The sequence below is a fragment of the Callithrix jacchus genome, chromosome 3 (genome assembly GCF_049354715.1).
Source record: "Callithrix jacchus isolate 240 chromosome 3, calJac240_pri, whole genome shotgun sequence".
Taxonomy (NCBI): domain Eukaryota; kingdom Metazoa; phylum Chordata; class Mammalia; order Primates; family Cebidae; genus Callithrix; species Callithrix jacchus.
The window spans coordinates 72,869,848-73,014,026 of NC_133504.1; the positions used below are offsets into that span (position 1 = coordinate 72,869,848).

General features: G+C 35.7%; 1 protein-coding gene across 1 annotated transcript; it reads left to right on the top strand.

Annotated features, from left to right (window-relative positions):
- Positions 1-42,322: 42,322 nt before the first annotated feature.
- On the top strand, positions 42,323-85,557 carry ANKRD50 (ankyrin repeat domain 50). The gene is made up of 5 exons (XM_003732434.5): positions 42,323-42,592; positions 43,739-45,002; positions 71,607-71,836; positions 77,535-81,085; positions 82,538-85,557. The coding sequence occupies exons 2-4, from the start codon at positions 44,491-44,493 to the stop codon at positions 81,080-81,082; spliced, it is 4,290 nt and encodes a 1,429-aa protein (XP_003732482.1). The 5' UTR covers positions 42,323-42,592; positions 43,739-44,490; the 3' UTR covers positions 81,083-81,085; positions 82,538-85,557.
- The last annotated feature ends 58,622 nt before the right edge of the window (positions 85,558-144,179 follow it).

Consider the following 144,179-nt stretch of genomic DNA (forward strand, 5'->3'; position numbering starts at 1 on the left):
CTTGACCTGTATCAGTCTGACCCCTTTAGAGATCAGGATGCACAGAAATATTATTTCACAAAATTTTAACTTAAAGGAACAACGCCAATTAAGTTTTTATTGCCAAAAAGTTAAGGAACCAGGCCAATTAAGTTTTATTGCCAAAAATATTATATTATGGTTTATTTATTAATATACTTTCTAAGTTCAACATTCAAAATAATAAATTTCCAATAATAGAAACTGCTAGTAAATTTTTAAAAATTAAGAAACTGTTTTCTCTATATATATATATTCTAATATATAGTATATAATATTTATATATTATATATAACATATATGTTATATAAATATTCATATAACATAAATATTATATTATGCATAATATAAATGTTATATTATAAATTAAATATTTATATAAATATATTTAAAGATTGGAAAGATTACTTTTCAATGCTATTAAGATAACCCTTTCTAGTAATAATACTCAGAATGAGTGAACACTCAAACATGCACACACGTGCACACAGACACAGAGTAATTTAATAACCCCTTGAATTACATTACTTATTGTTTCTCACATACGATGAATTTGGAGAACTGTTTCTGTCAATCCCACTATATACTTATGTAGCTGTATATTATTGGCAGCAGATACCTGAGATTTAATTGGGCCCTGACCTTAAGGTAATGCATACAGATGGTAGTATCTAGAGGAACCACTAATGCTAACACTCAAACAGTAAAGTCAAGTTTTCCATGAAGTTAAGTGGAGTTAATGCTTGTCTAAAGTGTGTACTAGTAGATAGCTACTTAAATTCATATATGCATATGTGTGTAGATATATTTATATAAAAAGAGAAGTAAGTAAAAAGATTTTAAAATTTTGCAGTTAGTATATACATTGAGTTAATACGAGCAGGCCTCACTTAGCTATTTAGTAAAATGGGCATTTTTGCCTATTAGTGACAGCTACTGGAAAGAGAATCATATTCTAAAATTCATAATTTTAGAATATGATATATATTTAGTGTGTATATATTACTGTATCTACATATATATATGTGTGTGTGTACACTGCATGTTTATATATATGTATAACTATATATTGATATGTGTGTGTATACACATGGATACATAAATGTAGAGAGAGAGAAAGAAAGTGAGGAGATGAGTAAGTAAAGGGGTATTTTAAAATGTTGAAGCTAGTATATACATTGGGTTAATAGTAGCAAGCATTGTTTAGATATTTAGTAGAATAATGGGCATTTTTGCTTATAGTGACAGCTACTGAAAAGAAAATCATATTTTAAAATGATGATGATGAACCTTTTAGTCCCAAATATTCTGGTTTATTTATTAATATACTTTCTAACTATGTTCAACATTCAAAAAAATAAATTTCCAAAATATATAGGCAAATATATTGATGGAACCATTGACAACATATGTTTCTAAATATAGATACACACACACACACACACAAACACACACACAAAATCAAGACGTTTAAGAATGTAGGGGCTGCTTGTACCCAATTAATTAAAACATGGCTCTTCTAGAAAGCTTTCTCTGAAATTGAACCAGAAGTACCTGGGTGATGCTAAGTTTAAGAGAGAAACTCACATTTCATAACTGAAATTCAAAGAGGAAGATGACTTTGATTAGTTTACTATAATCTGGTGAAGGAAAGAGACTACTGGATACAAACTATTTTAAAATGACATAATTTAAAAGCTTCAAGAGGCTGGGTACACTGGCTTATGCCTGTAATCCCAGCATTTTGGGAAGCTGAGGCAGAAGGATCACCTGATGTCAAGAGTTCAAGACTAGCCTGGCCAAAATGGTGAAACCTCATCTCTACTAAAGATACAAAAAACATTAGCAAGGCATAGTGGCACATGCCTGAAGTCTCAGCTACTGAAGAGGTTGAAGCAGGAGAATCACTTGGACCCAGGAAATGGAGGTTGTATTGAGCCCAGATTGTGCCATTGCACTCCAGCCTGGGCAACAACAGCCAAACTCCATCTCAAAATAAATAAATAAGTAAATAAAAGCTACAAGAAAAAAAAGTTTCCCAAAACTATAATTCACATCAATAGGATTTGAATCCATCTAATTTATGCACTCATAAATAGGAAATAGGAATTTCAATCTAGATATTTTTTTTTTCACATCATTTGCTTAGTTTAATACTCCATGTTTTTATTACATTCATTGTGTTTTTAGAGGGCTTCTGCATTTGGTTGAGCATTACACAGACTTACTGCCTGGGATGTGACTAAGATGCGCCTACGAAAAAAAGATGCCTGTTTTTGTTGCTGTTGTTTTGTTGTTGTTTAAAAGTTCTGGGTGCAGAATGTGTAGATTTGTTACACAGATATACAGGTGCCATGATGGTTTACTACACCTATCAACCTGTCACCTAGGGTTTAAGCCCCACATGCATTAGCTATTTGTCTTAATGCTCTCCTTCCCCATGGCGCCTACTCCCTGACAGGCCCCAGTGTGTGTTGTTCCCCTCCCTGTGTCCAGGTGTTCCCATTGTTTAACTCCAGCTTATGAGTGAGAACACATAGTTTCCTGTGTTAGTTTGCAGAGGATGATGGCTTCCAGCTTCATCCATGTCCCTGCAAAGGACATGATCTCAGTTTCTTTTTATGGCTGCCTAGTATCCCATGGTGTATATGTACCACATTGTCTTTATCCAATCTATCATTGACGGGCATTTGGGTTGGTTCCATGTAAAAAGACACCTTTCTATAATTCACCCACTGGGCAGGTCCACCTTTTACAATTCATTCAAAAGCTCCTTTTGTGCTAATTGTGCCCCTAACTGTTTTGTGTGACTATCTGTCTAAATAACCCAGCTAAATATATGGATGTGTGATGGGTGGTGGTATGGAAGTAGAAGCCTAGAATTATTGAGTAGTTTCAATTTGTGAGGCTAGGCCCTTGCAAATTAGGAACCTCATATTCCATATCAAATCTTGATAGCCTCAACTTTTGTAACAGGCCCTTCTGCAGCAACCAGTTCCATGCAAACTTCCACAAGCTTCAAACAGCAACCCTAAGACTACAACACACACCTCTCCCTTTCTGACTAGAGCTTCTTGGACACCTTGGTATGAACTGGGTGCTCACTCATGGATGTGCAACTCTGGAATGTGAGAGAATGAATGCACTTATCAACAACTGTTTGCCAGTGAGAAGGAACCAATGGGTAGACATTTATGTTTGAGCTGTATTTCATGAGTCTCTTCATAACATCCTATAACATTGGGCACCAGTTGTCCACAGTGATGGTCAATTTTATATATCCCTTTATTTGCTGCCTTTCCTTTCCTGATTCACTCTCCTATCTCTTACTCCCACTCCCTGGGAGTCCAAAATAAATTACAACACAAAAACCTTTGATTCAGGCTCCGCTTCTGTAGGAACTTAACCTAACACTCAGATCTTTTATGATCACATATCCTTGATGGAACATCTTAAAGAACAATTGAAAGGAAACTCCAGTACACACATTTACAGGTCAGTATAAATGTGTATGTTTCTGTGTTATTACAATTTCAAGAAATTATAACTTTTATCAAATGATTCAAAAATATATTCTCTTACATACTACATAGCTCGGAGTAGGAAGCTGAAATTGCATCCTCTTGAATCCCATTGTCAAATCCATTTCTTATTGGCTCCTATTGTACAAATCCCTTCCACATGGCTTTCTTCATTCCCACCCTCTTACTCTGCTCACTCTAACAAATTTTAAGCCCCTGTTACATGCCTCAGTCTTCCAAGTCCTGGGGCCTGGTATGACTTTCTTTAAATTATTCATTTCGAACATCAGTATTAAAATGTTATAATGTTTGTTTTCTTATTACAAAGGCAATGCATTGTTTAAGAGACACTTTAAAAATTATAGATAAAATTTTGGGGAAAAGCCACAAAAATTAACAGTAAATACAAGCCTATGATGTAATCAATATTATCCTTTGGTAATTAAACTTCCATATCTTTATGTTCATATTTTTTTCCTAAGGCAAGAATATAATGTAAAGAATGTTTCATAATGGTTTTAAACAACTGAAAACATCATTAACTTTTGAGGTAATAAATATTCTTTCATAGTGTTTTCTGGCAGCCTAGTTCCTCTTCATTCATTTGTTCATATATTCAGCAGATATTGTTTTAGAGTTGCCTAATTTCCAAATTCTATTCTAAGTATTGTAGATATAATGACCCAGTCTCTGTCATTATAGACTTTATATATAATGATTTCTCAGTATTAACAAAGGAATATTAACAAGTATGCTGAGTACTAAGAGGAACACAGTGCTAAGAGGGTATAGAACATAATCTATTCCTGGATCCGGAAAGAGAAACCTCGTATTATATTTCCTTCGATCAAATTCTTGGACATTTACTTTGTTTTTAATGTTTCATGATTTTTTTTTAAAAAAAAAAGCTCTCCAGTGTGCATCCTTACAGATAAATCTTAACACAATTTCCTAATGACTACCTGAGAATAAATGTATACAAGAGAAATTGAAGGGTCAAAATATATGTACCATTTTAAGAGACCTAATTCTTATATACGTTTTATATATGCATCCTACAAAAAGGTTATACCACACTGCAGCAGATCACCCACGGTGCTCATTCTTAAGTGTTTTCTTTTGCCCCATCAATAATGGATATATTCTCAAAATCTCTCTCACTCTCTCCACCCTCCTTCTTCCCCATAAAAAGATGCCAATTACCTACTAAGTAGTTACACTTTTCAGAGAGAGAGAGAGAGAGATTGAGTTTTAAACTAATTTGTCCTGCATTTATTAAACTTGACTGAAATAAGAATTCCTTATGGGGCTTGTAAAAAAAATGCATTTCTGGTCCCCTAAAAAAAATCTTCAAGGAAAGGCACTGAAAAATTTTATTTTTAAAAGTGCCAAGTTGTTCTTTTTATAAAGCAAAAAAGAAAAAACCAGAAACTTATTCTTGAAAATGTCTGTTAAAATGTCTAAAGAACAGAAGGCTACATGGATTGTGAAATCCATTCTTATCAAAGAAACCAAGAATAATTATGTGCTGTCTTAAGGTCATCAGTGAAGCAAGTTCTACAGAAAATGTAGTTTTTCTTTGGTCTAATACTCAATGACTGCAAAACTATGGCTGCAAGGACCTGTTCCGTCCAAACTTTGAAAGTGGAATTTATTAGAAAGTTCAAGAAAAAGCAGGTCAAACTGGTATCAGTATTTCCTTTCTGTATTTATTCTTTTTCAGACAAATTAATGGTTGAGAGAATATCAAATCTAAATCAGTGAAGCAGTTAATGAAGTTTTTCTCACGATACGCACAGAAGGAAGAGGCTGAGCTCTGCAAGGGAATCTGGATTAAACATTTATGAAATGTGTATCATATTCTACAGTACCACGTCCTTGCCTAAATTGAAAATAAAGAGTTTACAGTTTCCTGTAACAGCCCAGTTATCCAATTTGGGAGCAGATTAATTTTTAAAAAATTATAAAGTCTAATATACTGCAGTGAAAACATATGCAAAGTACTGCAGGATTATTAAACAAATCTGGGTGAAAGATGATCAAATGATTGCACTTAGAAGATCACTCATGATACAGAGATGCTAAGTTTAGCTTCTAAACCTAAGTGCAATTTTTACAAATAACTTGCTTTCATTAAGTCCATCAGCGTTTTCTAATAGCATTTTCAAAGAAAATACACAATTATAAAGCCCTTATTATTACTTCCTGTGTGCAGACAAATGGCTCTTCATTAAAGAGACAGTATCTCTTAGTGACGCTTTGTTCTTACCAAGCAGTGATCATTAAACTACTTGCTTAGCAAACCATGTTGGAAACGAAGGGAAACAACACCAGAATTAACTATAATATGAACAATATGTAATTTAATGCTTGCACATATATGCTGGTATTCTCACTGCTGTTTTACAATGTGTGTGTAATTAAGTGTAATGCAGTTAGGCATACTTTTCTGCCCTCATAGTAGAATTTTCCTTCGTCTATAAACCTCTCATGCAGAAACACTGCTTAAATCAACTCAAAAATCTCAACAGACACTTGCAGTTAATCTATACATCTTTAGTTAGCACATAACCTGCTTATAAATTGTCTATTCTATTTACTCACAGTATGGTGGAATATGTTATATAAACCACATGGTACTTTCTTCCATATAATAAATCCTTGTCAGTGGAATGCCTGTGAATATTGGCTTCATAGTATACAGAGATAATTACATTTGAACCAATAGATTATTAATAAAGTGTGGTCCTCTACATTCATGCAAGTTTTAAATTATTTTAACATCTCTGTTGTAGATTTCTAAATGGCTAATCTCCCTTCATTTCAAAATTATTTAACACAGTTCCAAGTAAGGCTTATCAGCCACAACTTCAGGAAACTTTCACAATAACACTCCAAGAACTAATTCTAAAAAGCAGTGCATTTCAGAGTATTTCAGAGATAAATTTGTGAAGAAACAAGAACACTTTAGAATGGGTAAGATTTCTTCTGTTTGTACAAATTCCAATGCGTTGGCTAATCTTGTTTTAACAGGGACCAAGAGTGACACTTTCACTGCTTTCCTCTTGGAAACCAGCATCCAAACTAGAAGTTTTCATAAATAGTAAGTTGGAAATAATATGTGGATTCAAGACAGAGGATTTGGGGACTCTGTGTAAATATTTGACTACCAGAATATCCAAATGAAGCAAACGCTTGGGCAGCCCTCAACTTTGCTAGGACTAAATCTGGCAAGGGCTGCCTTTGCACTTAAATAGAATATATGGAAGAGGGGCTGGACTCCCCAGAATACTTGCACAGAAGCATATCATTGCTAGGAATATACGACCAAATACAGATTTTTTTAAATGTTTACATCATTATAACTACCCCAAAGCTTATTTACAAATATTTTAAACAGAAAGTCACTGTAAAACTTGTGATAGTTCCCTAGCTGATAAGGAAGTTCAGAGGAGAAAGAGGTAGGCAGGAAGGGGCAGTGGGAATTTGGTGACATGGGGAGATAACTAATAAACATTGTCACTGGCCTGTTGCCAGATCATTTGGGAATCACTACTGCACTAACAAAAATGTTTTGGAAAATTTTGAGATGAAATTCATGTTTATTTCTGATTTCTGTGGTTGAGCTGGCAGGGAAAGATTCAACTGAGAAATTGATTTACCAAACATTCATTTTATTTATAAATGACTTCAGCAGAAATATGCTTTAAAGTTACAGATTTAGGGATTTTTATAGTATGTAACTAACCTGTGAAATTCAAACAAAGAATGAAAACTTTCCTTTAATACTTTAATCACGAGTATTAACCTTATATTTCAAATAACTCGAAATGCGGTGTATACCTAGAATGTGGATTCCATATTTTTGAAGAATCACATCATCCAAAACTAAATCCAAACTTTTTTTTTGAAGTTATAGCTAACAATCTTATTTGGTAGTTGACACATTTTTATGATCCATTATTTGAATTATTATGGTAAAATAAATACTCAAAGGATGGTGACTATGGTTACTACTCCTAATATAATTCTCGGAAGGCTGGAATTATCTCTCTAAAATTCAAAGTCACTTATTGAGGGTAATATCCTCCTTCAGTTATGCCCTCTGTCCCTCTGAAACACTGTAATTTCCTTCTTCTTTGATAACATATTCCAAGAAAACCCCACTATATTTCCTGTGTCATGTGTTCCCTAAATCTGTGCCATCACACTTAATTAAAGTGTTCTCTCCCAAGTTTAAAACATTTCTTATCTGAGCCATACTGAACAACCGATGATTTGGTATTTTCTATCATCTATCAATGTATAGTCTATTTTACTAAGTGCCAAAAGACAGATAAGATGAGGACACATAATTATGAGTACACTGATTGCTATTTTAAAAAGAGTATTAAATGCCACAGAGATTCATAAGAAGAGATTACATCCAATTCATTTAGGAATTGAACTAAGGAAAGACTTTTGAGATAACATAAAACTTGAACTGGCATTAAATATAACCATGCCCAAATTAGAGACAGAATGGTAAAAATAAAATATCACACTCTAGTTAAAAATCCTTCCTATAGCCTTCGGAATCCCATTCCAATGTGGAAGCACAGAATACAAGGTCCTGCATGATGCAAGTCCTGTCTGCCTTTCCGTCCCTTCATCTCACCATAACTTCACTTTGAAGTATATGCTCTTGTCATATTGAACTATGTTCAGTTCCAGGTAGAAGGCACACATTCTTAATTTCATGCCATTGAATTTGCAACTTCTATTGTTCAGAATATACTTGAGTATCTCTCTTTCTAGTTAACTTTCCCTCTCCACCACCTGGCCTGGCCAACTCTTACTTAACAGCAAAAAACTCATTTCAAACCTCATTTCTTCTGGGATGCTCCTCCATGACAGTTCTTTCATTCCTTTCTTTTGTTTTCTTTTCTCCCTCCCTCCCTCTCTCTCTCTCTCTCTCTCTCTCCCCCCCCTTCCTCTTTCTTTTCTTTCTCTCTCTTTCTTTCTTTCTTTCTTCTTTCTTTCTTTCTTTCTTCTTTCTTTCTTTCTCCCTCTTTCTTCCCTCCCTCTTTCTCTTTCCTTCTGTCTGCCTTTCTTTCTGTCTTTATTTTCTTTCTTCTCTGCACGTACTTATTCCAAGTGCTTCTAGAGCATTTCTTGAAAACGTTCCATTTGTTATAATACTGTTTTTCTTGGATGTTGGGGGCAGACAGTTGAAGTAATTATACTGTACTTCTCAGTTCAGGCCCCTTTATCATCACTGATGTGACCAAAACCCTTCTCTGGTTTTAGGTATTTATTTATTGCTTTTTAGCTCCACACCCATTCTTATCCCTACTTTCATTATATTCAATCACTCATTCTGTTTAGTAAGTATAATTTTGTTTGTGTATTTTTATAAAATATGTACCTCAAATGCCTGTATTTACAAACTTATACAAATGTGCTAGCTTTGATTTTTCATTTCTTAGTTTAACAAAATATTATGTATATACTATGCATCCATGTTGCTGTTAGTCCATGCAATCTGTTATACTTAATTGCTATACATAATCCACAGCGTGCATTTACTCTCTTAATACTACATATCTGGATTGCTTAGAAGAACCTGCCATCACACACACACACACACACACACACACACACGTGCATGCTCCCACATGCTCACACTCACATATACACACTTGCACACACATCCACACATATACACATGCACATACACACTCACTTCATGCACACATAAACATATACAATTCTGCAATGACAATGCTCCTAGATGCCCCATCATGAATTTGTAAGCACCTCTTTGGTAATGGACCCAGGCATGGAACTGCTGCGTCATCATCCGTTTTATAATTAATTTATCCACAAAGTCCCAGACTGTCTTCCAGAGTGACTAAAGCTTCCCAAATCCTCACATCTCTGCCATCACTTGGCTTTATTGAGCTTTCTGATTTTTCCAGTCTAATAATGTGTAAAACATCTTTACTGAAACAGAAACAACTCCTTGACACTCAAACTGAATTATGTTTCTTATTTGTCCACATATTATGTAATAGCCTGTAAAATGGTAGAGGCCATTAAAACCCAAAAGTGCTGAAAACATATTTTAAAAATGAAGATTTCAAGAAAGCAAGTCTGAAAGTGAAAAGCAGAGATAATATTACCTAAATTAATTAAACAAGAAATTGGCTAAGGTAAAATAGCTATGTCCCAATTTTAGTTCTAACTCCACGGTCATTTCCATATAACAGAAGGCAATGTCTTTATGCCTCAAGTGCTAAAAATTATTATAAAAATATTGCATACTTCACTTCATTATTTTGGTAGGAACAGGGATCAATAGCTCCAGGTCCTTTTTATATCTCACTAATTCTAAGATACCTCTATAATAGGATGTGACATTAGACTTTTCACGGTTATCATTAATGGGAATCAGAGGTGTTTTGGTATACTATTCTTTCCATCAGTCAGATGAGCTTCTCAGCATGTTCAGCCTCAGCAAATTCATCTGCTCAGCAGGTTCTAAATGCCTGCTCTAGTTCTCCAAACTTCATGATGCAGGGGTTAAAAATCATGACACAAAACTTGTCAACACAGCCTGCTCATTCACATATATCAGGATTGCCCAACGAATTGCCTGAGGAATTCTTTGTTTGCTTTGTTCTGACCTTTTCAAAGTCTTCATTAATTTATACATTCAAAAACTATTCTTTGAAGTATTTTCTAAGAAATAATTTAATCCATTTGTTGTTGACTTATATCTTGTTCATTACAAAAAGAATTTTAGGTGGCAAATCATTCATCGCTTTTTATTTCAATAATACATTGAATTTATTCTTTTTTACTATAAGCTGGAAATCTTTTTCCTAATGCTTTTTGTTCCTTTTTAGAAAAAAGGTCACATGCATTTCTATGTGATTCACAGTGGTTCACAGCAAGGCATTTTGGGGCTATCCCTTCTGTTATACATACAGATTGGTTCTTTTCAAAGATCTTTTATTTTATCCTTTATAGATCTATATATAATTCTTCTTACTCTCCAGGCCTGTGTAACAGAGAATTTCTAATCCTGTGTGGCTTAATTAGAAAGAAGCAGGCACGCATATGGCTGACAGTCTTGGAATTAGAAGCTTTGAATGTGAGCTATTCTCCCATGAACTCCACTCAGCAATTTGGAGCATTTGATGAAGATTCTTTGGTTTCCCTGTCCATAATTTACAGTAACACTCCTGAATTTTAATATGAACATTCATTATTATTTATTGAACAAATACTTTCTACAGTGCTATGTGCAAGGTACTGTTCTTAGTATTTTAAATATATAAAGCACTTGGATCCTCAGGACAAACAACCCTTTTAAGCAGGCACTAGTATTATGTCCACTTTGGAAATGAAAAAATTGGGCCCAGAGAGGGTAACTAAATAGTCCAAGATGACACAGCTTGTCAATGTCGAAGCTGAGATTCTAACCTTAGCAGTCTAAACAGTTACTGGTCTAAATCTGTTTCTATGTAATAATCCCAAAATACACATGATTTTTAAAGCTTTTAGAAAAATTATATAGACCTACTATGATTGTGTATGTAAAAAGTAAAGCTCACTCTATGAAAAGAAAGACAGATTCTACTCCATGAAGTCTAGCTCATTCGTGGCTCTCTTTACTTTCCTCATAAAAAGTTATATTCCAACAATCTCCCAAACGTGTTCCATAGATTATAGAGCTACAGGACCAAGTGGGCAAACTCCCATGCCCTTCACTTCCCTGCCTGTCTTCTTTACTCAAACCATTACCCAATCTCTTTGAAGCAAAAATACCACCCATGCCAAGAAAGCATAGCATCATACATTTAAACCATTTTTTCAAATTCCATCTAAGGGAAAACCTACCCAAATTTAACAATCATGGCATGGAGGCTTATGTATCATTCAATTATTTGGCATAGCAACTTAAAGGTCGCCTCTCTAGCACCAATATGTTATAAATATAAATATATTATATATATATATATATATTTTTTTTTTTTTTTTTGAGACGGAGTTTCGCTCTTGTTACCCAGGCTGGAGTGCAATGGCGCGATCTCGGCTCACGGCAACCTCCGCCTCCTGGATTCAGGCAATTCTCCTGCCTCAGCCTCCTGAGTAGCTGGAATTACAGGCACACGCCACCATGCCCAGCTAATTTTTTGTATTTTTAGTAGAGACAGGGTTTCACCATGTTGACCAGGATGGTCTCGATCTGTTGACCTCGTGATCCACCCGCCTCGGCCTCCCAACGTGCTGGGATTACAGGCTTGAGCCACCATGCCTGGCCCTATATTTTATTTTAAAAAGACAATCACACGCCATTTACCTTTTTAAGTTAACCAGGACGCATCAATAAACACTATGAAATACTCACCAGCTGTCAAGTACTGTGCTAGGGCTAGGGAATGCTGAGGTAGAGAAGGCAATAACTGACCTCTGAAATGCTTATACAGAAGTCAGAAAAACTGAAACCTGATATAGATGCTGTGAACAAAGTGAGCTAAGGTTTATTTTTGTTGTCTTTACGAACATACTTGAATTAAAAGCATCAGATGTGAAGCTTAGGACATTGTTTAAATAACAAAATAAGCATAAGAATTTTTTAAAATTAAGGATGTATATACACAGAGACTTTCTTTTAGGTCTTGTATGAATGAAAATGAAAGGACTTAGAAGATTTAAATTGCTGTCTAAGATCAAGCTAAAGATATTTTGAAAACAACTCCACTGAGCAAGATTAATACATTTGAACAATTAATTCAAATACGAATTCTATAGGAAGTCATCCAATTTTCAACCTAGAAAATATGTAGGAAACAATGCATTATTTTGGATCTTTCTGATAGATTTGATTTTGTGCTTATTTAAACTCCTACATCATTCCTCAATGTAACAATATCACTAAGACACGAATAATGTAGTGATGTCATGGTAAGAAATGGAAAGGCTTTTGGAACAGAGATAACAAACATGTTCTTCTATCCAGCCACACACTCACAGATACAGTCAATTCCAGCAAAGGGAAAATCTTTTTTATGTTTGTAACTTCAATCTGAAGTGCTCACAGCTGGTTCTTATTCATTCTTTAGACCCAGCCTTAAAAATCTTCTCTTTAGATAAGGCTTTCTCTGACTTCCAATCTAAAGCAGGCTCATTATATTCTCTCAAATCTGTTCTTTTATGGCACCTACTGCAATTTTTCACCACATGGTAACCTGTTTACTTATTTGATGGCTTCCTCCTAACTCAATTATATGTCTATGGACGAGAGACCTGTCTGCCTTGGTCATCACTATATCCAGCACCTGGCATGCCATTCTCCGGTTGAATCTTGAATAAGCAAATTAATGTGGTCATAATCTGCATTCTCAGAAATGTCTGAAATCCATCTGTGATTGATGGTATTCTTTTCAGCAGCTTCAGGACTTTTATTCTGCACACATCTTTATGCATACATTAAACTTCTCCATTTAAACCTTTTAAAATATTACAGCACTAAACAGTGTTAACTGGTAATTCACAGAAGTACCTTTGGGAGATTATTTTATAATGCCATTCTTATTAATTTCCACCCTAAATCTTTTGTATGAGGGAGATGTTCTGACAGTAAGAAGTATGGACAAGGAAACAATAGCTGACAAAGTTCATCTTTAGTTGAAGGACAAAAATTCATTAAAAAAAATAAGTCTTACAAAGTAAGGAACACAAAAAAAAACTGTACTGATTAATATCTCAAGAAGAAAATGCACTCTTATTTTCTTTAACTGTTTAGTTAGCCACAGAAGAGTGAAACAATCCAGGAAGCAGCTGAAGACAGATATGCAGCTTTTTGTAAGTCCAGTATTGGCTAAACAAAATATTATAGTGGTTATTTTCCCACACATTTCACATTCTATTCTAAAATTTCAAAGTAATATATTTTAAACTTCTATAGTCCCCTTCTATTCAGTTTCAACAACAAAGTTAGTAGTATTTTCTTCATATATATCACAACCATCCTGCTTTACCTAAACTGACAGAAACGTCTGTTTCAAAGAATCTGAGACATCAGACAAAATGGCAAAAGTTAACCTGAATTTTATCCGTGGTGCTGCCATTTAGTAACTAAATCTAGTACTTAAATTCAGCGTTTTTTTATTCATCTACAAAATGGGGATAATAATAAATTGTTAGAATTAAATAAAGAAATGAACATTAAAGAGTTCCTTAACTGCAAATAACTCTATAAAGATGGGTAACTATTATTATCATCTTCACTGGAACTCAATGAATTAAGGTCCCAGTTCAAAGGATTTCATAAATCTGTATTGTGTGTTAGTGTGCTGCAACTATCATATCCCATTTTTAAAGTTTTATTCCATTATAATGCTCCTGATTTCTTGCCATTTTTACTCTCTCTACTCCAGGTTAATTGAGACCAATAATCTGATGGTTGAGTTTGGAGGAAGAAACTTGGCCTACGTAGGTCAGCACTTTGTTCTTCTCTTTTCTGGTAGTGAACTCAGTGGGAAGCCATGCATTTCCTTTACCATGTTCCTCCACTGGCAGGTTCAGCTTCTGATGGAGGAGGCCAACCCCATCACTGACAGTGACAAGAGACTTGGTAGCCAGCATCCAATAGCCCACCAATGATTCATTCCTCCTGAAACCTCTTCTTTGTATAGACCCCAACAACTCTGAATCTGGCTAACTTGTAAAACTGATAGAATAATGGAGAAATGACAGTGTGTGACTTTCTGAGGCAAAACCATAAGAGAAATTGTGACTTTTGCCTTGCTCCTTCTGGGAGAAGCCAGCTGCCATTGTTATGAAGACACTCAAACAGTCCTATGGAAAGGGACTGAGTAATACTGCCATAGCCTGCATTAATGTGTCAGCAATGTAATTAAGCCATTTGCAAGGCAGATCCTCTGGCTTCAATCAAGCTTCAGACTACAGCCCAAGCTAACATCTTGACAACAACCTCACTAGGGACCCTAAGTCAGACCATCGACTCCTGAATTCCTCATCAGGAGAAATTGTGTGATGCTATATAATAAATGTTTATTGTTGTTTGAAGCTGCTAAATTTGAGATAATTTATGCACAGGGATAGATAACTAATTCAAGAGGTTAAATGCTACCAAATGTTGTTTCTGTTAGGAGACATAAGTTACATTCTCCAATATCAGCTTTAAATACCAAAGTTGAAATTTTACCTTCTAAATGTTGTACCTTTTGTGTTTTTGTTATTACTTCAGACCGTGAGTGAGGAAGAGGGGTTCCAGTTATGGGGTCCCCTAAAACACTCTAACATTATGCTTTGCATTTTAGCATTCATTCTCTATTCAACTAGCATTCCGTTAAACATTTACTAATTCCAAGCACTGTGCAAAAGTTTTGAATGCCAAAAGAGTAAGAAGACCTTTTCCACCGACATTAAAGTTTGCATAGATTTATGAAAAACAGACATAATTACTAATAACTACTAAATTATATCATAGTCAAATCTCATAAACTGGTCAATTGACCAATGGGGGCAAGAAGAGAAGAGTTCAGCTAGAATAAAATTGATTTGATATATTTAATTAAAAGTCCCTCCCATATATATAGACAGTGTATGTTAGTAAGCCCAGCCCAATGGGTCCCCACACTTATAATACTCCTCTTTAAAGAGAGAAGCACAATGTTGAGAGCATAAACACGGGAGCAAGGCTGCCTCAATTCCTCTCCTGGCTCTGCCTCTTGGGACTGGTGTGATCTTGGGAAATTAACTTTTAGTGACTTTTTCTGCATCTGTCAAATGAGGGTTAAATGGGTGAGTATATGTGCAGTATGTAGAATAGTGCCTTGCACCATATTATTGTTTGGTATTACTATTAGAATTTACAAAATCTTTTCATTATTCTGACATATTCATGCATATAAGAGCCAAATTATATGTTGTTGTTTTCATCAATTAGTTTGCCAAAACATATATTGAAGATGTCACCTAGTGTTCCAAGAGTTTCAAGAGAAAACTTTGCTCTTATCACAGCATATTAGATCATGTGCTGGAATTGCTCATGCCCATTTTTTGATGCACTACCCAGAATTACCTTACTAATGTTATCCTATGAGAAACAATTCAATATTTTTTGTTTCTTTAAGCTCTTCACATAAATAGACAACAATGCAAAATAGATTGATTTTTTCATCATGTTCAAATTCATACTTTTTCAAATAAAAATGCTTTATTCCATATTCTAGTTCAAGTTGTTCAGTACTCCCCTCTTTTCATAATTGTTCTCAGTTATTACATTATTTATGGAATATAAAGCATTTAATAGTTTTTGTTGAATAAGACATTTTACTTACTAAGCTGTATATCTAAGGTGCAAAAGAAATAGCCTCTCCTACATTGTATTAACTACAATATGGCATCTTTTGCTCACAATTATTCAAAATCATAGAAATTAAAAAAAAACAGGAGAGAATAGAGAGGGAGTCACAAAGAATGTCTTGTACAAAAATAAAAATGAGTTAATGAGCATGTTCCAGTACAATGGACTAATATTTGCATCCTCTCAAATTTAATGTGTTGACATTCTAAGCCCCAATATGATTGTATTAGGAGATGGAGCCTTCGCAAGGTAACTAGGTCATGAGGGTGGAGCCTCAAGAAGCTTCATCAGCCACATGTTAAATCCATCTGGTATTTACAATTCTTGTGAGGTCAAATAAAAATGCCATGAAGTTATATCCTGTGAAATGTAATAGAATCCACCTAATTCAGTGTTGTATTTAAAATGCTAAATGGCCCCATTTATTGTATGAGAATGATTTCAAATAATAATTTTAAGTTCAGTGTTATTTACAAATGAAAATAGAGTAAAGGAAGGGAGAAAAAAATATTTGCCCAATCAAATGTGCAGCATTGTACCCTAGAAATTGAAAGAATAAATCAATGAAAAACTCTCTGTGATTCGTTTGCCTTTTCCAAACACATTGCATCATTCATCTAACCCAATTTAGTAACCTTATTTAAACTTTTTTCTTGATGTGAAGCACAAAGAACTTTGAGTTTGTTCTTTCTAATCTAGAGAATGAAAGGTCTTTAACAGTAACATAATCGAAATATTTCCAATAAAATTCTAAAATCAGGTACAATTAATATAATCATGATTCTACACAATCGAATTATCTCTGTGTTAAGAAACTGCTCAGAAAACATGAAAAATGCATGGCAGTGAAGTAAGAACCGGGGGAAAGTAAGAAAACACAAACCATGATTTCAACCTCTTCTACTTTTTCTCTGCTATGTGTTTAAATCAGCTAAATATAAGAGTAAATAGAGGCTTCAGTGGCATATCTCCTATAAACAGATCAAATAAGATATTAAAACCAGAAACAGTATTCATAATAATTTTAAGATGTGAACTGATATAATAAATAAAATGCAAATCTATATTGAATAATCTGTGGACAATTTACAGCAAAGAATAATGACTGTACATCAGCATTTGAAGCAATCACTAGTAAGCTTCAAAGAAAAGGAGTGAACTAACCATTCTCTTGGCAAAATAGATAGTAATTCACATTGTGTTCTTTGATAGTTCCCATCTACTTCAAAGAAACTTACCCACTGTCTTTCCTGGTCCTCCCTCGCTCACCCAACAACCTAGCTGGTTGGAAAGTCCTTAATTGGATGCTAACACTGATGTTTTTAAACAGGGAATTTCAAAATTGATGGCACAAAACCTCACAATAAATATTTATCTCACTTTCCACCTTTTCTCCAAAAAGACACTACTCAAATGAACATATTTTACTGGATAGAGACAGTTACAACATAGTAACCCTAGAGATATTATATGGTACTTGATTCTTAGTACATTAACACCAATATATTTAGTTTTTAAATGTTATTTTCCCTGTTGACATTCAGGCCTTGAAGAGCTTAAATATAAGTTAAATACATTACAATACTAGCTGAAAGCTATGTCTGGCCTAGAATAGAAAGATAAGGGTGTAGACATCAGACAACACTAAGAAGTTGCTTGGGATAAGAGGGAGGACACACATTTTATTGCTGTAAAGAACTGCCTAAGACTGGGTAATTTATTTAAAAAAAAAACAACGGTTTAACTGACTCACAGTTTTCCATGGCTGGGGATGCCTCAGGAAACTTAAAATCATCGCAGAAAGTGAAGGGGTTACAAAACACATCTTATATGGCTACAGGAAAGAGAGAGCACAGGGAAACACCAGATACTTATAAACCCTCATACCTCATGAGAACTCACTCACTGTCACAAGAACAGCATGTGGGAAACCACCGCCATGATTTAATCACCTCCCCCCAAGTTCCCTCCCTGGACACGTGGAAATTACACTTCAAGATAAGATTTGGGTGGGGACACAGAGCCAAATGATAGCAGGCATGAAGACCACATGAGACCACATCATATCTATCTCTGAGTAGCTTTACTAAGTGTTTATGGATGATATCACTTTAAATGTGCTTTTGAATTTCAGTTGTGTGTACAGTGTGTGAACCATATTCAATATTTTTTTCTTTCTTTAGGAAACAGGAATATTGACTATATAGAAACAAAGAGAATTCAAACACAAAAATAATAAAAATGTTTAGTCTTTATTTTCCTGTACGAAAAGAAAAGTTGGGGTCAGGAGCAGTGGCTCACTCCTATAATCCCCACACTTTGGAAGGCCAAGGCTAGCAGATCACTTGAGGTCAGAAGTTTGGGACCAGCCTGGCCAACATGGTGAAACCCTATCTCTACTAAAGATACAAAAATTAGCCAGGCATGGTGGTGCATGCCCATAATCCCAGGTACACAGGAGGTTGAGGCACGAGGATCCCTCGAACCCAAGAGGTAGAGGTTGCAGTGAGCCAAGATCACGCCACTGCACTCCAGCCTGGGTGACAGAGTAAGACTCCATCTCAAAAAAGAAAAATAGAAACAAAAACCTTCCACAGAAGTCAAAGACAGTAAAAGCTCACATGGATTTAGCCATAAAGTTTTTATTTCTAAAACACGGTTGTAACTGAAAGCAAACTGGGCTTTTATAAAATTTTCTTATCCAGAGCCTTTCCGTTGAAGAGCAACTTTCATTGTTTTATTTTCTCATCCACTGATTTTAATGAAATGCATCTGCCATATTAAAGGGAACTGTAAAATGATAAACACATATAATACTGAAAACTCCAGTTGCTCACTAAGCATATTTTGCCATTTCTGCCACATGGTGTGCTTAAAAAAGAAAGTACAGCTGGGTTATTTCTTTATGTTCTTATAAAGTATTGAGAGATTCTTTTCTTATTTTTACACAGAACCAACACACATTTCTTAAGAGAATATGTAATGGCATTCTTTTTTTGCATGTACTCTGTACAAAAAACTTGCACAACAAAGCTTAGCACCATAAGAATTGGGTCACTGAAACAGTTGTTACAAGCTGTGTGTCCTGGATGTTCAATCCATTAGAATGACCGGATTTTAATTTTTTTCTGAGTCAACACAGTTCACTGACCCCACCACCTTTTACTAGCCAGATGGGAGTTTTTATAAAGATTGATAGTCCTTCTTTAAAAAATCTTTACTCAGAGCAATTAATACAGTGATATGTCCAAGAGGTCTCTGCTCTGAGGAATCCAGTGCTGACCTATTATGCACCACTGTTCCCTGTACAGTCTAGCAGGATGGAAACCTTATGCACTGAAATTTACAAATTAGTAATCAGAAATTTAGTATTAAGTATCACCAAAGACAGGCATTGGCTCGTTGTTACTATTAAAACTGTTATTCCCTGAATAATGTTAATTATGAAAAATGATAGAACAAATTTCTATAAGTCATATCTTTGTGAAATACATGAATTTCTTTTTACAATATGTATTCACATGGATAGTTTCCTTAAAATAGGTGTTTTATTGTGACTTTTTTTTTTTTTTTTTGAGATGGAGTCTTGCTTTGTCACCCAGGCTGGAGTGCAATGGTGTGATCTCAGCTCATTGCAACCTCCACCTCCCTAGTTCAAGCGATTCTCCTATCTCAGCTTACTGAGTAGCTGGGACTTCAGGCACCTGCCACCACACCCAGCTAATTTTGTATTTTTAGTAGAGATAGGGTTTCACCATATTGGCCAAGCTGGTCTTGAACTCCTGACCTTTTGATCTGCCTGCCTTGACTTCCAAAAGTGCTGGGATTACAGGCGTGAGCCACCACGCCTGGCCTATTGTGATTTCTTCCAAAACCAGTTTATTCAAACATGTTTTTAATACCACAGTAAAGACCTTGTTAGAATCACCATATAAAATTATAGTTATAGATCAGTTTCATTACTGGTATCTCTTACTTTGCAGATTTTGAAGATATCTTGATTATTATTAAGGCTTCTTCTTCCTTAGTAGAGAGAAGCTGACCCACATATAAGTAAAGTAAAAATTGACAGGCTTTTACAAATAAGTAAAGTATTGTTCTGGTATCCCTGCCTTGTAAGTTTAGAATCCTAAATTATTTCACCAGAAGGACTAAACTATCACACCTTTTCTACGGCAGTGTATTTGACCATTTTTACACTGCTATACAGAAATACCCAAGACCAGGTAATTTATAAACAAAAGAGGTTTAATCGACTCACATTCCCCCATGGCTGGGGAGGTCTCAGGAAACTTACAATCATGGCAGAATGTGAAGGCAAAGCAAGCCATGTCTTACATGGTGGCAGGAGAGAGATAGAAAGAGAGAGAGAGGCCAAAAGGGAAACTGCCATACTCTTAAACCATCAGATCTCATGATAACTCATTCACTGTCATGAGAACAGCATGGGGGAAACTGCCATCATGATCCAATCACCTCCCACCAGGTCCCTCCCTGGACATGTGGGAATTACAATTCCAGGTGAGATTTGGGTGGGGACCCGGAGTCAAACCATAACAGACAGGGATCCCCAACATTAATTTGATTGGTGTTTGGAATGAATCTCAAGTAGTACCCAAAGACAATGTCAGATCATAGAAAAGGCTCAACCTACATGTGCTGAGTATATTGATAAACCAAGCGTCTTCCCACCATATGACTTCCCCATACCTACTATCTCGGAGTACTTTAAAAGAGCTTCAGTGTATCTTAGCCACCTCTTACTTCTGACAGGCTTGAATGTACTGGAGAGAGAAATGTTGAAGTTATATGGCTGAAAGGTTATAAATAATGTAGTAAAGTTCTAGAAAAGATTGTGGAAGAACTGGCTTTAGACCACTTCCATTGTATAGTGGGATGAAGATAAACCCTGGCACATTGGCATGTGAATTTGTAGAGGAAGTGGTGGTGCAGGGAAAATTACAAAGAGGGTTGAGTGGTGTCTATCTAATGGCTTTTAGTGTCTCTGTGAGATATAAGACTAGCTCATTAATGTGTAAGGAAGGAGCATGAAGTAATAAAATCTCTTAATAAGAGTGAAAAATATTTTAAACAAAACATAGTTTGGAGCATAATTTTGAAGTATCATGAATAATAGTATAAAAACTGTATTTCTATCACTGAGAGTGAGTCTTTTTATCTCATCTGAGACTTGACTAACAACTGTTAAATTTGCAATTTAAAAAGTCATTGATAATGCGAACCATTTCAGTAAGGGAGAAAGTCAAATTGAAATAAGTGGAGGAGTAACGGAGTAGAAGAAATGGAAATACAGAGATGGATTCAGAAGTGTGGCTGCAAAATAAGCAAACTCTTAACCCAGAAATTCTACTTCTGGGAATATATCCTAAAATCTTTAAAGATTTGGCTTGCCTCTTGTCTCATTCCCTCTTCAAGTTCTGACACATGCAGTATACTTATAAGAATATTCAAATAAAAACAAATTGTGTTAATCCATACAAGCATAATATGATAACCAATTTGTGATTGTTTAGGAAATCCTTAAGAGGATAACATAACTTGACCTCAGATTGAACTGGGGCCTCCTATCTTTACCCTGAATCTGTGTTTTAGGGTGTATATGATTGGCAGTCCGTTGGGAAAGTGAGTAGGGTAGAAGTGGCAGCCAGGGTAAGAGAGCATGAGAAAGGGAGAACCAGCAAGACACACACACACACACACACACACACACACAGAGAGAGAGAGAGAGAGAGAGAGCACACCTTGATCTCTAAAATAGAATCTCTTCTGGATGGGCAGACAGAAAGAATGGTTGGGTTGACCTCTAGAATGCCAGACAAGAGTTTGGCCTAGGTGCCTACTCAGGGAGTCATAGAAGTGCAGTGTGCCCACTGTGCATGGGTACTACAAACTCGAGAAAGACAAATATTATACCTGGTTTTATTTACCATTGTAACACTAGAACAATATCTGACATAATGGATATTCACTGAGCGTCTTAATTAATTAAAAATACAGATGTCAAGAAAACTATTTCAAGATGTCATATTTTGACCAAGGAGATATGAAATATAGGAAGGACTAATAATCAACAAACACACATGGGTATACTTGAACCAATTATTTTCAGTTTCTCTTCTTTATGGACATGCCAGCATCAATTGTGATCAGACCATTTGAATTTTTCCCCTGGGAGGTTAGGGTTTAAATGGGAATGTAGTTTAGGGGAAAACATCACTTTTTTATAAAAAATATCTTATTTTTATCAACATGGATTATCAAATTTGTTGGACAAGGATATCTAAAGTAGTGTTTAGTAGTTTTGAATGATATTATCACTCTTACCAAATCTGAAAGCATCGTTTTTATACTTTTTAAGTAATCATTTTAAGTGATGGTGAGTACTAGATGCAAATAATTTTGAGACATTTTAGAAAATCTAGTTTCATTTTTTTAAAATACTATATATTCAAGATACGTGTTATTCTAGCCAATTTATCTCTTTTACTGCATTTTGTATTATAGTCTTCTTCAAAGGACACTTTGATATGTTCTTCATAACTCACAGAGGAAGGAACAGACATTCATGTAATACTTTCATTTATTCAAGATATTTTTCGAGCACCTGCTATGCACTGCACTGCTAGGTATAATGGATAAAATGATGGCAAATGGCAACATGTTTTTAAGAGTCTAACATAGAATTATGTCAATCATATAATTAAATTACTGATTCTATAATTACATACTAGAGGAAAGGAACCTGTTCTAAACTTCTGCCTCAGAGAAGATTGACCTTGGAAGATGACCCAAGAACTGAGATATGAGGGATGAGCAGGTGTGCAGGAGAAAGCAATCCATGAGAAGAAAATAAGTTTTGAAAAGGCCCTTTGGCAGAAGGGATGGTGAGGCTTGCCATGAACAACTACTTTGCAGACTGCCTGAATGGAGCCTCGGGGGTTATTCTTTGGCTACCTTACATGTCAATGGCTATGGCCCTGCAAGTATGGCTCAAAGAGTGACAGCAGTAAAAGGGGACGCTGGAATGACAGACGGGAGCTAGGTAGGCTGAGATTGTAAATCATTCTAAGTATAATTGTCCATTTCAGAATTCTAAATGAAACAGTTACACAGATTTGGGAAAATCTCCCTAACTAAGGTGCAGAGAATAGAGTGGAGGGAATATAGGGAGAAGGTAAGCAGTTAGAGTAGTTGTCCAGTTGAGAGAAGATGGTAACAATGAAGGTTGAGGTAGCCTCATGGACTCACAAAAATGGTATCACTCTTAAACTTTATTTAATCCTACTTCCAAGCTAATGTAGACTCTGCACAATCTCTACACAATCACTACCGGGTTATTATTTATGTCTCCTCTTGAGCACCTTCCAATGTTGATATAAACAAAAATGATATATAGGTTAATATAATTGAGCAATACAAAACCCAGACTGGATTCTGAAAAGTTTGGTTTGAAATCTACTACCGCCTTGCATGGCCATGGGAAAGTTTCTTAATCGATCCATGTCTCAGTTTTCTCTTTGGTAAAATACTGAAAATAGTATCTACTTTAGAGAGTTATGAGAATGGACTAAAATAATGTACTTTTAGGATCTATAAAAATTTTTAGTAGTAAAAGTCCAATAACTAGATTTTCATATTAATAAATAATGAAATTTGATTTGTAAAGCTCTAAAACAAACATCTGAATCAGTTGAGCATCCCATTATATTATGATCATTTCAGGATAAAGTGAATATTTTACAATGTACTATACTTCAGCCTTTCTTTTCACAGATTAAGATCCAAGGTACTTTCTTCCATTAAAATTTCTACCGTTCATTTTTTATGGTAGTGTTCTTGACGTAAAATTTTGGTGTATTATAAACAGTGGGATTCCAAATAACCTGTTCTTAACTCTGGATAATTAATATGTTAATATATCTTTTAAAATTTATCTTAATTATATTTAAAGCTCTGACTTACATCTATAAAATAGAATATAAAATTAAGTTAAATTCAGCTTTAATAGAGGAATAAAGCTGATAACTTGAAAATAGTAAGATTTATGGAGTTTGTTAATCCTCTAAAATTACTTTATTGCTTCTCCTCTATAAGGTGAGAACCACAGACAGAGTATTGCCCAATTCAACTGTTGTGGCATAAAATATATTCACTTTTTATTGAAGTATAAGATTTCTTATTACTGTGATTTTCTTTTTTTTTTTTTTTTTTTTTTGTCAAAGACTAAGAATTTGTGTGTCATCCCAAGGAGAGACAATTCTTCATCTTTTCTCTTTAACGTAATGTAGGTTTTAAGGGCATTAGTATGACTAAAGTAGTGATAATAATAATTTCTGAAAAAGTCAGTTCAATTATCCTCATTACTGAAAAATGCCATAAACATGCTTTATGTTATCACATTTCTAAAGTACAGAATGTTGTGTGTGTTTTAAAATTTTGTGAAATAGTAAATTTAAGTATAATCTAGCATTTTATTTGTAGTGTTGGGTACTCATTTTACTCTGTAATACTAAAGGTAATAAAAATTCTGGCTATGTTATTGCTGCCTCAAGTTATAAGTTTTATTTATGACCATTCCTTTGCAATGAACAAAGATAATGCTTAATGTCTCTTTTACTCCTTAAAGGATTAATAATTACTGACAATGAAATACAGAATGATTTAAGGTTTAAGAAATATAGGGATTACCTTTCCTATAACTTATATTTATTTACTAATTTATTAATTGTTTGAAAAGAATTTACCATGTGCCTTTTAAATGACTGTGAAACTTCACTGAATTCTGAGGGTATAAATGCTTAAAGAAAATAACCCATATTCTTACATAGAATGCTTTCAAAGCTATGAAAATATAATGTACACAAGTAATTTATTATGCTCATAGTGTATATGCAGAAAAAGATCAAGAGATAACTTGGACTGCTAATTAGGTGACACATCACAAAAGGCAATATAAAAGATATTAGCTCTAGCATAGATTAAGGGCAGTCAATGAAAAAAAACTTTTAATAAAGAAGAATGATGACCATACATTTTTGTATCCAAAAGATCATTTTTGCAGTAGCATGGAAGATGAATTGCTCTGCAATAGTGTAGAAGATGGTTGAAATTGGAGCAGGAGTACCAGGAAAGATAATGAAAATCCTAACTAAATAGTAATGATGGGAAAGTGAAGGAGAGATGTAAAATATATTTAGTAGGGAAAAATAGAGTTTATTATGAAGAGTGAAAGGAGAAAAGATGTGTATAGTGAATCCTAGGATTTTGACTTGGGCAACCAAGTAGATAATGTAGCCAAACAGTAAGAGGGAACCAGGAGGAGGAACAGATTTGTGTGGGATGGAAAGATATGTTCATTTGAATTAAAGTGAAAATATCATGTTGTGGCTATATTAAATGAGGTTGCTTTTTATAAAAGTAGTTCTGTGGTTCCCTGTGTTAGTCATACTACATTTATTTATTCAACAAGAGTTCCTGAGTAATAGCAATGCCAAGGCAGAGTAATGGATGGGGTGAACAATACAATAATGAGTATGTATGGTTCCGCCTTTTAAGAAGCTTATTGAGTATGAGAGTGGAAATAAGTTGCACAAATAATCAGCATTTATTATTACAGATGTCCAAACCAATTGCTATGAAAATTAAGGTAAGAAAGAATTTATTTGGTGACAAGTTTCATGAAATACACTTTTTTCCTGAAAAGAGACTTCATTTCAGGAAATGAAATCTTTTTTTTAAAATGAGATTTAAATTATACCTGAAAGATAGAAAGAAAAAATAGAATTTTGATTGGTTAAAAAAAAAAAGTGCAGGAGGACATACTAATAGAGGGAAGAGAATGGGCACATGCAGGGAGGGTGAACCACACAGAAACATCTAGTGGTTGCCCAGTTTGACCAAAGTGGAAATTATATGGGAGTAATTATGAGTATTAGCATTGGAAACTAAATTTGATCTTGAAAGAGGTCAAAGAGTCAGGATTTCACTTAGTAGCAACAGTAATATACGAAAGTTTCTAAGAAGGGGGATGAATGACCTATCAGAGCTGTGCTGACTAACATTAATTTTGAAGCTGGTTTACAAAGAGGCCATTCAAGGGGCTCTAGTGAGTGTAGAAAAGAGAAAACAAGAGGAAGACTGATTTATGGGTCTTGTCAGATTGTTAAAATTAACAGAAATGAAATAAAAAATGACAGGATGGTGTCCAACCAATATTACTGGGTGTATCCTATGACATTAACTAAAATTGGACAGAAAGATTTTTTTGTTGAAAATAATGAGATAAGCCATGGATTAATTCCACTGGTCATTCAAATGGTGTTGTCCAATGACCTTTTGCAAATAAGAAACAAAAGTCAAAAAAGAGTTTAGGCCTGGATTTATATGTTTGTGGGATTATAAAAATCAGAAAAAAAAATGATATCCATTGCAATAATAATGATTTGGTCTTTATGATACATACCCTGAATCATGTATTTACAATGTTTTCCCTACTTCAGGTGAATGAACTCTGTAGGTACAGAGATTCTTTGTATCCCAAGCACCTAAAACATAATGTTTGATGAGGCTCTTTTGGTTGCAAGGAACAAAGTCATTTAAACAAACTCAAGTAACAGAAATTTAACATAAGGCTCAGTGAGAGGGATGAGACATACAGAAATAGCTGAGTAAGATCCAGAGTAGAATCAGGACATGTGGGGATTGAAACTAGATTCAAGGCAGCCCTAGGGATATCACAAGCAAGAGTTTATATTCTTCAATGAACGTGGTCCCACTAGTTTCATTCCTGTGCCTCTTTTTTCAAGTCTTTATTTTTTTTGTTTCTCTTACAAATTAATTTTATAATTTTCTTCCTTTTTATTATCTTAGCTATCCTGCTTATTGATAATTTCTGTGTTCTCATAACTTCTGCTTTAGCATGACCCATCATGATCCTGGAATTTACAGTATCTTTGCATCCTTTCATTTCTAGCTCCTGTTGTTCCCTGCATAATATTCTCTGTGGATACTAATATCTGCTCTATAGTGCATTGTGTTATTGGTCCTATTCCTCCCAGTTTTTGCAGAACTTTTCAGTCCTATTCACCCTGTAGGCTGCATGATCAATCAATAAATTCTCTGACTTGAGTCAGCTGCCCACTCTTTGTTCAGTCAAAAGAAGCCATCTAAGCAGGAGGTCTTATAATAGAAAATATGCCACTCAGTGCTACCTTTTCATTGCAAGCTCTGGGTGCAATTGAAGTGTCTGGTACAAATATTATTTTTTTTATCAGAGGTAATTGTTAATAGTGCATATATTTAATTCCAAATGACTCAGCATACATATTTTTTCTAAAAAATGTGGACACATAGGATCATAATTCTATTAATGCAGTGAATAATAAATGCTTAAAGTAAAATAATTCCTCATTATTATATTTTAAACATTAAAAAGTATCTAGTCAGCTGTTTCTTGTTAGTATAATATCTGCTATGATCATGTTGAATTTATAAAGTTAAATTGAATGCAACAGGTGGTAACATATTTTGCTTGACGTCAACTTGCAAGTCATAGGACAGGATCTAAAATGTAGAGACTGACTTCACTTTATGGCATATTCTCTAAGTATTCTTCAGTTATTTTACCAATATTGTTTCCTTTTTCGAATTACAGTTATGTATACTTCAAGTCAGGGAGTATATTTTTAATTAATATTGTATTCTCTCACAAAGTTTAATAATATTGAGTTAGATAATTACAGGTATGTTGTTGGTTGCTGGTTGGTTTCAGGTTTTATAAATGCACATTTCTCAATTTAAAGTTTAAGAGATTCAATATTTATGTGGATATATATGGGTACAAGCATGCACACACACATAAACACACATATTACTAAATACATGCTAATTATATCTAATATCTCTTGCCCCCAAATCCACATAAATGATAAAGGAATTATTTTATGGCAATTTCATAATCAAGCACCTTTATATAATTGCTCATTTCTCTCTTATACTGTTTGGCATTGGAATTTTTAAATATACTTTTTAAAAATGTTAAGGTATTCATGACGGAATTAGAACAAGATCCTTTGGACCTTTCTGTTGACTCATTCTTATTGCATGAAATGATCTCAATATGTTTATCATTTAAAAAAAAATTTTTTTAGGTAATGTTCGCTTACATCTCTATTAATTAACTCTCAAAGGCTAATAGTGCACTCAGAAAAAGAGCCTGACTCACTGTTTACTTTTAATATGTATATATGGATACTGAAAATTAGAATCCAATTTCTGTGTCATTAAAACATATGATTACTCTTTCCTACTTATTCTTTTACTTTCCTTTTCTTCGCATTAACAGTACAGTCAAAAAAGAAGAAATAAATGAATTTTAAAGAATAAAATGTTTATATTTTTAAACGATTATAGTGACCATTCAGAAATAGCTTTTTTATTCATAAAATAATCACAATGATGTTGTATCAAAGATGCAATAATTAAAGATAGTGAGTATATATTATTCAATGTATACTTAGGCACCATTGTGGGCAAGTAGCATGCAGTGATTGGTAATACAAAACTGAGTTAGACCAATGTACTGCCTTTCAAACATTTACAATCTATGTGAAGAAAACAGAACTGCCAACAAATAAAGTAAATAAAGTGTTATAAAACCCACATTGGAAGTTCAACATGTAAAACATATTTTAGTCTTCCACTCAATGTGCATTAAATGTGATTTCACTTTTTCCATATTTCAAACTATTTCTATTTTTGGCTCCCCTTTTGCTGAATATTAGAAACTTAATCTCAGAATCTCACTTGATTTAGGACAACCTCAAAAAATTTTTGGGTTTCCTCAGTCAATGCCGGGTTTCCTTGGTCAATTCAGAATCTATCTTCGCACTGATCCTTGAAATTATATCTGCGTTCCAAGGGATTTCTCTGTGCCCAAATATAGGAGTAAGAAACAGCAGGAAATGGAGAGAGGATGATTTGATTAATGGTTGTCATCACGTAATCACACTGGTTTCTGCTAAAAATGTTCATATTCTCATTGTTTCTCTGGTTGTTGGTCCATATAAGTTGCTGCTTTTTCCTTCTTTAATCCTACTTAAACCATAATCTGGACAGCCTGATCTTAGGTATGTGTGAGCCCTTCCAAAGCATATAACAAACACTTGATTTTCATGCACACCACAATGGGTACAAGAGAACACTGGAGCCTGTCTCAGGTACCCCTGCTCAACCACTGCATCTTTGGTCATGTGTTACATCGCAAGAGAAAACACAGTTAAAAACATTCTGGTACCAAAATAAGGAAAATGGAAGCAGTTTTAAATCCAGCTGGGAAAACCGCATTAGGTTTCAAGGCCTGGGAATATCATCTATAGCTTTCCACTGTGTCCTCTGGATCTTGGCTTTGAGCCATCCTTTCTGTTTCATAAAAGATAGCATTTGTTTGTTGATGAGTAGTTTGAATAGTCCCTGCTTCCTGCTTGGATAAATTCAGGGTTCAGAGAATCTCCTTCTTCTTCATATTGTCTCTATCCCTTTCAGTCTCAGCTGGCAGTTCTTCTCATAAAATATTCCCAATTACCTTGTGAACTTTTTGTGAATTTCATAGTTCATTCCATTAGATAAAAAGTCGTCCACAGATTTTTCTGAGATAACTCCTTCTCTATTTTTGGGTTCTGCCAACATGGCTAAGGAACGATGCCAATAAGCTTCCTAGAGGCTCCCTGGTTTGATTGAGAAGAGCTATGAGAAATACCTTTAATCTCTTGTATTAAATACTCTGGCCTTTTGATTTTTCTGAGGTTGCAGCAAAAAGTTATGAGTCACATCCTGAGTTTCTCTCTGTGCAACAGTTTCAGACGCAATCTCTTAATGTTTGCATCTTTCACTATCCATATAGGCTGAGAATTTCCCAAATTATCAAGTATGGTTCCTTTTAGTTGAACAGTACTTTCCTTGGTTTAGACATCTTCTCACATCTTACTATAAGCAGAAAGAAGAAACCAGGCTTCACCTTCAACACTTTACTTAGAAATCTCCGCAACCCAATATCCAAGTTCGTCATTTATAAGGTTCGCTTTCTACATAACTGCAGGAAGCCATTTTTTCCAAGTTTCCTGCTACTATATAGCAAGGATTCTTTCAGTTTTCAATAATAGGTTCCTCACTTCCTTTTGAGCACTGACCAGCAGGATTTTCTTTTTCTTTTCATAGATTCAAGGGGGTACATGTGCAGTTTTTGTTACATGGATATATTTCGTAGTGGTGGCATTAGGCTTCTAGTGTACCCATCGCTGGAATAGTGAACATTATACTTAGTAGGTAATTTTTCAGACCTCGTCTCTCTCCTATCCTTTTCTCTTTTGGAATCTCCAGTGTCTTTTATTTCCCTCTGTATGTTCATGCATACCCATTATTTACCTCCCACTTATAAGTGAGAACATGCTTGATTTTCTGTTTCTGAGTTATTTCAGCTGGTTAAATCAACATTTTAAAAAATGGGGTCCTATAACATAGAAGGGCATTATTCCTTTAAAATTAATACAGAATTTGTGTATGTGCACTTTTGTTTTTTTCTGGTGAAGATTTTGTATTGTTTATAAAATTATTAAGGGTTTCCATTTGTGGTACTTTACAAACATTCGCATAATGTTTTGTTTTATTTTGTTGTTTTGTTTTGGGACCGAGTCTGGCTCTGTTGCACAGGCTGGAGTCCAGTGGTGCAATCTTGGCTCGCCACAAGTTCAAGCGATTCTCCTGCCTCAGCCTCCTGAGTAGCTGGGACTATAAGCACGCACCACCATACCTGGCTAATTTTTGTATTTTTAGTAGAGACAGGGTTTCACTATGTTGGCCAGGATGGTCTTGAACTCCTGACCTTGTGATTTGCTCACTTCGGCCTCCTAAAGTGCTGGGATTACAGGTATGAGCCACCATGTCTGACTGATCATAATGTTTTGTACCTTATCCCATAAAGGGGAAACCTATTTCCCCACTTCTTAAATCTAGGCCGTCCTTGTGAATTTCTCTGGCAGAAGTAACATTGAGTTCCGGAATATAGGTCTCAAGAGGATTTATGCATCCTTCCTAAGCTCTCAGGGAACTCTGAAAGCACTGTGTTGTAAAGAAGCCATGGGCAGAAAGCACAGTCACTCACGCCATTATTTTAGCCATCTTAGTTGATGACCCAAATGTGTGAGTGATGCCAGCTGGCTTCAACTGCATAAAGCCCAGGTGAGATTAGAAGAAGAAAACACCCAGGCAACCTACAGACCTGTGAGAAATTATAAATCAGTGTTGTTTCAAGCCACTAAGCCTTAGGTTATGGTATGCGATGTTGCAACAGATATCAAAAATCTATTACCCCATAAAAAGCTGATTTGGGGCAAAAAGCAAGTTCTCTTTCAAAAATTTTCCCCTTTACTACCGAGTCCTTTTGACAAAAGTCCTAAGAAGGAGACATTTTTTATCAATATTTTAATGATATTTTTCTTCTACTCCCTGGGTCAAAAGGAGATAATATTCATCTTCAGAAAAATTTATTTTTCTACAATAATTTTGTAATTAAAATATTTTTAACACATTTATATTATACAAAAATGACATATAGATTTGGTTTTCCTTTGAAGAAGTCAAAAGTTCCAGGATCATTTTATCAGTACACAAGCTCACAGGCTTATATCCATCTTCAATTTTTTAGGGATAGGTAGCCACTTGTTCAGCTATTGTTTGTTCTACTCTACTTTTTTTCTGCTTTTTCTTGATTTCTCCTGATTAGAAGAAGTCAAAAATTCTTTGGGGTAAAACTGGTGCATGCCAGTGTAGGAAATGGTGCTCAAATCTAGGAATGCAGACTCTGAGAAGCAAAAGAGTACCTGCCTCAGCTGATTACAAACTGGGATGCAGCTATTGTACATTGATTGGTAATTGCTTTCTTTAGCTGCATAGTAAGCTTATCTTGTTATTTTTCTCCATCTCAAATTCTTATAATGTTGTCAGTGGAATTTCTTGACCATTGTGTCAGGCCATTCTTGTGTTGCTTTAAAGGTATACCTGAGACTAAGTAACTTATAAAGAAAAGAGGTTTAATTGGCTCATGGTTATGCAAACTGTATAAGTATGGAGCTGGCATCTGCTCAGCTTATAGAGAGGACTCAAGGAGTTTTTACTCACAGCAAAAGGTGAAGCAGGAGCAGGCACCTCACATGTCAAGAGCAAGAGAGAGGATTGGGGAAGGTTCCATATACATTTAAACAATCAGATCTCATGAGAACTCACTTTAGCAAACATAGCACAAGCAAGCCATAGGGCACAAACAAGCTGTCAGGAATTCATGCCCATGACCCAGACAACTCCCTCTAGGCCCCACCTTCAATACTGGGTATAACATTTAAACATGACAGTTGGGTGAGACAAATATCCAAATCATATCAACCATCTTTATGTAAATATACAGAATCTCTAATTTGCACTTTTAATGTTATAATAAAGGAGGATTCTTCCACTGAGAAATTAATCATTTTATGTTCATGTCCTGACTCAAAAACAATTATGACATATCTATATTATCTATTATAGATCTTTTTTAATCCTCTAACAGATGCTAAGTATAATATAATGAAAGAAATAATATTTAGCCAGGTGTGGTGGCTCATGCCTGTAATCCCAACGCTTTGAGAGGCTGAGGTGGGCAGATCACCTGAGGTCAGGAGTTTGAGAGCAGCCTGGCCAACACAGTGAAACCCCTTCTCTACTGAAAATATAAAAAACTTAGCCAGGTGTGATGTTGCGTGCCCGTAATTCCAGCTACTCAGGAGGCTGAGGTGGGAGAATTGCTTGAACCCAGAAGGCAGAGGTTGAAGTGAGACAAGATCCTATCACTGAACTCCAGCCTGGATGACAGAGAGAAACTCATCTCACAAAAAAAAAAAGAAAAGAAAAAAGAAAAAAACATTTAATATAATAGTATTTAATCAAAATGAGGTCCACACCTTAAAATCAAATTTATGTTATTTGTTCCCAAAAGGTTGTTTTATATTTTACCATGATGTTTGAAAATTCCTACTATCAGCAAGTTCACAATCTTAGTCTATTAAGTCTGTCATTTCATTTTCATTTATTTGTAGGCACAAAGAAAATTTTGAATAATTCCAGACCTATTATATTTTGGTAATTCTATATGTATTTAAATATCACTGGATTGGATTAAATTGTATTTTAATCCCATTAACCATAACTAATGGAATTGTTCATTCAAATTGGAACATTCACATATAAACATTATTTCTTTCATAGGGATTCTTACTGCACTATACATTCCCAGTCAGAATAAATGCATATAATACTAATTCTAATGTGGTCTAATTTAAGTAAAAGGTGATGTTTTCAATTCAGTTGTCACTTATGACTTGCAGATGAATGGTTTTCATTTTTGATCCATAATATATTCAAACTTTCATGGGACATTAAAATGCTTAGCTAAACTTTGCACACACATATTCATTATAATAAATTTTTTTAAATCTTTCAGTTATCAAATCAAATCTCTTTTTTTATTTGATTTTCCTTTTCATTGTTAAATTCTTTGTTAATTTGTTATCAGTGTAACAGAAATATCATTTAAATATAAATTTTCAATAAAATTTCCTCCTTAAAGTTTAGAACTTTAAAATGAACAAAAGAGAACTACTTGATAAATATTAAGTTAAAGGCAAACAATCTGTTTCCAATAAAATGAAAGAAGTCACTTTCTCATTCAGGTATTTTCCCCAGGACCAAAAAAAAAATCTTGATATTTTATTCTAAATTCTTATCCTTTCTATCATTTTCTCAATAGATAACACTATTCCTGGTTTTATTAAATTTCTCCCCAGTATGTATTGCATAATGAATCATTTCAATAATGATATCCATACCCCTAAATAATGAGTCCTTAACCTTCCAGTATTGTTTTTTGCCAATCCCTAGCCCTAGTTTGCCTTGTCTGCACTGTGTTCCAGAGATGCTGAGAATACTACAGAAAGCCTCAAAATTGTACAGACATTTCTAATTTCTTCCTAATTTATCTAAGTATTTCCAATATTAATAGAACTCTGATTTTTTTTTAGAGCAGCAATGTGTCTAGCTAATATAATCTATTTCCCTATCTATCTTATGTAGTTCTGGTAAATTAGATGTAAATACAAATGTGCTGACAATTACCGAAAAAGGTTTACTTTCCTGATACAGGTGCCACTTACCACTTATTCACTACTTCTTCCCTCATCTTCTGTTTCTAATGGTTAAGAGAAGCTGGAGGTAGAATGCCATTTTGAGACCCTGTGGGGTGACCAACCCTCCTGGTGAAATAAGGGACTGTGTGGAGTTTACTTATACATGTAACTTTTCCTTTTAAAACGGAGAAAACCCTAGGCAACATGGAATAAGTTGGTTATCTTACCAAAGGGTGAAGTGAAAATTAAAATGAAAGTTATTCAAGATGGCAGAAGAGGAAGAAGGTCAGTTCCTGATGGCATTGTGGAGCTACCATATAAGCTATGGGGTTTTTATTAGACAAGAGAAATAAACTTTTGTGTATCAAATCTTAAAACTTGGCTTTTGTTACAAATACTCAAACATGCTCTTTAACTGAGTTCACAACGTCAATGGACCCTATTTCATGTGAAGCACATTGTAGTCCATTCGAATGGTGTCCCTTGAAGTTGTGCAGCACACAGCCTGCACATGCATGTGGTGGCCCTGACCAAGACTATACTGTCTTAAACCATAAAACTCGTAATGTTCAAATGATGTTTCTACCTTATAGACAAGCTGCTTCTTAGATGTCTTCTCCCGCAAATATCTCCAAACCATACACCCTTTCTTTCTTCCATGTGGTCTTTTACAAAAAAAGATTCTCTCTCTTTTTTAAAGTCTCTAAGTGGGAAGATGATTTCTTCCCTTGCCACTTCCTTGGGGTCTTAATCCACCTTATTTGTCTGCAAATATTTACTTTTATTATTAGCTTTTTGAGATCATAACAATAAATTTGATGGAACTCTCACATAAAATTATGATCCCTGAGTTCTAATGAACTAGTTTATCTCCATGTTTAAATACTGTAGCACTAAACATAAACTCTTGAGTAAAATATTAATTTGTTTGTTCACTTGAATCATTTATATTTTAGCTGTGTATACTTTTCTTAATAATGTGCAAATATGGAATATAAATATATAGACAATAATGAGCAAATATAGAATCCCCCTTTTTTTATGGAAAAAAAACAAATTAAACAAAAGCTTTTCCTTAAGTTTAATGCTAGGAAAACAATGATTCTCCTTCTTTCTAAATTTTGAATCAGTTACAAACTCCAGGCATTCAGAACTTACATAGCATTACTGAGATAAAGTGCTTCTGATTTAGACTGTGTTACGCTACCCTCCCTGGTATATCATTCCTTTTTTTGAAACAAAGTCTCACTCTTGTCCCCTAGGCTGAAGTGCAGTGGCACAATCTTGGCTCACTGCAACCTCTGCTTCTCATGTTCAAGTGATTCTCCTGCCTCAGCCTCCCAAGTAGCTGGAATTACAGGCACCCACCACAACCAGCTAATTTATAAAACTTTGCAGGTGAATTGAGAGGGGCGCCTCAGACTCTCATGTATTATGAAGCATTATGCCAGAGCCAGATGTTTTTGTATGTCTGGAAACAACAAATGGCTGCCTAATAGGCTAGAATCAGAGGCTTCCTTGTTGATTAAAGGTTTCTAATGAGATAAGGAGTGTGTAATAGAGAGAAAAGACACTTGAAAATAAGCATACATTCCCATTCAGTCTAAATGACCTTAAAAATTCATTTAACCTTTATCTTGTCTCTTTAAATATTTTGCAAATAGATAATATATGCATCAAATAAGACTAGGATGGTATAAACAAGGGCATATTGCTCCATTTCTCCATATACCATTTGCCCAACAGACTGGATGAAGAGAGAAATCAGAAGTTACATTTAGTATTTGTGGAACACTAAGAGATTTCCTATTTCTATCAGGTAGTGTTTTAGGTATTTACTAACAAAAAAAAAATCTATATCTTAGAGGCTAAAACTGCAATAATTTTAGAATCTCATAGTTCTGAAGTTTGATTGGGTCAGGTAAACAATTGTTTCACTTGGGGTTCTTCACAAAGTTGGGTTGAGTGTTGGCTGGGGCTAGAGTCATCAGAAGGGTCCCCCTACCATCACCCTGCCCACTGGGATTCTAGGCTGGGCCTCTCCATCTCTCCATGTGATCTCAGGGCCATTTCCTGGGGCCTCCTTGTGTGGCTCCTCTGCATGGCCTTTGCAGTAGGGTAGCCAAATTTCTTTAATGATGGTTTCTACAAGTGAACATTCCAAAGTAGGTTGCAGAAACTACCAATCATCTTCAAAATTAAAACTTGCACACTGTTACTTCTGCTACATTCCAATGGTTAATGCAAGGCAAGATCAGATACAATATGAAGTGACTGCTTAAGGACATGAATTCCAGGAGGCATGGCTCACTGGGGGCATCTTTGGAGTCTAGCTACCACACACAGCACATTGGAAAAAAGGCATAAAATCATGGCTTTCTTTCTCAAGAGTGTAGAAATCTACACATGTACTTAGAAAATAACTGTAGGTTGGTATTTTCAGTATGTTTATTGAACGATTATTCAGTACGATCATTGCTGTTTTAGAATAGGGGTCTTGTGCTTCATAGTTAAAATACTTGGGTCCTGGTGCACTGGCTTGTGCCTGTACTCTCAGCACTTTGGGAGACTGAGGCAGCAGATCCCTTGAGTTCAGGAGTTCCGGACCAGCCTGGGCAACATGCAAAACCCCATCTCTACTAAAAATACAAAGATTAGCTAGAACCGGGTGCGGTGACTTACACCTGTAATCCCAGCACTTTGGGAGGCCGAGGCGGGTGGATCACCTGAGGTCAGGAGTTTGGCCAACATGGCAAAATGCCATCTCTAGTAAAAATACAAAAATTAGCTGGAATGATGGTGCATGTCTGTAATTCCAGCTACTTGGGAGGCCAAGGCAGAAGAATCACTTGAACCTGGGAGGCAGAGGTTGCAGTGAGCCAAGACTGCAACACTGCACTCCAGCTTGGGCAATAGAGCTAGACTCTGTCTCAAAAAAAAAAAAACAAAAAAAAAAAAAAAACAAAAACAAAAACACACACACACACACACAGAAAAGAAAAAGAAAAAAGAAAAGATTAGCTAGTCTTGGTGGCACATGCCTGTGGTCCCAGCTATCCCAGAGCCTGAGGGGGGAGGTAGCAGTAAACTGAGATTGTGCCACTAGACTCCAGCCTGGGTGATAGAGCAAGATCCTGTGTCAAAAACAAAACAAAAACCACTTGGCATACAGTGTTCCTCAACCAATTTAATCTAGACTTGTGATTTCAATTACATTTTTCTGACAGAATAATTTTAAAAACAGAAGAGGTTTCATCAATATTAAATGAAAATAAAAATATATCTTAACATTCCAAAGGAATGATCATATATTAAGCTGACTGGACAGAACTAACAAGAAATACAAGCACCTAGATAAAATTGACTGACTAGTGAGGATATTATGAATTGCTTCCTGGTGGGCATTTACCATTTAGCCTAACTTAGAAAAAAACAAAACAAAATTTTCTGAGAAGCAACCACCAAGCCGTAGGCCTCTCGGTCTGCTATGCTGCATGGCTGTTCCTGCCCATATCATCAGTTCAGTTTGTGATATTTACAAGAGCCTCTGTGACCTTAGGAAAATGTCTTATGTGTTATTCCCACAGACTCTGTGTTCCATTTATTTTTATGCTTTTTAGTACAAAATATTAATCTTCCAAATTAATGCAGTCTACCTTTCCGTGGTTACCAATGCCAAGGCATGCTTAGCAAGTAACAGAGACTTGGACAAAGAAAAAATAACATGTGGTTCTAGAAGAACAGAGACTCTGAGGACAATAAATAAAATAACGTCTCTCATGTACTTGGGAATCTGTCAAATTAATAGATTATTTGCAACAAAGCAAGTATTTAATTTATCTAATGATTCACCAAAATCTGGTCAAAGGATGCATAGTGGACATAATTGAGAAAGTTTACCTTAACAGATGACATTGAAGTATTTTCAAATTAATATGATTACATGTAATTATTGCTATTATTGCATGTGACCATGACTGACACAGGACTCGGGGATATAACTTACTACTGGGATATAAAGCCAGTTCCAACTGTTCTTAGCTATTTAAAATATAGTTCAAAGAATACTTGATGGAGGATATTTATTGGGATCTGAGATTTGATGAAAGGGTGATGGCGATTTTGGTGGTTGGCTTGGGGAGGTCATTTAAACTACCTATAGATTCATAGAAGAAAATGAAGGAAAAAGCAATTATGGGAATGCAATAGAGGGGTATGTTAGAGAATCCTAATTTGCTTCTTTAAATTTCTTGCCTAATATTTGAGAATAGGAATTTCAGATCCGTGCTGTCATGTGTACTGTTGGTGTAATTTGAGGATCTACTAAGAGTTTCTGCTCTATCTCAGAACATGGAAAAAAGTGAAGGGTAAAGGTGAAGGAAGCACTGTAACTAGTCACAGTAACTATAGCTAATGAGTCTTCATTTCCCTTCACTGGTAATTCTGCAAGATAAATCTTATTTGGGGATTTGTTTATTATTTGAAGGAAAGGCCTATCTCTGACACATTTTATAAGCAACAGCTATTCTAGGCTTGTTTTCAAGGACAGGAATGAATACAGCTGGCAACAATTACTTTTAAAATGTAAGGCTTAAATAAGCATTCTTTTAAAAGGGTATTTAAGAGGGTAGCCACAGCTGGACGTTCCTATCATTATGCCTCCCATGTCAATCAAAGTTTTTCTATAGTCTAGGTCTCCATCAAGTCGAACGAACATAACTAACAAAATATGTATTTATGTAAACATAACATTGTTGTTAATAGTAGTGTTACAATGATCTGGGATGGTTTGGTAGACCTCCGCTGTTTTATTTTCAGCTTCTGCCATGGTCTCATTAAATAGTATATGAGATGAAATAAACAGTTCTTTAAATTTGTGGAGAAATCTGAAAGTCTGCCAGCAATAACTTTTCCAGATTCAAAGTAACTATCCTTTGAATAATAGTGTGTAGGCTGCTAGTCAAAAAAAACAAAATACAGCTTGATGGTTGATCATCATACCATCAAGGTGGTTGATACATATACACATATACACACACCTACATACACATACATATAATATATATCAAATCCTGGGCTTGGTAGTAATCAGAGAAACTCTCAAGGCTGCTGATCCTGTTAGACACATGCTATAGCAGTTCAGTGTGACCAGGCTTGCTGCAGCTGACTTCCACATGCAAGAAGCCACCTGAATGCCACTTCTGAGAATCAGTAGTAAATGTAAAAATTATGTGTGAGGCATACCTGAAATATGTGAAATAGAGACTGATGTATCCTGTAGTAGACTATATAGCAAGTAGGCTGAATGCTTTTTGTACAGTGCAGAGTTTTTTAAATTTGTGGCATAACCTGAAACACTGCCAAGGATAAAACATCACTTTGTAAATAAAGCTGAGTGACTTATACTAGTTAATTTAGAGGACTAAAATGAGTCCTCTATATTTTCATAGCCTGTCATGTAAAATCATTGGAACTCTAAAATCAAAGTATTCAACTTTTGCAGTTTTTAGGTATTGTTGTACTCATTAAAAACAGAGTTTGCAAATAGAAAGAAATTGGAATCTACCGCTACCAAACAAGGAACTGAATGTACTCTATGATGAGAACACAGACATTATAAAAAACCTAACTTTTGAAACTTATAACTGTGCTTTGGAATATCTCAACCTGTGGAATCTCTTGATGGAGCTATTACTTCTAATTGGGTAACTATATTTTGTATCTAAATGGATTAAAATTAAGATGACATAATTTTGTAGTATTTAAACTTAATTGAAACCATCAAAATAACCACATATTTTAAAGACATATGATGAGCTTTGTCTTGTAAAAATGCTTGTTGTACAATACAACTGAGTGAGGTTTAAAAAAGACAACAGCTAAGAAAATATTTGGACTGAAAAATTTGTACATTTCAGTATAGATAAATTAGAATAAAGAGTAGATTTTATTTAGCAGAGTTTGGTGAGCTTAATATGTATCTTACCACTTAATTTTCCATTTAAAACATTATAGTTCGCAGAGAAGCATTTGTTAAAGCTGTCAGTAATTTCAAATCTATGTGAAACTATAAAGATTTCAGGACATTTTTTGAATAAATTAAAAATAAGAAAGGCCACATTGAAAAAAAATTGCATTCTTTGGAAAAATCCCAGTTATCTGGTATTGAAGAAAATACAAATAAGAAACTGATTAAAGTAAAGAGTAAGTATTCTGCTTATGTCACATTTAACATGTAGGTAATTGATAAAAAGCAGTTTCATAAAATTATATATATATGTCACTGTTAAGGATTTTCTATTAAAGAAAGCAAAAAAAAGCAATAAAAATAAAATGTGAAATAAACTTTAAAGTAAAAAACATAAAATTCTAAATAGGTCTGAAGATTAATTACAGCTTAGTTATAGATGATGTTATTTAAAACAGCATCGAAAAAATTAGCTGGGCATGGTGGCTCGCGCCTCTAGTCCCAGCTACTCAGGAAGTTGAGGCAGAACTGCTTGAACCCAGGAGGCGGAGGTTGCAGTGAGCCGAGATTGCGCCATTGCACTCCAGCCTGGGTAACAACAGCGAAACTCCGTCTCAAAAAAAGAAACAAACAAACAAACAAAGCAGCATCCCATGATAGTACTTAGTTATCTTAAATGACCCACTAAACAAAAAGTTTCAATAACTTCTCTACTGGGCAGAAATTATTTTAATTATTGTGTTAGCTAATGGCTTAATAGAAATGATAATGTGACATACATATTTCTCATTTAATTTTTTCTCTAAACATAAAATTTTACAACCATAAAACTGAAGGAGTCAACCTATTAAATGACTGTTAAGCTGCCTGGCAAACAAGCTAAGTGATAATTAAAACTGCGTAAGCAAAAATAAATCAAAATAGTAGCTTTTTAAAAATCAATTTTCATTCCCCTAATTTTAGAGAATGTATACTCTGCCTCCTTTGCTTGTGTTTTTGGGAAGAAGCCCAAAATTTAGGATTCATGAATTAAAATTAAACATTACAATCAGTAAATTGCCACGAACAAACAACATGAAAGAGTACTCACAAACACGATCTATTTACCCATGTGTCTTAATGTGATAGCTATACTATGGAATTCCTAAAACCTGATGGGAGACTGGCTTAATATTTTGGCAAATAAACACATTCAAGTCAATGAGGTATGGGAGACAGAGTACTCTGGATTTTGGCGTAAACAATTAAAATTAAAAGATGCTATTTCTTATTCCATCAGTTGACGGTATACTCATCTTCCTGGCAGAAATTTGGAATCTAAGCAGCTCAGGTCCAGTGAGTGCGAACAACTGATATGCTTAGTCCAACAGGGCCCTGTGAGCAGGCCCTCTAGGACATTTCCTCTGATTCCTCATGACCATGGACCTTTCCCCGCTTAGTGGATGCTGGGAGTGATCAGGTGGACCTGAAGAGCAGGGGCCTGAGACCTAGTCAAGACTGCTGTCAACCTCCACCTGATGGAGGCCACTTCCTTTTCATGAGGCTGCTAGGAATGTCGCCCTTTACCCACACTATTTCTATTTTTGCAACAGTCTTCCCAGTCCTTTCCTTCCTTCTCTTCGTCTCAGCCAAAGTAAAAGCATCCCTGGAATTTAATGGACTGAAAGAAGACCAGACGACTGAGGGGCAGAACGGGGCCTGAAGTGGCTTTGGAAGCAAGGGGGTTAAGGGAGAGGCAAGAGGGTTGAGCAGAGAGGCAAAAGACAATCTCCCCCTACCCAACTGCCCCTCCCAGGAGCAGAGACGGCCCAACAGCCGGCGATTCCCTCCGGCCGGGAAGACAAAGGAAGGATCAGGGCCCAGTGGCGACGGGGAGGGTGGGGGCAACGACTCGCGTGAGGACGGGGACGTGAGAACGCAGCCCCCGCCCCGTTCTCCGCCTCCCCTAGGAAAGGCGGGGCCCCAACACCGCCCCGGGACTGGTCTCCTCACAGTGCCGGTAGCAGATCCCAGGCGCCCGCACACGCCCAGGCACAGGCTGCTGCGGACGGGCGCGGTGGGGGAGGGGAGAAACGCGGGGGCGGAGCCGGCGGGCAAAGAAAGGCTGAGTGGCGGGGCGGGGGCGGGGCCTGGGCCAGGCGGGCGGGGCCGCGGCGCGGGGCGGGGCGGAGCCGGCAGGCCGGGGGCTGCCGGAGACAGTCACTGCCCTGACGGCGGCGGCGGCGGTGGTTGGCCGGTGGGGGTTGGGACAAGCACGACTGATTCTGCTGGGAAAGCTGGAACTGGCAGCCACCGGGGGCCAAGAGGAGGATCCGGAGCTGGGAGTGTGCCCCGGACCTGGCGGAGGAGGCGGCTACTGTTGGAGTCCCGGGAGCGCTGCTGGCGGCGGCTTTTCAGCGAAGCAAGTGTTTGAGACTGAGAGTCCGCAGCAGCGGCGGCGGCGGCCACGGAGGCAGCTAGGGCCGAGGTATCCGGGGGGCGGCAGCGTCGGTGGAAGTGAGGCTCCTCCCTCAGGTTGGACGCTGGGAGGCTGAGGCCGGGGCTTGGTCCTGTCCCAGCCACCCACCCTCTCCGGCCTCGAGCTCCAGATTTGCCCTCTTTCCTCGCTCTGCCGTCGGCCGGGTGGGAGCGGGAGCGGGGTACCGGGCGAGAGCGCAGAGGCGGAAGCCGACCGGGAGGCGACCCCTCGTCTGGGATTGGCAAGGACCTCGGGCACCCCCTCCCCCTTCAAAAGACACACCCCAATCTCGGGGCGGGGCGGGGTGCAGAGGCGCTCCCAGCCTCGGGAAGGGCAGACCTCGGCGTGGAGGCTGCACCTTCGCTCGTGGCCTCTCCGAGGTGGCCCCCCTGTGGCTCCTAGGGGAGGTTCAAACCCAAGGTGCTTCCCTGCGCTGGGAATCCCGGAGTTCCTTTTGTCTGTCAGCTGAAACTGGAGGCCGGACCTGTGGGCAGACACCCACTAGCACCAGAGCACTCTACTCTTTATCCCTTTCCTGCCTTGGAAGGAATTTCTCCCTGGCAACCTATTCTCCAGCCAGAGTGGTAGATTTTATCCCTGACCTCCATCCTTGGCCCAGAGGAAGGGAAGATTCACATTTTACTTGTGTTTGATTTATCATTCGTATAAGAACTATCATCCCTCATTTTTTTTTAAGCTGTTTGCCATCCAACTGCGACCCTGGTAATCTTCCCCTAGATTTTTGCAAACTATCAACAAAGAAGTGTGTCTGAAGTAGTAGACAGTCCTTGACTGACTGGACTGCATAAGTTAATAGAGCTTCCGCAGCTGGCGCTGTTCTACCAGTCTATTGGGAATGAGCGTTTTGGCTGGAGTTAAGGACTGTATGTACGTAAAGTATCTCCCCCACCCCTTGATATGGTAAAGTTGAAAAAAATCTTGGGTAACTTGATTGAAATGTGGCTGTTTGGGAAGCGTAAAAATGGGGAAGGAAAATGCAGAAAGGAGAATGTGATTATTTCAGGGGTATTTGTCCAACTTTTTGAAAGTGCCAAAGGTGAATGAAGTACGTGGAGTTTTGAGATTATTGACCTTAATAAGTTTTTAACATATGATGTTTTGCACTGAGGTTTTTGTTTGTTTGTTTTCTTTTAGTTACTTGTGGAAATTTTTGAAAACCTGGACGTCTTAAAACCAAGAAACCTGCGAACAGGTTTATTAAGAGTCTGCTGTCTTGAAAAATGCATTTTATGAATGCTTTGAATTAAGAAGGTCTGTCATTTCTGCCACATAAGAGACTCTATAATCTGAAACAGTGCCCTGGCAGCTGCCCAGATGCCTGAAAGTGGCAAGATCTAGTACTCTGAGTGATCATCCTTCAACGAGAAATACAGAGCTACTCACATTCTGTACCTCATACCGTATAAACGTAATCTCTCTGATGGCATTTAATGCAATGGACCTCTTTTCTGAATCTAATTGTCAGATGCAGAATTAACACTTGGAATCTGGAAAAGCATTTTATACAAATTGAAAGATTGGTTTTTTTCTTTAGTTTTCCAGATGTATTGTCTCGTCTCTGTACTTGAAACATCCACAATCACATAAACTCCAGTTATAACCATGGAGTTATGTGACTCATTAAGATATAGGAAAAGTGTTGCTGAGCTGTGGAATCAGGCATTTCTCCTTCAGTTCAACAACTAAACTAATCTATAGACTATTAATCAAGCCTAAGGAACCAAATAAAGTCATGCATGTTCTGGTGACAAAGGAACTCTGTGGTTGTTGAATTTTTTTAGTTACTCTGTCATTCAGTCAACTTAATATGCATCTTGTGTCATAATGGATGAAAAAACCTGTGTTGATGTATCCAGACTCTAGCAAATGAAGATTAAAAGCCTATTATGACTAATCCTTGGGAAGAGAAAGTCTGCAAAATGGCTCAAACCAGTTTACTGCAAGGGAAGCAATTTTACTGTAGGGAGTGGGTTTTCCACAAGCTTCAGCATTGCCTCCAGGAGAAAAGTAACTGCTGCAATAGTGCTGTCAATGCACCATCACTTGTAATGAATTCTGGGAATAATGCTAGTGGTGTCTCTGGAAAGGGAGGTGCCTGGGGTGTGTTGTTGGTAGGAGGGCCTGGCAGTGGCAAGACGGCCCTATGTACTGAACTCTTATGGCCAAGTTCACCTACAAGTTTGCAGAGAGGTTTACATCGCCAAGCTTTGGCTTTTCATTTCTGCAAAGCCCAGGACTCGGATACTTTGTGTGTTGGAGGGTTTATTAGAGGTCTAGTATCCCAGATCTGCCGCAGTGGACAACTCCCAGGATATGAAGACAAGCTGAGGGATCCAGCCGTCCAAAGCCTCTTACAGCCTGGCGAGTGTGAGAGAAACCCAGCAGAAGCGTTTAAAAGGTAACAATAAAAATGTCATGGTGTTCAGATTTCTATGCTGGAATTAAATTAATTTTTAGTTGTAGTTTTTTGTTTTTGTTTTAACTTTGTGGGGTACTTTTACTAGTGCTGTACATTTGGCCTTCATCTGCAGTTATAAATATACCTGCTTACTTTGAATATCAAAGGAAGTAAAATTTAGATTTTTGTATCACACAGCATATGGATTAAAAGTGTATCTCAATTTTACTTAACAACAAAATGTTACTTATATTACCTATAAATGGTAAGAGAAATTTATTCTTAGGGTAGAGAAGCACATTTAGCTGTCTGGAAATAGGTTACATTTTCAAAGGGGGAACTATAGGTGGAGCTGAACTTACAGTAGTTATCAGTATAGCATGTAGTATCTTTTTTTTTCTTATAGTAGTAGTATTTCTTTAAATAAGCAAGGTTTTCCTTAAAAGAGATTATTGGCCATTGAGAATCTGAAGAAAATTAGTTAATGAGTTTTGGGATTTATTCCCTTATTAATTGAAAAGCTGCGTGATATTTTGAAGTATGTGAATTTATAAAATAGTGAAAATTTGGGATCATCTTACTGCTTTTACTTTTAGTTGGTGGTACAAAGAAAGTGTTTTTTCCTAACTTTTTTTTTCATGGTAAATGGATTGGTCCAAGAAGTGAGCAGGTTGCTTTTCAGAGTGGTTTCAGATTCAAATCTGTTCAAGAAAACTTAATTCCTTGAAAAAATATTTTTTTTTGCATATCATGCCTCTGCTCTTTGTAAAAGCGGCAGGCAAATTGTTAGTTTGTGCCTCACTTATGCTTGAATTACCCATTTTGCCATAAGCTTTTTCTCTTCTATAATAACATTCTTAGCACGCAAAAGTTTGTTCTCCAAAGATTCTGGTATACTGTGCACTGGAGGTTTGTGTGTGTGTGTGTGTGTGGTGGTGGTGGTGGAGCTCTCTTCTGTGTGAGTGTGTTTCTAGGAGAGATTTGAATTGCTCTGAAAAGAGTGATGTTTGTTTTTATAATACCCTCAAATTTAATGGGGTGAAATCTATAAATTTGGGAAATAATATTGAAAATATTTAATAGTAATTACAGTAAGCAGAATGTGTCAATCACTATTCTAAGTGCTTTACAAAAATTAGATCATTTAATCCTCGTAATAATCCTGTGAGGTAGTTACTAATCCCATTTTATAGATGAGGAAATTGAGGTACAAAGAGCCTAAGTAAATTATCCAAAGTTACAGACTTGTAAGTGGCAGGGCTGAGATTTTGAGTGTCTGTGTGTGTGTGTGTGTGTGTGTGTGTGTGTGTGTCAGTAGTCTTAGAAATTCTTAGGAGGACTTGATGGGAAGAGGAGAGGTTTAGAAGGTTATATGTATCAAAGTTGGAGAATGGGAGTTGTGTCACAGTGTAGTTTGAGTGTGGATTTTCAGGTTACCCATATAGTGATAGAGGGAGTGGTATTCTAGAATGAGAATTATGGATGGTACAGAATTCAAATATGGGAGGAGTTTATTAAAGTCAACCAACAGGACGTGTCTTTGAGAGGTGTGATATTCCTGAAGACTCTTTAATGTGTACATGTAGTGCAATTAAACTCAAGGCAAATCTATTATCTTTTGTTGTTAGCCATCAAAGTAAGTGTTAAAAGTGTTGTATCATTCTTTAATTAATGAGGAAATCTGTTGGTTGATGCCTGTGATGTGTGAGATGCAAGGTTTGATGAAGAGTATTCAATATGGAATCACTATATGGAATAATGTATTATTTAATATAAAACTATACCTTTTAGTAGAATTAAAGTTTGTACATAAGCAACTCTTTTCCCCTTCTTTTTCTGAAGATACTAGTGGCAGAGCTGAATTTTCATTTCTTTGTGATAATCTCATAAGCTATTAAGATTTATTGGCACCTACCAATAACTTTCAAAGAGCTTAGTCTGAGGTGAACTTAATCTAATGTAACCAAAGTATGTAATTTTTAATTTATTGGAATTCATATTTAAATTTCTAATACCTGAATGTTCAATATTTAAAAATCATGTCTGATTACTATATTTTTGTTATATTCTGATCCTAAGCATAGTTTAGGATCCTAAGCATAGCATAGGAATCTCTATGGTATCATAGATTTTCCTGAAAAATAATTTCTTTATTCAATTGTTCCTTTTGTTTTTTCTTTTTCCTGTTTAATTCTCAGTTATTAACTAATTGAAGAGGAAGAAGCAGTTAGAGCTGTGTGTAAAAACTACACCAGTCCTGCCTCTCCAATTTATAGAAGGAGCCAATTACTTTGCATTCCCAGTCTACACTTTAATAAAAGAGAAGGCTTAGTCTTTCTACTTGGACCATTTTGGTGCTCTTCACTGATTTCTTACTGGATTTTTCAAAAACCTGTGTCACTTTCTTTCTTCATCATTACAGTAATTGATCATGATATTAATTAGGTAACTATGGTATTGGAACACTCTTTTTGATCATTGACTGAGACACATTTTTGTTAAAACCATGAAGCTGTAATACAGGTATATTCACATGCAGACCTGAGAGCACAATTCGAAGTTAAAAATGTATATTTTTGTTTTGTCTGTGATATTAGATAACCTAGGCCTCTACATTTGGACAAGTAAGAACCTTGTACTACTGATATTGTAGGTTCTATTAGTGATTGACAGATTTCTTAAATAAATCCATTAGAGAATTTTAATAGGAACGTATTTTATTTAGGCATGGATAGATGTAATTCAGCAGGTGGAAAATGGGCAGAAGACCATTGTTTCCAAAGAGTTATAATATTTTGAGGGAAATAAAAATGAAGTAGTAATTATAACATGACAGGAGATTAAATATAAATGTAAGCAAATAGCAGTGAAATATTTATTTTTTGCTTTTGACAAAATCTAAATCCAGAACCAGCTTTTGTATTATTACTTTTTAACCTTTAAATTTCTGATAATATTGATGATTTCATATACAGAATTTTCCCAATTTATGATAGTTCAACTTAGAATTCTTTGACTTTAGGATGGTGAGAAAGCGATACACATTTAGTAGAAACCTTACTTTGAGTACCCATACAACTGCTCTCTTTAGCTTTCAATGCAGTATTCAATAAATTACATGAGATAGTCAACACTTCATTATAAGATAAGCTTTGTGTTAGATGGTTTTGCTCAAGTGTAGACTAATGTAAGTATTCTGAGCATGCTTAAGGTAGGGTAGGCTAAGCTATGATGTTTAGTAGGATGAAAGTTATTAGACGTAATTTTGACTTAAGATATTTTCAACATACAATGGATTTATCAGTGTAGGTTAAGGAGCATCTGTATTCATATGTGAAACAATTTAATAGTTATAGAAAGTTGATAATGAAAAATCTTATTTATTTGCAGATTCACAAAGCTGGGGAAATTACAGAGAAGTGATTTACTTACAAAGTATGCTTTTTTAATTCACTTATCTTTTCTTCAGTTTACTTCCTAGCTTCCTTTAAATTTTTTTTATGTCTGATGATAGTAGATAGAATATGTAATACATGAAATAGTATGGCTAAATGGTGAACAGACAGAATTCTGCCTTCATGGAGCTTAAATTCTAACATTAGTATTTATTTTATTCCTATAAAAAGAAATAACCATCAGAGTAAATACTTGTTATAGTATTCATGAAACACACGAACATTTAAACATTAATAGAATTTTGAGATTTCCTAAAGGAAATGACGTGAAGACACGTTGATATCTTTTTTTAATTTTTATTTTTCTTAACTGGTTACAGTACAATGCTATTTTTAATTTGTTAACAATATTTTATTTCCACATTTCTGAAACTAAGTTGATGATTATATTTTTACTTACTTTGAGAACCAAAAGCTGATTTCTTTAATTTTGCCTCTCACTGTAGGCCTTTAGTGCAAAATTTTGTATATTTTGCATTGAATGTGTCTTTTTCTAGAGTTAGTGTTAGAGGTGAACTCCTAGTAGCCCTATAATTGTAAAACAAATTCCAATTATTTTTGACAAAAGGCTCAAGCATCTAAGCATATGAGGGTGGAGGGTAGTAGCATTAGATTTTGTGGCTGGTTTAGAAGATAGTTATTTCATTCAACCAGAAACTCCTTTCTGGACTTTGAACAGAAAGATCGTTTTGGAGATTTAGAAGGATGTGTAAGTTTTGAGAGTTTATAGAAAATTTGTGCTAATGGTTAAAGGCAGTATACCTTGTTAGAAAAAGAATGCAAACTGGGAGAACAAATGCTGACATTTGTTTTGTATGTCAAATGGGAATCTTTGAATGTTTGGATGGTCTTTCTAGTTATCTCCTCCAGGAGCATTTATGGATCTTCACTTATATCTAGGGTTTAGGTTTTTGGCTTGTGTTGTAGTTATTTATGCATGTATCTTTTGTTATCTTCCCTATTAGGCATATGCTTCTTCATGACATAAATTTCTGATCCATGACTGATGAATTTTTTATATTTGCCATAGTGCTTTGTATAGCACTTTGCATATAGTAATTGTTAAATGACCGACTTTTGAATGAGTGCATAATGCTACTTCCCTATCTAGAATATGTATGAACCTAATTGAAAGAAGGCTGAAGCTCTTGAATAAGAAAGGAAATTGAAATGTTACATGATTTAGGTAAGCTTTAACTGCAGACGAAACTGGCATAGTGATTATTGATTTATTAACCTGCTGTCTGTTCTTTAGCATATATTAATATGGCATTAGTCCAGATAGTTTTAAGTGGCCAGATATCTATATCCTGTTTCAACTGGCTCCAAGCATTTTTGGCACACTCAACAAAGGGGCTAAGAACAGAAGGGGGCTGGAATGTGTGCCTCCTTCTTATCCTCACTTGTATGTTTTCAAGGCAAAATATATTACATTCATGATCAATCTTGTATAACGAGTGCTATTTAAGATAACTGTCATTATCCATTCTTAAGTATTGTCAAATTAAAAGATTCTTCCAAAGTGCTATTACTATTCGAAATTTAAATGAAATAAATATATCAATATAATTTCATAATCAGAAGTTTACATGTTTGTCTTTTAGTCTAAAGATCATCATCTTTCACTGAGTCATCCATTGTTTCCAACGTTTAACTGTATCTTTTCTACTTCAAGTTACAAAATTCCGTTTATTCAAATCCCACTTTCCCTTCTGAAAATCTTCTTTTTACCCTAGATTGGCTGTTTCTTTCATACTTCAATCTAAGTGCTGCTTCCTTTGGTTCCTGGTACTCTTTATCATTTGCTGAGCCACTCCTCAGCCTCTAGTCACTTCTACTTTAATGGCCTAACATATCGCTCCTGTTGCATACTTAGACCTTTGAAGTCAGCCACGTTCTTAGTTCTGTTCTGGCAATCTAATTTAGTGTTTGTAACTCAGAATCCTTTTAGATCAGAGAGAGTAAAGTGGTGCCCTACAAGTTGAGTATGTTTCTTTTTTTCCCAATTCAGTAAATTTCACATACATATTCAGATTTTTGCTTTTTCTTGAAGAAAAAAAAAACACACCTGGAAATTTTGACAATACTGGGTTCTCATTCCTTTGAGTCAGCTGATGTCTTTATATGAGCCGTGCATGCTCTAATTTGATTCAGTCTTTACCGTGCTCTATTATTCTATACCAGGACCAGTTCGTGTGTTTACATATGCCAGCCTGACTCCTACTCATTTTCAAAGACAAATATGTTTTTTATTCCTCTGGAGAAAAACACTCTATTGTTTATCACTCCCAAAATTTGCTCTCATACTGTCTAGAGTCTGTATCTACAAGTGCTGCTGCTTCTTCCCTGTTAGTTTTCCTTCCTCTTTCCTATCAGTTTCTTCTTAGCTTACTGAAATCTAACATTCATCTCTACACATTTACAGAAAGATGTTTATGCATTATTGCCTGTGAACTTACTGCTCAATTTGCATTTAGCCTTTAAATGATGTATTTTAGAGATTTTTTTTTTTTTTTAATTATTTACACTTCTTTCCTTTTATAATCTCCCACTGACTCCATTCTTTGGTGGACCTTCCTCTGGGTTCTCTCTGGGTGTTTTCCTCACAAGTTTAGATCTTCTCTCTTTATACATAAACCTTCAATTAATTTATTTACTTACATGGCTACCAGTGCATAGATAAAGCTGTTGATGCAGATTGGATTGCTAATAAGAGAGCAGTCAAATCTGCGTCAACAGCCTTATCATCATTCTGATCAATAGATATCCTTTCACTTGGTAGTCCCTCACTAACCTATATTTAAACCAGCTTCTCTTGAAGCATTTCTATTCATTGATGATTCATTCATTTCTTAAACAAGTATTCAGTGTCAACTATGTGCCAGATAGTTGTACTATTAGGGCTAAAGTGATGAGCCAAGCAGAAACTAAGTTAAGTGAGGGAAAATACATTGAACAAATAATCACAAAAATAACTGTTAAGAAAACACCTTTGGTAAGTGATAAGAAGGAACAAACAGGATGATAAGAAAGCATGTAATAGGAAGCTTGATTATTATCTAGAAATCTAGGAAAACTGACTCCTTATCTAAGTTCTATAATGATTCTTATTTCAAAGGCTCTTTTCTAATAAAAATGTAGTCTTAGGATCATTGATATTAGCGTCACCTGAGAGGTTTTTAGCAATGCAGACTCTCAGGTCTAGGGAATCAGAATCTGCCTTTTAATAAGATCCCTAAGAGAATCCTGTGCGCATTAGAGTGCTTGGAGAAGCACTGTCCTAGGCAGAATTCTAGAGTTTTCTTTGACTATCTTCTGTCATAATATTCTAGTCTAAAATACTTAATCTTTTTCTTGGGATAGTCCTCAAATTCATTTACCCTACTCTAAGATTTTTATTCACCCATTCTAGTTGATCTAGTTGCTTCATTTTTCTCACAGTTGTCTAACTAACCATAGTAAAATAGTATTTTCTTTAGGACATTCCTTGAGCCTGTTATAACCCACATAACAAATTCAAATTTCTCTGCTTAGCTTTAGAAACTTTTAATAATTTGGTTATGCCTCATCTAACCTATATTTCTATAACCTCAACAGAGTGCATTGTGCTCATTCATTCTTTCAAGAATTACTTTTAAGTGTATAAGACATATTAAAGTTTGTAGGGGATATGGACAAATGAGAACATTCCTATTTTTTAGCATTTAGTAAAAGCTTTACATGAACAGTAGAGATATGAAACTTTTGTTTGATATATGTTAAGGATATGATTTTTTTGCAGTTTGCTTTTAGGTCTTTGTTTTTAGCAATTTTGCCTTTTTAAATTTTAATTTTGTGAAGTAAAATAGTTTGATTTTTATGAAACATGATAACTAAATACTTTTTTTTTTTTGCATTTAAAAATCTCTTTGGCTGGTTGTGGTAGCTCACACCTGTGGGAGGCTAAAGTGGAAGGATCGCTTGAACCTAGGAATTTGAGACCAGCCTGGTAACACAGTGAGACCCTATCTCTATAAACAAACAAATGAATAGATTTCTTTGAAGTGTGTTCCAATTGGTTGCCTGTCTTTACCCTCTAGTTGTTTTAGTGGTGTCTTCGACCATATAATTTTCATTGTTTCAAATTTCAAACCCATATCTATTATGCTAACCTAATCTCAGAAATATTTCTAATGCCATTTTCTTTCTACTGTGCACGTTTACCTAAATATAGTCTTTAATGATAAAATAGAGTTTGAAAATGTTTATTTAATTGTTAATAAAACTAAGTATTAAGATGAATTACATGTTCCTCATAGTTATCTTGAAAAATGATTTGGAGCTTTCCAGAAACTGGTAGCCTTTTACAGTTGCCTCATTCGTCTCTATTGTTGGCTCTATTCTTTGTACCTCCATCTAATTGTGGTCTTTGTCCTAAGATATTGCAGGTCTTTTCACTAGAGGAAAAGTGTACTTCTCTATCTTTTAATTCTGGCTCCACCGTTAAGATTTGCTTTGGCCAGTGGATTGTTAACAGACATGACCCAAACAGAAGCTTAAAGTAGAGCTTGTCTTCTTGTGTTTCTCCACCACAATGAGAAGGACAAGATCTTGCTAGCCTGCCTATCCAAGGAATGTGAGAGAGGTATGGAGCAGATGGGACCCAACCTGCAACTTGTCTCCAACCCTAGAGTAGATCAACAAGAGCACAGAGGCAGATGAAAGCTAAAATGATTGTTATTTTAAGCCACAGGGTTTTGGGGTGTTTATGATATACCACTATTGTGAAAATAGCTAACGATACAATAATTAAATATTTAAAATAGGAAGTCATTAATTTTTATCAAAAATATAGGAGTCATCATTGATTCATCAGTTTCATTTGTTGTCTGCATTCAGTCCACCAGATACATTGGTTCTGTCTCCAAGATAAAACAAATACTTCCACTTCTCTCTCCATCACTATTACTTCCATTTTCTACTGCCTGAACTACTACAGCACTAGATTCCTAACTGCTTTTGTTGTTGCTATTGTTGTTGCTCTTATTTTCACAAAGCAAAGTTATCAGATCGTGTTACTTCTCTGCTTAAAATCTGCCAATGGCTTCTTACTATGTTTAGAATAAAACCTAAGCTCTACGTGGTCTACCCCTTGCCTAGGCTTTGACCTTATCCTGTACACTTTCTCCTTCCACATTGCTCTTCATCGACATTGCCCTTATTATATTCTAAAATAGGCCGTGTTCTGTTCCAGCCAGCACGTTTTTGTATGGCTACTTGCCCTGTTATCACTTAGGTACTATCTTTAATGTTACCTCCTCAGAGAGCTTTCCTTATTCACTGAGTCTTTAGAAGTCCCCTACCCAGTCGTCTTAAATCACATCACCCCATTTAGTTGTCTTTATTCTTAATTTTCAGTATTCTTTCATGATCTGGAACTATTTTGTTCATTCATTTCTTTCGACTTTCTACCCATCCATTGGCATGAACAGAGTATTTGCCTTTCTTGTCCTCTTTGTATTCAGGACTTATAATGCCGTAAGAACTTAGAAATTATTTCTTGAATTAATGAATAACTATATATATTTTAACTTAACATTATAATTTTATTCACACTGATAATTTTTATTGCTTTAGCCATGTTCGATTTTTAAGTAGTCCATAGTTGTTTTTTGTAGAACAATTTGTGTATGTAGATTATATAGTTATAGATGAAAAGGATTAGTTTTGAACCAGTATTTTGGTTATTGTATATGTTGAAATTAATTTTTATCAATTGGAAAATCTTTTGAATAGCAGTACATTTATGTTATTTCATGAAAGTCATGGGAGGTCACCTTTTGCCTCTCTTTTAGAAATCAAAGTTTCAATTGTGGAATAGCTGTCATTCTTTCTGAGACTATCAAAGTTAATATTTATTGGAAAGGAGAAAAAAATTTTGAATTCAATCTCAGTTGATATGTTGGTTAAGTTGCCGCTTAGAGGGACACAGCTCACAAACATTAAAAGTCATAGAAATTGAAAGAAAAAAATGAATGGCTCCAAAGGAGAAGAAATCCTTATAAGAAAGCGATTTATGGGAGAAGTGTTAGATTGTTTTCATCCCCTAAAGCGTTTCAATGACATGGAAAGTGAACAGGAAAACAAACATGCATGTACCTACCCATTTTTTTTTTTTTTTTTGGTCATATCTGCTTCTAATCTGAGTCTTCTGTCTTGTTTTAAAGAACAAATAATCCACATATAAAGGCCCTGAGTATCCTTTCAAATTGAGATCTACTCTACTCACACACACACACCATAGATGACCCTTCTTGTGAATTTCCTTTTTATGAAATCTGTGTAGTTTGAACATAAGAGATACATGGGTATACACACATACTTGTTACAGACTCTAGTTTTGTACATTTTTTATTCTTTAGCAACAGTTTTCAAACTTCTTTAATGCATTTACAGACAATTTTCTTTTACAATAGTGCCAAATACCCGGTGATAAATCTAATCAAAGATGTGTTCCAATCTGTACACTGGAAACAAAACATTAAGAAAAACTGGAAAAAAATTAAGTAACTGGAGGAATATATCATTTTTATGGATTAGAGGATTCAATATTGTAAACAGGCCAATAGCTTCAATACAATCCTAACAAAAAATCCCAATTGGACTGTTTGTGCATTCATCTCTTACAATACCTCACATCACGTAGCCATACATGGAAGTATGGAAGCTCCACCATACCTTCAGAAGTAAATGAGAGTGAAATGAGCAAATATTGTATTAGTATTTCTTTTAAAATAATTTTGACATCACAGACTCCTTGAAAAGTTCTCAGAGGTTCCTAGGGTTCCCTATCACACTCTGAGAAACAGTAACCATCCATTCTTTTGCTCACCTAGTTGACCATTTCACACTTTCCTTTTTTCAACCTCTAACATCTCCCTGCCCACCTCCCAACCCTTACTCTTAGCTTTTAACTTGGCCTCCTATATAATAAAATGTATTTAAATAAATAGCATATACACACACACGTATATATATTTAGAAGAGAACATCTACACATTCACTGGAACATCTACTGTACTAACCCTCCTGCGTTTACATCTGTATAGTCTGCCTTACATTAACTAGGGATATAGAGTATGGATCTATACTCTAATTATGGTTAAACCATCTGTGCTCCTTTTCCATTCAGTTATTTACCAGATCCCACCCCATGTCACCTACTCAATGACATATTTATAGCACTTTACGCTTTCCCATCATTATTCAAATATCCTGTACTAGTTCCCTTTTTAAAACACTCCCTCAACCTGCATCATTCTTCAGCTACTACTCAACTTCACTGCTCCCCTTTACAGCAAATGCTTCAAAAAATTCTGTCCATATTTACTATTGCTTCTCGCATGCATTCATGATCCTGTTAGAGTATAATCAAGCTTTATTTTCCACTCCACCAGTATTCCGAAACCTCCATGCTGCTAAACCCAATGCTCACTCCTCAACACAGCTGAAATACTTGACATGACTTAGCTCCTACTGCCCACCCCATCCCCTTCTAACAACACTTTCTGATTTGGTTCTCTCCTCTTACCATACTAGTGACTTTTTCTTTGTATCTTACCAATCATGTTAGTCCATTTAGTGTTTCTATAACAGAATACCTGAGGCTGGGTAATTTTTAAAGAAAAGAGGTTTGTTTGCCTCAGGAGTCTGGTTGCTGGAAAATCCAAGAGCATGGTACTGGTATCTGCTTGGCTTCTGATGAGGGCCTTGTGCTATGTGACAGCATGGCAGAGAAGTGGAAGGGGAAGCAGGCGCATGCAAAGAGACTTAGCACTAGAGGCAACTTCACTTCATAACTCACCTGCTTTCTTGGGAACTAATCCATTCCCTGGAGATCGAATCTAATCTTAAGAGAAACATATTAATCTACCTTAATAACCTATTCACCTCCTAAAGGGACCACCTCCCAACATTGCTATACTGAGAATTAAGCTTCCAACATGAGTTTTGGCAGGAACACTCAACCATTGCACCAGCCTTTGATCTTGAAATACATCAGGATTCAAATCTTGGATCTCTTTTCTTTGTTTGCATTTGCTTCTTACATAAAGCTCGTTAATGGTCTTAATTGTCAAGTATATCTCAGTGGACCCAATATTATTTATGCAGCCAGCACCTCTTCTCTGAATGTAGACCTATAAATCTAACTGCTTACTCAACTTCATTGCGTAGGTTTCTAATGTTGAACATGTTCAAAATTAGACTTCTGACTTCCAGCCTGCATCTTGCTGCTCCTTTAGTCTTCTCCTTTTTAGTAAATAGCAATTTATCCTTCTAAGGAAACCACTAAGTACTAGTATGTAATTGAAGTGAGAGATAGAGGTGCCTTGGATTTGATTTGGTGAAGTATCAGTGCAAGTGAAAAGTGTATCCTAATTTATGTTTCAAGATTGATCTGACATATTAGATGTGGGGTATGAAAAATTGAGGTCCCCCACTTTTATATCAGTAATAGCTATCAAAATTTGTTTGCTATATTTGAAATTTAAACAGATAAATTTAAAAAATATATATATTCATGTATTTAATAATGAATTCATTACAAGTTAATATAAATAAAATTTTGATAAAAGAATATGTTGTCTAAGACAAAAAAAACTTAAGAGAATAGCGTTGTTTTTCATGTTTTGCAAATCTTTTTTAGATTGTGTTGAAAGCTTCTTGAAGTGTTATTTTTGCTTCTTTGGAGATAATGCCTTTTTTCTCTGGTTCCTTTTAAGGTTTTCTGTCTTTGGATTTCTGGCATGATGTGCCAAAATGTGGTTTCTGGGTATTTTTGTATTTTATATTTATTGAGTTTCTTAAATCTGTGGATTGATGCTTTTCATAAGTTTGGAAAAGCCGTAGTCTATAGTGCCTCCAGTTTATTCATTCTTTTTATTTGATGCATTCTTTTTCTTTGGAGACCACAATTACATGTATGTTGTACCTTTTAACTGTGTTCCATACATATTTTTAATTTTTTTCTGTTTTTTTCTTTTTTTTCTCTGTGCTTCAGTTTGGATATTTTGTATCAACTTGTTTTGAATTTCTAATCCTGTCTTCTGTTCTACTCAGAATGGTGTTGAATGCATTCAGAGTTTCTAGTGTCAAATATTGTATTTTTTTTTAGTTCTAGAATGGAATTTTATTTCTTTTTATAGGTTACATTTTAAAATTGTAATTCTTTTATCTATTTTTATCCATCTGCTCTACTTTCTTTAATATATTAGTCATTGTTAGTTTATACTAGCAAAAGTATATTCCTCTGTCTGCATCAATTATCTTTGTTTTCTCTAGATTATCAATCTATATTCCTGACTTTTTACTGTTTAATAATTTTTTATTTTTTATGTCTAAGTGTGTGTTAAATGATTATAAATTTCCAGGTGATATCTTTTATCAGAATAGGCTTTCTAATTAAAACAAAATAATGACAACAAGAAAACCTTGGACTGATAGGGTGAGGGGGCTGATGCAGTCAGTCATCAAGCTGGGCTTGTATTTTTTTATAATATTATTAAGACCCCTGGTTTATTTCTGTTATTTTTATGTGGTTCTCTTAAGCTTTTGGTTGGAGACTCAGAAGGGTCTTTTTAGCTCTGAAGACCCTTGGTAATTCAGTTCTTCCCCCCAACATAAGAAATTATGTTTAGCTCTTTAGCTTCCTGCCGTTTATACCTTCAAATTCTTGCAAGTCTTCTGAGTTACGTGTTTAAAGCAAGCACCTTGCCTTTAGCAGAATTTTGTTTCCAACATACTGACTATGAGAGATTTCACGTTGGCTTTTAGATGCAGTTGGCCTAGTTCCCCAACTTTTTAAGCATGACTCAGAATATAAGTAAATGTGCCTTGAGGAAATTCAGCCTCCTGTTGGGGACACCACAAGTTGGCATTTTGCTTTATAAAAGGAATATAACTGACCCCTTGAAAGCCTTACTGGTTTGGTTCTCCTGGTAGAGTCCCTGAGGGTGAGCCTGATTTTTAGTCTGTAACTAAAATCAGTATAGGCTTCCCAAATTAGCAAATAACCCCTGAGAAGAAATTAGCGGGTCATTCTTTTTTTTGCTCACTTTGGAAGAGCTCCTATCCTCTGAAATTCTAATTCATCTTATTTTCTTGCTTCAACAAGCCCTCTCATATCTTGAAAAAGATACATTTTGTAATTTATTCATTTTTTTTTTCTAGTTCTTGCAATGGAAGTTTTGGGCTGCTGCCACCTACTACATTTTATCTGGCAGAAGTTCCTATGAACAAGATTTCTCTGGCTCTTTCCAATTTTATTAGATTTATACCTTTGTTAAATAATTTAAAAAATTAATTTTATACTTATTACATTTTCTTTTAATTCTGTGGCAGTTTTATAAATTAATTTGGATATGAATACATATTCATCTTCTGATTATTGATTTTGTTGCTCTGTTTCTAAGCATTATAAGTTTTATAATTTTTTTCACTCTTTTTTGGATCTCCTCTCTATTATCATTTCTACCTCTTTGCTCTTCCTGCTGTCTAATTGTTATTGATTGCCTCCACCATTCCCTATCCCCAGTATGATCGAAATGAGGGCTAAAAATTGAGATACGAAGTTTCCACTCCAAGCTGATACTAGCGATTTTGGAAATTCAGTCACTGACCCATGATCTTTTTAGGTTTAGTTCCTGTCTTTATTGAGGCTAACTTTATGTGGTTCCTGCTGCTTCTTAAAAGCCATAGCCCTGGGTGGTAGTCGGCAGTGCTTTTTGTTTCGTCTTTCTTTCATTATTAATAGGGTATGCCCTAGCTCTAGCTCCTTGTTCCAAACAGTGAGCCTGAGTAGTCCTGTTGCTAGAAGTGGGAGAATTTGTATTCCCTTTACTTCCATCAGCAAATCTGCAGGTTGCCTTGAATACTTCCTTGGCAAACTGGAGATTTTGTCTTCTTACACTTCTTTTCCATTTCTGATACTTTGAAATGTTTATCTTATTCTTGAATGGCTATATTTTGCTTTTCATTTAGAATTCCATATTTTCCTGCTATGTTTTAACAAAGGTGGGGACACTTCATAAAAGCATGAAATTACTACACGTTAGTCCAAAATTCAGGGACAAATTGTATTCTACATTTTGGCCAAACTCCTGAACTCATTTTAATTATCTATTTTACTTACTAGTTTTTTTATCCTGGTAAATACATAGAAGTATTAATTATATTGCTTGTTTTGTTTCTCTTCTACTTTCTTTACTTTATTGGATGGGTAATTTTGTTCCTAAGAAAGGAAGGTCTAGAGGTTTGTTTTCCCAAAATAAAACAAGCTATATTGAGTAAGAATTGTTAGTGTTTTACTTTTTCTACTTCTTGTCTTATATAAAAACATTTTTAATAACTGGCTTTTTGTAAGAATTTAATCATTTGTTTAATAAAGTTATAGGCAGATGTGTCAGCGTGTACACCCCACCTATTTTAGAAAGTTTAGATTCTAGGTGAAATTTAGCATCAAAACACATCTCATTACTATTTGGTGAAATTTAACATCAACACATTATACATTTAGAGTTTACCTTCAAGGTAGTAATGAGATTTCAGAATTCAGAATGGATAAACTGCTAATCTTACATATAATTTAAGTTTTTTAATCCCATAAATATCAAGGTAACTGGTAATAAATGTAGAAAAAAATACGGATACTTACAATTGAAAGGCATTAAGGAGGATATTAATGGTTAAAAATCATAATTCTGCATTTAGCATAGTAGAAGGGGTAACCGAATAAAATGAAACTTGTGAGAGCAAGCTTCATATTTACAGAAAAAGTATTCTACTACATAACAGGTAATTAACTACAGATCCAGATTTAGTGAATTCAGGTGCCATAGGTAATTAGACTCTTGATAGTAATTATATAATAATTTCAACAAAATTATTGCAAACACCTGCCATCTATTGAGTTTCCTGGAATTTCAATATTGAGATAAGTGATTTTTAGTAAAGGACTTGTAGCAAACAAACAGGAATTGTAATATCCTCAAGAAAGTGAAATTTGAAAAGTAGCATATTCAGTTAGAAGAACTTAAAAGTTACAATATTATTTCTTCCAGAAAAATATTTTCAGCTAATTCAGTTGCTGAAAGGTTAGCATCACTTGCCTGGTTTAGCCAAGTTTTAAGAACTTTCGTGTTTAATATTGGGCCTCACGCTCTATCTTATATGCTTTGATATTTTCAGAAGCAATTTAACACAATAATCAAGAAGAGGAACTTTGAAATGAATAGAATTCTGTTTCTTCTTCTGCCATTTACTAGTTGTCTCATTTAGCAAGCTACTTACCCTCGAAACCCTTGTTTCTTCATCAGTGAAATGGAAGTGATATTAGTATCTTAATTTACAGAATTTGGGTGAAGGATAAATGAGTACATCCATAGAGATTGTGCTTCTACATAGTCTAGGCATAAATGTCAGCTTGTGTCTTAGTTCATACAGGGCTGCTATAACAAAATTCAATAGACTAGGTAGCTTGTAAGCAACAAAATTTATTTCTTGTGATTCTGGATGCTGGAAAGTCCAAGTTCAAGATATGGGCAGATTTGAAGTCTGGTCACGTCCTGTTTCTTTGTTTGTAGATGACACCTTGCTGTGTTGTGTCATCACATGGTATAAAAGGGATGGGCTGCCAGGCACAGTGGCTCATGCCTGTAATCTCAGCACTTTGGGGGGCCGAGGTGGGTGGATCACAAGTTCATGAGATCAAGACCACCCTGGCCAACATTGTAAAAACCTGTCTCTACTAAAAATACAAAAATTAGCTGGGCGTGGTGGTGTGTGGCTGTAGTCCCAGCTACTCGGGAAGCTGAGGCAGGAGAATTGTTTGAACCTGGAAAGCAGAGGTTGCAGTGAGCTGAGATTGTGCCACTGCACTTCAGCCTGGTGACAGAGCGAGACTTCGTCTCTCAACAAAAAGGGATAAGCTAGCTTTCTGGGGTCTCTTACAGAACATTAATCACTTTCATGAAGTTTTTGCCCTCATGACTTAATTGCCTCCTACAGGCCCTGCCTCTTATACCATCACCTTGGAGATTAGGATTTTAACGTTAATTTCGGGAGGGACTCAAACATTTAAACATAGCAGAATGATTATGTTTATTTTCCATTTTTATATTTGGCTTGACTTGAGGAAGAAAATTAATCAACATACATTACACATGTTTCTGATTTAAAAGACAAATGCATTACATCCCCCCAACCATTACCTCCCTCCGGAAGGCAAAATTGCTTTAAAATATCTACCAATTAAGTCACCTTCCAAATATGTATTTCAGTGTCTTTATGTTGAGTGTTTAGTACTTGAGAGTTTTGGTTTATTATCTACTTCTGAATGCAGAGCAACTTGAATTAATACAGGTTGAGTATCCCTTATCCAAAATGTATGGGATTAGAATGTTTCGGATCAGGATATATGTATTTTTAATTTTGGAATATTCTCATATACATAATGAGAGATCTTGGAAATGGGACCTAAGTCTAAACATGAAACTCATTTATGTTTCATCTATACTTTACACATATTGCCTGAAGGTAATTTTATTTTTCCCTTGGGAATGCAAATAAACTGTGTGTGATGTACCTGGGTTTTGACTTCGGCTTGTCCCATTCCACTTGTGTTATGTCAGTGCTCAAAAAGCATCAGACTTTGGAGCATTTTGGATTTGGATTTCAGATTTTTGGAAGAGGAAGGCTCAACTTGTGTACTGCTTTCAAGTAGAAATCAGTGATCAGTAATTTTGGATTGCTGTTGCATTAGTTTTCTCTTCTGCTGTCATTTTAGGACCCTTCACTAGAGGCACACAGTTTTTCCTAGAGAAAAGTGTATTTTTCATTCATATTGTACTATTTGTAGGAGACTCATAAAGGGCGAGGGGGGGAATTACGTGAGACATCAGCACCGTTTAGAGCAGAAATGGGAAATCCCTCCTACAAACTTTGTTTCACTAATGTTACACCTGTCGTAACCCAAAGAAATAATTTCTTGAATTTAGTATCTTCAGAGAGTTAAAAATGTAAGTATTCTTCTTTTTTAAAACCAGAGATAACAAAACAAGTGCAGAATAACATGATAATATTCTGAATCATAACAGAAAGTGGGGAATTGCTGCTCCATTTATAATCCAAACCATGGAGCCTAGTTCTCTATTTCTTTCTGTTCTAGAGTTTTTGTTTGTTTGTTTTTTAACTGTACTTTAGGTTCTGAGGTACATGTGCAGATCAAGCAGGATTGTTCCATAGGTACATACATGGCAAGGTGATTTGCTGCCTTCATCCCCCCATCACCTATATCTGGTATTTCGCCCCTCATTATCCCTCCCCAGCCCCGCTGTCCCTACACTAGCCCCTCCCACTGTCTGCAGTGCATGTTCTAATTGTTCAACATCTGCCTATGAGTGTTAACAAACGGTATATTATATATACTATATAATTATATAATTATACATATTATATATACACATAATATATAATATATATTAATATGTTATTATATATTATGTATAATTATATAATATATAATACATATCTCTAATATATAATATATAAATCTCTCTCTATATATAATTATATATATACTATATAGAGAGATTTATATATCTCTCTCTATATATATATATAATTATATATATAATATATAGAGAGAGATTTATATATTATGTATTATAAATTATATATATAATATAGATTTATATATTAATATATATTATATATTAAATATAATATATATTTATATGTAGATATAATAATAGATTTGGCTCACACAATTTTGGGGCTAAGAAATCCTAAGACCTGTAGTCAGCAAGCTACAAACCCAGGAGAGCCACTAGTTTTATTTCAGTGGAGTCCAGAGGCCCGAGAATCAGGAGAGCTAATGGTGTAAATTCTAGTATGAAAGCCAGCAGTCTCAAAACTAAAAAGGAGCTGATTTTTCATGTCCAAAGACAGAAGACTGATGTCCCACCTCATGCAGTCAGGAGGAAGGGTTAGCCTTTTGTTGTATTCAAGCTTTGATTGGTGGTTTAATGGTAAATCTTAAAATTGGGTAGTGTGAGTCCTTCAACTTTGTTTTTCTCTTTCAAAATTATTTCTGTTATTTTAGTATTTTATAATTTTTTTTGAAGTCACATATCTTATGTAAAACAACTGGAACATAATAGTCTTTATCTAGAAACAGGCCTACGTTTTGTTTTCTGCAGGAGGCTTTAATGTGGAAGAGAGGTGAGTTAATCTGGTCAGGAGTCATGAAATTTGATATGTGTTGTTGCTGTGGGTACCCTCAGTGCACCTCTGACTTCAAATATTCTAATAATAGGTTGTATTTAGGTCAGGGGCTGATTTTCTAGGTGGATTTTATCAATATCTACTCTACCTTCAACTCTCAAATTCTTCTCTTCTGTAAGTCTCAGTAGTAAGGGCAGAAAATGGGGACATTGTCTGTTTTTCTGATTAAGATGATGTATACCCCTTGACCTGGGGTGGGGTCTTCTGATCCTGCCCATCCCCTTGCTGTAGGCTGCGGTGGGTTTTCATTAGTTCCTCAAAGACAAGTAACTCTTACTCCTTCCCAGCCATTCCTTGTTAAGGCTTTTACATAGGGGTCATACGGGAGAAGGGCCTAGAAAAAATGGGGGCAGGGTTTCATTCCTTACCTTTCCCAGCCGGGGTGGTTGCTCTATTTTTTAAAGCCCTAAGGTGTTAATAGAGAGTTAGCAAGAGAGTGTGAATGCTCTTTATCAGTGGCTCTAGGGGCTCCACATTCTGTCATTCAGTAGTTCACACTGTTTCTCCCTCAAGCTCTCTGAGGTGTTTTGTTGAAAGGCTAGGAGGGACATTCTTCCTAATACTAATGTCTGAACAAGTGAGGAAGAAAGTGAGCTGAAACCTGGTGTTTCATAGAAACAATTTTAACTCTAAAGACACTTTGGACATGTTCAATCTGTTCATCTATCTAATAGTATATTCCTTATAATTTATTTATAGTAGCTTTAAAAGCTCATTAATCTCCTAAGAAAAAGTCAGTAAGTAAATTCATTGTATCAAATAAAATGAACAGTGGATGTCTTTCATTTCAGAATTTCAGCTGCCTTTCTGCCAGGAAGTCAAGAGAGTCACCACAAAAAGGATAACTATGTGAAGTAATACACATGTTAATTCGTTAGAGTTAGGCCTTCCTCAATGTATATCTACTTCAAAACATGTTAAATACTTACAATTTTATCTGTCATTTTTTTAAAAACATTAGGTAAATTAATCAATAAAAGGCTAGCTATAGAAGGCATTACTCATATTCAAGACAATTGAAAATGGGGGAAAAACTAACTCAAGGATTTTAAATTGAATTAATAAAAATATTAAGAATGTAATAAATATTGGCTCAATATTAATGAAGATAAGAAAGGTAAGACAGTTAAGATATGCATACAAAGTCAAACCCTGTATCATACTGTTGCTTTTAAATAGTGTTACCTTTATGACTGTGATAACCAAGTGTCATTACATTATCTGATTTGGAATAATAATAATATACATGTATATAAATATTCACAAACACAGGAAAGTCTGTTGTAGACTGTCTAAATTATTTATGCTTTGTGTACACATACTTTGGTGGGATTTTCATTTACAAATGATAAAATGTAATCTAACAGAAAAATGTGAATTTGTGTGTCACTTGGTATAGATATCCCCTAATAGGTGCTTTTGAAATAATCGAAAGGGAACTTAAATATGGGAATTCTGAGTTTAGTAAATTTTAATTCTTCATTTTAAAATAACAAAACTTTTTCCCATCAAGTATCATTCATTCATGAAGCAAATTTATTGAGTGTTTATGATGTACTAAGAGTGGTTTTGAGTGCTGGGAAACTGAACAGTGCGCAAGACAGGCATAGTTCCTGCCCTCCTGGAGCCTACATTATGGTCAAGGAGATGTGGAGGTGTACAAGAACTTCACTCCTAGCCTTTTAACAAAAGAAGGACAGAAACAACACAATAAGTTAATCTAAGAATGTGATAAATGCTACAAAGAAACAACTGCAGGAACAGTAATGGTGATGAGGGCTGCTTAAGATATGGTGGTCAGAGAACGCTTCTTTCAGGAGTAAAATTTGTGCTGAAACCTGAAGGGTAAGAAGTACTGCCTTGGGGAGGGACTTTCTTGGGAGAGAGAGTAGCAAGGCCTTCAGTGGAAAAAAGCTCAATGTTGGAAATAGGTCCTGAATGGGGGGAAAAAAAACTTGGTGTTAGAAAGGAAGACAATGTACTAAAATGAAAGGGAGGACTTAGGAATGAATCCTATCTGCTTTTAACATGACTAAGACCATATATAATGTGAAAGTTAGTATCACCTTCAGATGCAAAGCTGGCCGACCATTATTGGTTCAAATAAGTGCATACTCTGATGAGTATCAAAAGGACAAAAGCTCTCATTTGATCCCAGGGAGATAAGTTATAGACTTATGCTAGAAGTTTCCTGGACCCAGATAAGCATATAGAAAGAATGAAGAGGGCAGGGCAGAATGAGTCACACAGATGAGCCATGTGTATGGGGAGGAAGGTATTGGGGAGGGGGTGCAGTAAGAAACTCTATTGGTAGTTGTGTACATCCCCACAGCTTTTGATCTTAATTGGCTCGGGGGGAGTCGAAGCTCAAATTATTTATACCTGTAACTCTGATGCATAAGGAGACTTCTTGCCAGCCTGGACACTGCATATACTCGACTTTTAGTTGCTGATCCAGAAAGAATTTACTCAAAAAGAGTTATCATAAGATACATCAAATATGTCTCAAGAACAAATGGGGAAGGAATGCGAAAAACAGGGCATAAGAAACACCGTAAAAAATGTTTCCATCAAACTAAAAGAAATCTATCACCAAATATATTGCCTTAAATGAAAACATAATTAATGAGTGATTGCCCGAGTTAAACAGTTGCATGAAGCAGACATATAAGTGCTTGGAAAAGAGTTTATAAAACAGAATGAGATGGAACATAGCAAAAATGTTTTCTTATAATCACTGAATTAGGAAATTCCCTTAGAAATGTGACATAAAACTTAGAAGGTGTACAAGGAAAAAAGTAAAGACTGATATGTTACCTATATAAAAGGAAAAAGTTAAAAAAAAAAAAAAAAAGAAGAAGAAATTGTACATGTCCAAAAAAAGCCTTTTAAAAAGTCAAAAGAAAAATGATAAATGGTGGCAAAAATGTTATTACATATAACAAACAATTTCGGTTTTTTTGTTTGTTTGTTTGTTTGGAATCAGAGTCTCACTCTGTTGGCCAGGCTTGAGGGGAGTGACACTATCTCAATTTCTTAACACTTAAAGAGTGCCAATATGAGAAAAATTAGAAGTCTTTTGGGAAATGGGTAAAATATATGAAAACACAATTTAAAGAAAAAGAAATATGATTCCTAGGTACGTGTGACTATGATTGCCGTTATGGTAAGGAATTATAAATTAAAAGCATAAAAAGATACATAAATAGAAAGGATAGGTTCCGTATTCAGTAATAGAGAAAGTAAACCTAATTTATTATATTTCAAAATAGCTAGAAAAGAAGAATTGTAATGTTCTCAATACAAAGAAAAGGTAAATGTTTGTGTTGATAGGTATCCCAATTACCCTGATTTGATTAATACACATTGCATGTAGGTATCAAAATATGACATGTACCCCCAAAATATGTACAACTCATATATATTGTAATACATAGTATATAATATTAATATATATTATATAGTTTTTTAAACTATAATGAGGATGCCATTTTTTACCTAGCTGTGGAAAAAGTAAATAAAATTAATAACTATTATGGAGGGGCTAGGAAAACACCTACTGTTGTTACACAGCTGTTGGGTATGTGTGTGTAGATAGATATATATACATACATATATATGTCTGTGATAAATATGTACACACATTACATATATGAGTGTGTATATATATATATATACACATTACTTGTGTGCACATATATATGTATACATATAATTCATAAGGAGAGCATCACTTTGGCAATATCTGTTAAAATATACATGAAGGTGTCCCTTAGTCTAACAATTCTATTCCTAGCAATATATCCTACTGATATACATTACAAAATTATGTGGACAAAAATAAGATAGATTTAAACTGTACCATATCAACAATTACATTAAATGGTAGAATTTGACTGGATAAAAATACATCTGATTATATGTTGCCTATAACAATTACACTTCACATATAAAGAGGCAAATAGCTTAAATATAAAAGAATAAAAAAGTATATACCATGCTAACCCTAATTAAAAGAAAGGTGGTGTGCCTACATTTATATCAGACAAAGTGGATTTTGGAAAAAAGAATATTACCAGGTATAAAGAGAGTCATTTCCTAATGATAAAGGGGCTAATTTCTCAAGAGGATATAACAGTCATAATATTTGTACCCCTTATAACAGAACTTCAGAATGTAGGAAGCAAAACTAACACTATTTTAGGAAGTACACACTTATATTCAAATATTTTATCACTCCCCTTTTAACAATGCATAGAGTAAATAAACCAAAAATCAGCTAGTATATAGGACACTTGGACAATACTGTTACCAAATGAGCCTAATTGTCATTTACAGAACAGTCTGCCCAGCAACAATAGTATATACATTCTTTTTAAGTGCAAACATAGCATTTGCTAGGATCGATATATTCTGGGCCATAAAATAAGTCACAATAAGTTTGAAGCTGTGAAAGTTACACAAAACATGTTATCGATACAATTGTATTAAACTGTGATAATAACACAGTAACATAAGGATAATTGGGACATTACCAATTATTTGAAAGCTCTATAACTCACTTCTAAATAATGGATGTTTACAGAAGAAATCAAAGGGAAAGTATTTTGAAGTGGATGATACTGAAAATGCTTAGAGGGAAATTAACATCATTAAAGGATTATTAGAGGAGAAGAAAAGTATGAAAAATGACTTTAATTTCCACTATAAGAAATAAGGTAAAGGAAGAGCAAATATCCTGGAACAGGCAAAAGAAAGGAGATAATCGCTAAATCCTATTAATATTACCAAATTTCTTTCAAATCTGTCTACTTTATGCTATCCCTACTGCTACTAATTTATAATATACTTTCTAATATCAGTAATGGTTAGTCAGTGGACCTTAGTGGGTAAGAGTATAGACTAGGGTAACCCCCACTATGATGTGCCTTGGAGTAGGGAAGGAGGAGCAGATTGGGAGGCGTTGGGGCTGGGTCCTGAGACCCAGTGCTTAAAACTGGGAAAGTCCCGGGCAAACCCAGAGGGATGGTCCCCCCTGTGTAGGTTCTGGAACCAGACCTTGGACTTGAATGCCTTTCTTGTCACTTATAAGTAACAAGTGACTGATCCTCTGTGCCTTGATTACCTCTCCTGGAAATGAGTATTATAATAGTTCCCATCTTAAAGAATTAATGTGAGAATCAGATAAGTTAATGGATTTGTGAAGTACTTAAGGCATATAGAGCACTGAATTAAAGTTGGCAGTGATGGCATTGGTAATAGTGGTAGTTCTGATGGAGATTTACTTTTTTCTAAGTTCTAAGCATTGGCCTCTTATCTCACTCTTTTCTTCTAGACTTACCCTATGTCAGATTTTCCTTCACATATACCAGAGTTATCTCTCTAAACTCCAATATAAACATATCGATTTTCTGCTTAAAATATTTCAGTGGTTCCTTAGTACCCTTAGGGCAAAGCCCGCATTTCATATTCAAACCCAGCATTTACTCATTTTCATGGTTCTCATAATTCTTTCTTCTGTACTTCACTGGTTTGTCTCCTCTTAAAGCCTTTGCATGTACTGTTGCCTCAAGTAGATTTTCTTTACTGCCTGTCCTGCCCTAGCCCCAGCTGTTTCTCCTTACTAAACTCCTCCTAGCTCACTACCTTACCAATCTCAATTGTCCAATTTCCCTGACCTCTCCCCGAGACATTCCCTAAAAAACACTGCATGTTCTCACTCATAGGTGGGTGTTGAACAATAAGAATACATGGACATAGGGAGGGGAGCATCACACACTGGGGTCCGTTGGGGAGGACTAGGGGAGGGACAGCAGGGGGTAGGGAGGTTGTGGAGGGATAACATGGGGAAAAATGCCAGATATATGTATATAGGTGACGGGGGTGAGGGTTGTGCGGTGGTGGATGAAGGCAGCAAACCACGTTGTCATATATGTACCTATGCAACAATCCTGCATGATCTGCACATGTACCCCAGAACCTAAAGTACAATAAAAAGAAATATATATTTATTTATATGTAAAAGTAAGTTAAGGTGGCTTCCTGTGTGCTGTATCTGAAGTGGTACTATGTACATTATTCTAGTATATTGTGTTCTGTATATATTTTACTATATGATTTTTTTAAATCAGCCATCTTTGTGCTCATAAGGGACAAAGTATGTATGTAAGATACAACAGAGTAGGTTTTCCCAACCTCAGCATGTTCCTTGCCAGGATTGCCCCACATTCCCTTTACCCTCCTGTAGCAGTGTGATTGGTTCCTCAAAACCTAGTTCATCTTGAGCACCTAATATATGAATATTATTCTGACATTCTCTTCCTTCCCTACCTACTGCACTTGAGTTGGTCATTTCTTCTTATCTTTTTAGTAATTTTACTGCTTTTTCTCATAGCACCCTGAACACAGCATTGAGGTTAATTCATTTTCCATTCTAGCTTGCAACAATGTCAAGTGTTTAGGTTCTACTGTGGGCACTGTGCTAGGTTCTGTGGGTACACTGATGAGCAAAACCAATATAGTCTCTCTTCTCTTGATGATTCCAGCTGAAGAGAAATTTTAAGAAAATGACAAATGATTAAATATATAATTGCAAATTTTATAGTGGAGTGGAAAAGAGCTACTGTGTTTGACATTATGAAAGCATGTTATAGGGATTTGACCTTGAAAAGGTTACTCTCAACTTAAAATTGAAGATAAACTGCATGAAGAAAGACAGGAAGTACATACCAGGCAGAGGAAACTACAAATGAAAAGGCTCATGTGTAATTGTGTCTCATAAAGTCATTGAAAGAAGGCTAGTCTGGCTGGAAAAACATTTGAAGTGACCCTGGCTGTAGCAGAAACTCACAGAAGAGGAATTGTCGGAGGCATGTAGATTGTTAGGGGAGCCCAGGTAAAAGATATGAAGAGATGAGGTTAGTTTGGGTTACAGTGATGATGTTACAGACTGAGATGAATTTGAGATTTTTTAAAAAGAAATATTGATTCTTACATGGTGATAAATTAGATCTTGGTGGCTATTACATTGAAAGATTAAGAAAACAGTCTGAGAAAACATTATTCGTAAGTTTCTGGGGTCCATAATTGGATGGATTATGTCCTCTTCACTGTTGTATCTGCCCAGCACCTTATTGACCCCACAGCACACATCAGGTAAATATTTGTTGAAAATGAATGAGTGTTGTTCTATTTATGAAAAAGTTATATTCAACTGCAATATGAATTACACACATAAGAAATGCATTAATTAATGAAGTAAAGCCTAATAGTTTGTTCTTTACTTGGAAATTTGAAAGTATGGGATCTTGACTGTAGTTCATCTTTGTACAGTTTTTTAAAATAAGATGTGAAGATAAGCTAGAATTTCAGTATTTTTGTGAGAAAAATATTGACAAAATACTTCTAAATTCAACAGTACTCTTGATATTTTTCTTTTTATTAAGTTGGTCCCCAGCTTTTGTTTTGTTTTCCACTCTGCAACATATTTTAGCTTTGTCATAAGGAAATCACACTTTTTATCACTGACTCAAAACAATCAGAAAGGGAATTTTGAAATCTAGTTTTCTTCATTTCCTAATGCCTTTACTAATTTGTAATTATGCTGAATCACACACAGACACATTGTTGAAAATGCTGTAATTGGAAATGTAAACTATTTGGGACCAGTATTGTACTTAACATAAGGAATTGAAACGTGTATATTTTTTGATCTCATACCTTATTTTATTCTTAAAGAATTTATAATTAATACTCTAATATTTGAATAATAAATCTAAATATTGTGGCCACTTAACATTCAAAATGCTCATGTGAATGTGTTTTACAGGTGTGTTCTACTCCCTCTTCTGGGAATGAAGCCTCCCCAGCAAAGCCTATACCTGCTTGTTGATTCTGTTGATGAAGGGTGTAACATTACTGAAGGTGAACAAACGTCTACCAGCTTATCTGGTACTGTTGCGGAACTTTTAGCTGGTCACCATGAGTTCTTTCCACCATGGCTGTTGCTTCTCTGTTCTGCCCGAAAACAGAGTAAGGCTGTTACTAAAATGTTTACTGGTAAGCATAATTACTTACTGCCATCCTCAAATGCCTTTCATTAATAAACTAGTTTCTTAGAGGAAAAAGTATACAGTTGAATATCTGCATGTTGCATTTGCTCCTTCTATCAGCTATTCCCCAACTGTGCCTTTGAAATGTGTATAAAAAGCCTTAGCGTGTTTTAAAGATCCTTTAAACATTACCTTTTTTTAAAGATTTTTTTCCTAAGTGCTTTAGTAAAGCTTTGGAGTACTTCATGACATATTTGCTACTATATATCTTGGGGCTGCATTTATTATGTGGTTGTATCGTTACCAGGTTATGGTATTTCTTCTAACTAGACTGAGCATCTTAAACAGTAGTGAATATGTTTTGTTTTTAAATAATGAATGGCAGTTTACTCTAAGGTGTTTTTATTGGTAAGTGGAGAGACAGTTTACAACCTTTTAGGGTACCTCTTGAAAGATGTCTTTCTTTAAACCTTTTTCTGATGTTTGAGATTATAGTCTGTATAATATATAAATATATTCTATCAGAGGTTTTTTGCTCTTTTTGCTTACTTTTTTAACTTTGTTTACTACCATAATAAAGTTACGGTTACTCCTATTAGATTATGTAACACACCCTTCTTTGTCCTGTGGGAAATAAAAGGAGTGTAAAACAAGGACGCATCACAGCATGTATAGTGTAATTGGAGAGATGCTAATTAAGTTATTGGGTAATTAGCCATACAACTTTGAGTAGTTCTATACATTTTACATTATGGTGAAATCTTATTCGTTTGTTAAAATAATTTTCTGTAAGCAGCTTTATTCCTTCTATCAGATTGTCTCTCTTCAATCTACTGCTGGCAGCACTTTTGGTTTCCACATGTGGTATTCTTTTTTGTTGTTATTGATAAAAATGTAGTCGATAAAAGTTTAGTAATTTAAATGACAGTAGCTAACACTTATATAGCACTTGGTATGTCAAGCATAGGTAAAGTAGAAGCCTCTCTTGGTCTGTGTCAGCATTCCTTTCTTTTCTTCATTAGAGAAAACCAGTATTCACTTATTTCATATGCTTCCAGCTCATATTTTATATTGTGTATATTTATAGTTTACATAAATGAAACACTCCATATACCATCTTAGCTTTTACCACTCACTATCTGTGTGACTTCATGCAACTTATATTCTCTATTTCCTTATCTATGAAATGGGGATTATAATATTACTTTCCTTATAGGATTTTTGTAAGGTTAAATGACAAGTAACATATGAAGCACTTAGGACAATGCCTACTTCAGAAAGTTGTTATTATTATTTGGTTCTATTTTTTTTAGCAAACATTATTTTTGAGCCATATTCATTATAAATCCATTTCATTGGTTTTAACTGCTAAATAGTTAAAGTTTATTCCCATGAATAAATCTTCTATTGTTTTTTCATTGTCCTACTCATGGACATTTAGATCATTTTCAGTTTTTTGCTGTTACAAAAAATGCTTCATAAGCATATTTGTTTATGTATTCTTGTGCACATGTGTTAAAAGTTTATGTTATAAATCTAGACTTGTAATTGCTGGATTATAGAGTATGTACATTTTGAACCTCAGTTAATTTTACTTCTTTTCACTGAGAAATTATTTCAAATGTTGGGTTGATATAAACCTATGACCACCTCTCTGTTCATGGTAGATGTGGAATTTTGAGGTAAAAATTTAAGAATATTGCTAAAGTTACTAATACATATTATCAAATTGCTTTCTAAAAGGATATAAATCATTATATTCCTACCTGAAAGTATTGGGTGGTTTCTTTTTTTTTTGAGACGGTGTTTCGCTCTTGTTACCCAGGCTGGAGTGCAATGGCGCGATCTAGGCTCACCGCAACCTCCGCCTCCTGGGTTCAGGCAATTCTCCTGCCTCAGCCTCCCGAGTAGCTGGGACTACAGGCGCACGCGGGTGGTTTCTTTTTACCTGCACCAGTATTGAATTAAATCTTTTTTTATTTGCTAATGTGGTATGTGAAAAAAGCTATGTCATTTTTATTTGTACTTCATTTACTGTTGAACCCTTTTGCCCTTATGCTTGTTTTATCACTTGCTTTTTTTCATGAAATTTTGCTATCTGATCATTATGTTTTTATTAGAAAGTCAAAGTGATTTTCTTACTTATTTTGAGGGCTTTTATTTGATATTTTACAATACTTTACAATTTTTTTCAGCTGTTTAATATTGTAATAATTATTTTGAAGTCTATGTAACCTAATGTGTTGCCCTTTACTATTCTGTATTCTTAACATTTATCTTTAATGATTTTGCCTATATAGAATTTTTTTACTAAATGGTATGAAATAAGTTTCTAACAAATAATTTGTAAAACCATAAATTTTCTCAGCAAATTATTGACTCCTTTTACAATTACTTGGTGATATTTCTTTCATCATACATTAAGTTTGGGTATGTGTGCATATAGATTTGTCTGTGTACTATTACTGTATTTCTAAACTAATCATCTGCTCTTCTAAACTGTGTTAGCATTATTATGCAAATAACACATTGGTTTAATTTTTGTAATTTTCTTGTTTCATTACTTCCTAGCCCTCTTATTATTCTAAATTATATAAGCAGAATTCTGACTACAATTAGGGTATTATCATAGGCTGTTTATAAAAGTAATACAGGCTCCATTTAGAACATATTTTAAATGACAGCCAACACAAATATTACACTGGAGATAAATTAATAATTAAGCACTCTTAACACACTGTGTTAAATTTTGTATTTGTTTTCCTTCCTAATTGAGATCATACTATGTATTAATTTGATTTTCTGCCTTTTATATTTACATTGACAAACCTTTTAGTGCCACCATATTGTCTTCCTAATGACTATTTTAATGCCTACATATTTTATTTGTATATTAATGTTCTGACATTTGCTGAAATTTCTTTTTACATTTTTAGGTTTTATTTTCATATTATTGCTCATCTTCACAGGTTCTTTATGATAATAAGTAATATCGGTAAGCATCAATTTCGAAATATTGGCACAGTTCCTCTCTTTTACTTTGTTTTCACCACTAGTGTGTAATGCCATACCCTGAGAAATGTTTTAAGTAAGAATAGAAATGTTTCAAGGAGGAATAGAAAAGTTCAAGTAAGAATATAAAAGCATAGAAGAGTACTTCTATTTAGAAAAGGAAGAAGAGAAGAGCAATAGGGAGGTGGCTCATCATTTCAATAAGTCATATTTTTATTCCCCTAGAAGTTTTGATTATTTTTCAGCCCTACCTTATAATGTTTAAAAGTGCTTTGATAGCAGTATATTGTGTGTGTTCATAATAAGAGGATTACATGTGTATTAGTCAGAAGTTATAATTTTAAAAAGTAATATTTTCAGTACCTTAACTCAAGATATTGAAGTTGTTGATTAATAGATATTCTTAGTTCTGTTTTAATGAACAGGTAACTATTATTGGTGATGAACATAATTTCTTCAATCTAAATTTTATATTATTAAATATTTAGATTGTGGGAGTGTTATTTTCTAAATTACAACCACTTTGTAAATTTTCTTTTTGAAATTCTATACTTTCTTGTAGAATCAGTTCTATGTCCCTACTCCCTCCTCTTCATTCCCCTATCAAACACTTCAGCTTTCTTTCACAGCTTTCTATTCTTGTTCCCATCTCAATGAACAGAGCAAACTTCAAAGTCAAGTGATCAAAATTCTGATTTATCACTTTCTAGCTGTGTCACTGTGAGCAATTTATTCAAGCCCTCTAAGATTTAGGTTCCTCATTTTTTATATAGAAATTTTTATATCACAGGCTTAACAGATGAGAAAGTTATATAAAATGAATATTTAAAGTGCTGCATTAGAAATAGTTGACGCTCAATAAATGTTCCTCTCTTTTATTCCATTCTGAAGAACCATACCTATTACTGTGGAGTTTGTCTTAATAATCTCAAGTTCCAATCATGACATCTTAGTTAATTAGGTTTAAATTTTAGATATTTATTCATAATGTGTCATGTAAATCAATCAAGTAATGTAATAAAAAGTATTACATTAAAGTAACATACTACATCACTTTGGAAACCTTAACACCCTGTATAATGTAAGATAATATTATTTCTTAAGTAATTTATTTTATTAATAATGTACTAGGTATTTCCCTTATCTAACTTAAAATTTTAAGTGAGTTGATAAAGTCAAAAGCAAATGGACACACAAGAAAGATTTGGAAGCAAATCATCTCACATACTGGTAAAGGTAGATTGCTGTAAATTTCTAGAGATGTTTTAAACCCTACTTCGGTGAGGAGTAACTTTTTTTCATAATTGAAATTTATCTTTTGAAATTATTTCTGTCAAGTAATAATCTTGTGTGTATATACATATATATGTAAAAGTAGATTCTATTTTTATATAGATTTAGGGATATATCAATCTATATAAAAAGGGCTATATTAGGGCAACTTTGTTATTCATATTTCATTCTTGGTAGGTTGTTTATTTTTCAGTAACTCTCCATTTCATCTACATCCTTAAAGCTTAGTATTACAAAATCAAATTCATCAGCTTTTTCTGGAAACCTATTATTTGTCCTTCAGTGGTGTCTTTTTCAGTCCTGTTGGCAGAGCCACAAGTTAATGTCAGCTTCGACTCCTCCTTTTTTCTTTAATTCTCCACATTCACCAAATACCATACAATCTAGCTCTTATTAAAAATTCCCAAGTCCATCACGTTATTTTTGCTGCTGCTGCAGCAGCTGCTGCCACTACCATGGCTGTTGTTCCGGCTCAGAGTGATTTTCATCTGGAGTTTATCATATCCTCTTTTAAAAAGGTTTTGCCTTTAGTCTTGACTTGCTCCAGTTCTTCTTTGGATGTTAGAATATTCCTTCAAAGTGCAAATCTGCTCATGTTAGAGCCTGGTAAGTTCATTCACTGAGAAGTTTTTTGTTCTGTAAGATGAATACACAGTTGTCTAATAAATTCATATCTGTACGTCATGATGTCATCTCCCTTCAGTCAATGAAATCATGGCTTCCTTTAACTAACTTAAAATGAGTTTAAAATAGCTGTAGCTAGTATATTTTAGGTTGGTTTAAATTTTATTATTTATTTTACAGTGCTGAAGTTTTTTGACCGTAATTTGGCCAAGAAGTTGGATCTTAATTGGTTCAAGCTATTTATTGATGATCTGAGATTTAGTTATTTTAGTTTGATAAAATGTGTAATGTGGTTTAAAGGTAATGACTGGATATTCTAATTAGATGTAAATATTCAGGCACATAATTAAGGCTAGTGTACATTCAACTGTATAGATGGAAATATATAAATTATTTATATGAAAAACATTCTGTAAAAAGAAACCCTACTTGTTATGTCTCCTCCAACTTTTCCCCAATCGCTTGGGAGTTCAGATAATGTTAACTGGGTGCTTTTATGGTTATGTAAGACTGCTTCTTAATTAGTATCTATTACCATGGAGTTGTGAGAGGCACCAAGCTACTAAAGGAATAAGTAGTTGGATTTGTGGGTAGGAAGATGAAATTTTTCTGTCATCAGTGTGTTTTTATGGAAAGAAAAGAAAACTGCTTATTAGTATTAATTTATTAATTGATTGATTATATGCTGAAGACGTTCTCTACATTCTCCTTGAAGACGTGGTAACTTCTATAATCCTTTTCAATTGATGACATCTACTTTTTTATTTCTTCTTTAGGTTTTCGAAAAATAAGCTTAGATGACCTTCGGAAAGCATATATTGTTAAGGATGTTCAACAGTACATTCTTCATCGTTTAGATCAAGAAGAAGCTTTGCGGCAACACCTCACAAAAGAAACCGCAGAGATGTTAAATCAACTGCACATTAAAAGCAGTGGCTGCTTTCTTTACCTAGAACGAGTTCTAGATGGAGTTGTAGAAAACTTTATTATGTTAAGAGAGATTCGTGACATCCCAGGAACTCTAAATGGTTTATATCTCTGGCTATGCCAAAGACTTTTTGTAAGAAAACAATTTGCAAAGGTTCAGCCCATTTTGAATGTGATTCTTGCAGCCTGCCGACCTTTGACCGTAACAGAATTATATCATGCAGTGTGGACCAAAAACATGTCATTAACTTTGGAAGATTTTCAACGCAAGTTAGATGTCCTCTCCAAACTTCTTGTTGATGGACTTGGAAATACAAAAATATTGTTTCATTACAGTTTTGCAGAGTGGCTTCTGGATGTGAAACACTGTACTCAGAAGTATTTATGTAATGCAGCAGAAGGACACAGAATGTTGGCTATGAGTTATACCTGTCAAGCCAAGAATTTAACACCATTGGAAGCACAAGAATTTGCATTGCACTTAATTAACTCAAACTTACAATTAGAGACAGCGGAGTTAGCTCTGTGGATGATATGGAATGGTACACCTGTCAGAGATTCCCTTTCTACTTTAATACCCAAGGAACAAGAAGTGCTACAGCTGTTGGTTAAAGCTGGGGCTCATGTCAACAGTGAAGATGATCGCACATCTTGCATAGTTCGACAAGCCTTAGAAAGAGAGGATTCCATTCGAACATTGTTAGATAATGGAGCTTCAGTAAATCAATGTGATTCAAATGGGAGAACATTATTGGCTAATGCCGCATATAGTGGCAGTCTCGATGTAGTCAATTTACTTGTCTCTAGGGGAGCAGATTTAGAGATAGAAGATGCTCATGGACATACACCACTCACTCTAGCGGCTAGACAAGGACATACCAAGGTGGTTAATTGTTTGATTGGGTGTGGAGCAAATATTAATCATACTGATCAAGATGGTTGGACAGCATTAAGATCTGCTGCTTGGGGTGGCCATACTGAGGTAGTTTCTGCACTACTTTATGCTGGTGTAAAAGTGGACTGTGCAGATGCTGATAGCCGAACAGCTTTGAGAGCCGCAGCATGGGGAGGACATGAGGATATTGTACTGAATTTGCTACAACATGGTGCTGAAGTGAACAAAGCTGATAATGAAGGTAGAACTGCTTTGATAGCAGCAGCATACATGGGACATAGGGAGATAGTGGAACACCTACTGGACCATGGAGCAGAAGTAAATCATGAGGACGTTGATGGCAGGACTGCACTCTCTGTAGCTGCACTTTGTGTGCCTGCAAGTAAAGGACATGCATCAGTTGTTAGCCTTTTAATCGATCGAGGTGCTGAAGTAGATCATTGTGATAAAGATGGCATGACTCCACTGCTGGTAGCTGCCTATGAAGGACATGTTGACGTGGTTGACTTGCTTCTAGAAGGGGGAGCAGATGTAGATCACACAGATAACAATGGTCGTACACCCCTCTTAGCAGCAGCTTCTATGGGTCATGCATCAGTTGTAAATACACTTTTGTTTTGGGGTGCAGCTGTGGATAGTATTGATAGTGAAGGTAGGACAGTCCTCAGTATAGCTTCAGCACAAGGAAATGTTGAGGTGGTACGTACTCTACTGGATAGAGGGTTGGATGAAAATCACAGAGATGATGCTGGATGGACACCTTTGCACATGGCAGCTTTTGAAGGGCACAGATTAATATGTGAAGCACTTATTGAACAAGGTGCTAGAACAAATGAGATTGACAATGATGGACGAATCCCTTTCATATTAGCGTCACAAGAGGGTCATTATGATTGTGTTCAAATATTATTGGAAAACAAATCAAACATTGATCAAAGAGGTTATGATGGAAGAAATGCACTGCGGGTTGCAGCATTAGAAGGGCACCGGGACATTGTTGAATTGCTTTTTAGCCATGGAGCTGATGTTAACTGCAAAGATGCTGATGGTAGGCCCACACTTTATATCTTGGCCTTAGAAAATCAACTTACAATGGCTGAATATTTTTTAGAAAATGGCGCCAATGTAGAAGCAAGTGATGCTGAAGGAAGGACAGCACTTCATGTCTCCTGTTGGCAAGGCCATATGGAAATGGTGCAGGTTCTGATAGCCTACCATGCTGACGTCAATGCTGCAGACAACGAAAAGCGCTCTGCCTTGCAATCTGCAGCCTGGCAGGGCCATGTAAAAGTGGTTCAGCTTCTGATTGAGCATGGTGCTATAGTTGACCATACATGTAACCAAGGTGCAACTGCGCTCTGTATTGCAGCCCAGGAAGGGCACATTGATGTTGTGCAGGTCTTATTAGAGCATGGTGCTGATCCAAACCATGCTGATCAATTTGGACGCACTGCTATGCGTGTTGCAGCCAAAAATGGACATTCTCAAATAATTAAATTATTAGAAAAATACGGTGCATCTAGTTTGAATGGCTGTTCCCCATCTCCTGTTCACACAATGGAGCAGAAACCTCTACAGTCAGTGTCTTCAAAAATGCAGTCATTAACAATTAAATCAAATAGCTCTGGTAGTACTGGTGGAGGGGATATGCAGCCTTCATTACGTGGTTTACCTAATGGGCCAGCTCATGCATTTAGTTCTCCTTCAGAATCTCCAGATTCTACAGTTGACCGGCAGAAGTCATCACTGTCAAATAATTCCCTGAAAAGCTCAAAAAATTCATCTTTGAGAACTACTTCTTCCACAGCAACAGCTCAAACAGTGCCAATTGATAGTTTTCATAACTTGTCATTTACAGAACAAATTCAGCAACATTCATTGCCACGCAGTAGAAGCCGACAGTCAATTGTTTCCCCATCTTCCACAACACAGTCCTTAGGACAGAGTCATAATTCACCGAGTAGTGAATTTGAGTGGAGTCAAGTAAAGCCCAGTTTGAAGTCAACTAAGGCCAATAAAGGGGGGAAATCAGAAAATTCTGCCAAATCTGGATCAGCTGGGAAAAAAGGAAAGCAAAGTAATTCGTCACAGCCAAAGGTTTTAGAATATGAAATGACTCAGTTTGATAAAAGAGTACATGTAGCCAAATCCGGGACCACTGCACCACCTAAACAAATGCCAGCAGAATCTCAATGCAAAATGATGATACCTTCAGCTCAGCAGGAAATTGGTCGATCTCAACAGCAGTTTCTTATTCACCAACAAAGTGGGGAACAGAAGAAGAGAAACGGAATAATGACAAATCCAAATTATCATCTTCAGAGCAACCAGGTTTTTCTTGGTAGGGTTTCAGTCCCACGAACAATGCAAGATAGAGGGCATCAGGAAGTGTTGGAGGGATACCCTTCCTCAGAGACAGAATTAAGTCTTAAACAAGCTCTGAAGCTTCAGATTGAAGGTTCTGACCCAAGCTTCAACTACAAAAAGGAAACACCATTATAAAAGGTAATATTTTGTCAACATAAAGAGTAAAAAACAAAAGTATAGTTCCTTCTACTTGGAATGCTCTTTTCCCTGATCACAAGACTGATTCCCCCAGTTAATCTCTACTCAAATGTCATCTGGGCCAGACCTTCCTCATCACCCCTTAACATCAGAATTCTCCTGCCTCTGGCACTCCTTTTCCCCTTTCCTGCATTATGTTATCCAAAGGACTTATTATTTAAAATACTTTAGATGTTTTATTTATTATGCTTATTTTTCTCTTCTGACCTAAAATACAGTCTTTTTGAAGGTAGGGATTTTTATCTGTTTTGTTCATTACTGTATTTAATGAACTTGAAATAGTGCTTGGACTTATGTTAGTTTCCCAGTAAAAAGTTGTTGAATAAGTGAACGAACTAATGAATGAATGTGCTACACTACTTACCGATCCCAGATTAAGAATTCTTTCCTATTCTGTTATTTCCTCCTCTTGAAAGGTCTTTGATGGTGGCAGAGGGAGGAGTTGTTTCTGTAATACTCATCTTTTTTGGGGTTTGAACACAATAATGTCATTAGTGCTTCGTTGATAGTAAATATTAATTTAATTCCTTTTCGCCCAGAAAGAAGTCAAAAATTTAATCAGTAGAAGATAATTTTTATGATGACAGATCTCTTGAGAATCTTCCAAGTAATGTTTTCACACATAAGGCATAGATGTGAAAAATGGTAAATGGATTTTTTGCAATATTGGTATTTAGGGCACTTTATACCTAGATAAAATAGTCATATTTATTAAATAAAAACATTTTTTTCTCCTCCCCATGACAAAGGATGCTTCCTTTGTAATATAGAGGATGTTAGTGGAAAAGTAGGTATGTAAATTTATATACTTTTTTAGAAGCACATTTCCTATATTGGAGATAAATCTGAAGATAGTCTTAGAGATCATCCCTAGCTTACACTGCAACTATATTTATGCCACTTCACTTAATGATTTTTCTTCCTCTAACAAATTATACTCTTTCCTTTTTTGCAACTTCTGTCTTTGTAAATATATTTTAGGAATATAATAGGCTAAACATTATTATAGATTAATTCCCCATATCTTCTAATAATAAACACTTTTCAATGTGCATCTTGGGGTGACCAGTCAAATATCATTCAAAAATCATTTGAATGAAGTAATTTATTCCTCAAATGTGTTTCATTTTTAAAATAACTAATTCCGATGGTATGAGCTTTCAGCTCTCCCGATATCTGTTGTAAAGGCAAAGTATAATATAAAAAATGAAACACTAGAATTAAGGTAAACATTTTGTGGAATTTTAAAAGTGGCTTATAAGTTACTTCGTGCTTTTTGTGGTAAACATATAGATATATAGAGATAAATGTATTATATAAAGTTTATAAATGATATGTAGCTATCTAATACAATGTAGATATTGATTATTTGTTTTTTAACTTTTGCATTAGTTTCCTGTTCTGTGAAACAGAAGACATTGTGATTGGAGTGGTTCTTCAGCTACTGGATGGAAACATGCCTGTTGATTTGCTGAAAAAAAGAAAAAGAAGAATGTGATTATCTGCAGTACAGTTACCTTAATTACTGTAATGTGCCTAAATATAAGGCTGCCTTCTCAATGTAACCCTCTGTGCTTAAAAAATTTCATTTTTTGTGCTTTGTATTCACTACACAGGAGTGAGCACTTTTTAAAAATGCAGATACATACTGCAGTTCCCTGATAAAAGCTGAAAAGAAAAATTGAGTATTTTAAGTTAAGATTTGATAAAATGTGCATGTGCCATGGTCAAATATATATGTAAAGGCAGTGTTCTTTGTATTTATTTTTTTTCTTTTTGTGGCAAAAGAAACTTAAACATACTGTTTCAGTCACACTGCATTGTAGTGTATGGCCTGTTTCGTGTATCTTTAAAATTGTTGTTCAATAAAACAATTCTTGCAACTGTTTTATGTTCACTACACCCTCAGCATTGGATAAAAATCAGTTTCTATATAAGTACCACATTGAAACAAAAACTGATTTCTTGGCAGATTAAAAAACATATTTTTTAGTAGTTTAGGGAGCTGCTTTAAGTAGTTTAAATCTGGATTTTTCCCTGTAGAATTCTTCTCATCTCTGGCGAAACGTGTCAGAGCAACAACAACCAACCAGTCTGTAGGCAGAACAAAGTCCTATTTCATCCACTGGGATACAATTTCACCTTCCATTCACTTTGTCATTCCACCTCTAAGAAGACAGACTATCATTCCTGAGGCATGAAAATTCTCAGGGATAAAGCCATGCCTCAGTCACATGTGTGTGCAGAGAGAAATGCACCTGTCTATCTGAGGGTAGATTTTTGATCCCTGAACAATTCATTGACTAAACTGACCTCTTCCTCCTGGCTAAATAAATTCATTTTGCTGGCTTCTCTCTCAGCTGTTTCTGTTTTGTAAATTGCTGCATGACCAAAATAGCCCTACTCAAAATCAATTGGATTAATTTTAATGGTTTGGTTGGATGAATATTCTTGATGAATATAAAATGTGCTGTCCTTCACAGATGACACAACTCACCTGTCAATCATAGCACATGTGTACTTTTTATTGTTACTTAAAATAATAGTGATGGATTTGCACTTTCCTGTCCTTATACTCTTTCCTGTTTTCTTCTTTGTACAATTGCATGCAGGAGGGCTGGATGCCAGTGTTAAGATAAATTCATGACAAGGAAGGTTAAATAGGTTCAAATGAGCATGTGACCCACAGCCTTAATCTCTTTACTCTTAAATCAATGAGCTATAGCTTAGATGGGTCATTTGTATGTCTGGAAAAGTTGTCACAACAGTTTTAAAGCCAAGGTTGTGGATTTGATCTTCGAATGGGCCTGTTAATGTTTTAGAACCCAGAAATTCTGTTCTTTTCATGTACTGTTGAGAAGGAGGAATGAGGAAAGAGAATTTGGAGATTCAGCACAAAACCATTGCTACTTCTAGAACAAAATCTTTACAATATATCCTAGTAACAAAGGTCAGTAATGTCATCTTCATATATGAAGGACACATGATACATTGTGGAAGTAGAAATGTATAATTATGATAAATTTTTTCACTTGAATCTTACTATAAGGCTTTCTTGCTTTTATTTTTTAAAGTCAGCAAAACTCATTTGTCTGTCATCTATAAGTCATAGTGAGGACTACAAGATAAGTTAATAAGTTCAATTGATATTAAGGTGACATGGCAATATTAATAACTCAAATGTGAATGTTTCAAGTATTGAATTCTTGTCCCTATGGGACATTTATTAAATACACTTAATGGGACTCTTGCAAAGTAGCCTTAAAAGTGTTAATGAGTCTATTACTAAATATGAACACATACTATTATTAGAACCAACTTTACTCATATCTCAAATACAGTACATTTACATTACTGTAGAGGATGAAGCTCTAATTTCTATTACATATATTTTTCTTTAGAAAGAGAACCCTGAAAGCTGCCAGTTTTTCTATTAACTTTGAATTATTGAAATTGTATTTATTTAATTTTATTATTTTTACAAAATTGCACCTTGTGGCCAAAGGGCAAAGACATGACATTGCATAAGGGATTTATGTTTTTCAGAGAGCTAAATGTTTTCATATCCGTACTATATACACTTGAAACAGCTGGTAGGAAGAGCACCTGTTAGAAAAATATGATTTTCAAAAGTAAGTATTCCTCGGGATGTTTTTATATAAATTCTCTTTTGGAATAGAACATAAATGACTTGAGCTAGGATAAGGATGATAGGATGGGTGCTGGAGATGCCCTGCTTTGCTTATTTGTTTCTGTGGGGGATTTAATACTATAAATGAAAATGGCTTCTGCTCCATTAAAAAATAAAAATTGTCCACTAAATATAAAACTCCTTAATAGGTATTTTTGAAATTAAAATCTTTAAATTTTATAAATCAGCTCTTGCCACTTCACAACTATGATGCCGTGTGCTTATAACATTTTTATAGCATTCTGTCTGTGTCTATTCCCTAAATATCATGAGTTCATCATAAGGAAAGTGACAAAAATACAGTGATGAAATAAAAACCTGAATGTTTCAAAGAAAGGTTTTGGAAGGAAAAATGACCTGAAATCAGTGTGTACTGCAAAGTAAAGCCAATATTTTTTGTTCTTTGTCTTCACCCCACCCTCATTGGAATTCTCACCAAAAATAGTTTGATACTTAAAAAACAGAAGTAAGTTCTTTTCTCAGTATTGGTTTGGCTATGCAAATATTTGTTTTGCTTAATGTCCTCCATTTACACTTAGCAAATGTAGTTGCAAACAAATGCTTTCTTTTTATTTTTCCCTTGGTTTGGGGTATGTAAATAGCCTAAAATGTACATTGAATTTCACATTGTAAAAGTTTTATTTTATTCCTTGTATGATATTACTCAGAAAATCCCTATGTATATGAAAGTGCATAATAAATATATTTGCTTTACAGAGAAGATCTTGTTTTAATTTTATCCTTGAACCAGTAGAACATGCATGATATGCGTATAGTAAAAACAACTGTTAGTTGTTTTAAGTTATTATTTTAAATACTCAGCAAATGAATTTGGAAACATTTTACAAAGAAGAAAGTGAAATATAACACTGTCCAAAGGAAGGTAGAAAAACAAAAAGATTTAGTGTTTATATCCTCCTAAGCCTTTTTAAGGACCTAATGTTTTTTCCCCCTGTGACTGATTATATACTATATCACACCATGTCAGGTTTTGTGCATTCTGAGAATTGCATTAATCCAATAAATTCTGCACATGCGTGCTCCTTCATCAGAATATTATGGCCATCTTCTGGTGGATATTTTGGGAGTTATTGCAAACATGGTCATTCATTTTATAAATAAAATTTGTGTGTTTCTTCACTCAGTAAACTTGAGTCACTTCATGATCTTTCCCTCACCGGAACACAGCATACATACACTGTATGTGTATACACACACACACAAATGGCTTTTTGAATCTGTGGGTTCCACAGCCCTGCATGCAACCAACCAATCTCAGATCAAAAATATTCAGAAAAAAGATTCTAAACTTCTGAAAAACAAAAATTTGCTATGTGCCAAGTACTATCTTGAGTCCACCTGAATGAAGTGATGTGTAGGCATTGTATTAGGTAATCTAGAGCTTATTTAAAGTGTACAGGAAGATACGCATAGGTTCTATATAAATGCTCTGCCAATTCATATAAAGGACTTGAGTGTCTGAAGATTTTGGTATCCAAGAGGAGTCCTGAAAACAATCTCCCTATGTTTATTAAGGAATGACTATCTTATTACTCCAAAGAGAGGTTTCTAAAAATGCCAGCAAGATATCTTCTGTCCAGTCATTTCATGAAGATTATAGTGTTCTGCAGTAATTCCCTTAATTATATTTTTTATAGATTTGTTTAATCAATATAAATCTTACTCTAAAAAATTAGTAACATGACAAAATGTATTTAAACACAAATGTGTGGTATACATAGAAGAATTTTAAAACAGCCTGGTAGCTAAATAAACTTACATGGAGTTTTCTAGCTAATGATCCAAGGAAATGCACTGTGAGAACTTGATGATGACTAATGTTTTCACTCCAATTGCCCTAGCAATTGGAAGGATTCCAACTACAGTTGTCCCACTGGATCCTGGGTGGCTTGGTTCCAGGAACCCAGAGGAATACTAAAATCCGTGTGTGCTCAAGTCCCACAGTCGACCTTCTGTATTTGCAGATTCTGCATCTCTCCAATACTGTAGTTTCCATCTGTGACTGGAAGAATCTGTAGATGTGGAATCCGCAGACAGGAAGGGCTGAAGGTAGTAGTGGTTAGATATACTCTGAGGATTATGTTGTGGAATTTCTTGGAAAAATTCATTTATGGTGCAATTATTTGCGCCAATCTTATTTTCAAGGTATGGCCTCTGCTTACCAGTCTTGCTTTTATAGTAAAAGTATAATTATCCAATATTAAAATTATTTGAAGTTTACTGCATATTTACATTTCCACTTTTAATTTCACACTGTTATTACCACACTGGCAAATTTAGCTAAGTTCTGAGGGCCATATTCTTAGAAGAATATATTTGTAATGTTTCTAAGACCTCTGTGTGCCTATATTTTTTAGTCATTATTGGACTTTATGTGTGAACATTGATAATCGTATATCCCGATAGAATTGAAGCTACATTTTAATGGGTATGTCTGTTACTCTCATTTCATTCATAAAGTTACATTGAACTCTTAACATAGGTATTTAGGAAAATACACAAATTCTAAATTGCTATGCTATAAATTTTTATAAATCGAACAAACCTATTTACCACCTGGATCAAGATGTTGGTTATAACTATAATCTCAGAAACCTACCTTGCCACTTCCAGACATGACCCCCAAGAAAGCAAGCCACACTTCTGACTTTCAGTACCGTTAGTATTAACTTATTTATTTTAACTTCACATTAATGGAATCAAACAATATGTCCTTTTTGTACTGGTTTCTTTCCCTTAATGTTATGATTGTGAAATTCGTTTACACTGTTTCTTTGTCCTTTTTTGAATTGTTGCATAGTATTCCATTGTGTGACTATACCATACTTTTAAAAAAATTATTATTATACATTAAGTTCTGGGGTACATGTGCAGAATGTACAGGCTTGTTACATAGGTATACATGTGACATGGTGGTTTGCTGCATCCATCACCTTGTCATCTACATTAGGTATTTCTCCTAATGCTATGCCTCCCCTAGCCCCCACCCCCCAAACAGGCCCCAGTGTGTGATGTTCCCCTCTCTGTGTCCATGTGTTCTCATTGTTCAATTCCCACTTACGAGTGAGAATATGTAGTGTCTGTTTTTCTGATCTTGTGTTAGTTTGCTGAGAATGATGGTTTCTAGCTTTGTTTATGTCCCTGCAAAGGATGTGAACTTATCCTTTTTTATGGCTACACAGTATTCCGTGGTGTATATGGTGTCATATTTTCTTTATCCACTCTATTATCAATGGGCATCTGGGTTGGTTCCAAGTCTTTGCTATTGTGACCAGTGCCACAAAACATACGTGTGCATATGTCTATATAATAGAATGATTTATAATCCTTTGGGTATATGTCCAGTAAAGGGATTCTTTAGGAATTGCCACACTGTCATCCACAATGTTTGAACCAATATATATACTCCCACCAGCACTGAAAAAGCATTCCTATTTCTCCACATCCTCTCCAGCATCTGTTGTCTCTTGACTTTTTGATGACCGCCATTCTAACTGGTGTGACATGGTATCTCATTGTGGTTTTAATTTGCATTTCTCTAATGGCCAATGATGATGAGCTCTTTTTCATATGTTTCTTGGGTCAAAAATGTCTTCCTTTAAGTAGTATCTGTTGATATCCTCCGCCCATTTTTTGATGGGGTTGTTTTTTTCTTGCAAATTTGATTAAGTTCTTTGTAGATTCTGGATATTAGCCCTTTTTGAAATACATGTTACTACTAATGGACATTTGGATTCTTTTCAGTTTGGGGGCCTTAAGAATACTGCAGGTAATAACAGTTTTGTACATATAGTGGTTATCCATGTGTATATATTTATTTTTAATTATATAAATGAAATTACTGGATTTTAGGGTTTGTGTGTGATGAACTTTAATAGATAGTGCCCAATAGTTTTCTCAAGTGGTTTTATTAACTTTTACTCTCTATTGCTCTACATCTTATTTGAAATTTAGTTTTCTTCTTTTCTTTTTATTTTCTTAATTCTATTTGGTTCTATACTAGTATTACCTTGAGATCTGAATTTGCATTTCCCAGATGACTAATGAATCAGCCAATTTTGCATATGATTTTTGTCCATTTGGATATCTTGTCTTGTCAAGAAATTTGCATGATTTTTCCCCTGGAGTTTCTTGGCTTGTAGAAATGCTTTTCTATTTTGGATTTAGGTCATTTTATAGCATATGCAATGCAAATGTCTTCTCAGATTCTATGCTTTGTCATTTCACTCTCATAATGACGTATTTTGGTAAATGAAATTCTTATTTAATCTAGTCTTTTTAGCAGTTGTGAGTTTTATGTATAAAAATTACCTATTCCAAGGTCATGATGATGTTCTTTTATGTTTTCTTAACATAGCTTTTATTTTTCTTATCAAATTAATCCATCATTATTTTTTGAACAGTTATCTGTCACTGCATTTTAGTGGTATCTTTGTTATAAATCAGGTACTTTTATATAGGTTGGTCTTTTTGTCCTTCCTTGAGCCAATATTATATCCACTTAATCACTGTAGCTTTATAATGTTTAATATCTGATAGTATAAATTCTCCCACTTTTTCCCTCAAGATTGCCTTGGCTTTTTTTTTTTTTTTTCCTTTTGGCCTTCTGCTTTCAATAGAACTTTAAAATAGGTATCTCAATTATTACTTTTTTAAATCTGAAATTTTGATTAGGATTACACTGAATCTAAAAATAAATGTGGGGTTGGGTGAATTGATTTGTTTATATTAATATATTTAGTCTTCCCATCAAGGAAGTTGTCATATCCTTAATTGATTTAGATTATCTTTACCTTAAGTAGTGTTTCATATTAGGTTGGTGCAAAAGTAATTGCGGTTCTTGTCATTAAAAGTAATGAAAAACCTCAGTTACATTTTGCACCAATCTAATAGTTTTCTGTGTAGAAGTATTTTCTATTCACTGTATTCCTAGGTAATCTGTTGCTTATTGATGCTGTTGTAAATATTTTTATTTAATTTTCTATTCATTTCTGATATATAGAAATATAGTTTATTTAAACATTGAGTGTATTCAAAAATCTTGAAAAATTTATTTTTTAACTGAAGTATAACTTGCATACACAAAAATTTACCATTGAAAGTATAGTGTAATGAGTTTTGACAAGTTGTGCAATGTAATCATTACCACAATTGAGATATAGAATATTTCCATCACCTCAAAACATCTTTTTGTGCCCCTTTGAAATCAATTTTCTCCTCTTACCCCCAGCCTCTGTTAACCACTGGTTTCATTTCTTAATAGTTTTATCTTTTTAGAGATGCCATATAAGTGAAATTATATAATAAATAGACAATTGTGCCTGGCTTATTTTACTTAGCATAATGCTTTTGGGATGCACCCATGTTGTAACATGTATGAGAAGAATGGCTTTCTAATTCTGAGTATTCTGTATTCCACTGTAAGCTTATACCACAATTTGTTTATCCATTCACAAGTTCATAGTATTTGAGTTGTTTCCAGTTGTTGGCTAGTATGAATGATGCTTTTGTAAGCATTTGCATTTAGATATTTATATCAATATGTGATTTCATTTGTCTTGGGTAATACCTAGGAGTGGGATTCCTGGGCTGCTACATATATAGTTAAAATTTATAAGAAACTGACAACACCTTTTCAAAAATAGGTGTACCATTTTGCATTCTCACCAGGAATGGAAGAGATTTTCTGTTTCTCCACAGTTTCACACACACGGTATTGTCAGTCTTTTTTGTTGAAATTTTAATTTAGATGACTGTAGATTCACATGCAATCGTAAGAAATAATACAAAGAGATCCCAGAGATCTTCTATACCCTTTACCGAGTTTATCTCCCATGCTGACAACTTGCAAAACTACAGAACATCATAGCCAGTATGTTAACATTGACAATATCCACTCATCTTATTCAGAATTCCCCAGTTTTACTTGTACTCATTTGTGTTTGTGTGTGTACGTGTGTGTGTGTGTGGAACTAATACATAGTTCTATTCAATTTTACCACATATATAGGTCCCTGTCTCTACACAACAGTCAAAATACAAAACAGTCCATGACTACAAGTAGCCTTCTCGTTGCCTTTTTATAACCTCACTCAATTGAGATATAGAATGTTTCCATCACCTCAAAATGTTTTTGTGCCCCTTTCCTGCCCAACCCATTCACTCCTTTCTCCTGGCAACCACTATTCTAGTCTCTATTTTTATAACTGTATCATTTAAAACATGTTATATAAATGGAATCACAGAGTATGTAATCTTTTGGACTGACTTTTTCACTCTGAACTCCTTTGAGATTGACCTGAGTTTTGCATTTCCATGGCGATCTTTTCATACTGCTAAGTAGTATTCCATAGTGTGTGTCGCAGTTTATTGAACCATTCTCCGTTGATGGACATGGGATCTGTTTCCAGTTTTGTACTATTATGAATAAAGCTGCTATCAACATTTGTATGTAGGTTTTTATGTGAACATAAGTTATTTTCTGGGACAAATGTTCAAGAGTGTAAATATTGACTCATGTGATAATTGTGTGTATAGTTTTATAAGAAATAAACTTTTCAATTTTTTTTAGCTGTTTTTCTTCCATTAAACTTTTTTTTTTTTTTTTAAGGAAGGACTCACTGTTTCCCAGGCTGCTCTTGAACTCTTGGAATCATGTGATCCTACTTCCTTGGCCTCCCAAAGTGCTAGGATTACAGGCATGGGCCGGTACACCTCGCCTATTGAGCTACATTAATGGAACAGGATACTTACTATTTAAGAAAACAAGAAATGTGGCTGGGCACGGTCACTAATACCTGTAATCTCAGAACTTTGGGAGGCCGAGGCAGGTGGATCACTTGAGGACAGGAGTTTAAGCCAGGAGGACACCAGCCTGGCTAACATGGGGAAACCCTGTCTCTACTATAAATACAAAAATTAGCTCACCTTGGTTTCACACTCCTATAAGCCCAGCTACTCAGGAGGCTGAGGCAGGAGAATTGCTTGAACCCAGGTGGTGGAAGTTGCAATGAGCTGAGATCGCACCATTGCACTCCAGTCTGGGTGACAGAACAAGACTCAAAAAGAAAAAAAAAAAAAGGAAAGAAAGAAAAGAAGAAACGAACTTTTCATGATGGGCTGTATCACTTTGTATTTTCACCAGCAATTTATATTTCTTCATATCCTTGCCAGCATTTAGTATTGTCATTATTTTCTGTCTCTGTCATTCTCATAAGTGTATAGTGATATGTGGTTATAGTTTTAATTTGTATTTTTCTAATGACTAATGATGTTGAACATTTCTTGATGGGTCCATTTGCCATCTATGTATCCTTTTCAGTGAAATGTTTGTATCTTTTTAACTTAAACAGTTGGGTTGTTTTGTTAGTTTGTTTTTACTGTAAAGTTTTGAAAGTTCTTTATATATTTTAGATACTAGTTGTCTGTCAGATGCATAGTTTGCAAATATTTTCTCAGTTTTGTCTTTTTATTTTGGCTCTCATCTTGTCTTTTTATTTTCTTCACCTAGTCTTTTGCAGAGCAAAAAGATGTGGTTCAATTTTTCTATAATGACTTAGGCTTTTTGAGTCATATATAAGAACTCTTTGCCTAGCCAGGGACCCCAAAGATTTTTATTCTTTTTTTCTAAATGTTTTTCAGGTTTTTTGTTTTTGTTCTTCTTGTTGTTATTTTTGAGAGGGAGTCTCGCTCTGTTACAGGCTGGTATGCAGTGGCGCGATCTTGGCTCACTGCGACTTCTGCTTTCTGGGTTCAAGTGATTCTCCTGCCTCTACCTCCCAACCAGCTGGGACTAGAGGCATGCACCACCTTGCACAGCTAAATTTTTTTTCTTTTTTTCTTATTTTTAGTAGAGACAGGGTATCACTATGTTGACCGGGTGGTATTGATCTCTTGACCTTGTGATCCGCCCACCGTGGCCTCCCAAAGTGCTGGGATTACAGGCATGAGCCACCATGCCCAACCCCGTTTTACAGTTTTTACACTTTACATTTAAGTCCATGATCCATTTTGAATTACTTTTTGTATAAGATATGAGGTTTAGGTTGACTTCATATTTTTGCCAAAATATGAAATACAATGGGTATTTACTCTAGCACTATTTGGTGAAAAGTCAATCCTTCCTTCACTAATTTGTTTTTGTACCTTTGTCAAAAATCAGTTGAGCATATTTGTGTGGGTCTATTTCTGAGTTATCTATTTTGTTCCATTGGTCTCTGTGTCTATCCCTCTATCAGTACCATACTGTCTTGATAGAGCAGCTATGCAGGAAGCTTTAATATGGAGCAAGGTGAACTTTTCCATTTTGTTTCCAAGATTGTTTTAGCTATTCTAAGTCATGTGCCTTTAAAATATGGTTTCTAAATTTATTCAAAATTTTTCTGAGATTTTGATAGAAATTGCATAAACATGTAGATCAATTTAAAGAAAACTAACATAGTAAATATTTTTTTGATGTTCTTAAACCAGAAATATAATATGTATCTCCATATATTTAGGTGTTTAATTCCTTTTAACATTTTATAATTTTTCATATATGGATCTTATAATGTTATATTTATATCTAAATATTTAACTTTTGTTGTAGCAATTTTAAATTTGTTTTAATAAAATTTTCACAGTCATTTAGAGTATATATATTTTTTGTTTTATCTTGCTGAATCCATTTTTCTTTTTTTTCTAGATTTTGGGGGATTTTCTGTGTAGACAATCATTCCATCTGAAATTAGGAGCCATATTATTTATTTTTTTCCTCTCTGTATGCCTTTTATCTCTTTTTTTAACCTCTTTGCAGTGGCTAGCTGTTCCAGTGCCACATTAATTAGAGCAATGAGGATGGATATTCTTGTCTAAAAATTCCCAATTTTAAGGGAAAAATATTTAGCCTTTCACCATTAAGGAGGATGTACACTGTAGGTTTTCTGTAGATGTTCTTGTCTGGTTGAGATAATATCCCTCTCCTTCTAATTTACTGAAGAGTTTTGATTATGAATGGGTGTTGGGTTGTGTCCAGTGCTTTGTGTGCCTGGAATGAATCCCACTTTGTCATGATGCACATTTGTTAATACATTGTTAGAATTGGTTTGCTAATTTTTTGTTGAAGAATTTCATCTAAGTTCATGAGATATATTGTTAAGTAGTTTTATTTATTTATACACTCTGTGGTTTTGGTATCAAGTTACTACTGTCCTTATGAAATGAGTTAAGCTGTGTTCCCTCCTCTCATATTTTCTGCAAGAGATCATATAAAATTGATGTTAATTCTTCTTTGAATGATTTGCAGCATTCTCCAGCTAAACCATCTGGGCTTGACAATTTTTTCTTCAGGAGGTTTTTAGTCATGAATTCAAATTTTTAATGGTTATAATAGACTATTCAGATTATCTGATTCAACATTATTTTACTGACTTCCTCTTTTATTTTCAACTTTATTGTTTTCTGTTTTTATCTTTGCTATTTATTATTTTCTTCCTTCTGCTTACTTTGCTTTACTTTTGAAAAGCTCTTCCTCAGATTGCTTCTTGTTGGTGGAGCTGGGGATGAATCTCCCTTGTTGGTGGTGCCCACCTGCTATCTCTTACTAGGTTGGGGTTGGTAAAAGCAAGATCTGGGTCACCCCCATCAGTTGGGAGGGGGTCATAAGACATCCTGCTTCTGTGTTATCTAGTCATAGAGTGCCAAACTAGTTTGCCTTCCTCTTATCATATTTCAGAGTTCTACTTTGGCTGCCTCTTACCTGATGTCCATCATTTATAGTCATTCTTAGTGGAAAGGAGGCTGGAGAAATAAGTCTACCTCACTTTGTTTGGTTCAAAAGTTTCTTAGTCGTTTTTTAACTTTAACCATTCTAGCAAATGTGTAGTTGAGTCTTATTATAATTTTTAATTGTTTTTTTTCCCCACTCTGTAATGATGCTGATTGAGCCTCTTTTCATATGCTTATTTGCCATCTTTATACTTGATAAAGTGTCTGTTTCAACATTTTGTCCATTTTCAAATGAAACATTTTTTTTTCATTTTGTCCATTAGGTCAAAATTCTATTTTGTTATTAGTAAATATGACAATTTATTTATATATTTTAGTCATTATGATCATTTGATAAAAAGACTATCCTTTTTGCATTGAATTACTTTGGCATTTTTGTTGGAAATCAGTTGAACACATACATGTAAATCTGCTTATGGACAATATTCTGTTTCATTAATCTATATGTCTATCCTTATATCAATACTACACTATCTTAATTATTTTTACAGTAAGTTTTTATATCAAGTAGTTGAGACTTCAACATTTTTTTTTCAAAGCAGCTTTGGTTTTCCTATTCATTACATCTCTATCTAAATTGCCAAGGCACTTTGGTAATATCCACAAAAAAAATTAGCCTCCTTCTATCTTGACTGAGATTTCACTGAATCTATAGAAAAACTGGGGAGACCTGACTTCTTAAGAATGTTGTGTCTTCTGATCCATGAAAACAATGTATCTCTATTTCTATCAGCAATGTTTTATAGCTTTCTGTGTACAGTTCTTGAACATATTTGTTAAATTTATCCCTAAATATTTCAAGTTTTTATCTGATGCTTTTGCAAATGGTATTTTTAATTTTATTTTCCAATTTTTGTTATTATTATATAGAAATACAATTTTGTGTATATGTGTATATTGACCTTGTCAAATTCACTTAATATTTCAAGTAGATATTCAGTAATTTCTTAGAGATTTTCTACATAGGTGATTGCATCACCTGTGAATAAAAGCAGTTGTATGTTTTCCTTTCCCATCTACATGCTTTTTACTTTTTTTTAAATAGCCTTACTGCATTGTTTAGAACCCTAAATATAATGGTGAATATGTTTGGGGAATGAACATTTTTGTCTTATTCCAAACTTAGGGGGAAGTAGTCTTTCAGCATTAACTATAATGTCAGTTGTAGATCTTTTATAGATACCCTTAATTATGTAGAGTGTATTTCTATTTCTAGTTTGTGAATAACTATAATCATAAATGAATGTCAAATGGGCAAAGTGTTGAGCAAACTAATTCAAGTTTAAAAGGCAAATGGTGATGTGGAGATTGAATTGACTCAGTCTAATTTTAGAACTTGCACTCTCTTTTAGTATATCTGCTGCCAAAAGGAGCCCCAGAACCTATACTCTTAAATTCTATACTCTATTGTCTCTCAATATGGTGTTGTATATTTTAATTTAGAGACACTTTAGATGGAATAAATGTATTTTTTATTTCAAAATTAGCCTAGCTTTAATATTGTACCTGGGAGGCAATATCCATTCAACTTCTTCTTCCATACAGTAATTGGCATATGGTCTTTCATCTGTTAAATAATAGCATATTAAATAAATATATGACATAATAATCTATGTAGAAAGTCTCCCCATATCTAATATACAACTCCATTAAACGTTTAAAACTATTATAATTAAGAATGTGTTAAATATCTTAAATGGAACTAAGATTACATAGTCAAAAGTTTACTTTAATATCAATATTTTAAAGGATATTGTGGTAAAGAAGAACAAACTTAGTACTCACAGTTATTTTGGATGGGTCTTCAAATTTGAAAAGACCATGATTAAGAGAAAATAAAACTTTAGCTATTCTAGCAGATGGAGTTGACTCAAATGCTTTCATTCTTTCAATCTTTTGTACACAGTTTATTGTGACCAAAATGCCATCTTCACCTTCTTAGTATGTCAAAATCCAATTCATCCTTAAAAATTAACCACTGTTCTATGAAGATAAGTAATTATTGAGCCCCTATTTTTTGCTATGAGCTGAGAAGACAGCAATTCATAAGATAAATAATGTCCTACTCATCTGGAACTTCCCTTTCAGTGGTGATGGTAGGGAGAGGGGACAGAAAATGAGCAAATACACAAATGGAATGGGCCAAGTAGAAAACTGAAACATGGTGTATTAGTCTACTTTCACACTGCTACGGAGAACTAGCTGAGACTGGGTAATTTATAAAGGAAAGAGGTTTATTGACTCACAGTTCCATATGGCTTGGGAAACCTCAGGAAACGTACAATCATGGTAGAAGGCAAACGGGAAGCGAGGACCTTCTTTACATGGCAGCAGGAGAGAAAAGAAGACAGTGAAGGCAAAAGAGCCCTTTATAAAACCATCAGATCTCATGAGAACTTACTATCATGAGAACAGAATAAGGGAAACTCCCATTCACAACTGCTACAAAGAGAATAAAATACCTAGGAATACAACTAAGAAAGGATGTAAAGTACCTCTTCAAGGAGAACTACAAACCACTGCTCAAGGAAATAAGAGGACACAAACAGATGCTGGAGAGGATGTGGAGAAACAGGAACGCTCTTACACAGTTGATGCGAGTGTAAACTAGTTCAGCCATTGTGGAAGACAGTGTGGCAATTTCTCAAGGATCTAGAAATAGAAATACCATTTGACCCAGCAATTCCATTACTGGATATATACCCAAAGAACTATAAATCATTCTACTATAAAGACACATGCACACGAATGTTCACTGCAGCACTGTTTACAATAGCAAAGACCTGGAACCAACCCAAATGCCCATCGATGATAGACTGGACAAGAAAAATGTGGTACATATACACTATGGAATATGATGAAGCCATAAAAAACGATGAGTTCATCTCCTTTGTAGGGACATGGATGAACCTGGAAACCATCATTCTCAGCAAACTGACATAAGAACAGAAAATTAAACACCACATGTTCTCACTCATAGGTGGGTGTTGAACAATGAGAACATGTGGACTCAGGGAGAGGAGCATCATACACTGGGGGCAGTTGGGAGGCTAGGGGAGGGACAGCGGTGGGTGGGAAGAGTGGGGAAGGATAACATGGGAAGAAATGCCGGATATAGTATGCACCTATGCAACAACCCTGCATGACCTGCACAGGTACCCCAGAACCTAAAGTGAAAAAAAAATCAGCAAAAAAATAAAATAAAATAAAATGCCCATATTTAAATCTGCTCTTTAACAATGTAACATATGTATAACAATAATATCTATATTTTTAGGGAAAATACCTTGAAGGAAAATTTGTGAACTTAATCAAAAGATTTAAAGTAATGTGCAAATAGATAAAATGCCCCAAGTCCTAAGCTATTGAGCTAGACTAGGTCACAAAGGCTAGTTGTGGTTAAAAGACTACAAGAAGTACTTTCACTTTGATTTGTTATCGAATCAGCTAATAAGTATCACATGAATGTATCCAAGATCAAGGCTGTGAATGGGACACAGCACCCCAGCATGTCCTTCTCTTCATAAGAGGCATGTACTGTTGGGAAAAGCTGCAAAGGAGAAAGGACTTACAGAGTGCCTACAAACATTGGTTATGAGTAACGTATAGACAAGGAACAGCAAAGTGCAGAAGGCAGGAGGCCTCTGAGGAGAAAAGCCTCTCTTTGTTTTTCTTGTGTCTTACTTTTTGTGCCACTTTCTCTTTCTTTTACACACATCCTTTTTCATTTTTTGACGTACTTTAATCCTTCTAACATATTTCTGGCTGGAGCGGGACTTGCCTTGGGCTGCTGGTTTGTGACCCTGTTGGCACAGGTGCTGCACCTTTTTGCCCACAAGGTTTCTGACACGCAGCCTTGAACCGTTTTGTTGCTGCTGTTGCCTTTTAAGATATTATGCAGGTTTTGCAACTAATTAATTAAGAATTTTTTCTTTTACTGATGAGCAAAAGTAATAAAGTGAAGGCCCCGGTCTCGCTTTTTCTCTTAATCTGCCTTTCTCTCATTTCTTTGTCACCACCAAACTCAGGGTACCCACAGGTAATGTGGGGCTCATGGATTCCCTACACACTGGTGCCCAGTGTAGGGCTCCTAAATCCCTGCATTCTGGCACCCAGTGTGCGGGGCTCATAAATTCCCTACATGTACAAGGCGGTTTGTGGGGCACACAGGGAGTAGGGCATGTGCATTTTTGGAAGAGCTCAGTGCTCTTTCCTTACATTAGTCTGGGGCAAAACACCTCTACTCTTAGGTGTCTACCCTGTTATTAGAAATTTCATGCTATGCCACTTATTTCCATGTTGGAATTCTTATTGTGTCTGGCTATGGCCTACCTTAATATTTTTAAAAAATAGTCCAAGGAAAGTGTGGTAATATCGTTAAAATGTTTTTTCTATTATTTCTTTTTTAGAGACAAATTCTCTCTCTGTTGCCCAGGCTGGAGTGCAGTGGTGTGATGATCATAATTCACTGTAAACTCGAATTTCTGGGGTCAAGTGATCCTCCCACCTCAGCCTCCTGAGTAATTGGGACTAAAGCACATGCAATCATGACTGGCTAATTTTTTTTTTAACTTTTAGTAGAGATGGGGTCTCACTATGTTGCACAGGCTGGCCTTGAATTCCTGGCCTCAAGAGATCCTCCCACTCCACCTCCCAAAGTGCTGAGGGTGAGCCACTATTCACTGCTTAAATTTTAGAATCTGTGAATATTATGGACACATCTACATATCTAACTCCCATAACTGTGGTTTTCAACAAGAAGTATGTTTTGTTATTAGTGTGGTACTTGTCCAGGTTTCTCTGTGATTCTTGGAGACAAGAACCAATGCATCTATGGGTAATTTTTTATCTAAATGTAAACTTTACATCTGAAGAAAGTAATGTTTATTGTGACGATAGAAGTTACAATAAATTAAACCATGTAATTTTATTAGATTTGACGACAATTCAATAACTTCATTAACATACTTCAGTAGGGAGAAAAAGAAAAAACACTCTTATACACATACATGCATACAGTTAAATTAGGTATTGTAATTGCCATTAATTCTCATAGGGAAAGGCAATTTATGCATTTTCAAATAACAGTTACAAATCTCTACATGCATATTCTAAAAACTCTAAAATCCAGTATACCTAAATAGAAAATCATCAATTTCCCCAGCCAGACGTGAGTTATCTCCTGGACTCCGTTAAAATAGAGTATTTCATTCTACTTTAAAAAAACTGAAATTGAATGTTGTAGGTGATGTCATGTAAGTGAGGCATATGCATGAAAGAGGAAAAGGAACTCCAGCTGGGAACTCTTGTTAGTGGAAAAGCTTTGTTCTTCCTCATGAAATTAGTGAAGAAATGCACATTTTTTTGTCACTAAAATGTTAAATAATTAACCAAATATTTTTATTAGAAAACCAAATATATATCCTAGTTGAATCAATAAAAGAGCTTCCACTGTATACTTTAGTCGTGGCACTTAGGCTTAAAACTCCAAAGTAACATTTATTGAACTTTGTTTCCAAATCGTGTTAATAGATCTAAAATACATTTTATGTTGTACTAGGCTTAGTAATTGCTGCAAGCTATTCCTCTCTCTGACAAAATTATGTTGTCATACTAAAGGCTCTGAGAGGTCCCACAGGAAAAATGTTAACTATTTAACTTTACAAAAACGAGTTTTTTTTTTTATTTCAAAAAAATTTTTTGACAATAAAATGCCTGTCTCCACATTCTTTTTCAAATTTATCCTGTTAAAAACTAGGTAAGGAATACTTTCCAGAGTTACTTTGCTTCTCATCTTCTCTCACACCGAGGTACAGTTACACTCTGCATCATGATGACTAAGTCAGCTATGGATTGCATATAGGACTGTGGCCCAGAATCATTTAATGGAGCTAAAATTTTTCTATCACCTAATAACATTATAATGTCAAGAGCAAAGCATTGCTCACATGTTTGTGTGACACTTTGTGGTAAATGAACCTACTGCACTGCCAGTCCTATAAAAGTTAACACATATAGTTATGTATTGTGAATAATATTTGATAGTAAATGACAGTATTACTGGTTATTTACTACACTGAACTTTTTATCATTATTTTCTAGTGTATACCTTATACTCAATTTTTTAAAATCAGCTGTAAAACAGCCTCAGTCAGGTCCTGAAGGAGGTATTCCAGAAGGCATCATGATCGTAGGCTATGACAGTTCATGCATGGTATTGCCCTGCAGACCACACAGTGGGGCAAGATTGGGGGGGTGGAAGGTAGTGATATTGGTGATCCTGAGCCAGTGTAGGCATAGGTTAGTTATGTATATTTGTGACTTGGTTTGTAACAGAAAAAGTGTAATTAGTTTTTTAAAAAATTAAACTTAGGAAAAAGCTTAGAGTATAAGGCTATAAATATTTTTACAGCTCCACATTTGTGTTTTAAGCTGTGTTATTATAAAAGAGTCAAAAATCTTAAAAATTTAAAAATAGACTTTAAAAAATTGACAGTAAGGTAATGTTAATTTATTATTGAAGGAAGATCACTTTTTAAAATAAAGTTAGTGTAGCCTAAGTGTACAGTGTTTACGAAGTCTACAGTCATATACAGTAATGTCCTAGGCCTTCCCATTCACTCATCACTCACTCACTGACTCACCCAGAACAACTTCCAATGCTACAAAGTCTATTCATGGCCTATATAAGGATGTGGGGTCTGCTTTTTTATCTTTTGTGCTGTATTTTTACTGTACATTTTCTATGTTTAGAAATTGTAGCCTAGGAGCCTACGGGGTCTAACTCTACCCCATTTCTTATGTTCCTGTTCTATGCTGCCTCCTGCCCATGTCCCATTTCCCCCCATCCTTGTTTAGAGTCTCTCCTGTCTCCTGGGACTTGCCCTTAACCCATATTCCTCTCTGGTGCTCTGCCTTCTGCAAATCTGCAAGGTGATGACAGCTAAATTCTCTTCCAGCAGAGCTCTGACCATGTCACAGCCTCTTCTGTGCTTGTCAGTCCAGTGCATCGGCTCTGCAGCTTTTCCTTCCTGTGGCCACCAGTTATCTTTTCAAAACATCACTCTATTACAGCATAATCCGAGCTCTAAACTTTTAAGATCTCTCATTTCTAACAGAATGCCAGTTCATGCATGGCACACAAAGCTTTTTACAGGCTATCTTTCACCTAACTTTCCAGTAAGTTGCTTCTTCCTCCATTTTCTCTGCCACTCCACTACCACTGGACAGGCACCAAACCCTCTGTTCACGTCCTCATAGAAGTGTCTGCCATTGCTGGAACACTCTATGCTTTTTCACAGCTATATTTCTCTGCCCACATTGACCTTTGCTCTCATCTCCCAGACAGAGATTATTTATTTTTAATGACTATTGTAATTTATTTCTATATTTTATGGTTCTTTTCCTCTTTTATGCTAAACAGATTGTCTCATTTTTCTCCCACCGTAATCTTCATTTAGATAGAAAATGAGTCTTACTTACCTTGGTATCTTTTGGATTGTCTTGTACATAGTATGTGTTCAATTACTAATCTTTGAATTCCACTTTCTTTTCATTTAGAAACAGCTGTGTGATATGAGAAACACTTAAATCCTGCTATTTTAGGCCACTTGTTAAAACATACTCTTGGCTTAATCATTTTCAAACAGGATCCCAACACTTAGTACAAAATAGCATATATTTTCTTATCCCTGCTTTCCTAACTGTTCTACTCACTCACTTTGTATTGAATATAATAGGAAACCAACCAATTATTCATCACTTATTCATTTGAACATTTGTGGGTTGACTGCCTAATTGCTTTTAGCTGATACTCTGCCCTGCCCTCATTTTATTGGAGATAATTAAGTTGAATTCAGTTGACTCTTTTAAGAAAAGTTTAGTAGCTGTCACTGAAGTCAGAAAGGCCTATCCATTTGTCCTCTAATTATCCAACAAGCATGGAGAAAAAGAAGGTTTCAGGTATGAAAAAAGAATAAGCGTGCTGTCAGCCGCACTCCATACCACAACCCTTCCTCTAAGCATTTACCATACATGCTACTGGCATAATAATAGTAATAATAATAATAATAACAGGCATTGAATTCAGACCTGGTAATGACTTATTTGATTTAAATTTTAATAGAAGCTGAATTGAAAACATATGAGTGGGAAAACTAGCTCATTTAAAATAAAATAAAATTGGGAAAAGAAAAGACGAAGAACTATACAAGGATGAAAAGCAAAAGAAAGTATAATCTTAAAACAAAAATAGAGTCCCTACAAAGAAAAACAAGATAAAGTGACAAAACGTAATCAATGAGGCTGAGTGTGGTAGCTCACACCTGTAACCCTAGCACTTTCAGAGGTCAAGGCTGGAGGATTACTTGAGTCAAGATTTTGAGACCAGAAGGGCAACATAGTGAGACTCTATTTCTACAAATACAAATAAACAAACAAATAAAAAGTGAGATAAATAATCAATGAAGTCTATGATTTTGCCTTATATTAAGGTCCTAGACTAGATTTGTGCAAAAAAATCATTATTATTCATTAAACTTTAAAATAAACTTGATTCACACATTTATTTGTTTTTATTTGTATTTCTCACATTTTTTACTTTTTTCTATTTGATTGTAATCATGTTTCTTTTTCAGTTACATTCTTAATTAATCAAGAATGATTTTTAGTGTTCCTTGAACATTGAGAATTTATTTGCCAAATGCATACTAATTATGAAAACTATTAGATTGGCCCCACTTAAATATAAGACAAATCTATTTATTGTTTTATTATCTTAGGTTTAATGCTTTTAACGTTTGTCTTGGACATTTCTGTTTGTGACCAACAATGCATTTACTTCAGTGCCAGCAATTTTCCTTTGGAAATGTCATTTATTTATTTAGTCAATAAATGCTTATTGAATGCTTATTGAATACTTAATGTCTACTAATTTTTTTAAAGAGAGTAGAAATGTGATACAGAATAGAATTAGAATGTGTGCTCAATGACAGTAGAGGCATTTCTCTTTCGTTCATATCTAGCAGTTCTTGGCATAAAGGAAATGATCAGTAAGTCTTTAATGAATGAATGAATGCTTTGAAATAGGTTTCTAACCAGAGAGATAGACAAAATCTAGAAATGCAGGGTGTTTTACTGTTTGTATTTATGTGTTATAGTATCTTGTTTCTAATCCCCACATGGAATGGGAGATAACCATGCTTTATGAAAACACAGCCGGCCACAATACAAAAACACATATGATCTTGTAGAGAGTGAGACGCAGACTACCCAGGATGCTGGCTGATTATGTTAGAGTTCTTTGGTGCAAAGAAACAAGGCCAACTTCAACCAAAAGAAATGCATTTTGGGATATTTGAATCTCACACATTTCATGGGAAAGGTGAGGAATCTTGTCTACATATAGGCAGAGTGCAAGTTAGCTATAGATTCTAGGAAAAGGATATACAGAAATAGCAGAAAATATTTGTTTAGGGAGTCATTGCTGGGGATAAATAAACAGCAATTGCTTTCATTGTCTTTGTCACTCTGTTTAAGATTCAATGAGGTCAGCCTGCATCATGCCTCCATGTCTTAGCTAGGAGAGGAGAGAATACCTAATTAAATTCCTGAAGGTAGTATCCAATGGGGAATAAACATGTAAGTCTCAAGAGGGAACCAGAGCACCATTAGGAAATGGAAATAAATTCTAGGAAAACCCCAAAGAAACAATGTCAGCTATACTAGATGTATGAACTGAGACATGTCAATTGCTGTGAATGGTGTGGGATTTTTAGTCTATTTAGAAGCTCACCAGTTAGCTAGCTACCATCTCATAGATGCCAGATGTCATCAGCAACAGACATAAGATATAGATTTCTGGGTTAGAGACAAGGAACTTTATTACTCATAGCACACCAAACAGCATGAGCTCCATCTTTGCACTGGTTTTTGTCTCACCCCAGGCTCCACTCAGATGATTTAGAGGCAGGCACAGAAGAATGTTGCATGCACAGAGGTTGTGCTGAGGAACACAGAGCCTAAGAAACCCTCAATCTTATAAAGGGGCCGCTAACAAATTTGCTCCACCTTTGCTCTGAAGAGAGCCATTGTCTTTATTAACTTAGGCAATAAAGAAATCATCCTCTGCATTGGAAGTATATATTATGTCTGAAAGGCTATTTACTACACAATATCTTTGGGGTTTTAAGTATTACATATTTATATTTTATATTAATTTTTATTTATATTATATTTTATATTTTTATAGTTACTTATTTTTTAATGTTTAAGGTTTGGGGTTCCATATGAAGGTTTGTTACATAGGTAAACACATGTCATGGGGGTTTGTTGTACAGATTATTTCATAACCCAGGTATTAGGCCCAGTATCCAATAGTTATCTTTTCTGCTCCTCTCTCTCCTCCCATCCTCCACCCGCAAGTAGACCCCAGTGTCTGTTGTTTCCTTCTTACACAAATGTCCTTGAAAGGGTAATAGAGAATGGAAGGTGTCACAGGATGGGCAAAATCATGAGACTCATGGAAAATTGTCTCCCAAAAGGTAAGAGTGTGAGTTAAGATAAGTAAAGGAGTGCTGACAGACGAATGTCTGATTTAAGTCAAAGGTGGAAGAAGAAGCCAATGTCCAAAACATTAGAACTAAAGGTCAAAAGAACGAGAGAATAAAGATAACATTAGTATCACACAGCTAAGAAACTGGGTTTTGCAGATTCAGAGAAAGCCAGGTGCTGGTGCTGATACTAGAATGAAGTTACCCTAAAACCCTGATTGTTATTGGTTGCTGGTGTGGGCCAGGCTGGCTTATAACACGAAGAACAGCATGTACATTTTGTACCTCTATCTATCTGGTAGAACTTGAAAAATTATATGCATTTATTCACGAGGAAGGTGTGGGAGCACGTAGAGATCAGGCAAAGCTCAGTTTGGGATTCAGCCAAGAATTAAATTCACTCCATTGCCTTGATTATGAAGGACTTAACCTCTGACATCACCTTACTGAAAGAGTACTTAACTTTGATGCTGTCTTCAAGGAGCTCTTCTTTGGTGTTAATTCCTAGCATTGCGGCAGGACCTTTCGTAGACTTCAAAGAGGGAAGAAGACTGTGGTCATCATGCTTTAAAATATTTTCCCCATCAAAATGTCTTACTGTGTATGATATAGATATATTCTCTGCCTATGCTCACAGGTACTTCCTTGGAGGACAGAAGCCAAATTCTGTCATTGTTGGTTGGTCTCAGCCTTTCCCACAGGGCAGCGATGAGAGTACATATGTGGGACCTGAACCAAGAGTGACACCCTAAAACCTTAATGAGAGAAGATAGGCAAGTATGAGCAAGTTCCCTTATTTGCCCTGCCTAGACCCATTTCCCATGAAAGGTGCCTTTTAGGAAGAGTTGAAGAGGCAGTTCTTGGTTTCTGTTTTAAAAGTACGTCAATCTGTTAAGTGTAAACATTAGTATTAAAGATAAAAAGTCTGAAGGTAAACTTTTTTTTGGTTTTTGAAACTAAAACACAAGATTATAGTGGTTGGAGTGAGAGTCAGGACTTACAGCAGTTAGCCCCATGTAGGAGAAAGAGTCTATCTAAACAATTTTAAAAAATATTTTTAAAGAGAAATAAAACCTGCTAAGTCATTTTTGAAATTTAAGCAATGAAGAGCTAGAGAGAATATAAAATGAAACACCAACTATACAAGAATTGTATGATCATTTATAAAGTCGGATACAACCTTTTTCTGAAGTATTTCCCCTTTTTCGTAGTGTTCCTATTCAAATGTTGAATAGTTATAGTAGCCATACATATGAAAGAAAAGTTTGACTTCATTTTACTTAAAGTTGTTATTCAGGATATATTTAAGTCAAATATATTTTCAATGGAGTGTTTAAGAATAAATACTTGAAGGGTATCCAGAATTTCCAGTGGGTGAAAAGTAATTTTTAAATAAGAATAACGATTCCTCTAAGATCTGAAATGCATATTTGGGTTGGTTTAAGAACTCTCACTTTTTTAGTCAATTGGTTATTAAGTTGGGAATAACAATTTTCACTGCAATGGATGATGTTCTGGTCCTACTTAAAATAATAATTTAGACATAAACTTTGTCTTGAATCAGTGGATTTTCAAACCTGGCTTGTCATCTTAATCACCTAGCAACTTCCCAGCATTTCTGAGAATCAGTTCTGCTTATGAAGTAGTGCTTTGGGTCATCTTGTTCAACTTCCTCCTTTAAGAGAATGACTCAGAAAACTTAGTTTCATTCATATGACAGATCATCTTAATCCCTGTTGAATAATTTTCCATCCCCACCTCAACCCCTAAGATTTTACGTTTCTACTTTCACATCGATTTTGCTAACATTCTTTTTTCCCTAGAAGGGAATCCACAGTGAAGATTCATTATTTCAGAGGAGACTGTATCATATTTCTTCTTCAGCCTGTCACACAGAGAACAGAGGTGCTTCTGTTTTCCCATCAAGGATCAGCACAGGAAACAGCAGCATATATCCCAGTTGTGAGTAATTTTTCAAGTGGAGAAAGATCACCATGCCATATGAAATACAACAAAACCATGTAAGACACGTTATGAACTTGAATGTGTGTAGACTAAACAGTATCATTGGGTTTTCTACTATTACTATCTATAAGCATATCTAAATATTTTAAAAGTCTAAGTTTCTATACAGAAATAAGTCTAAAAATTAGAACAAGAATCCTATCAAATGCAAGAAAACTTTTAATTTTACTTGCGTAAATTGTTCAGGGTTCCTTTGTATATTCTTTACCTGGATTCTTCCAATGATAACATATTACATTACTGCAGTACATTTACTAAAACTGGAAATTGATGTTAGAGCAATACTGTAACAAAATCACAGACTCTACTTGTGTTTCACAAGTTTTTATATGTACTTTTTTTTACAGTTATTTGAAACTTTATCAGATATATCCTGAATTAGTAGTCCATATAGTTAAAAAAAAAAAAAAACTAGCGGAGTTTGCAATAAAGAAGATTAAGTTATTACTATGTGCGGACAATGTCGTTGTATACTCAGAAGAGCCCAAGTGAATCATCTGAAAAACTATCTGATAAGTAATGAGAGGTTTCAATAAAAATATAAAGTATATAGTATATATTTTCAATCATTTTCACATATACAAACAAAAACCGAGTATAATATGTAGTGTCAGAAATATACTAAAATAACGTTTTTATTCTATTAGAATGGAAAAAAAATACAAAAACTTGATTTTAAAAAATCTCTTTTTATAAAGTCTATGAGAAATACGCATGATCTCACATTGCAGATAGGAGTCGAAACTGCCACAATCCCCATGAAAAGCAATTTACTTATATTAGAAAATTGTAAATTCATTTACTCTTTGACCTAGCAATCCCATTTTGGTTGTTTACCTACAGATATGCCTATACCTGTTTGAAAGTACGTATGCACAACTTTATTCATTGAAGCATTATTTGAATAATTAAAAAATAATTGGCCAACAATGATGAAAGTATAGCACAAAAATTGAAAATGATATTGGCAAGAAATTTGAAAACCATACCCATTAGTAGGAGACTGATGCAATAAATTATTGTCTAATGAAATACTCTGCAACTGTAAAAAAAAAAAAAGAAGAAAGAGGTAGCTATCTGTGTATGAATCCTTTAGTAAAGATTAGTAAAACTCTCCAAGATGTTCTGTTATGTGAGAAAAAAACTTGTAGAACAGTGTGTATTTTATGTTTCCTTTTGCATAAGAAAAGTGACAAAATCTCTGCATGAAACAACCACTGAAAGGGCACATAAAAAGCTAATCACATTGTTTACATATGGAAAGAGGGGAATAGAAACTCTCAGTTCACAGGGTGAAGATGGAGGTAGACTTTTCACTGGATACCATCCTTTCATTTACCAAGTGAATGTATTCCCAATTTAAAATAAGTCAATGAAACTGACATTTTTGGCTTTTTTTTAACTTCTTTCCGGCTCAATATTCTGAAATATTGTTTATTTGTTTGGAGTCCTTTTATTCATTTTTTTCTGAATGTAAGTAGGTCCCATCTGCCAATTTGTACTGGAGTCATGCCATGATGACTTATTACAGTGTCACTTAGCACGCCAGGGTTGCACTCCCATGAACTAGCTAAGGAGGCCAAACTTATTTCCTGCCTGAACTACAGGACTTAGCTAAGGTGTGAACTTTTTTAGTCAGGCTTAATTTCAAATCTGGTATTTACCATTTCCTACCACTCTGACCTTAGGCAAAGTACTTAACCGCTCACATCTTGCTTCCTCTTTGTAAAATGAAGATAACACACTCACTACAAGGTTGTGAAGATTAAAGGAGTTAGCATGATGAAACACCTGTTGGGGCACTAAATAAATGTTAGTTGCCCTTTTCTTTTTCTCTTTGATTTTCACATGGCTTGCCACATTAGGCAAACTATTTTAAGTTAACTGACTGAAATCAAATGTGTCTCTTATTTATTCATTAATAACTTTCGTAGTCATTGATGACTTGATTATTATGATTAAGAGTAGTTCCAATTTAACTCTTTACTCATACAAGTTCTTCTTTTGCTGATATTGTGACCAAGACTATAATTAGCCTTCTATCTGTTCAAACTGGGTAAATCGTTTTTAGTGTATAGCATATTCCTTCATAAAATGCTAATTGCTGGTTTATGGACTTTTTGGAAAAAGCTTATTTCATCAAAACTCTAAATAGATTTTGATGCAGACAACCTTATTTTTTTCCCTAGCTAGTCAGAATTGATTTTATTGTGTGAAATTGCATGCTTTGATTTAGAGACCAGAAGCAGAACACACTTTTATTCCTGAAGAATATCATGTTAGTAATAGAGGTGAGGCAGAGATAAATTAGGAAAAGATGAAAGCAGATTAAAAGTCAAATTAGCATCTGCAATAAACTTTCTCTTCAAAGATTAGTAAATATTCTGAAATGTTCTTCTTAGAAAAATGAAGCTACAAGTTAGCTCATCCAGTGGGTACCTGTGATTTATTTGAGAATTTCCATGTACACAATTATTAAAAGTACAGAACTGTCAGAAAATAAACCACCTTGTTCTGACACTTTATTACAGAATCATTGCAATAGGTATAAAAGCTATCAAAATACAGGAAAGAAGTCAGGCTGAATTCTGAATAGCAAAAACTAGTGGGAGATTTGTAACAAAAGAGCAGGTTGGAGAGTCAGGTTGGTAGATACAAATTTACTAAGTGGGGACATCAAGGGCAGTAGGGAGTCTGGTGAAACTGACCTAACAGGACTCTTGCTGAAGACAGGCCAGAATGACCAGGAATTGAGGGTAGGGCATGAGGAATCTGATTATTAATAGATGCTAAGAGTGATCAGATATGAAGGGTGAAGAGATTCTCTCTAAACTAACTTAGCAGGATTCTTGCTATAAATGGACCCTGAAGAATAGGGGAGGGAAACCCTGGGTTGAAACCTAGTTGAGAAGAGGGCTCAGAGGAGCCTGACTACAGTTTGGTCAAAGAGAGAGTCTTTGTCAGAACCTTATAGCTGAAAGTCAAGATTTAAAAATGAGACACATTTACACACTTCTTTAAAAGGCTGGCATTTGGTCCCCCAAATACATTTCTGAAAACGTATTCTGAAATTTTATGTTATAAGTGAATAAGTTGTCCTCGAGGACAACCTATAATGGAAATCACATTGCAAGATTTGTAGCTGTATGTGATTCATCACAGCATTACAATATGAAAAAGAGCCAAAGGACAACAAAAATTGCATATTGACAGAATAAACAAAGCCAGAATAAACAAAGTGTTATTGGATGAAAACACTTTTCACCAAGTTCTGAGAAAAAAAAAAGATGCTCTTAGAACCATGTTGACCAATAACATCACGAATGGCCCCTGTAATTACCTCTAAACAATATTTTTCTAAAAAACAGAATGCATAGGAAAAGTATGACCAAAGCTTTAGTGGTTTGTTTTGTTTTGTTTTAATAGAAAAAGCCTTTCCTTGATGTGCATGCATATGCAGTTTCTATTAGCCTTTATGTGGGACATATGCCCACACCAATGGTGAATTCTTTCAATCAAGTTACAGGTGGAAAGGTCATAAGAGAGAAACATTGGTATGAAGTTTCTTACAGAGAATGTTATTGAAAATGTAACCTACAACCATTACCTCAAGCATTTATCCTTTGTTTGGTTACAAACATTACAAACATTTAGTTATTATAAAATGTACAAGAAATTATTGATGACAGTAATCACTATTGTGCTATCAAATAATAGATGCTATTCATTCTAACTATACTTTCTGTTCCCAATAACCACCCCATTCTCTTCCTCATTCATTATCCTTCCCAGACTCTGATAACCATACTTCTGTCCATCTCCATGAGTTCAATTGTTTTAATATTTAGCTCCCCCAAATAAGGGAGAGCATGCAAAGTTTGTCTTTCTGTTCCTGACTTATTTCACTTCGTATAATGCTCTCCAGTTCCAACTATGTTGTTGCAAATGACAGGATCTCATACTTTTTTTTACGGCTGAAGAGTACTCCATAGTGTGTATATACTACATTTTCAGTATCATTCAACTGTAGGTGGACACTTAGGTTCCTTCCAAATCTTGGCTATTGTGAAAGTGCTGCAACAACAGGGGAGTGCTGACACACTGGTTTCCTTTCTTGTGGGAATATACATAGCAATGAGATTGTTGGATTATATGGTAGTTCTATTTTTAGTTTCAGGAATCTCCATACTATTCTCCTTAGTGATTGTACTAATTTACATTCCCACCAACAGTTAATGAGAATTCCTTTTTCTGCACATCGTTGCCAGCATTCATTTTTGCATGTCTTTTGAATAAAACCCATTTTAACTGGGTGTATTCTCTTCAATCCACAGGCAAAAACTTTCATCTATCTTCCAAATTAAAATATCAATTCTTTAGAATTACTGGGAGAAGAATTAAACAGTGTCTATCAGGTTTCTACAATAAGAAATTGAGAATTTCACTTTTTCTTGATCATCTTAACAAATTAAAATTTTAATATTTTGCCCCTCAAAAGGAAACATCTTTTAGGACACAGAGTAAGTTATTCTGGTGATTTCGAGAGACAATCAGCAGGAGGTGGTACTCTTGCTGATCTCAGGCAAGAGGAAAGTTAACCCTGTACTAGCTTTGGGAGACTGAGCCATCTGGTTTTACAGTTCATTACCCTTTCATTCTCAGGAGCAGCACATTCTGTGAGGAGTTGCTCTTAGCTTGCTGAGTAGTTTAGAATGGAATATAACAATGGGATTAAATTCATTCTGCTGCCCTGCAGGTTTCCATCCTCAGTGTACCCTCAATTTGAAGAATAGTAACATCAGCTCAGGAGTTGGAGAAATGAGAACAGCAGGCAGAACACATGGGCGTAAGGCAATCAAGGGATGTGTTTGTAAGGAAATAGCCTATTTAGGATGAAGCCAATAGGCAATGCCAGAAACAGAGCCAGCCCCTGCAAACACAGCCACACTTCACAGTCAAAAGACAGGCAGCACCATGAACTGACCAAAGAGCAAGAAGTGCCTTTCCTGGGGAATCCAGGAATTTTGGTAAAATCTAATTCAGAGATTTTCTTTTGCTTTTTTCTTTTCTAAGAGGAGATATCTTGTAAATTACAGATAATCCTCTCTGCCCTCATCCTCCTCTGCCTAGGAAGCTGTGAAGAAAATACAGTTTACCAGAAGTTTAGATTCCAGACACTGTACTAAGATCATTATATACAGTTAAAAATGTACAACATTTTATAAAATAAGTTTTATTAACTATCTTATATGAATTAAGGAAATAGTTTTAAAGAGGTTAAATAACTTAGTCATTGTCAACAAAGTAAGAAAAAAGACGGATCCGAGATTTTTATTTGTCATTATTGAATGCTAGCTGAACGAAAACCTGAAGAATCAGGTGGCAGTTTAGGCATCTACGGATGAGTCCAGTAAACAGACTGCAAAAGGCAGGAAACAAAATAATAAAATATAAAAAGTGACAATACTGTCTCTGAATTCATACAATCAATAAGGAAAAAGTTACATAGTTGTTTTGTACCTTACATATAAAAAAGAACAATAGGCACAACTTAAATTTATAATTGTTTAGTAATAATAAATGATTTTGTAATAGGAAAAATTTAAGGTTGACGATCCTCAGAAAATTAAGAAAATTAAAATATATGTGATTTTGATGAAAATGATGTACCCATAGAGAGGATTTAAAATGAAATGATCTCTTAATTGTTCTCTTAATTATTGCCTTTTAATTACGAGATAGGGAAAAGTTATCAAAACTGAAGATACACCAGTGGATATAAAAGAAAAGAGCACCAGATAATCAGGATCACCTGAGTTTCTCCCTGATTTCTGAACTTTTTAGGCAGAGAGCTTCAATAGGAAAACCTCCAGGAGGATTTTTCAGCAGTTTCAGAAAATGAGATTCTGGCATGTTGTTGATATGGTTTTGAATGTGTGGGGAGTGAAAGAGTTGACACAGGAATTTGGTTATCTTTGAAAATGTATTAGTCTGTTCTCACACTACTATAAAGAAATACCTGAGACTGGCTAATTTATAAAGAAAAGAGGTTTAATCAACTCATCATTTGGCAGTCTGTGCAGGAAGCATAGCTGGAGAGGAATCAGGAAACTTATAATTATATGGCAGAAGGCCAACAGGAAGCAGGCTGTCTTCACATGGCCAGAGCATGAGGAAGAGAGCAAAGCAGAAGGTACTACACACTTTCAAACAACCAGATCTTGTGAGAACTCACTCACTATCAGGAGAACAGCAAGAGGGAAATCTGCCCCCATGATCCAGTTGCCTCCCACCAAGACTTTTCTCCAACACTGTGGATGACAATTCAACAAGAGATTTGGGTGGGGACAAAAATCCAAACCATATCAGAATATCAGGAGAGAAATAAGATGAAACTATAAGCTATTATGTATAAACCAATTTTGGAGTAAGGCTTTGATACAAATTCAATGTCCTTACTGAAACAAAACAATCAAAACCAAACACTGACTACCAAACCAATTCAAAACTGAAGGTGTTTTCATTCATAAAACCACAACAATAAACTGTTTTCATACATTTTCACTATGATTCATCAATTAGCAAAAATAAATAAGGCTTAGTTAGCTGTCTTTCAGTGAATCTTGAGGATTAATGGTGCTGTGCTTTCTGTTAGTATGGAACATAAATTCCATACTAAGGATTTAAATGCTAAACTGGAAAATCTTCCATAGCTACATGTGTGGTTTATTCCTGGCAAAACTATCTTTGCATCAATCTTAATGTATGCAGTAAATGTACAAGAGCAAAACAAAGAAAAATCTGATTTCATAGGCTTCTGTAGGGATCATTCCTTTGTAATTAAACTTTGGAGACTTTTTTTTAAAATAGCATGTGATGTATTAGAAAGATCACTGAGTTAGCACCCAGGAGACCTAGAAAGTAACCTACACTTTGCTGTCCTTTGTTCCACATCCCTTCCTTGGCTACATTTCTATGCATCTGTGAATAAGAAATAATAATTTCTATTCTTCCAGCTGTTCATATGATTATATGAAAATATCTTCCCAAGCATAAAATGAGAGATGGTATATCTAGATTTTAGATACTGGTGACTGTTAATATTGAGACTTGACTGAAAATTATTTCTAGATTTTAATAAAATTAAAAAGTTCAAAAGTGAATTTAAATAGTCATAAATTTCAGCATCTCAATACCAGGAGACATGAAATCTCAAACATTTACATAGAAGAAAACAAGAAGACTACAATGAAGACAGAAAACTTAAAAGTCATATTCAAATATTAAAAGTGAATATAATTGATTAATGACAGTATTTGATCACCTTTATTTTGTTCAGGTTAGCCTCCCTATGACCCTGGACTATGGTAATATGGCTTTGTGTTTCTAGAGTCCTATTTTTGTTCTATAATTCAGTCTTTTATTGGTTTATTAGAGAACTACAATTGATCATTTGGATCCCTACAGTTTACTTCACACTTCTATCTTTTCTTCCAATTTAAGCTTAAGGTCCAAGCCTACTCTTCACAGTACAGAATGCACCATAAAAATTTTCAAAACCCTAATTTTAATATGCTTGAAAAAGGCCAAGTTCCCTGAGGAAAATGAGTCAAAATCGGAACAGCCAAGATCTTCAAACCTACTCTCTTTTTCCAAAATAGGCATGCATCTGCTTTACTATGGGATCGTATATATTTTCATTAATAACTGACACAAGTTTTGGGAATATATATTCCCTCAAAAGAAGGTTCCAGTATCATTTTACATTCATGAATAGAAGAATGACAGGAAACTTGAATTTCTAGAACCATAAAGCCTTGTTTCAAATCCCCCAAATATGTTTTTTCGTATCCGTAAGTTTCTCTTAAAATAAATACATTGCTGAGAACTAAGAGAGAAAAGTACAATAAAGGGAGAAACATGCATTTTGCCTAGGGCAATTTAATTGATCTAAACAAAGGCTGAGCTCATAACAAATGGAGCTTTGGAGATCAGAGGATTGCAGCTGCTGGCAAATAAGCAGGTTTTGGTAGTTCATACTTGGGACAGCCTGCTATGACTGCTCAAGAGACCCCCTTACATTTCGCTGGTGGTTATTGAGCAATCAAAACATTTAGAATTCTCAGGGAGATCTGCCTGAAGCAGGTATGAACATACTGAGGTGTAAAATAATGATTAATTCATGACTAGAGGTGTTGCCCTGGTTTTTTTTCTCAGTCTCTTTTGGATTATCCTTAATGGCAGCAAAGAACAAAAAGAGTTTTCTAACATGTACAGAGCTGTATTTCTCACGAAATATTTGCAGTAACTCCTTACATCAGAATCAGGTCATGGGCTAGGCAGTCAGGTTATGGTCTGTAAAATGAGCTCCTGAAAGTACCCGGTTGTAGATTTATTACAAACTCTATATGCTAATTTACTTTTAGATGTTACTTGTTTACAGAACTCTGCTGTACCCTGTTCTACGACTCATAGATACGCGTTCACCCGAAAATTAATGATGAAACCAAAATGGCTTTTGTGACTAAACCCACTGTGATCCTAGTGCTGAAAGCACCACATTAAGACTTCCATCTTATCTTTATTCTTAATGCCCCAAGCTAATCTGAATGTAAGTTCTTTTTGATGGAAAGTCTAAATTCAAATTAACTCTGCAAGGCCTAGAAGAGGAGAGACAGGCCCATTTATACCGAATCTAAAATAAACTTGCTTTTTGGCTGAGGGAACAGGTTGTTGATATGGTAGATCCTTCATCAGAAGATGTGAGTACATGTAGGTATTAAATCTTTTAAGCTGAATAATAGAGGTCCAATTTAGTTAAAAATACCTCTGTAAAAAAACATTATTCAGTCTTAAAATAACTTTGAAAACCTGCTTCCTACGAAGCATTTCTGTAAGATAACAGTAATGTTTTTGCTTCAGATGGTGTCAGTAAAGCCTTATCAAAAGGTCATGCTAACTAGCCAAAGAGAAGCAAAGGCCTCCTCAGGCCAGAGCTAAGATCTCATAAAAGGAGAGTTATTCAGTGGCCACAGAGATAATTAATCATGAGTCTTTGGTTTGCAGATGACAGAAATCCATTTAAATTATTCTGGGAAGAGGGAACTTTATGGAAATGCTAGATTGCCTAACCATGGAACCACACAATGCTGCTTAGTCCAAGGGCCAACTGAATCCAGGAACTGGATATCCTCCTGACTGTCTCTCTGCTATTCTCTCTAGATGTAACGTTGTTGTTTTATTGAGGACCAACTTCTTTCATAGGTTAGGGTCTTCAAATCTCATAATATTACCATTACAGACAGATTTTCTGTCTTTTCATTCTTCATAGAGGAGAATTTAGGTTGGCTCACACTTGAATAAGTCAACTCTATGGGAGGTAAAATACTAGAATTCTCATGGAGATTTGCCTGAAGCGGGTCAGCTCCCATTGGAACTTCAAGGTTGAAGGGGAAGAAAAGAACAGCATCCTAATGCAAAAGGGGTGCAGATCCTCCAAAAAAGGGAAAAACAAAACTAGAGGAAGTCAATACACCTTAGAATGGGCAGAGACAAATTATTAGTTATGCTTAAATTGAGAATCTTTGCGGAGGGAAACTGCGGGCAGAGGAACACAAGGATTAGAATGTGGGAGGGATATTGGGACTCATTTTTCCAGCAAATGGAGAAGTAACAGGCAGGCAGTATCATGTTCAAGTGACTGTGACAAAAGCCTAGGAAATTATCAGGCTGATGAGATAAAGAGCAACATAAAGATTACTCTGTAGAAAGAATTAAGGTCAATGAGCCATTCAAGCCTTGAGATTGTGATGACTCATGACTTCCTGCAACTTCTGCTGGTCTTCAAAGAACTACAGCCTCAGGGTTAGTGGGGCCCTCTGCCAAGTTTCAAAAGTATTTCAGACTGTGGTATCACTACTGACTGCCTACTCACCTCTGTAAGCCATTTTGGGCTAAACATGTTAGAATTCCCTCATTTCCTCAACTCTAGAACAGGCTTTACTTTTAGCAAATTTAATTGAAGACGAATGCATGATTCTTTTTCTTTTCTCTTTTAACCTGTTAGGGCTTCAGACAAAAGGCAAAGCAAAACAATTTTTTGAGAACTATTTTGCAAATTACTTCTATTCTGGTACGGAACTTTATAAACCCTGACTTTTTTTTTTTTTTAAGAATTTCTTCTGTCTTTTGTTTTGAAAATTCAGTGAATATATTTAGACCTAAATGTCTATTCAGGCCCTTTGTCTAGAGACAGATATTTTGTCTCTAATTATCATTCTGTCTTCATGTCTCCAATTTTTATTCTATAACAATATATCAGAGAAGTCTTTTAATTTTTTTGAACTCCAGTTCTTTCAAGCATTTAGTAGAGCCAACATCTGCTCTTTATGCTCTTCTTAGGACAATTACGTAATAAATAAAACAATACCACAACAAAATGACAAAACCCTTCTGTGTATCTCCTTAGAAGAAAAGCAAGTTATTTCAGAATTTTAAAAAGTTTAATTAGTACTCCTTTTCAGCATTCCTTTTGTCAAAATATCTATCTCTACACAAAGGACCTGAGTAGACATTTCTCTAAAGATTATATACAACTGGCCAACAAATATATGAAAAGATGCTCAACATCACTAATCATTAAGGAAATGCAAATCAAAACCACAATGAAGTATCACCTTACACCTATTCGAATGGCTGCCAGCAAAAAAAAAGAAAGAAAGGAAGAAAACAAAACAAAACAAAAAAACAGAAAATAAATGTTGGCAAGGATATGGAGAAATTGGAACCTTTGCTCGTTGTTGGTAGTGAAGGACTTCTCTTCCTGGATCCACAAGGGGCATGGTTTCAAAGGGGTAGTTTCCCAGCTCCATGCCTCCATCCAGGAACCAGAGGGGTTTCAAATGTAAAGTACTTTGTCTGGGTTTCCTGCACAAGGGCTAGGTAGGGAAAGCCAGGTGAGACTTCTGTTGTATCGGACTGAGCACAGAAAGTCAACACCAAGACAAAAGTATGCCAAATTGCAGGGTTTATTGCCAGCGACCACGGAGGACTCATGTCTCTCCAACCCGTGGCAGAGAAAGAAGGGTGACTAGACCTTTTTATACCCGCACAACCACCTTGGGAGTGGGGGTGGGCAGTAGAGATGGGAATGAAAGTCTTCAGACATTTTGGGGGCTGTAAATCACCTCCTGAGCAGAGAGGAGGGTGAGGGGGCTCCGGACACTCCAAGGGCCAGGGGACTTTTGTCATTCCGATTGCCACCTTAGTGGTTTACAGAAATCAAGATAAACATTAGTTTATACATTATTTGGGCAGGTGTGGGGTCCACAGATTTTTTAGTTGCTTGGCGCCAGGATGGAATTATCTGGGGGTGCTAACTCTGGTCAGTACTGGTAAACAAAGGCCAGCAATTCTGGCAGTTATAGATAAGAGAAGGTATGCAGCTTTACCTCTCTGCATTCTGCAAAGTAAATTAGCAGTTCACAGAGGCCATGGCTAGCAGTCATTGTGAGGAGAATGGAAACAGTTTTGTCATCATATAAAATGGCATTGTACAGGTTCTAACTCTAGGCCACCTATATCACACTTCTTTGTTCAAAAATCCCACTGAAGGCTCTGGGAGGAGGGGGATCTATAACTCACGGTTGTGGACCAAGTAGCCAATCTGGTATCAGAGTCAAAGATCAATCACTCCAGAGGCAGTCTGAAAGAATACCTCTCATTGGATAAGAACAAAAATGGGGAGGGAATAACTCAAGGGTTAAAACTTCAGCTGCTCCTTACCTGAACAGATATCCCTCTCCAGATTCCCCTCCTACAACAGCATGGGAGCTCTCTCACTCTCTCTCTGTCTGTTTGTCTGTCTGTCTCTCTCACTCTCTGTCTAATAAATTGCTCTCCCACAAAACTCTTTGGTTCTACACTATATATGAAAGGTAAGCTCACCCACCTCCCGGGCCCCTTTCCCCATCCTTCAGGGTAAGAGAGGCCAAGAACCTCTTCCGAACTGGGAGCTGGGGACACTGCCCCAGTTACAGTAGGAAAGTAAAATGGTACAACTGCTATGGAAAACAGTATGGCAGTTTCTAGAAAGATTAAAACTAGAATCAACATATGACTAGCAATTTCATTTCTGGGTATATATCCAAAAGAATTGAAAGCAGAATCTCAAAGAGGTTTGCACACCCAAATTCATATCAGGAACTATTTACAATAGCTAAAAGTGGAATCAACCAAGCGTCCATTGATGGGTGAATGTATAAACAAAATGAGATGAATACAGACAAGAGGATATTATTCAGACTTACAAGGGAGAAAATTCTGATACATGCTACCACATGGATGAACCTCCAGGGCAATATGCTAATTTAAATAAGCTAGTCACAAAAAGACATGAACTTTACAGCTTCATTTATATGAGAAATCTAGAATAGTTAGATTCATAGAAACAGAAAGTGGAATTGGTGTTTGACAGGGACTGGCAGAAGAGAATGGGGTGTTTTTGTTTAGTGGGTTCAGAGTTTAGATTCTATAAGATGAAAAGTGTCTTGAGATTAATTGCACAACAGTGTACATACACTTAACACAACTGGACTGTAAATTTAGAAATTGTTAATATGGTACATTTTATGTTGTATGTTTTTAGCCACCTTAAAAATAATTTAACCAAATAGTTCTAGGGATAGATTTATAGTTTTTGCATATTCCTTAGACTATAACTATTATTAGAATGTGCTATTCTAAAAATATTTTGAGTATTTAAGTAGTAATGTTTCTATTATTAGTTGATTTGACATAAAACAGATTTTTAAATGTCTTGTAATTTATACTGCTTTGTGTTGTATAATGTTTTCATCTAAAAATTACATTTAGGCAATTGCAGCTAAATTTGCTACATTAATTTAAAAAAACTATAATGTTTATATAAACACTACTAATTTCAAAATTGAATTTTTCCCTACATATTCAGCTTTAGAACATAAAAAATATGCATTTTAAACAGTGTTTAAATCAATCAAAATTAATTACATTTCCAGACACATCTACTAAGCTGGGACTTACAATTCCAAAGTTAATCATATTGAAAATGAAATTTCACTATCCCCCAGGCGTGCTCAGTTATTTCTGGGCTCTAATTTAGGCATGCAGGAGTTTATTTGCTGCTAGGCAACACCTGATAAAAATAAGTATATGCAGGAACAATTATATACCTATGAAGACATGCAAAACATAGTTTTATGTGAGAAAGGTTATTATCAGCTTAATGTTTTGAATATTTTCTTGATTTTTATGTGTTTCTGGTACAACCAGGCAATGTAGTCCTTGCCTCAAATATAGACTGCAAAAGATACTGGGTTTTCAAACCTGAGATTACAGTCAAGCTTTTATGTATAGCAAGGCACAAATTTCTCTATATTGAGGCGTGAGAGATGTCACCTAAGTAGGTGTTATTTTGTAAGTTGACAAGTTAAGACATTCTACTAGAATTTTCAACATAATATGGCAGAATATTAGTGTCTTAAGAGATAGTCAACTACTAATCCTTCTAAAGAGGTAAAGTTTAATTCTAGGTGTGGTACAGAAAACAAAGAGCTTACTTTATGCCTCTAATTTTTATTCTGTGACAACGTATCAGAGAAGTTCTTTAACTGTTTTGAATTCCAATTCTTTCAAGCATTTTAGTAGAACCATCAACTGCTTTTTATGCTCCTCTTAGGACACTTAGTTAATACAATAAAACAAGACAACAACAAAACAAACAAAACCCTTCTGTGTATCACCTTAGAAGAAAAAGAAGTTATTTTAGAATGTTTAAAAGAAATTCATTTAGGATTTTTTTTTGAAAAAACATTAGCACTAAGGTAGTGACTATTATACAGAAGCAGCACTTTCAATGCAATGGAATAAATTTTTTGTTGTTGTTGTTCTAATAGTTTTTGTTTTGTTTTTAATTGTACCTAGGTTCTGGAGTACATGTGCAGATCATGCAGGATTATTGCATACATACATAAATGGAAAGGTGGTTTGCTGCCTCAATCCCTCTGTTACCTATATCTGGCATTTCTCCCCATGTTATCTCTCCCCAACCTCCCCACCCATTTCTGTCCCTCCCCTAGCCCCCCCCAACAGCCACCAGTATGTGATGCTCCCCTTCTTGTGTCCATGTGTTTTCATTGTTCAACACCTGCCTATGAGTGAGAACATGTGGTGCTTGATTTTTTGTTCTTGTCAGTTTGCTGAGGATTATGGTTTCCAGATTCATCCATGCCCCTACAAAGGACACAAACTCATCATTTTTTATGGCTGCATAGTATTCCATGGTGCATATGTGCCACATTGTCCTTGTCCAGTCTATCATCAATGGGCATTTGGGTTGGTTCCAGGTCTTTGCTATTGTAAACGGTGCCAAAATGAACATACATGTGCATGTGTCTTTATAATAGAATGATTTATAATCCTCTGGATAAATATCCAGTAATAGGATTGCTGGGTCAAATGGAATTTCTATTTCTAGGTCCTTGAAGAATTGCTACAATGTCTTCCACAATGGCTGAACTAATTTACAGTCCCACCAATAGTGTAAAAGTGTTCCTATTTCTCCACATCCTCTCCAGCATCTGTTGTCTCCAGATTTTTCAATGATGGCCATTTTAACCTGTGTGAGATGGTATCTCAATGTGGTTTTGATTTCCATTTCTCTAATGACCAGTGAGGATGAGCATTTTTTTTCATATGTTTGTTGGCCTCAAATATGTCTTCTTTTGAAAAGTATCTGATCATGTCCTAACTCACCTTTGAATGGGTTTGTTTGTTTTTCTTATAAATCTGTTTTAGTTCTTTGTAGATCCTGGATATTAGCCCTTTGTCAGATGGGTAGATTGCAAAAATTTTTTCCCATTCTGTTATTTGCTGGTTCATTCTAATGATTGTTTCTTTTTCTGTACAGTAGCTCTGGAGTTCAATTAGATCTCATTTGTCTATTTCAGCTTTTGTTGTCAATGCTTTTGGTGTTTTAGTCATGAAGTCCTTGCCTCTTCCTGTCTCCTGAATGGTTTTGCCTAGGTTTTCTTCTAGGGTTTTTATGGTGTTAAGTCTTATGTTTAGATCTTTAATCCATCTGGAGTTAATTTTAGTGTAAGGTGTCAGGAAAAGGTCCAGTTTCTGCTTTCTGCATATGGCTAGCCAGTTTCCCCAACACCATTAATTAAACAGGGAATCCTTTCCTCATTGCTTGTTTTTGTCAAGTTTTTCGAAGATTAAATGGTTTTACATGTGTGACATTGACTCCGAGGCTTGTGTTCTGTTTCATTGGTCTATGTCTCTGTTTTGGTAATACCATGCTGTTTTGATTACTAGAGTCTTGTAGCATAGTTTGAAGTCAGGTAACATGATGCCTCCAGCTTTGTTCTTTTTGCTTAGAATTGTCTTGCCTATCTGGGTTCTCTTTTGGTTCCATATGAAGTTTAAGGTGGTTTCTTCCAGGTCTGTGAAGAAGATCAACGGTAGCTTGATGGGTATAGCATTGAATCTATAAATTACTTTGGGCAGTATGGCCATTTTCATGATATTGATTCTTCCTAACCATGAGCATGGACTGTTTTTCCATGTGTTTTTGTCCTCTCTTATTTCATTGAGTGGTGGTTTGTAGTTCTCCTTGAAGAGGTTTTTTACATCCATTGTTAGTCGTATTCCTAGGTATTTTATTCTCTTTGTAGCAATTGTGAATGGGAGTTTGCTCTTGATTTGGCTCTCTGTTACTTGGTTATTGGTGTATAGGAATGCTTGTGATTTCTGCACATTGATTTTGTATCCAGAGACTTTGCTGAAGTTGCTTATCAGTTTAAGGAGATTTTGGGTTGAGAGGGTAGAGTCTTCTAAATATACAATCATGTCGTCTGTAAACAGAAATAATTTGACTTCCTCCTTTCCTAATTGAATACTTTTATTTCTTTTTCTTGCCTGATTGTTCTGTCTAGAACTTCCAATACTATGTTGAATAGGAGTGGTGAGAGAGGGCATCCTTGTCTAGTATCAAATTTCAAAGGGAATGCTTCCGATTTTTGCCCATTCAGTATAATATTGGCTGTGGGTTTGTCATAAATAGCTTTTATTATTTTGAGATATGTTCCATCAATACTCAGTTTATTGAGAGTTTTTACCATAAAAGGCTGTTGAATTTTGTCGAAGGTCTTCCATGCATCTGTTGAGATAATCATGTGGTTTTTGTTTTTGGTTCTGTTTACGTGGTGGATCACATTTATAGACTCACATATGTTGAACAGCCTTGCATCCTCAGGATGAAGCCTACTGGATCATGATAAATAAGCTTTTTGATGTGCTGTTGTAATTGGTTTGCCAGTATTTGATTGAAGACTTTTCATCTATGTTTACCATGGATATTGGCCAGAAGTTTATTTGTTTGTTTGTTTGTTTGAGTCTCTGCCAGGATTTGATATCAGGATGATATTTGTCTCATAGAATGATTTGGGAAGGATTCCCTTTTTGTATTGTTTGTAATAGTTTCCGAAGGAGTGGTACCAGCTCCTCTTTGTATGTCTGGTAGAATTTGGCTGTAAACCTCTCTAGACCTGAACTTTTTTTGGTTGGTAGGCTATTAATTGCTGCCTCAACTTCAGCCCTTGTTATTGGTCTATTCAGCATTTCAACTTCTTTCCGTTTCAACTTTGGGAGGGTGCAAGTGTCCAGGAATTTATCAATTTCTTCCAGATTTATTGGTTTATGTGCAGAGTCGTTTGCAGTAATCTCTGATGGTAGTTTGTATTTCTGTGGAATCTGTGGTGATATCCCCTTTACCATTTTTAATTGCATCTATTTGATTCTTCTTTCTTTTTTATTAACCTGCCTAGTGGCCTATTTTGTTGATTTTTTCAAAAAAACAGCTCCTGGATTTATTAATTTTTTAAAGGTTTTTTTTGTGTGTGTCTCTTTCTCCTTGAATTTTGCTCTGATCTTAGTTATTTCTTATCTTCTGCTAGCTTTTGCATTTTTTTTTTATCTTACTCCTCTAGCTCTTTCAATTTAAATGACAGGGTGTTGATTTTAGATCTTTCCTAGCTTCTTATGTGGGCATTTATTGCTATAAATTTCCCCCAGACACTGCTTTAAATGTGTCCCAGAGATTCTGGTACATTGTGTCTTAGTTTTCCTTGGTTTTGAACAACACCTTTATTTCTGCCTTCATATCATTGTTCATCCAGTCAACAATCAAGAGCCAGTTGTTCATTTTCCATGAAGTTTTGTGGTTCTGAGTTAGTTTCTTAATCCTGAGTTCTAACTTGATTGCACTTTGGACTGAGAGACTGTTTGTTATGATTGCCATTCTTTTGCATTTGCTGAGGAGTGATTTACTTCCAATTATGTGGTCAATTTTAGAGTAGGTGTGATGTGGTGCTGAGAAGAATGTATATTCTGTGGATTCAAGGTGGAGAGTTCTGTAGATGTCTATTAGGTGTGTTTGTTCCAGATCTGAGTTCAAGTCCTGGATATGCTTGTTCATTTTCTGTCTCGTTGATCAGTCTAATATTGACAGTGGAGTGTTAAAGTCTCCCATTATTACTGTGTGGGAGTCTAAGTCTCTTTGTAGGTAATTAAGAACTTGCTTTATGAATCTGGGTGCTCCTGTATTGGGTGCATACATATTTATGATCGTTAGGTCTTCGTTTTGCATCGATCCCTTTATCATTATGTAATGCCCTTCTTTGTCTCTTTTGATCTTTGTTGGTTTAGACTGTTTTATCAGAAACTAGGATTGCAATGCCTGCTTTTCTTTTCTTTTTTTTTTTTTTTTCCTCTCCATTTTCTTGGTAAATCTTCCTCCATTTCTTTATTTTGAGGTTATGTGTGTCCTTGTGTGTGAGATGGATTTCCTGAATACAGCACACTGACGGGTCTTGAATTTTTATCCAATTTGCCAGTCTGTGTGTTTTGATTGGGGCATTTAACCTATTTACATTTAAGGTTAATATTGTTATGTGTGAATTTGATCCTGCCATTTTGATCCTAGCTGGCTGTTTTGCCCATTAGTTGTAGTTTCTTCATTGTGTCAATGGTCTTTACCATTTGGTAGATTTTTGGAGTGGTTGGTACTGGTTGTTCCTTTCCATGTTTAGTGTTTTTCTCAGGAGCTCTTGCAAGCCAGGCCTGGTTGTGACGAAATCTCTCAGCTATTGCTTGTCTGTAAAAGATTTTATTTCTCTTTCACTTATAAAGCTTAGTTTGGCTGGATATGAAATTCTGGGTAGAAAGTTCTTTTCTCTAAGGATGTTGAATATTGGCCCCCACTCTCTTCTGGCTTGTAGGGTTTCTGCTGAGAGAGCTGCTGTGAGTCTGATGGGCTTCTCTTTGTGGGTAACCTGATCTTTCTCTCTGGCTGCCCTTAGCATTTTTTCCTTCATTTCAACCCTGGTGAATCTGATGATTATGTTCCTTGGGATTGCTCTTCTTGAGGAATATCTTTATGGTGTTCTCTGTATTTCCTGGACTTGAATGTTGGCCTGCCTTGCTTAGGTTGGGGAAGTTCTCCTGGATAAAATCCTGAAGAGTGTTTTCCAGCTTGGATTCATTCTCCCTGTCACATTCAGGTACACTTGTCCAACATATAGTAGGTCTTTTCACATAATCCCATGTTTCTTGGAGGCTTTGTTCATTTATTTTCACTCTTTTTTTCTAATCTTGCCTTCTCATTTTATTTCATTGAGTTGATTTTTAATCTCTGATATCCTTTCTTCTGCTTGGTCAATTCAGCGACTGAAACTTGTGTATGCTTTGTGAAGTTCTTGTGCTATGTTTTTCAGCTCCATCAAGTCATTTATGTTCTTCTCTAAGTTGGTTCTTTTTGCTAGCATTTTGTTTAACCTTTTTTAATGTTGTTAGTTTCTTTGCATTGGGTTAGAACATGCAATTTTAGCTCAGAGAAGTTTGTTATTACCCACTTTCTGGAGCATGCTTCTGTCAATTCATCAGTTCATTCCCCATTCCGGTTTGTTCACTTGCTGGTGAGTTGTGATCCCTTGGAGGAGAAGGGACATTCTGGTTTTTGGTGTTTTCATTGTTTTTGCACTGGTTTCTTCCCATCTTCATGGCTTTTTTACCTGTGGTCTTTGTACTTGGTGACTTTCAGATGGGATCTCTGAGTGGACATCCTTTTTGTTGATGTTGAAGATATTTCTTTTTTTTTTTTTTTTTTTTTGGTTTTCCTTCTAATAGTCAGGTCCCTCTGCTGCAGGTCTGCTGGAGGTTCACTCCAGACCCCACTTGCCTGGGAATCACCCACGGGGGCTGTGGAATTGTAAGGGTTGCTGCCAGTTTCTTCTTCTGTTATCTTCATCCCAGAAGGGTACCCAGGAGATGTCAGCCAGAGCTCTCCTTTATGAGGTACCTCTTTGTATCTATGGGGGCCGGGGGGGCACTTGAGTAGAGAGTCTGTCCCTTATCAGAGCTCAAGTGCTGTTCTGGGAGCTCCATTGTTCCTTTCAGAGCTTCTGGGCAGGTATGATTAAGTCTGCTGCAGTGAAACTCATAACTGCCTCTTTTCCCAGGTGCTTTGTCCTGGGAAGGTGGGGCTTTATTTATAAGTTCCTGAGGTTCTGCTGCCTTTTTTCAGAGATGCCTTGCCCTACAAGGAGGTAGTCTAGTCACAGTCTGCCAGCAGAGGCATTGCTGAGCTGCTGTGGGCTCTGCCCAGCTGCTATGTAAACTTCCTTGCAGTTTTGTTTACAGAGGTACAGTTAGAACTGCCAGAAATTATTTCTTTTACAGTATGTTACTCTAAGAGCCAGGCTGTTAAAAAGTTTCAAACAGAAATAACACTTTATCACACTTGGTTAAACTGAATTTTTGTACTTTGGTTTCTAAAAATCAAAACCTCTCACAATTTTATTTAATCATCTTTAATAAAAGTGGGCTTATATAAAGTGAAGCAGTATGAAAAAGTATGATAAAAATAAAATGTATGTATATATATATGCACACACACATACTAAAGAGATTAGAGATGAAGTTAAGATCAGAGTCAAGTCTTTTTATTTAATATAAAACCATATAATCAAATAATAATTGAATTTCTGTAATAGATCTTTCATATGTCAAAGCATCATTATAACTTTTGGTACTCAAATGTCTTTTACTTCTGGCATGTTCTATTATGGAATTATTAATTCAAAACAGCAGATAATCTTGAATGTCATACTTTAGAAAAATACAAATAGAGCCAGGTGTGGTGGCTCATTCCTGTAATCCCAACATTTTGGAAGGTGAAAGTGGGCAGATCACATGGGGTTAGGAGTTCATGACCAGTCTGGTCAATATAATGAAACCTCATCTGTACTAAAAATGCAAAAAATAGCTGGGTGTGGTGGTGGGTGACTGTAATCTCAGCTACTTGGAAGGCTGAGTGAGGCAAAAGAATCACTTGAACCCGGGAGACAAAGGTTGCACTAAGTCGAGATCCCACCACTGTACTCCAGCCTGGGCAACGGAGTGAGACTTAAAAAAAAAAAAAGAAAAAGAAAAAAATACAAATATTAGGTCAATAAAATAATCTGTATTTTTGCTGACATGTCTGGAGCCTCAGTTCTCCTTGGCCTCTTGGTCAGTCTTCATGATGTTTTGTCCTCCAAGGCTTCCCCATGTAGCTAGGACTATCACAGAATGATAATCTCACTTTTTGTGGCAGCTGGTTTCTAAGAAGCAAGAATGTGAAGCTACCATGTCAGCAAAGGACTGCCCCAGAATTGGAATTGTTTCACTTCTGTAATATTCTATTAGATAAAGTAAGTTCAGGATTTAAGGAGTACACAGACATACACTCTACCATTTGATAAGTATGTGGAAAAGTTGCATTACAGGAAACTGTGTAGAATGGAAATTATTGTTACCTTTAGGAAATATTATATGACACAATTTTAAAGTAAAAATGTCAACAGATAAATATGAGATTAAATGCTAACAAATATAAGCACACTGTTTGGGGGAAAATGGGGTTGATGAAAGATGGAGAGGAGCTCTGGTGAAAATATGAGGGCAAAATGAATTTTACCCATTGGTTAAGGAAACCAGGACAAAGAGAGTCAAGAATGAGTTATAGATAATGAAAATATCTTTGAGAAAAGTCAGAAAATAATAGTAGAAAAGGAGGGTAAGAATCAGGAATCTTAAATGACAGTATTTTATGTTACCTACTAAAGTAGTCAGGGATGAAATGTGTTTATCAAAAGCCAAAGACAGAATCTATTTCATTAGCTTCTAATGTGGCTAAGACTGGAAGATTGGCTGTAAAATAAAATAAAACTTTTTTGCTCAAAGAGAGAACTGGAATGGCTTATTATTTTTTAATGCAGAATTTGGAAAGTGATGGTTAAATGATTTACTCCTCTCTCTTGGTTTGAAATGTATTTCTGCTGCATGTAGTTTGTATTTTTGTCATAAGTCTTCCAGTTTAGCCTCAACACTCAGAGGTCCAACAAATAGATTTTTCTTTTTTTTCTCCAACTGGTATTTCTAAAGTGAACTCTAATTTCACTTGGTGACCGTTCCTCTACTCACCCCCAAAATACTCACTCCTCATTCTCTGGGGTTGTCTCTGTGTTTCAAGGAGCTTATAGAGTGCCAAGTGGTTAAGGATAGCTTCGGTCTTGGGTAGGCACTCTGCATCTCTTGCAGCAGCCTTCTGTTTTATAGTCTTTTCTGGCCTTTGTGTATTGACTGACTGATTGCTGTTGTGACATTTTAAAATCTTGCAAGGCTCCATGGGTCACATTATGATGCAGTTAATGCCTGGGCCCTTTTTCCATGCATAAGTATCACTTTATTCTTGTCCATCCTAGGACTACAGAAACCCAATGGGGCCTTGTCTTAGTCTGCTATAAAAGGATACCTGAGGCAGAGTAATTTATGAAGAACAGAGGTTTATTTCACTCATGGTCTTGCAGACTACATTTTTGGGTGAGGAGATGAATGGTCACCAAGTGAAATTAGAGTTTATGTTAGAAATATCAGTTGGAGAAAATAAAGAAAAATAGTACAAGAAGCATGGAGCTGGAATCTGCTCCACTTCTGGTGAGTGCCTCAACTGCATACTCTCATGGTGAAAAGCAAAGGAGAGTCAGCATAAGCAGAGATCACATGACAAGACAGGAAGCAAAGGAGAAAGTGGGATGTGTCAGGCTCTTTTTTAACACCAGCTTTTATGGGAATTAATAGAGTGAGAATTCACTAGACCCCAAGGGAAGACACTAATCTATTCACCCTCATGACCTATGCACTCCCACTAGGCCTCTGATCTCAACAATGCCACATTAGGGAATACATTTTAGCATGAAACTTGGTAGGGGCAAACATCCAAACCACAGCAGGCTTCATATAACTCAGCTCTTTACTTCTTCCTATTTACTCAGGAAATGGGGAATTATCTATTCCTGGTATAAGAAAGTTGTATTTTGAAGCCATTCCTACCCTGAGGAACTTTCCCTTTATTCATCTGTATTTGGAAAAATGAGGCAAGTGATCTCTCTACTCTTGTTTTCCACAACAGATTGAGAGTCCTTCTGTCATCCTCCCTCAAGAATGACAGCAGAGTGTGACTTCTCTCAGCAGAGTGTGGATGTCCCCATCTCAATAGCTTACAGTGTCTACTTACTCATAGATTTTCTTCCCACTGTCTTCTCCCAATTTTTGGAGTTGCTTTTTATCTTGGGATGAGAAAAGAGAAGGGAGGAGGGGACAGAAACAGTAACATTTCACTTGAGTGATAAAATATCTGTGCCTTGAGTTTCTTTGTGGGATGCATTTTCCTAATAAGAAATAGAGGCTTTTGATCCTCAAAAGGCTGTTTTCTGTTTCTGTGAGTACATTTTTTTTTTTCGAGGAGCCAATGGATGGTGCATGGTTTAGCTGCCTGCTGTGGTTTGAATGTTCCCTTCAAAATTTGAATGTGGAAAGGATTCCATGTTTAACAAATGGTGTTGGGAAAACTGGCTAGCCATGTGCAGAAAGCAGAAACTGGACCCCTTCCTGACACCTTACACTAAAATTAACTCCAGATGGATTAAAGACTTAAACATAAGACCTGGCACCATAAAAACCCTAGAAGGAAATCTAGGCAAAACTATTCAGGACATAGGAGTAGGCAAGGACTTCATAAACAAAACACCAAAAGCATTGGCAACAAAAGCCAAAATAGACAAATGGGACCTAATGAAACTCCACAGCTTCTGTACGGCAAAAGAAACAGTCACTAGAGTGAATCGGCAACCAACAGAACGGGAAAAAATTTTCGCAGTCTACCCATCTGACAAAGGGCTGATATCCAGAATTTACAAAGAACTCAAACAGATTTACAGGAAAAAAACAAACAAGCCCATTCAAAAGTGGGCAAAGGATATGAACAGATACTTTATGAAAGAAGACATATATGAGGCCAACAATCATATGAAAAAATGCTCATCATCACTGGTCATCAGAGAGATGCAAATCAAAACCACATTGAGATACCATCTCACGCCAGTTAGAATGGCGATCATTAAAAAATCTGGAGACAACAGATGCTGGAGAGGATGTGGAGAAAAAGGAACACTTTTACACTGTTGGTGGGAGTGTAAATTAGTTCAACCATTGTGGAAGACAGTGTGGCGATTCCTCAAGGCCTTAGAAATAGAAATTCCATTTGATCCAGCAATCCCATTACTGGGTATATATCCAAAAGACTATAAATCGTTCTACTATAAGGACACATGTACACGAATGTTCATTGCAGCACTGTTTACAATAGCAAAGACCTGGAATCAACCCAAATGCCCATTGATAATAGACTGGATTGGAAAAATGTGGCACATATACACCATGGAATATTATGCAGCAATCAGAAATGATGAGGTTGTGTTGTTTGTAGGACATGGATGAATCTGGAGAACATCATCCTCAGCAAACTGACACAAGAACAGAAAATGAAACACCGCATATTCTCACTCATAGGCGGGTGATGAAAAATGAGAACACATGGACACAGAAAGGGGAGTACTAAACACAGGGGTCTATTGGGGGGAAAAGGGGAGGGACTGTGGGAGGGGGAGGTGGGGAGGGATAGCCTGGGGAGAAATGCCAAATGTGGGTGAAGGGGAGAAGAAAAGCAAAGCACACTGCTATGTGTGTATCTACACAACTGTCTTGCATGCTCTGCTCATGTACCCCAAAACCTAAAATCCAATAAAAAATTAAAAAAAAATTGTATATAAATGTAATTGCTATGGTAACAAGTGTTGAGTGGTGGGACTTTTATGAGATGATTAGATTATGAGAGTTCCACCTTCGTGCATAGATTAATATCCTTATTATAGAAGTAGGTTAGTTCTCATGGAGTGGGTTTCTAATAAAAAGATGTGTATGGTCTGATTTCCTCTTACTGTCACATATGCTTGTTTCTGCCCTCCACCCTTCCACCATGTAATGGTCCTTGCCAGATGCTGGTATAATGCTCTTGGACTTCTCAGCCTCTAGAACTGTGAGAGATAATTTCTTTTCTTTGTAATTTACCAAGTCTGTAGCATTCTGTTAGAGCAGCAGAAAACAAATCCAGAATTATGAAAGATAATTTCTTTTCTTTGTATATTACCAAGTCTGTAGTATTCTGTTATAGCAGCAAAAAACAAACTAAGAGAGAAAAATTGATGTTGGGAGGTAATTCTATAATAAATACCCCAAAATGTGGAATGGCTTTGAAACTGGATAATGGCTAGAAGCTGGAAGAATTTGTAAAAAAAGGCTTTAAAAAAAGCCATATTGCTGTGAATGGAACATCAAGGGTAATTCCGGTGAGTGCTCAGAGGAGAGCTGTATGAAAGTCTGAATCTTTTAGAGATTGCTTAAAGATTGTGACCAGAATGTTAATAGAAATATAAGGAGAAAAGGTCATGCTGATGAAGTCTCAGACAGAAATGAGGAACAAGGTTTTGGAAACTAAAGTAAAGGTCATTCTTGTTATAAAGAGCAAAGAGTTTAGTGGAATTGCTCCCATGACAGGGCTTTAAGGAATACAGAACTCAAGAGCAATGAATTAGGATATATGGCAGAAGTAATATCTAAGCAACAAAGCATTCAGGCTGAGTTCTGCTTACCTTCAATTGTATTCAATTAGATGGGGAAGAAAGAAATGCCTCTAAGGAAGAATTTATAATTAAAAGGGAAGCAGAATAAAAAGATTTGGACAACTCATAGCCTGGCCACATAAGCCGTGAAAAGGTTTATTAGGGAGAGAATACCAAGGGAGCAGCCAAGTGACCAATTGCTAAAGATATTAATATGGGTAGAATAGAGCCAGATCCTATTCATCAGATCAATGAGAGAAATACCCCAAAGGCATTTCAGAGCTCTTCAAGACTGCCCCTCCCATCACAGGCTCAGAGCACCCAGAAGGCAGAATGATTTTTGGAGATGGGCCAGGGTACCCTCCACAGGCTCACTTCCAGAGCTGCCTTAGGTCTCTGCCTCCCATACTTTGACTCAGTGTCTTCTGGCCATGCCATCCATAGCTCAAGTGGACTCTGGTGTGGCTTGATCCACTGCTCTGGAAGGTATAAGGGCAAGCTTTGCCATCATCTGTGAGGTGCTAATTCTGCATGTATGCAGAATGCAAGAGCTTTGGGGGCATGGCTATCTCCATCTAGATTTTAAAGGATGTTAGGAATTACCTGGGCATCTGAGCAGAAACTTGCCACAGGATGGAGCCACTGCAGAGAGTTACCACTAAGGTAGTGCCTGGTAGAGTCATGAAAGTTGGGCCTCCTGTAAAACCCCAGAACCATAGAAGATATCAGCATACAATGCTAGCCTGGAGAAGGTAGGGGACTCAAACCCATGAGAGGTGCTGGGTGGACTAAGCCCAGCAAAGCCATAGGTGTAGGGCTGCCCAAGATCTTGGGGGCCCAACCCAGTGTGCCAGGGGTGTAGGAGATGGAGTAAAAAATATTATTGTTCAGCTTAAATACTTCATGATGTTTTCTCTGTTGGGTTTTGGACTTTCTTGGGACCAGTTACCCCTCTATTCTTATCTATTTTTCCATTTTGGAATGAGAATATCTTTCCTATACCTGTCCCACTATTGCATTTGGGAAGTAAGTAACTTGTTTTAATTTCATAGGCTCATAGCTGGAGGAATTTGCCTCAGATTAATTACGCCTTGAGTCTTACCCATATGTTAACTAGATAATAACTTGGACTTTAGAATTGATGCTGTAACTAGTTAAAATTTTAGGGACTATTGGTATAAATTAAAAGTATTTTGCATATGAGAAGGCATAAATTTGGGGGAGTCAGGGGCAGAATGCTATGGTTTAAATGTCCATTTATTGAAATGTTGAAATTTAATTGCCATTGTAACAGTGTTAGAGGTGGGATTTTTAAAAGGCAATTAGATTGAGGGCTAAGCCTTCGTGAATATAGTAATGCTGTTATTGTGGGAAAAGGTTAATTATCATGGGAGTAGGCTCTTGATAAAAGGATAAGCTCAGCCTAATTTCCTCTCCCTGTCTCATGTGTGCCATCTGCCCATCTATCCAGATGTCAGACCCATGCTCTTTGACTTCCCAGCATCCAGAATTGTGAGAAATAATTTCTTTTCTTTATAAATTACCCAGTCTGTGGTATTCTGTTACAATGGCAGAAATAAGCTCAGACATTGCCCTAATGCCAGAAGGTCACAGGGTAACATAAAATATAGAAGATAAGTTGGCTAAACTTCAAAATATTATTCTACCACAACACTAAATTCTGCAACTCATTGGAAAGCCAATTTAATGTTAATATGACAAGAGGGGAAGATACTAGGTTTGGTCATAGGAAATTGCTGAGAGTTGACCATTTTCACTAGAAGTGCAGAAGAATATTTCAATATAGAAGTGTGATTTCTAATGTACTTTTTCACATGATGTGGTCCAAGTAACTTTGCTTCAGAAGTACGTAGGACAGGTGTAGTTGTGGGAGATAAAGAGAATAACAAGGCCACGAAATTGGCACTAATTGCAAACATTTTCCAAACTTTTTAACAAGTAACTCTAGAGGTGAGATGCATTAATTTGTATTTTAACCAGTGTATTAGATGACTGACTACTCTATATATACATCAGCTTCTGCTTGTGGGGTTTCTATCTTTCAATGATGGTAATGAGTAATCAATCTGAATCAGCAGCAAATGAGAAAATATATTTTATTCAGAAAGTCATCATTTTCTCTCATTGGCCTCAGCCATTGTGGGCTTATGACACTTTCTGTCATATATGCTAACAGAAACTTAAACTATATTTTTACATCATTTTGTGATGAGTGATTTGTTTTACTTGCAAAGCGGGGGTGGAAAAGTATTCCTCCTTGGTAAAGCATATTTATACCAAAGAAATACACAGTGGAAAAGGAAATAGAAACTCAAGGCTGTAATCATTGTTTGTATAAATAAATAGAAATGTGCCTACAATTAGCAAGTAGAGGAAAAAAAATTGGAAAATGTAAGTTGTATTTATGTAAAATAATAATAGGATTGGAATTCCTGTTTCTAAAGCTGATATTACTTTATAGGGCACAAAAAGAAAGACATATATAACTACTAATAAAAATATTTGAGTTTATATCATTATCAAATATGGGTATGCTAACCCAAATATTTAAATTAAAATTTTAAAAATATAGAAACAAAGCTAATGAAAAATTTCATGCTTAAGTACTAATTATGAGTTGTAGGTTGGGGAAAATATTTACTTGAATTTAATTATAGGAAAGAAGAAAAACCAATACATTACTTGGAACAGCAAACCAAGGTGCTGTGTAAGCTAGTCATGTATCAGCAAACAAAATGCTGAAGAAACTGGAACTTATAATTAAACTAATGTTGGCAAAAGAAAATTGTCATTTTTTTTCATGAATTGGTTATTTAACCACTGCCTTTAAAGTCTGTGGCCTCAAAAGAAAGACGTTGACTGACTTTATATATATCATTTCAAGAGCTTTTGTTTCAGCATGGTAAAATTCTGATTAAATTTAATCCATGTGCCTGGAACATCAAATTAACTATGTTTTTCCTCAAAAAGCTGAAAAAATAAAGTAGCACACAAAAAATGGGCTTATGTTAAGATTTTACTTTACAAAATTCCACCAAAATTTCTAGAGCACAGTTTAGTGTAAGTACCTATTCAATGGAAAAATGAAACAAAACAAAATAAAAACAACCTCAAAAATAATGTTTTCACTCCACTATTCTCCTTATTATACAATGATTATATCTATTCTCTAATTGTTGATCCTAGGCTATGTTAATTCTATTAAAAAGAGTCTGTTATGTTCAATATATTCTACTTCTTAAGGCAACAAAGTAGACCAATGTATTCTTTGTAAAACTAGAAGCATATAGAGAATGCCAAGAATGTTTTAATTTGCAGTTGATCAAAATGCTGAAGTAATCTAGAACAATCCATTTACTGAATTTTTCGATTAAGTAAATTTAAACTTTAATAGCTGAGGCAACTTATTGAAAATTCATAGGACGTTACCAATAACAAGAATGAATGACTCTGACAATGGCATCTTCTAAACTGGAGACAGTGACCTCTCTCTCCAAACACACTGAGGGGAAATTAAAGTCACTCATATGTATTTCTCCTTAGTCCAAGCTTTAGGATGAAAAAAAAACAAGGGGTACAAGAATAAGAAAATAAACAGAAGAAAAAATGATTAAAAGAAAACAAACAAATTAGATGAGAAAGTGAAGAACGAAAGTTCTCAGAAATTGCCCTGGGTCCCATTCAGTGGTATTTCTCTGCTGATGGCTGAAAACTCATATTCCAAAAACTACTACTTTATGTAAGGGTTTGTGATTTCAATGATGTCTATGTAATCTTTATGATATAGTGACTTCCTGGACCAAATAGTTTATTGAATCATTTAATATACTCTCATTTATGTTATAAACATACAAAAAATAAACCTGTTGTTTTCATAGTGCCTACTACACAATGATATATCGATGGTGATATTAACTGAGAGAGGATGGGCAACTAACAAAATTTAAACATAGCTTATGCTGTGAGCTACTAAATAATATTGAACAATACAGTGCTCTCTTCTCTGTTTCTAATAATTATGATTCACACAGCTTTTAGGTAGGTCACAGAGACATATACACAAAATAACTTTGTTCTAAATGATCTTACATTTATAATTTATATAAATGAAACAAGGATTACTGCATTATCAATTTTAAAAAAAACCTGAAAGAATTTAATTGCCATTTATTGAGCAACTAGTACTCTCAAAATCCTGAGCTAGCTATGTTGAAGACATAGAAAAAAGAAAGACTCGGCAAGGAGGAACTCAAGATGGCGCTGTGAGAACAACCCAGGATTGAAGCTCTCGGTTAATCTGTGAAGAGGTGAGTCACAGCTGCATTTTCAGACTGATCTTTGTTGCCCACAGAACGGGGAAATTCCCAAGTATAAAGGAGACGTGGGACACAAGGCAGAGGCTCTGCCTGGAGAAGCTGGCAGCTGGGGTGGCGGTGGCCAGCCCTACCCAGTGATCCCCACAGGGTGCGCTTGTCTGGGTGCCCTGTTGAAGTGGCAACCTGAGACTTGAGAGGGCTGAACTTGAGACTGAAAGGGACTTGGGCAGTGGTCCAGCCCAGGGGATTTCAGGGAAACAGCATTTGGGATAGCGCAGTGGGACAGACAAAACACTCACCATGGAGACAGTCACAGAGACGCTCTGTGAAGGAGGGGCATCCACCATTACCGAGGCAACCCGCCCAACTGAGACACACGCCCACTGCTGATGCAGCCTGCAGTTGCTGAGGCAACCCACCCCTACTGAGATACACGCCCACTGCTGACGCAGCCTGCCATTGCCAAGGCAACCCACTAAAACAGAGAAACTCCGCTGCAGGGCGTAGCCCGTGGCGAAGACCGCAGCAGAAGAGCAAGAGCCTGCAGCAACAGGGCGAACCTCACAACAGCAGGGCGGAGCCTTGGCAGTCAAATAGTGATTAGACTGCCTCCTAGCTGGGCAGAACACCTCAACAGACATCCAAAAACAAAGCCCCAACCCTGCAAGACAGAGCATTTGAGAAAAAAAGGGGTTTTTTAATGCGCTCTGTTGCAGCAGAATCAAACATAGCAGCCTAACGGCCCTGAATGAACAACAGAGCTCACAGCTCAGCAATTGAGCTCCTATAAAGTACAGACTGTCTCCTCAAGCAGCTCCCTGACCCCTCTATATCCAAAAGACTGACATTTGGCAGGCATCATCCTGGGACAAAGATAGCAGAAAAAGAAACTGGTAGCATCCCTCGCTGTTCTGCAGCTGCTATAGGTGCACCCCAGACAAGCAGGGCCTGAAGTGGACCTCAGCAGTAATACAGCGAAGGGGCTAGACTGGTAGAAGGAAAACCAAGTAACATAAATACTTCATCACCAACAATCTGGGTGTCCACTAAGAGACCCAATCGAAAAGTCAGCAACTACGCAGAGGACAAGTGGATAAATCCACAAAGATGGGAAGAAACCAGTGCAAAAAGGAGGAAAACACCCGAAACCAGAACACCTCGCCTCCTAGAAAAAACCAAAACTTCTCACCAGCAAGGGAACAAAGCTGGACAGAGAATGACTATGACAAAATGACGGAATTAGACTTCAGAAGATGGATAATGAGAAACTTTTGTGAGCTAAAAGAACATGTATTAAATCAATGCAAAGAAACTAAGGAACTTGAAAAAAGATATGAGGAAATGATAACAAGAATGGATAACTTAGAGAGGAATATGAATGAATTAAAGGAATTGAAAAACACAATACGAGAACTTCGCGAAGCATGGACAAGTTTCAATAGCCGAATTGACCAAGCAGAAAAAAGAATATCTGAAGTCGAAGACCAACTCGATGAAATAAAACGAGAAACCAAGATTAGAGAAAAAAGCGCAAAAAGGAATGAACAAAGTCTCCAAGAAATGTGGGACTATGTGAAAAGACCTAACCTACGTTTGATAGGTGTACCAGAAGGGGACGAAGAGAATGAATCCCAGCTGGAAAATACTCTTCAGGACATCATCCAGGAAAATTTTCCCCACCTAGCAAGACAGGCCAACACTCAAATGCAGGAAATACAGAGAACATCACAAAGATATTCCGCAAGAAGAGCAACCTCAAGGCACATAATCATCAGATTCAACAAGGTTGAAATAAAGGAGAAAATACTAAGGGCAGCCAGAGAGAAAGCTCGGGCCACCCACAAAGGGAAGCCCATCAGACTCACAGCAGATCTCTCAGCAGAAACACTACAAGTCAGAAGAGAGTGGGGGCCAATATTCAACATTCTTAAAGAAAAGAACTTTCAACCCAGAATTTCTTATCCAGCCAAACTGAGCTTCATAAGTGAAGGAAAAATAAAATCCTTTGCGAACAAGCAAGTACTCAGAGATTTTGTCACCACCAGGCCTGCTTTACAAGAGCTCCTAAAAGAGGCACTACACATAGAAAGGAACAACCAGTACCAGCCATTCCAAAATCACACAAAATGCTAAAGAACATCAACATAATGAAGAATCTACAACAACTAACAGGCAAAATGGCCACTTAGCATCAAAATGGCAGTATGTAATTCACACATAACAATATTAACCCTAAATGTAAATGGACTAAATGCACCAATCAAAAGACACAGACTGGCAAATTGGATAAAAATCCAAAACCCTTCAGTGTGCTGTATCCAGGAAACCCATCTCACATGCAAGGATAAACAAAGGCTCAAAATAAAGGGATGGAGGAAGATTTACCAAGCAAATGGAGAGCAAAAAAAAGCATGAGTTGCAATTCTCATCTCTGATAAAATAGACTTTAAAGCAACAAAGATCAAAAGAGACAAAGAAGGCCATTACATAATGGTAAAAGGATTGATACAACAAGAAGAGCTAACTACCCTGAACATATATGGACTCAATGCAGGAGCACCCAGACACATAAGGCAAGTTCTTAATGACTTACAAAGAGACTTAGACTCCCACACAATAATAGTGGGAGACTTTAACACTCCACTGTCAATATTAGACAGATCGACCAGACAGAAAATCAACAAGGATATCCAGGGCTTGAACTCAGACCTGGAGCAAGCAAACCTCATAGACATTTACAGAACTCTCCACCCCAAATCCACAGAATACACATTCTTCTCAGCACCACATCACACCTACTCTAAAATTGACCACATAATTGGAAGTAAAGCACTGCTCAACAAATGCAAAACAACTGAAATCATAACAAACAGCCTCTCAGACCATAGTGCAATCAAGTTAGAACTCAGAATACAGAAACCAACCCAGAACCGCACAGCTTCATGGAAACTGAACAACTGGCTCTTGAATGTTGACTGGGTAAACAATGAAATGAAGGCAGAAATAAAGAAGTTCTTCAAAACCAATGAGAACGAAGACACAACATGCCACAACCTCTGGGACACATTTAAAGCAGTCTCTAGAGGAAAGTATTTAGCAATAAGTGCCCATATGAGGAGACTAGAGAGATCCAAAATTGACACCCTATCGTCAAAATTGAAAGAGCTAGAGGAGCAAGATCAAAAAAACTCAAAGCCCAGCAGAAGACAAGAAATAACTAAGATCAGAGCTGAACTGAAAGAGTTTGAGACATGAAAAACCCTTCAAAAAATCAATAAATCTAAGAGCTGGTTTTTTGAAAAGATCAACAAAATAGACAAACCACTAGCCAGATTGATTAAAAATAAAAGAGAGAACAACAAAATAGATGCAATAAAAAACGATAAAGGGGAAATCACCACAGATTCCACAGAAATTCAAACCAACATCAGAGAATAATACAAACAACTCTATGCACATAAACTAGTAAACCTGGAAGAAATGGATAAATTCCTGGGCTCCTGTGTCCTCCCAAGCCTAAACCAGGAGGAAGCTGAAACTATGAATAGACCAATAACAAGGTCAGAAGTTGAGGCAGCAATTAAGAGCCTACCACTCAAATAAAGTCCAGGTCCAGATGGGTTCACAGCCGAATTCTACCAGACACACAAAGAGGAGCTGGTACCATTCCTTCTAAAACTATTTTAAACAATCCAAAAAGAGGGAATCCTTCCCAAATCATTTTACGAGACCAACATCATTCTGATACCAAAACCCGGCAGAGACCCAACAAGAAAAGAAAACTTCAGGCCAATATCCATGATGAACATAGATGCAAAAATCTTCAATAAAATATTGGCAAGTCAATTGCAACAGCAAATCAAAAAACTTATTCATCATGATCAAGTAGGATTCATCCCGGGGATGCAAGGCTGGTTCAACATATGCAAGTCTATCAACATAATTCACCACATAAACAGAACAAAAACAAAAACCACATGATTATCTCAATTGACACAGAGAAGGCATTTGACAAAATTCAACAGCCCTTTATGCTAAAAACCCTCAATAAACTCGGTATCGATGGAACCTATCTCAAAGTAATAAAAGAAATTTATGACAAACCAACAGCTAATATCATACTGAATGGGCAAAAACTGGAAGCATTCACTTTGAAATCTGGCACTAGAAAAGGATGCCCTCTTTCACCACTCCTATTCAATATAGTACTGAAAGTCCTAGCCAGAGAAATCAGGCAAAAAAAAGAAATAAAGGGTATTCAAATTGGAAAGGTGGAAGCCAAATTGTCTCTATTTGCAGACGACATGATAGTATACCTAGAAGACCACATCGCCTCAGCCCAAAAACTCCTGAAACTGATAAGCAAATTCAGCAAAGTCTCAGGATATAAAATCAATGTGCAAAAATCACAAGCATTCGTCTACACCAATAACAGACTTAAAGAAAGCCAAATCAAGAACGAACTGCCACTCACAATTGCTACAAAAAGAATAAAATACCTTGGAATACAACTCACAAGGAACGTAAGAGACCTCTTCAAGGAGAACTATAAACCACAGCTCAAAGAAATCAGAGAGGACACAAACAGATGGAGAAACATTCCATGTTTATAGTTAGGAAGAATTGTGAAAATGACTACACTGCCCAAAGTAATTTACAGAATCAACGCTATCCCCATCAAGCTACCATTGACTTTCTTCACAGAACTGGAAAAAAACCACCATGAACTTCATATGGAAACAAAAGAGAGCCCGCATAGCCAAGTCAATTCTAAGCCAAAAGAACACAGCGGGGGGCATCACACTACCGGATTTCAAACTATACTACAAGACTACAGTAATCAAAACAGCATGGTACCAGTACCAAAACAGAGATATAGACCAATGGAACAAAACAGAGGCACCAAAGCCAACATAACATATCTACAACTATACAATCTTTGATAAACCTGACAAAAACAAGCATGGGGAAAGGATTCCCTGTTTAACAAATGGTGTTGGGAAAACTGGCTAGCCATGTGCAGAAAGCAGAAACTGGACCCCTTCCTGACACCTTACACTAAAATTAACTCCAGATGGATTAAAGACTTAAACATAAGACCTGGCACCATAAAAACCCTAGAAGGAAATCTAGGCAAAACTATCCAGGACATAGGAGTAGGCAAGGACTTCATGAACAAAACACCAAAAGCATTGGCAACAAAAGCCAAAATAGACAAATGGGACCTAATGAAACTCCACAGCTTCTGCACGGCAAAAGAAACAGTCACTAGAGTGAATCGGCAACTAACAGAATGGGAAAAAATGTTTGCAGTTTACCCATCTGACAAAGGGCTGATATCCAGAATTTACAAAGAACTCAAACAGATTTATAGGAAAAAAACAAACAAGCCCATTCCAAAGTGGGCAAAGGTTATGAACAGACACTTTACGAAAGAAGGCATATATGAGGCCAACAATCATATGAAAAAATGCTCATCGTCACTGGTCATCAGAGAGATGCAAATCAAAACCACATTGAGATACCATCTCACGCCAGTTAGAATGGCGATCATTAAAAAATCTGGAGACAACAGATGCTGGAGAGGATGTGGAGAAAAAGGAACACTTTTACACTGTTGGTGGGAGTGTAAATTAGTTCAACCACTGTGGAAGACAGTGTGGCGATTCCTCAAGGCCTTAGAAATAGAAATTCCATTTGATCCAGCAATCCCATTACTGGGTATATATCCAAAAGACTATAAATCGTTCTACTATAAGGACACATGTACACGAATGTTCATTGCAGCAGCACTGTTTACAATAGCAAAGACCAGGAATCAACCCAAATGCCCACTGATAATAGACTGGATTGGAAAAATGTGGCACATATACACCATGGAATATTATGCAGCAATCAGAAATGATGAGTTTGTGTCGTTTGTAGGGACATGGATGAATCTGAAGAACATCATCCTCAGCAAACTGACACAAGAACAGAAAATGAAACACCGCATATTCTCACTCATAGGCGGGTGATGAAAAATGAGAACACATGGACACAGAAAGGGGAGTACTAAACACTGGGGTCTATTGGGGGGAAAAGGGGAGGGCCAGTGGGAGGGGGCGGTGGGGAGGGATAGCCTGGGGAGAAATGCCAAACGTGGGTGAAGGAGAAAAGGAAAGCAAAGCACACTGCCATGTGTGTACCTACACAACTGTCTTGCATGCTCCGCTCATGTACCCCAAAACCTAAAATCCAATAAAAAATTTAAAAAAAAAAATCACAAGCATTCGTCTACACCAATAACAGACTTAAAGAAAGCCAAATCAAGAACGAACTGCCACTCACAATTGCTACAAAAAGAATAAAATACCATGGAATACAACTCATAAGGAACGTAAAAGACCTCTTCAAGGAGAACTACAAACCACTGCTCAACGAAATCAGAGAGGACACAAACAGATGGAGAAACATTCCATGTTCATGGTTAGGAAGAATTAATATCGTGAAAATGGCTATACTGCCCAAAGTAATTTACAGAATCAATGCTATCCCCATCAAGCTACCATTGACTTTCTTCACAGAACTGGAAAAAACCAACATGAACTTCATATGGAACCAAAAGAGAGCCCGCATAGCCAAGTCAATTCTAAGCAAAAAGAACACAGCGGGGGGCATCACACTACCGGATTTCAAACTACACTACAAGGCTACAGTAATCAAAACAGCATGGTACTGGTACCAAAACAGAGATATAGACCAATAGAACAAAACAGAGGCACCGAAGCCAACACAACATATCTACAACTATACAATCTTTGATAAACCTGACAAAAACAAGCAATGGGGAAAGGATTCCCTGTTTAACAAATGGTGTTGGGAAAACTGGCTAGCCATGTGCAGAAAGCAGAAACTGGACCCCTTCCTGACACCTTACACTAAAATTAACTCCAGATGGATTAAAGACTTAAACATAAGACCTGGCACCATAAAAACCCTAGAAGGAAATCTAGGCAAAACTATCCAGGACATAGGAGTAGGCAAGGACTTCATAAACAAAACACCAAAAGCATTGGCAACAAAAGCCAAAATAGACAAATGGGACCTAATGAAACTCCACAGCTTCTGCACGGCAAAAGAAACAGTCACTAGAGTGAATCGGCAACCAACAGAATGGGAAAAAATGTTTGCAGTTTACCCATCTGACAAAGGGCTGATATCCAGAATTTACAAAGAACTCAAACAGATTTATAGGAAAAAACAAACAAGCCCATTCAAAAGTGGGCAAAGGATATGAACAGACACTTTACGAAAGAAGACATATATGAGGCCAACAATCATATGAAAAAATGCTCATCGTCACTGGTCATCAGAGAGATGCAAATCAAAACCACATTGAGATACCATCTCACGCCAGTTAGAATGGCGATCATTAAAAAATCTGGAGACAACAGATGCTGGAGAGGATGTGGAGAAAAAGAAACACTTTTACACTGTTGGTGGGAGTGTAAATTAGTCCAACCATTGTGGAAGACAGTGTGGTGATTCCTCAACACCTTAGAA

Bases quoted from the DNA above. Each gene is read 5' to 3' on its own strand.
- ANKRD50 (XM_003732434.5), top strand. From the start codon at position 44,491: ATGACTAATCCTTGGGAAGAGAAAGTCTGCAAAATGGCTCAAACCAGT. The intron at 45,003-71,606 runs GTAACAATAAAA...TGTGTTTTACAG, and splicing joins CCAGCAGAAGCGTTTAAAAG to GTGTGTTCTACTCCCTCTTC. The intron at 71,837-77,534 runs GTAAGCATAATT...TTTCTTCTTTAG, and splicing joins TGTTACTAAAATGTTTACTG to GTTTTCGAAAAATAAGCTTA.